The sequence below is a fragment of the Rissa tridactyla genome, chromosome 9 (genome assembly GCF_028500815.1).
Source record: "Rissa tridactyla isolate bRisTri1 chromosome 9, bRisTri1.patW.cur.20221130, whole genome shotgun sequence".
Taxonomy (NCBI): domain Eukaryota; kingdom Metazoa; phylum Chordata; class Aves; order Charadriiformes; family Laridae; genus Rissa; species Rissa tridactyla.
The window spans coordinates 9,537,652-9,676,616 of NC_071474.1; the positions used below are offsets into that span (position 1 = coordinate 9,537,652).

Sequence of the window (138,965 nt, forward strand, 5' to 3'; positions counted from 1 at the left end):
ACAGCAAGTGAACCCAGATGGTGAGCGAAGGCTGGACCATGGGACAGCATCAGGGTGCGGGCTCCTTCCCGCAGCCCCAGGAGAGCACTGGGATGTCAGGGCCATAAAACAGTGCTGCTCTTGTCTCTGCAAGGGTCCAGACCAGCACCCCTCCTCTCCCGTCCATGCCAGGGCTGAGGAAAAGGGAACTCCATCTGCCCAGCCCTTTACCCTGCACAAGCAGAGCTTCAGCCGGCTTTGGCTGGAGCAGGGTCACTTGGTGGGGACACCTAAAACAAGTGGATGCTGTTTTTGTCCTGAGGACGGACGCTCCCTTGAGCAATGCTGCTCAGGGCCCACCCACTGTGTTTTTAGGTCTCCCATTACACACGGTTTCTGCAAGGCGGTCTCAGCTGTATGCACCAGGAAAGAAGAGATCTCCAGCTAGAAAGAAGCTGAAATCCCTAAACAATACCTGAGCCCTAATCGCTAGAAGCACTGTTGATAGTTGCATGTTCTCCTGCCAGCTACGTGGTAGGACCAGTCTTCAGCCCTAGCCTAGAGCAGCTCTTGGACACTTTGAGAAAGGCAACGCAGAGGAGCTTTTTATAACACAAGGGAACTTGCTAAGGCTTAGCCAGCAATTATGCTCTGTAATTACCCTTTAGCAGAAGAAACCAAACTGCAGAGCTTTTTCTAATCTGTGGTCTCACCAAAATGGCAGTGTCCCCAGAAAAGCAGCTTGTGAAGCCCTTGCACAGCCCAGGAGGCAGCAGCTCTGTCCCACCCACTGTCCCCAGCCCCTCTCCTCTGTGTCTGGAGGCTGAGGACAAAGGCTAATGGCTTTTCCGCTAGCCTGATAGTCTCACCTTGCTGCACTGCCTTGCGCTGCCCCTCCTTATCGACCTGCAGATCAGCACTTTGCCACTGCAGTCCCATCAGAGCTGGCATGCTCCACTGGCTGCCCACGCTGTGAGAGCCCATTAAAGGACCAGTTTCTCTCCAGGCTCCTTTGCAGGGCCAGGGTAACGCTGGAAAGGCTGACGGGGCTGTGATAGCACAGGTACCTGCAGCGATGCTGGCAGAGCGCTTCCTGTGGTGGGTTAGACCAAGCCCTTTGCATCCAGCCTAAAAGGCACCTAACTGCACGGTAGGACACATGGAACAGATTTCACCATACGCCAGTCACAAACATCAGGCTGCTTAAAAGCCCTGTTGGAAACTCCATGCTGGTGTGAGCCAGTGCAACGCCCACTGGAGGCAATGCCTGCCTGCTCCACCACTGAATTTGGCCCATCATGTCCAGCACCCATAAGAGCGGCAAGGTTTCCCCCAAAAATCAGTGTGATGATGCTGGGGGAAGAGGGGCAGGTACGTTTGCCCTTCTGCTCTGCAGACGTGGGACTAGGGCTGGCAGCGGTCAGATCTCAATTGCCTTGGGAAGGCTCTGGGTGAGGGTTGTTCAGTACTGGTCCCAGCTGGGTCTCTCCCAGTTTCTCACTTTTATGAGCTCTAAAAATATTTGAGAGATGTAAAAACAAAATCTAAAGCACACAGAAATCCCTCCGTCTTGCCTGGAGGCCTGAAGGCAGCTTCACCCTGGAGAGGAGGGAATGGGGGCTCCTTGGGTCACTGTGAACTGTCTTGGCAGATCTTACTGCAGGGCCCAGGCGCTGCACTGGCTCAGAGGGGCGACTGCAAGGCTAAGGACCCAGGGGGTCTGGAAGGTGCCCAGGGGAGGGCAGAGCTGGAAACACCATCTCCACCATCTGCAGCCTTGCTTACTCTCGTCTTTCCCTCCTTTATCTCTGGCAGCTCCAAGGATTCACTGGAGTGAGGAGAACCAGATAAAGCCAGGCAATACCAGAACTTCTTCAGGGGAGGGATTAGCCCACATGCAACAGGCAGCTATCCTTGCTCCTGGCTGGATTTACCCTGGAGCTCACGCTAGCTTGCCTAGCTCACTGGCAAGGAGAAAGAAAGCAGATCAAATTCTCTTCCGCTAAGACAGAGAAGCAAAGAAGTTGCCTCCCCAGGAGGCACCAGTGACCTCCCACTTCATGCTACACCCAGGTCAAAGCCACCTCCGAGGACTTTAACATCCAAGAAGCACAGCCAACCCTCCCAGCATGTCCCCTTCCCCTCCTGCAGCTCACTCTCTTCTCAGACGACAGCCTGGAGATCCACTAATGAGCCCTTTGCCCAGCTTGACTTTCTCTCCAGAATTAGTGGGCAAAGCCTTTGGGCACGTGTGGTGGAGAGGGCACTGGAGAATGATGATATGGGGAGGCTCAGAAGCCTTCCGACAGCACAAGTGAGTCTCTGGGCATTGCCCAGCATCAAAGGTGACTCCTTGCTTGTTCAGGTTCTTGAGGAGTGTCCTGAAAGCAAAGCATCTGAATCAATCCAAAACAAAACCTTTTTGGCTGGCTCGGCAGAATGACAAAGCTTTCCACCGGGGTGGGACAGAGTGGTGGGATGGTGGGAGAACAACCAGTTCATTTAGGTCTGGGTTTTCTCTTTTCAGCCCCTTGCCATTAAATACCACTCATAGAGAAATGTTGGAAAAAGGTCAAAATAAAGCAAGACTTTTTTAAGTTAAAAACCCCCATATCTGGATCAAAGTACCAACCAAACATGAGCCCGATTTATAAATTATTTTTCTTGTGCCCTTCTCTTCCTCCCAAGAAACTGCATTTATTGGCAAGTAAATGATTGTCCAGAGAGAACACAAGGGCTATATTTGAGAGAGGAGAAGTCGGTGTCCTTGGGGAGCAGGCAGAGAGGGCAAATGTCTCCGTGAGCAGCATAAGCACGGGACAGCGCAAGAAGCAGAGGCATGAGGGACTGTGGCTGTCACGCTGGGAAACACGCAGGTCACCGGGGCTTAGCCAACATCTCCGACGGTTTTCCCAAGAGCTGAATGGGCTTCAAAAGCAAATACGCTGGAGTGGGCAGGAAAGGAGCAGGAGCTTGAGCAGCCAACGGCAATTCCCACATTGGGAGCTACCAGGCTTTGCTGGGAAACTCCCCCATGCCCCGAGTTTGTTTCTGGTCCCAGGTGGACCGTGATAAGGCAGGTTTTGGTCACACTCTGCTAAGTGTCCTCAGCAGGCAGCTAGGACGGATGCCAGCAGCCAGGCGATGGCAGCGGGAGCACAGTGGGGTTGGCTCTTCTTCGGGGCTCATGCAGGCGAGTGACATGTTGACAAGCAGCCATGAGATGTCTCGCAGGGTCAAGAGCAATCCCCAGCCAGGAGGAGGGACTCATGGCTCCCCAGGGAGCCCACATCCCCAGATGCGCAGGATGCTGCCCGCCGCCCCTTCAGCCAGGGAGACCCGATGTCCTTCCCTTGCTCTTGGTGGTTTCTCCTGCGCACCCAAGTGGATCAGCCCCTCGTTCCAGCTCATTAAACCTGACTGTGTTCACAGTCACCAGCAAAGCCGAATGGGTGGTTTATTGCCCGCTTGTCTTTGTTGCTTTATAAATACGACTGGCTGCTGGTGACACTGGTTTAGGCTGGGGCATTCAAGCTCTGGAGAGAAGGGTGGCGTGGACATCTGGGCGCCTCTGGTCTGCAGGGCTTCCTCCTCCCTCTTACCTCATGCAGTCTACCCATGCTTGGATCACACCCTGGCTGCCAACACCCACAGGGGAAGGTGTGCTCCGAGACCCAGAGGGAGGTGATGCTCAGGGACAAGGTGGTTGATGACAACCCAAGGTCTTTATCCTCCACCTCCTCATACATCAGGTGCCCCAACCCTACACCTTCTCACCCCTATGGGCCCTGGGTTTACTGTGTTGTCCTCAGGGGAGGCTCAGGGAGGAGGAAAAACCCTGGGGTGACATCTCCCCCCAGGGCCTGGAGGACCTGCCTGGCAGCCATCAGGCTCCTGCCTCTGCCCTGTCCCTTTGCTGGGCTTGGCCGCCTGATGGGTGACGGGGCCGCAGAGGAGCTGGTTGGCAGGTAGAACGGGAGCTCCTGCGGCCGCTCGCCCTGCCTTCTGATGTCACGTCGGTGACATCATGACGCTCACCCAACGAGAAGGGAGAAGAAAGCAGTGACACCACGATCACGCGCCAAGCCCCCGCCGGCTTTCAATTTTAAATTGGCGGCGGCGGCGGCCAATGGGCGCGCGGCGGGCGCTGGCCTCGCCCTCTCATTTCGTCACGGGCCCTTCGCCAATGGAATGGGGCACCCTCCCCCTCACGCACGCACGCACGCCGCCCTCCCGGCCAATCAGCGCGGAGCGCTGCTCGAACGGCCGGGGCCGCTCCCCCGCCCACTGCCAGCGCGGGCGCCGCAGTGCGCAGGCGCGCCACGCCGCGGCCCAATGGGGAGCGAGCGCTGGAGGGGGCGGGCAATCGGCGGCAGCCAATGAGGGCACGGGAAGGCGAAGGCGCCAGCAGTTGTACCGAGCGATGGCGGCGGGCGCGGCCTGAGGGGGCTGGCGGGCGGCGGCCGTTGCCGTCGGGTCGTCGTGAGGGCGGGCGCCATGTCGTGCTCCCACAGCGTGGTGTTTCTGCTGGACACGGCCAGCCCGGGGCGGCGCGAGCGGCTGCAGCGCGGCGCCCTGCGGCTCCTCAACCACCTCGGCTGCCGCTTCGGCCTGCCCCGCCTCCGCTGGGCCTTCAGGTTCTTCGACTCCCTCGGGGGCCGCGGCGGGGCCTCGCGGGGCGGCGGATTCCGCCCGCCGGGACCCCGCGCCTGGGCCCGTTTCGAGGAGGAGCTGGCGGAGCGGTTCGGGGCGCGGGGACCCGCCGCCGTTGTCCTGCCCGGGCCAGCTCCCCGCGCCGCCCTCACCCACAATGGCCTGAAGGAGACGCTCCTTGACTTCCAGTGGGACCGCCCGGAAATCGCGTCGCCAGCCAAGCCGCTCCGCAGGAGCCGGAGGACGGGGCTGGCCGCCGGAGAACCCCCGGAGAGCCAGGCGCCCCCAGAGGGCTTTGTGAACGCCGTCTTCCTCTTCTCCCCTTGCCCCCACTCGCGGAGGGAGCTGCGGCAGTTCGTGTCGGGGAGCGACGTCCCTTCCTCCTCTCATGAGCCGCCCACGGCTCAGGAGCTGGCGGAGAAACTCCTGCCCAAGAGCGTCAAGGAGCTGATCGCGGACCAGAAGATCACGCTGTTCTGGGTGGACACTGCCGAGTGGTCCCAGGTAATGAGATTATACCGCGCCGCTTTTAGCTGCGAGTTCTAGCGGGACATTTTCTACGCTACCCTCCTGTATAAAAAGGGAGAGCAGTTTTATACTGTGGTCTTTGGGTGGTGGGGAAAGTTTTTCAGTTACTGATATGTAATCTTGTCCAGCAAGAGACTGAAAACTGGAATGGTAGTCATCCGCGTGGAGACTGAGGTATATCAGCAATTAAATATACCTGTACAGTGTTTATTGATGGGATGTCAACGTCCACCTTGAGTTAGGTGGGAGCTACAGCTATTCAGAATTGCAAATAAGAAATCTGAAACCTCAGGTGTCTGGATATGTGCTTGAAGATTAATTCAGTGGGAATAGCATCTTCTTTATTGGGTTCCTGATAAGGTTAATAGACTCCATAAAAACACTTGGAAAGCACTGTGTTAAGATGATCTGTATGTGTTTCTTATGCCAATTTTTCTAAAAACATGCAGTCTCTATTTGTTTGGATTGAGGTTATCTCACTGCCAACATTAACTCAAGACTTCTCTGTTACTTTATTTCAGCTGATTGAATCCCCAGATCATCTTGGATACTGGACAATGTTTGAATTGATCCGTCGGACAGGAGGCACCATTTTGCCATCTGAAACCCTAGTGCAATGTTTGAGTCCCCACAGGGCAGATCTTTCTCATGGCTTTCTTGGAGACTCGAGTTCCACAGTGCCACAGAATGTGCCTTGGACTGTGCTTTTGCCATTGGATGCGACTTTGAACTGCTTGTTCTCGAAGTCCTCCGTATTTCAAGCAGTATTCCCCCAGCAAGAAGGAACAATGTTTCTCAGCATGCCTGGTAATAAAAGAAAAAAAAAAAGGAAAGAAAGAGAAATAAGTGTGCATAGTAATAACTGTGATCTCTCATGCCTAAGACCTAAGTTTAAACAAAAAAAAAGTCCTGCATGTGCTCTCGTTCCTCTGATACAAGAGCTATTAGCCCATATTTCTGATTTAGTCTCTTCAGTTTTCCATGCTTCCAGAAGTTTGGATGCCTGAAGAGCTCTTTGCTGGTCCCACCTTATATAGATGTACACCCTTTTCTTCTACATGCTTTGTCTCAGATTCGATTTGGCTAAACTAAGAACACAATTAAAAAGTCCCTTCAAAAGAAAGTAGATTAGCTTTAAAGCAACGTGAAATGCATGTTGTCTCTTTAGCGGTCCCTTTGTGCGCTTAGCTCCTTCATGAGAGCTTGGGATGATCAGTTCCGCAATATACTTATGGTAGAACTATTCCCAGTTTAATGTCTGAATTTATTTTTCTGGCATTGAAGTTGTCTCTTCATCTAGATGAAAAAACTGTTTTACAAGCTTTAGGGCTTATGCTTTATCTTGTTTTTGCCCAGGAGGAAAGAAGCAGGAAAGCTGTGCTGTGGTCCTGGAACCCCTAGCCATGAGCCAAAGACAACTGCATTGTCCAGTCAACATCTTCCTGAAAGGCAGCCTGACGGGTTGGAGCTTGATGCAGGCTGGATGCTTTTTCACAGAGAGCTGGATATTGCAGAGCTCGCAGGCTGAGCAGGCCGAACATAACAGGTCACTGTTTCATCAGCTGTTAAGGAGTCTAGTGACTGAAGAACTGCACATGGTAAATCTTTTCTTTGCCTTAAACTAATATCTATTCTGCAATGAGCTGTGACAAAAGGGGTAATGCTGTATTGTGTTGTGAAGACAATAATAGTGGTATTTGTTGCACTGTAAGTTGCTCATTTGGAGCTAAATTCAGAGCATTCTTTAGAGGATCATGTAAATCTATACTTGTTTGTAAAGTGTCTGTACTCCTTAGGTCTCTGTATTTCTAGATAATGTAAACTTTTATCTTTTTTTTAATGTAGGTTGCTGAGGTATCTTTATCTAAAACTTGGTGCTCCTGCACCGCTGTTTTATCACCACTTTCTGAGAGCACTGCAGTCCTGACTATACTTGGTACTGAGAAGACTGCTGAAATTCAGCGATGCAATCTTGAAGGAGCTGTAGTGGAGAACTCTTCCCAAGACCATGCTCTTCACCTCCCAGAAGTTGTGAACAGTGTGTTGAGTAAAATGAACACATTGGTGGAAGATTCTCTGGAGAGTACGGGTAGGTGTCAGGAAATGCAGAACTTGACATCTTTTGATCACCTCTAGATCTGATTTGGAGTGGAAAAACATAAAGCTAATGGTTTCCCCAGTGAGGAGTCTCTCATTTTTTGGAACTTGTTAATTTTTTGTCTTCTGTGGCTCAGGTCTTGTGGTACAGAAATCTGCACTGGTGTACCTTTCTGTTTTATTGACAGAGCATTAGTTTCCATTGACTTGTAGATAAAGCATAGCTACTTGTACTTGGGGACAAGTTTTTAGAAGGAGGTTTCCTCGAATGTGTCACATAAGGCATCCCTGGCCAGTAAAGCCTTTGGGTGTGGCTGCACGGAGGCTGCTTTTACCTCACCTGTTTTGTGTTACAGTGAGCCTTCCTATGAGTCTCCCTTCTTGACACATTGGCTATTAAATTGCCCCTCCAGGAGCAGAAGTTTGGAAACCTCTGCTTTAGACTCTCTGTGAAGGCTGGGACCTTCTGCCACTTCATTTAGTTTCCTTCTAATTTTTGTTTTTGTGTGTCTGCTTGCAGAAGAAGAAACTCCTATGCCAGAGTGGGTCCAACGGGAACTATCCCATACAGGGGGCTGGCATCCTTCAGTGCTTGAAGTGTGGTATCCTTCATCGAATGCTTGTGGAGCAAGTTCAGATCTGATGGAGTCGTTCAGGTATTTTTCTGAAACATGTCTCTAAGTAATAATCAAAGGTTTCTGCTTCCTGTTAAGGGAGCATGGCTGTAGCATTGCTCAGAGTTCTAGAATCAAATGCTCCTCTTAGTGCTTTTATTTCTGTACTCAGTTTACTGTGTGCTTTTGCTTCATTATGTCTTGGTGTATAGACAAAAGGAGCTGGGAACAGGAGGCTTGGGTAGCAGTTTGCGTGGATTATGATATTGATAGTTTCAGGAGTGATATAGGTGACTTAAAATGACCTAAGCTACTTGGGGAGATGTCAGACTTCAGCTATTCTTATGGTATGATAAGACTCAGTGCAAGATACTGAAGACAATGGTTATGTTATCACAGCTGGTAACTTAGTAGGAACGAGTAAGCCCGCTTTCTTCAAAGAGTTTGCTTAGTGAAACAAACAAACAAAAAGCCTAATGCAGGATAGCTTAGCACAAACCTACTCATGTAGTTTTGTGGCATGAGTCAGTGGCATATCCATTGTACATCAGGCAACTCTTGTTATGCCTGTTTCCAGCTTGGCGTGACCCTTTTAAGAAGGTGGTTTGGTTTTTTGAATCTTTTAAATAAGAGTTTTGGGGAGCAGGCATTGGAAGAGTACTAGCATGTGTTACTTGCACTATAATGCTGTGGGCTGGCACCTAGAAAAACCTGATTCCTGTCCACTGGGGACAAGAGATGTGTCTCCCACACCCATCTTTCTTGATAATGATAGCGAATGGCTCTTTTATGTAGACTCCTGCAGGTTCCTTGTGCGAATGGGAAGGATAATGCAGACCAATCTGAAGTAGAACTCTCAGAAAGTCTCTCTGAGCTGTACCAGAGAAAATTCAGTGAAAGATCTGCTGCAGCTGGACCAGGAAATAACAAAAAAAGACGTATGTATACTTTGGGATTATATGTGCATGTTGTCAATTAAAGATGATAAAGACTTCTCAGCAGGCCTTTTTAATGCATCAGCCGTAGAGATCTGCACTCTCCTGTGTTAGTGGCACGCTTTAGATTTTTTTGTTTAGAGACAGCATCATTTACATATTAATATTAGGACTGTCCTTTAGTACAACCCGAATGACTCTTTAATTCAAGGCTGCACAGTGACTAACAAAACCGTTAAAAAGCAGCATGCAGACCTCTGCAGTTTCAGTAGGTGTTGAAATAGAAACCGCTCAAACTACTAGCAAATATTCAACCTCTCAATCTTTTTCTGATTTGGAGAAATAAAACGCTTTCCTCTAGAAGAGTTTAATCACTGCGTTTCACTATACTAACTACAGTTGCATATACCCTGACCTGATGTATCCCCAAGTCTTGGTCTGTCAGCTCTTTCTATTTCTGTGATGTAAGATTGCTTCCTATATATGTAACTTCTGATTATACTATATAAGCTCTTATGCAGAGCAACAGTTTTCACATGCTTTTTACTTAGAGAAGTAGCTGCCTACTATGCTTCCTGTACATTTATTTCATGGAGAAATACAAACATTTTGGGCCATCTTTTCCACTAGAAGGTTACTAATCTCACTTGACAGTAATATGGGATTCAGAATTATGCTCTACTTTGTGTGGAGTTCCTGCCCCAGTGTGTCTGATGGTAGAACTCCCTTTTTGTGGCGTTGCAGGTGGGGTTCCCCGAACTCCAGTCAGGCAGAAGATGAAGACCATGTCCAGATCCCTGCAGATGCTCAATGTAGCAAGACTGAATGTAAAAGCTCAGAAGTTTCAACCTGATGGTGTGCCACCAACAGTGAATGAGAAGGTTCCACAGAAGCTTTCAGGAAAAAGATTGGATGAAAAGGCTGAAGAAAAAGAAAAGGCACTTAAAATATCAATAGGTGTGTGTTATCAGTCCTGATACTTGTAGGTCGTAGGGGATTTTTATGGAATTAAGAGGGAAGAATAATAAAGGAGTATTGGGTGCTAGGGAGCAGATCAATGCTTGGGTTTCTGTATCTTCAGCTTGGTGCAGACTGGTTATTTTTTTCCACCCTTCTCCCAGTTAGTTTCTATAAATGTTTATAACCTAGTGTTACAAATACTCCTGGTGTTAGTTTTCTGCCTTGTCTCCACCTGAAAAAGGCAATGAGGAACTCTTTTTTTTTTTTTTTTTTTTTTTTTTCTTTAACCAAAAGTAGAGGGAAGCACCCTATTTACTAATTAGGTAGAAGTAAAGGGAATTTCTTGACTGCTGCAGTAACTTGAAAGCTTCCTGACCTACTCGGAACTAAGCTTATAATTTGTTATGGGTCTGGACCTGCTACTGCTTCTGTTACTGTTCTGTGGTCTGGATGCATCTTTGCTGGAGAAAATCTCTTTTGATGCCTTCCTCTGTTCCCCTCTTCAGCTGGAATGAGTGTTTTATCAGGAAGCTATGGTGAACAAGCATTTAGTTAACTTAAAACATTTCCCTTGCAGACTTGAAAACCGAGGAGGAACTGCAGTCCCATCTAATGGCAAGCTACCAGAAGGCTGTTGCCAACGGAATTCTTTCATCTGCATGTGCCCAGAATATGATTGTGGCCATTAAAAGGTTCTTGAAAGCACAAGATGCCAAAGAGAAAGAGGTACGTGGGCAGGGTTGTTGCTGATCTGGAAATTAAAGCTTTTACTATTTCAGGCTACCCTTTCTTCATCTTACCTGAAGTTTTTATGCATGGTTGCAGGTAGTCAAAATCACAACCACTAACTACTACTAGTAACTTCTGAGTAATTGAAAAAATATTGTGAAATATGTATCTGTAGTTACTGAAGAAGGGCCTGAAGCTGCACATAAGTAACTTTCTCTGTGATTTCAAGCTATAAGTTCTTCTGTGTCTGATGTCATCATGACTTTGCTACTGAAAGAAAAAGAGGATTATTTTCCTTGAAGGAGAAGGAAAAAAATTGAGCTATTCCCAAAAGAATGGGTCAAGAGAGTGGGGGGAGGGGCACGGGGGGAGAACTGTTGTGCAGACAAGGAACAACCTTTAAGTTTTTGCTGTAACTATGTGTCTCTGCAGGTGGCCTGTGTGGAAAGAGTCAGAAATCATCTCCTGAAGACCAGCAAAATGCTGAGACAACAGCATGGCTTGCAGAAGGAGACTAAAGTCAGAGAGTATGAGACACACTGTTTACTTCAACTTCTGAGATACTGTGGAGTTGGTTAGCAATTTTTAATGGTGGCTTTTTTTGTACAAGTGGAAAAATATTTAGATGGGGTAAATGTTCCAAGGAGAATCTGGTCACAGTAAAAACATTTCATTAAATGCAAATATAAATAGTCTGTGTGATAAGCATTGCAGCTTAGATCTGAAATGAGGCATCTCCCTTGCCACCAAAATGAAATGCTAACCAAATCATGCTGTCAAAAGGAGTCACTTCCTCTCCCATAACTTTTTTGCACATACTTTTTGCAGTAAATATGCTGTTTCCACCAGAAAAAAGGCAGTGAATGGTTACTTGTTTTCTTAGGTGCCAACTTCAGGTATTTTTGCGCCTTGAGTTATGTCTTCAGTGCCCTTCACTGCAGAGCAACACTGATGAAATGGAGGAGCTGTTAGAAGAGGCAAGTAAATTGTAGACCACGCTGGGTTTCTGGATGGCACTAGAAATGCAGACCTGGAACCTGTAGCTTTCCCTTGATTTTACCGTAACATACTATATGCCTTGCTAAAAAAAAAATCTGGTGTTGCAACTGTCACAGCTTAATCAGTTTTCCCACCTGACTTTCTCTTCCAGATGACAGATATGCTGCGTATTTTGTGTCTGACTGAAGACCCAGGGTATCTTACAAAGTTTCTAGAGGAAATATTAGAATTGTAAGTTCTTTAGGATGACTTAAGTGTTAACTGAGGACTGTGGTTTTGGTTGAATGTTGTCTTTGAGTAAACAGCAATCTGCAGCTTTGGTTTACTGCATCTTTGTAATTTTCAGAAGCTTGGACATGTTCTGTTTGTTGCGCTTATATCTTGATTAAAGAAAAAGTAGCTGTTAAGCAAGTAAACTAATAGGAAAAAAAAAACAGTTGATTTTCAGTTGTTTTTTTGATTGACATTTAAGAACAAAGATTTAGTTCAAACCTTGGGATTGAAACACTGACAGTTTTGTGGGTGATTATATTTTATGCTGGTTCTCTCTGATGCTCTAGGTATATGAATTCTATACCGAAGACCCTTGGAGATATTTACTATGGTCTCGGTACACAAATACCCCCAAAGCTGGCATCTGTTCTGCCTTCAGACTTCTTCAGTGATGATTCTGTGACTCTGGATAGCAAATCTCCAAGCCTTCCGCCATCTTTAGCATCTGCCTTAACCCCCAGCGCCGTTTGCCAACGCACTGAGAGTGATCAGCTGGAGGAGCTGCGCACCAGATCTGCCAAAAAGAGACGGTAACAATTCCAAATAGGAGGCAGCCTAAAAATTCCAAATTGCAGCCTCGGTGGTGGCTGAGGAGTTGTTTAATCTACAGCTCAGTCATCTTTTTTCTATTGCTGGATAGTTAGTTGGGGCAAGCTGGCAGCTGCTAATAGCCTTACAAGCTGGAGAGAGAAATACTAAGGGCTCCCATTTTTCATTTTTAACTTGCCATTGTTGACTCTATGAAAGTGTAATCTTGATTCTGTACGTGTTTGTCATATGCACAAGTAGAGTTAATGAGCATCTTCCATGAGAGGAAGAGGATGTTCTACCTGTGCAGGAGGTGACCTCATGTTGTTAAAGTTAAAACTGCGATTTACTGTAGACCTGTATGTTGGGGATCCTGTGTGCTTTTTAGCAAATAGTGAAATGAGTTTTAATACCAACCCTAAAGTTACGTATAGCTATTTATATTGCAAATCATCTTCCAGTATTGTAACGTAAGTGAGGTACCAACACAATATGCAGTCTGAATTTAGGTAAAGACTTCCTATCTCTAGAGTCAAACTTGAGTTTAACTGTCATTAGGTTGATACCTATACTTCTGCTCTTATTTTAACTTGGTTTTTTGTATACTTTCTAAAGGAATAATGTATTAGCCAGACACAGGAGCATGACAGAAGCATCACAGAACCTGCGTCAAATTGAGATTCCCAAGATAGCCAAGAATCCCAACAGAAAGGTAAAACTCTTCTAAATGGATTGTGTGTGGATTGCTTCTGCAGGGGTGCAGCAATGTTATGAAGTGACACCTGAGTGCAAAAACTCTTGCTCTGTATTTACTTAGTAAGTGTGCCCTCTATCAGCTATACAGAGATCAAAATTGTTTTGAAGGAGAAATTGAAATAATGTGTGGTTCAGAGGTTACAGTTAATATTTGTAATAGTTAAAAACCATAACATTAAACTGCCAGTGAGGCTGATTTTTTTTTTTTTTTTTTGTTTCAGGAGAACTTGCGTTCTCACCTTGCCGCTGAGAAGTCCCAACAGGTGCCTTTGCAGAAAGCAGCAGTGCAAGGTATGTTGACTTGTAGCTTTTCCATGGAAAGGTGCGTCTTCAGCATGTGTTCTCCCTGTAAATTTTAGTGAGCTACGATGAAATTATGCTAAAGCAGGCTGGAAATCTGATGGAAGTTCTGCTGAATTCTGCAAAAACTTTGAGGAAAAATCACTGCGTTGTGTGTGTGCTCACATGCAGAAAACTTAGATCATATATCCTGAAAAGAAAACCTTTCCATTCTTCCTTCAGTCTTGCAATTATTTCTGTCTTCTCTGTCCCGAAAAGAAAATGAGGACACAAGTGAACTCCTGCTTCACTTAGTAGCTCACTTAATGTTGCTCCATCTGGGACTGACTTGCTGCTTTTTCTGCTGTGGCATCTGCTTGTAGCTTATTGCTGGAATAATGCAAATAATGGAAATTTGTAAGAGAAGTCCAGGATGGATTTAGAGGAGGATGTGTTCCCGTAGCAGAAAAACAACTTTTTAATGCTTTGTGGCCTCTAAAAAATTATTTTTCTACACTGGTATGTGATGTTCCCATCTCTAGTGGACTGATAAAATTATCTCCTGTGATTTTTTTTCTTTTTCTCTCACCCCCTCCGCTACTCCTTTTTTCCTTTCAATCTGATAATTTCTTGCTTTGTCTTGCCTCATAGAGGTTACAAAGGTAAGGAGGAACCTCTTCAATGAAGAGATACTTTCACCATCAAAAAGGTCGATGAAGAAGATGCCTAGAAGCCAGTCAGTATCTGCTGTGGAAGGTCTAAGATACAAATGTACCGATGAAGACGCTAAAGGTAGGACGTGACTTGCATATGCAGGATTGTTGTGGAAGAGCTTTTACTAAAATTCCTATTTTTGCATCCTCAGTTCTGTGAACAATTAGTTATGATGTTTTTAATGATGGAGAAGATATTTTAGATCATTGCTGTGGTGTTTGGAGGGTGAATAGGATGGTATCGAAACTGAAGCCTATCTTACTGAACTCTACATCTCATTAAGAAAACTAATGTTAAAATGCTTGGTTAAAAAGGGATCTGTGAATGAAAGATGAAGAATGAAAATTGTCTCAGTAGATCGATTGTGTCTGACATGGTACTATTAGTAATATTGAGGGAGTGGGAAGGAAGTGTAGACACTGGACTCGAAAGGACGATAGCTTATGAGTGCTGGGAGACTGATGCACAATGATTCTATATCGCCTGTCGTTCTTAAACTGAATCCTATACAAAATTGTATGTATTTATTTAACTGCTTTTTAATTGTGTGATGTTATATTTCTTGATTTTTAGATCATCGCAAGTTACTGACCAAGAGAGTTGCAGAAACACCATTGCATAAGCAGGTCTCTAGGAGACTACTACATAAGCAGATCAAAGGCCGGTGAGTAAGCTCTTTCTGAATGTCTTCAGTAAGTATTGGATGTTCTAATTAATGGCTGTAAGCACAAGAACCAGGTATCTTCTTTGTGGTCGAAGTGTCATCTTCACCTCAGGCAGTAAGAAAACAAGTGGAGGCTAAGTTCCGTTGTCTGAGTGGGGGGAAACACTGCTTGCTTCATTGTGTAAGTCAGGTTGCTTTAATTCCTGCAGCTAACTTCTGTTTAGGTTCAGTTGCTGTTTCAGGGGCTTCTGAAGAAAAGGCACGTGCTGTATTCCATGGACTCCAGGCTGAAATTTAGCATTTACTTCCATGTGGAACTATACAGCTAGACAGTTATCCATACTCAGTCCTATGTTAATAGGAGGCAAAGTGCTTACTAATTGCTCACTTAGAGCTACCCTACAAAGCAATATATTATTGTAGAATAGAGTACTGCTTTTCAGTCTATGTGGTAAGTTGTGTTTTTGTAAATGTGACCAGTATGCTAAGTCCAAAACGTCTGCTGTTTCTCAAGGTCTTCAGATCCAGGTTGTGACACTGGTGTTGTAGAAGAATCTCCAGAGAAGGCCATAAATGGTAAGCACTGGTTTTTGATTAAAGGTGGCTTTGCTGTGTTGTAGCTCGTAAGAGCATGCTTCAATTTAGGTTAATTCATGAGTAGTTGGTACAAAACAATTGTGCTATTCTTTTGGTGGAGCACAGCCTCCTCTGATAGAACCACTTGCTGCTCGCTGCTTTGACAACCCTGTATAGTAGAAGTTAAGAAAGAAAGGTAGATAGTAACCCTTTTAAATGAAAATTCGTGAAGGACTTTGAGAATGAACAAGATTTTGAGCTGCTTTAATTATTGTCAAACCAGCACACACAGGATTTTATTTCAATGTAACTTCAACGTGTTGTGCTGTGACCCTAGTGCTACTCTGATTTCTGCTGTAACAGATAGCCACCTGGCTCTCTGGAGTGTCTCTGTTATGTTGGCTACTGCTGTTTCCTATCCCCAGGAGGGAAGAAGAAAGAACACGTTTGGGCAAGCAGGGAGATGAAATCACTAGTAAAAATACAGGAGAATTAACCAAGAATTTAACCTGGATGTAACTTGAACTGAACATGGCTTTTCTGTCATTTCTTTCCATATAATTGTTAGAAAGGGATGAGAGAGAAGGGGGCATCATGATTTGGAAGGAGATATGTGTGCATTGCTATTCAAAATTGCCAAGTTGAAGCTTTCTTCTTCACATGCTTGGCTCCCTGCATGAGATGGTTAGCTGTATGGAAGTTTCTTTTTAAAGTGTGTTCTTTTTAGTTACAAACTGGTCCTGAAGATGTCCCCCTTGTTGAGGGAGAAAGAAGGCTCAATCTCCAATATCCTTACCTTTTCAGAAGCAGGTTTGAGAAGAAGCCCACGCATCAAACAGCTGTCTCTGAATAGGACCTGCTCTGATGTTTTCTATTCCACTACACAACCCCGCTCACAAAATTCACAGCGAGTCCATCAGGGACAAGAGGAGAGCTGTACGCTGCAGGATGTAGAAGGTACTGAATGGGATTTGAGCAAGCTGATATTGCTGATCTGAAAAGCTGGCATGGATAGCTCTAAGTTCGATTTGATTTGGCTCTACGAGAGACTGTAAGAAGCTAAGAGCTATCATGTGATATCTTCTGTAGACAGAAATTCATCCCCAGTAATTATTTTTGAATTGGGAATCTGAATTTGGAGGATGGTAAGGCAGTTATTTCTATGATGAATACGCTGCCAACTTAAGAAGCTAGTCAGGCCTATCTAACAGAATACCACTGATTGTCAGTCTGCATTCCTTAAATGCAGTGAAATCCTTTTAAAATATGGGACAGAAATCCTAAAACTTACATTTAGTCTACTCTGGCAGCATAAAGCAATGACTGATGGGATCTTCTTCGCTGGCTCAGTAGGATTATCAGCTATAAATGGTGACATTTAGTTCTTTATATTGTACTTGCTAGAATCCTTAGTCATGAACCAAACTTTCTTAAGCTACAAGCTATAAATAGAATAAGAGGCTGAGCTATTTTGTACTCTTTTTTTTTTTCTCGCTAGAGCACACTTTCTGCAGATGGATATTAGTTTCATATTGGGAAATAACAATAATTCTGGTGAAGCTTTAACACTTGGCTAGAAAAGAACATGCCAGGGCTATAGGCTTTGTATGCTACTTGTCCATACATCTGAAGTGATTGAGACAATTGTTCATGGCAGGTTACTTGGTGTTAGTTGAATTGTACTGTTCTACTTTATAGGCATTAAGTGGCATTCAGACACCCCCACTGTCCAGACTCCCAAGAGGTTTTTCTTTGGTGCAGTCATTGACATGTGTAGTCCTGCAGTGAAGCATTCACCTGGAAGGCGGAGAACAAGAAAAGATTCCTCACACTTAGACGAGCTGACTGCCTGTCAGGTAGAAACACTTACCTCTTTCTTTCCATACCCTTTTTCTCTTCATGTTTAGTGAGACCTATACATCTTACATCTAGTGTTTCTGTTAAGTCTAATCAAATGTTTTTTGTGTTCTAACTCTTGAGAAGTAAATATCAAGTGGGGTAGGTAATACTGTGGGGAATAGAACAAGCATGATTCTTTATTTTTTTTTTTTTCCCCCCTGCAGACTCCTAGAAAAACACCTAATAAATTTGCCCAGAGGCCACTGAATTCTGCCAGTAAGCTACCAAGGAGATCACCTCGCATTCTCCACAGGACACCACAGAAGCTAGAGAAGACTCCTGGCAAAAGTCCAGTTGCTAAGCAGACTGCGGCTAAGTGTTTGGGAAAGTACTTTTCTCATCCTGTACAAAGGGTCAGGTCATCATCTGCGTTAACTGAAAGTAAGAGGGTTCACTTACTAGAAGCAACTTCTAAGGATTGTTCTCTAGCAGAAAGACTTTCACCTCCTTGCAAAGAGGCTGGCTTACAAATACCAGAACATGAAGGGTTCTCAGTGCTCAGTGGCTCATTACTACCTCTGGCAGACGCAAATCCAGCTGCTTCTTCCCCCTCTGCCATCCAGGAAAGAAGTTTTACAGAACTGCAAACTCCAAGACATTCCTTGAGATACCACTCAGAGTTAGCATCTCCAGTTGGTACTTGGAGGCAAGTCCTCCCAAAGGAAATCCAGGTGCAGTCAGATCTGTTATCTCAAGCAACTAAAAGTACTCCCAGGAAACCTGGAGATCCAGGTTCAAAACCATGTACCAGCCCATTGAGTGCAGAACTGTCGCCGCTCGCTGTGAGGCTAGAGCCTCCCTTCAGTTCTCCTCTCCCTGAAAGTTCCACGAACACTGTGGCAATCTGCTCTCCTTCCCACGTGCAGGCTGGGGACTCTGACTGGGAACTTGACGCATCTGAACCATCTTTTCAAAAATCTCCAGGTATTACTGGCACTTCGCAGAGGTCTCTGCTTCACGCATCCAGGCAGGCCAAACGTGAACCAAATTCTGGAGGACAGAACCTCACATCTGCATGTGCAACACCTTCTAAAAATAAGGACAATCGTCATGATAACAGTGGTATCTCCTCTGTAGAAAGACTCCAGCCCCGTCAGTCCCAAGTTACTGAAAATACCTCTGTATTGGAGAAAAATAAACAGATGGATGTAGCATCTCAAAAGTTTTCTCCAAAAGAGAACTTAGAAACCTTGGAAAAGCACTTGTCTCCAAAGTCTTCTGCTGGAGGGCAGGTGCATGCACAGAATGCTGAGACAGAGTGTGAGCAATTGGTTAAGGAGGGGAACTCCAGTGCAAACACCTGTGAGTCCTTCCTAAGTGGTTCTCGAACAGTTAGCGATGACTTGGAACCAAGAACCCTGCTGAAAGAATATACGGGGCCGAAGGTTCCAAGTCTTAAGAGATGCTCCAGACTTGCCCTGAATGCTTCACCTCCTATGCCAAAGTCTGCTCCTGCCTATTCTTTACGCTGCACTGCAGACAGGAGGCAGCGGGAAGCTGCAGCACGGATGGGAAATCCGCAACTTTTAGCCAAGTTCTCTACTCCTAAAAGTCGTTGCAAACTGCCTTCTGCTAGCCCACCGACTTATGAAGTTGAACTTGAAATGCAAGCTTCAGGCTTGCCCAAACTTCGCATTAAGAAAATTGGTTCTTGCTCGTCACTGGAAGTTCAACCTGAAGCAAGTGGCAGCAAACCCAAGGGAGGAGAAAGCCCCTTTGGTGATCTTGCTATGACCTGGTGTAGCAAGCACCCGGGAAAACAAGCATCTGCCTGTGTTTCACCATCCTGCTTTCGCTCTTTCCACAGTACACCTGGGAAAGGTGGAGGACAGACCTACATATGCCAGTCATACACCCCAACAAGTTGTGCCTCTAATGCCACCTCCCCGTCTCCCTTAGAAGCAGGAGTTCCCTGGACGCCTTCCCCAAAGCAGAAGGGGAAGACTACCCCTGATGCTATTAACGATTGGCCTCGGAGAAAGAGAGCGGCAGCCAGCACTGCTAACGCTAGCTGTGGTCAAAGTGAGAAGAATGCTGAACAGAAGAGAATGTCAACAGGCAGAGAAGGAGAGATGAAGATCTTGGAGCATTGCAGCAGCAAAGTCACAAATACTCTTGGGGAGTTCGAGCTGGAAGGGATTTACAGGCTCCAGGATCAGGCATCTCCTAGTGACTCTCAACCCAGGGCTGATGAGGACTCTGCCACGGGATCTTTTGGCTTGAAATCTCGGAAGCGGGTCATTATGTGTGTGTCGCCAGAAAAAGAAGAGAATCGTGATGTCAAGAGATCTTGCATTGATAGGTGCGACTTAGATCTTGCTGGCTTTTCCACAGATGAGGACAACAGAAGCAAATCAAGGACGGACTCTGTACTTCCTGAGAAACCACAAGCATGTGAGCTCATAACTCCTGAGCGGCACAGTTGTGTAGGGGATGATGATGTCTTCCTTTTGTCAGGTAATTAAGTGGCATGAGTGATGCTCCATTGAAATTCAGAGATGCTTAAAAATGTGGGGTAGACAAAAACAAGAACACAATTGTTTTCTGTCTAACTATCTGAGGGAGAATGAGGTGGAGGGGGAGAGTAGGTTGTAAGTGACATGGAAGTTAATTATGTGGAGAGTCAGACTGGATGTTAGTTCATCAACGGTGTATTAATGATGGGAGAGAGATCAGAGAAGTGGGAAAGAGCAGGAGGCTGGAGGAATGAAAATTTGAGAACTTGGGGAAGGAGGATCCCAATTGCATTCAACTGGTGATTTATTTGGGTTTGTGTTGGATGTTGCTAGCTGTTCCTGCCCAGCATCCAGCACTGAAGCCAACTGTCTTAAGTCTAAAGCTTGGCTGCTTCACTGTAGGCTGGAGCCTTGCGGGGTTAGTCCTGCTGATGTTGGTATTATTGATGCTCTGATTCTTCTGTCTGCCTGTGGTGGTGGGCCCATTGAAAGTGCATGTCAGAAATTATTTCCTTGTTTGCGGTAATTTTGTCTCAGTAGGTATTTAATTTTAAACTACCTCTTCGCTTTTGCTGTGGGTACAGATGATTGAGCTGACCTTGGTGAAACAGGCTGGTTCAGCTCTGTATCCAAGGCCTTGTGAATTTCAAATACTTAATCCAGTATTGTTCTAGAAATTACATGTTACAGGGCACTATGGCAGATGTTCTATAGTCATTGCATGCCCTGAAATATTAAGCTTCAGTGTCCCTTTCCTCTTGAAAGGTTTCTATACAGAGGCAGTCTTATCCATTCAACAGGGATCAGTAAGAAAAATGGGCAAACTTCAAAGCAACATTAGTCCATATTCAGGACATGAAATAATAGCAGTATTTAGCCTTAAGCTGGTTCTGTAAGAGACTTGCTGTTCCTACAGACCTTATTTTTGTATTTACAGACCATCATGGTTATAACAGTTTTCTTCCAGGACACAGGAGTTAACTGAAGAGTAACTATGTTTAATACGAGTGAAATGCTGTTCTACTAAACCACCTAAGAAAATTAAATGCACTAAGAGCTAATTCCAGACTGCTGTTTACCTTTCTTGCTGCTAGAAACCCACTGTGCCAGCCTAGAGTTCGTTTCAGATAACCTCAAAGTATCACTTGTACTGATGGAAGTTTGGAGGTGGAATAAAGGCTGTGTATGAGACATCACTTGTACTGATGGAAGTTTGGAGGTAGAATAAAGGCTGTGTATGAGACCTAACTAAAAGTGCTCTGTAGTGGTCAGTTTGCTGCAGCATCTCACTCTGCTTTTCCAGGCTCAACTCCACCAGTGAAGGGCACGCTCTCTGCTAGCAGCCTTCTAGCACTGACCCGGTCTCCACTGCTGTGCCAGGGACAGACACCGCCATCTCGGAGAAAACGTGTTCAAGGTACCCACCTGTGCTGTAAGGAAAGGCTGGGCTCGAGCAGACTGGGCGTGCTCTCCGTTTGCCTGCCACTAAATGAGAACAAAAGCAAACTGTGCTAGGGATTGGTCTTTGGGAAGAAAGCCTGTGGTTGTATCTGCCACTTCTGTATTCAGTGTCTCCATCTCATGCACTTCCAAGAAACTTGGCATGAACTGGGAAGTTTGGAAGGGAGGGGAGGTAGCAATGAAGAAAGAGTAGCTTAGCAGGAAGTGGAGCTTACTGTTCTTGTGTTTCCAGTTGGTATTTGGCTTCTTGGAGTCACTAGTAAACTGGCAAACTGTGTCTTTAATTTATTCTTCCTATTTTATAGAAGAGGAATCCGATGCCTTCCATATTGCTGCCAGCCAGGAGCTGTCTCCATTCCACATCATGGCTTCCAGGAAGCGTTCCCTTAGCAGGACTTACTCACGGAAAAAGCTGCTTAGCTGAAGTTTGGAGCCAGAACAATATGGGAAACTGCATTATCCCAGCTGTACAACATCCTTTTTAACATGGACCTTGTATTTGGTGCTGGACTGGAGCTGTCTTGTATTGGTGGGAGACTGGATGCAAGCAAATGACAGTGGAAATAAGTTTAAAAAAAACTTTGAGTGGTCCTTCAAATGCAGCATCTCTCCGTCCATTCAAAGCCTAGCTCAGTCTTCCTGGCACTTCTGCGTGTGGTAGCTGAGTTCTGTGGAGAAGGTTCAATTCTATAGGTAAAGAGGGAGAATTGTCGCTTTTCTACAGTTTTCTTGTAAAATAAACTGATGTGAATTTTCATTGTGTCACTTAATCAGAACTCTGTCTTTAGCCCAAGTGATGGGTGAGGGGTTGGGGCTGCAGGAAGAAGGATGCTGGACAGGAATGGGTAGAAAACAAGCTGCATGCTCCTGCTGTGTATCTTGTCCTGATACTAGCTGGATCCCTCTGTTAGTTGCATCCTGTTTGCCACAGCTTAGCGAGAAAACAACAAGCATGTTAACTCTGACAGATTAATGAGTAAATTGCTAAAAAATACTTGACAAATGACAAATAGAGGAGGGGGAAAGAAAACTTAGGTGGCAACAGGGAAGGAGAGGAGTTTGATTCTCCCTCTTTGTAGGTCTCGAATGGTTTGGTGTATCTGCCCCTGCCTGCTGCTGGGTAAGCAGGTGCTGATGGAGTAACTTCATTGTCCTTTTCTGTAAACTTGCAGTGGGCCAGAGAGGACTGGCTGGGGAAGCTTCCTGTGAGAGCTACAACTCGGATGTAATAACTGGAGATGATAGTTCAAGACTACTCTTTACCAAACTGAGTCACTCATTAAATAGTGACTAATTATCTGTGAGAGATGTGCTTGCATTCTAACCCCATGAAGACAGCAGGTGCTGTGATTCAGCGCCTGAGATGTAGCCTACAAGGGGCTAAAATTGTGTGTTATCTTGGAATGGCTGTTCTTTCCCTTAGGATAGCAATCTGTGCATGGCAGGATATTGGGGAAGTCACCTCCCTGTGAATGGGATGGAATGTAGAGGAAGCAGAGAGCTATGAAGACAGAGTGAGGTCATCCTGAAACCAGGCATGGCACTGCAGAAGTTTGTTTCCTGGCTTTAAGGGGCTAGATGGTTTTCAATGGAATTTGTTTCCTGGAAGCACTGTTTGTCACAGGAAAGCTGGCTGTTTCCCTCTGCCGAGAGAAGGGGGAATGGTGTGCTTATCAGTGATTATTTTGCTTGTGTGAGAGGTGCACCTGCTTCAAGGATGTGGATTGATACACAAGTACGGACCTCCAAGACTACTACTTCCAAGTAGGATGGATTCATCTTTTCTCTGCTGAAGATCTTTGTTTTCAACAGCAGAAAATAAGGGCTCTGAACTTAAATCTCGTGCAGCTCAGCCACACCTAGAGCTCTCAGTAATGTCCCCCCTCAAATCCATACTCCTACAGGCAAGATCAAGTATGCAGGAGGAAGATCATAAGGTGGTTCCTACGTCAGATGGTGGGTCTTGATTTGGTGTATGTTACTCCTCAAGTGGTAGCTGTGCACCTTGTGATTTTAGGCTGAAGCAGTGGCTTGCTTTTTGGGGTCAGCTGCCGTTTCACCCTGCCTTGCCCTTAAAGCAGGTACCGGGGCTTTCATTTCTTGCTCTGCCAGAATTAAACTTATGTCCTCCTTCCTGAGGTGGATGGTGTCAGTGTGAAGTTGCAAGTTTCTGTTTAATCTCCCTTACATCCAGACTGGAAGTTTTGCTTAAAGCAGCTTATAGGCTAGAGCACAAAATGGCACTGAACCAAGGTTGCTTTTATCCTGGAAGCTTCAGACAATTCTAGTGCTGTCTGGAGCTGCTCTTCCTGCAGCAGCTCAACGTAGGAAGCCTGCCAGCTCTGACTGAGCACTTACAAAGCAGGTATTTAAACATTAAGGCAACACGGTGACAGCAGCCGAGTTCCCATGCAGTGAGGTTTAAATAGAACTCCTTTCCTACACACCCAAAGTGACGACTGGAGCCTCTGACAAGTGACTGCTTCATAAAACTCACTCTGCTTTATTATAAAAGTTACCAGTAGAAATGTAAAAAACCAAAGTTACTACAAAAATCTATGTACAAGTCCTGCAGGATCGCAGAACATCTCCCTCTGAGGCTGCTAGGGCTGAGAGCAAGCCCTGCAGCAGAGGTTTCCGAGCTGTAAACAAGTTTTTTAGTGTTAAGAGGCATCTCCCGCTTCCCAGTGTTTAAGCCGCTGAGGGTGTGGGAGGAGAGGTGTCCAGCCAGTGCTGCCTGGACTGGCAGCAACGTGGAGAACACAGACTGGTGCTCCCACACCTTACATGTTTGCTTCCCTTATGATGAAAAGTCACACCTTTCTCTTCCTCAGGCCTCTGAAACGTAACAGGTTTGTCGCCGGGCTGGCTTCAGGGGCAGGAAGGCTCTTAAGCTCACCATCAGCAATATCTGCTCCTCCCTGCCCTGTGCCAGGTAAGCGTTAAGCTCATGTCTAGAGTGGGTTCTTCCTCACGTCTATCATTGCTGGGTGGTAAGGCACTGGGGTCATGTTCAGGCTGGCTCTGCGCAGCTCCCGGCGGGGCTTGGAGGCTGGAGCGAGGGTCCGTGGTGGGTGCACCTCGTGGGGCTGCCCCGCTCTCAGCAAGTGCTCGGGATCCCTCTGCCGAAGGTCCCCGGGGCTGTCGTTGGGCAGGGAGGAACGCCGCCACGTTGCTGGCAACGGGGCGTGCACCAGGTCCCTGCTCTCATCCCTGACCCAATGGCTTTCTTCAGCGACAGCCAGAGGCATGGGCTGCTCCCCAAGGCTGGATTCCTCGCAGGTCCCAAGCGCGGGGGGAGCTCTGTCCCCAACCCCATGAATGCTTCTCTCCATCCCTGCTGGGAAAGATTGGGGGTACAGCGAGATGAGTATCAGGATCTCTACTTTTTTCACCAAAATCAGTACCTGTAGAGCACTTGCTCAAGGCCATCAATCACCTGCTCCGCTCTGAGCTCTCACTGCCACGGAAGGGAATTTAAACTCCCTTACTTTTAACTTGATAGGAAGAGTAAAGCCCCGTCCTGGGTTTCCTCTCACCTCTGGTCTGCCCAGGATGGAGGTTCATGAGCCTCTGGTTCAGCTCCTGGTTTGCCCGCATGTAACGGCTCAGCTCCTTTTCCAGCACCTGAATCCTTGCCTCATACTGCAGCTTGCTGCTGGCCAGCCCCTCATCCATGTGCTCTACAAGGGAAAACAAGGCTGTTTCAAGCTGTGAGCCCCGTGAGTGACAAAAGCAGTGCCACTGCTGCCTGTTTCAGGAGCCTGGGTGGTTACCACGGCTCTGCTGGAGCAGTAACTGCATGTTCTGCTCATGCTCCTTCTGCTGCAGGGTGAGCTGACGGTCCATTTCCAGGCGCTGGCGCTCCACGGCTGCTTCCAGCCAGTACACCAGCTGCTGCTGCTCCTCCAGCTGCATCTCCAGCTCCGAGAAGGCAATGTGCTGCCTGTGCTGATCTTCTCGCAGCGTCACGACCTGGCCAGGGTCCAAGAGCAAGGAACATCTCAGCTCCTTCAGAGCTTGGGAAGATTTCGTGCCCCACTGAGCCTGATCAAGTTAGTATTTTGGTACAGCATATGAAGGTTAGTAGTTCTGGGGCGTCCCAGCTGCCTCAGAGGGAAGAGCAATGTGTGGCTGCACTGATGTGTCAGAGCCACTGCAGGGATCCATGCATCCTAAGACTAGTTAAGCCCTTCTCCCAGGTATTGGGATAGGTGGGGATCATGGTGCTGTGGCTTTGTGGCCTGACTTTACAGCGCAAAAGTACAGTAGGAGGCAGGCAGAAAGCTTGAAAGTGAGGAAAACAAGAGTTTAGTCAGATACTGCAGCTCCCACCAGCACAGAGGGCAGTTGTCTCCCACCTTGTCAAAGTACTTGCAGAGCAGAGCTCGGGTCTCGGAGGAGGAAAGGTAGCTGAGCTTGGCCATGAGGTTCATCTCGCACTGGGACAGGAGGCTGGCCGAGGCCCGCAGGACTCGTTGCCTGCACGTAATAGACTCATTCTTGTACTCGATGGCTGCATCCAGAGCCTCGATTGCCTCATCCAGCTGGAACAAGATCCGTTCTTCCTGCCAGGGCAAAGCTGTGGTTAAGTAGGGAGCAAAGGGTTTGCTCTGTCTCACCTTGCCCCCCACCTCCCTTGTCACCTCAGTAGTCCTGGCAAGAAGTTGGGATATGCACGGTTTGGAAATGTGGGGGAGCATCTGCTATTGACCCCATGCTCAGGTCTTTACCTGAGCATAGAATCATTTAGGTTGGAAAGGACCTTTAAGATCATCAAGTCCAAGTCCACCGCTAAACCACGTCCCTCAGCACCACATCTACGTGTCTTTTAAATACCTCCAGGGATGGTGACTCCACCCACAGGTGAAGCAACCTGTTCTAATGCTTGACAACCCTTTCAGTGAAGAAACTTTTCCTAATGTCCAATGCAGCTTGAGGCCATTTCCTCTTGTCCTATCGTTTGTTACTTGGAAGAAGAGACTGAGCCCCCACCTTGCTACAACTTCCTTTCAGGTAGTTCTCTCTTCCTTTTGCATGCTCTTGCAAGCAGAGCAGCCCAGCCCAAGAAGAGGTACCTCTGGGGACAGCAGGGTGCCCTGACGCAGCTTGTTGTCGAGCTCCAACCTCTGTTTGAGCAGCTGGTCCTTCTCCTGGCGCAGGCTGTTGATCTCCTGGCGGATCTGCTGCTGGTCGTGGGCGCTGCCATGACGCAGCTGCCCGTTCTTCTCAGTCAGCTCCTTCTCTAAGTGCTCCAGGCGGCTGGACACACGCACTATGTCATCTGTCAGGGCCTGCAGCAGAAGATGCTTGAGGGGATCTGCTCTAAAGGCAAATCAGCCCCCCAGCCCCTTTCTACTCCTTCCATAGGTCAAGCAACCACACACACCTAAGCTAAGAGCTACCAAAACAACTGCCTCAGAGGCATAGCACATGCAGGGTCTCCTGCAGAGGCAGATTTGCTACTCACTTCCCAACACTATCTCATCCTGATATGCAGCCCTCTGCCAGACACAGGATGGCACACAGGTCTTCCAGCCTCCCACCTCTGCTGGAAATCAAGCAAGGGGTTGAGGTGTCATGCTCTTGTCCTACCTGGCTGGAGCGCAGTCGTTTGCTCTCCAGGCCGTTCTTCTCCTGCAGCAGGGCTTCCTTTTTGGCCACGATAGCTTCCCGCTTCCGCAGCTCATCTTCCAGCTCATCCAGGGCCCGACGCTGCTCGAGAACTTTATCCATCTCCATATCCAGCCACTTCTTCTGTTCCTCAATTTTCTGATGGAAGGAGAGGCAAAGGGCATGTGCATGCACGCAGACAGCAGCAGCAATGCCCGGGACTGCTAAAGAGTAATGGGGTTGAGATCAGAGAGTTTTGAGTTCATCTCTGTTAACCCCTATAGCCCAGACTTCATAGAATCATAGGGTTGGAAGGCACCTCTGGAGATCATCTAGTCCAACCCCCTGCCAGAGCAGGGTCACCCAGAGCAGGTCACACAGGAACGCGTCCAGGGGGGTTCTGAATGTCTCCAGAGACGGAGACTCCACCACCTCTCTGGGCAGCCTGTGCCAGGGCTCTGCCACCCTCAAAGGAAAGAAGTTCCTCCTCATGTTTAGATGGAACTTCCTATGGTCAAGTTTGTGCCCGTTACCTCTTGTCCTGTCGCTGGGCACCACTGAAAAGAGCCTGGCCCCATCCTCCTGACACCCACCCTTTCAGTATTTATAAGTGTTGATAAGGTCCCCCCTCAGTCGTCTTTTTTCGAGACTGAAGAGACCCAAATCCCTCAGCCTTTCTTCATAAGAGAGGTGTTCCAGTCCCCTGATCATCTTTGTAGCCCTTTGCTGCACCCTCTCCAGCAGTTCCCTGTCCCTCTTGAACCGGGGAGCCCAGAACTGGACACAGTGCTCCAGGTGCGGCCTCGCCAAGGCAGAGCAGAGGGGGAGGATGACCTCCCTCGACGTGCTGGCCACACTCTTCTTGATGCACCTCAGGATGCCACTGGCCTTCTTGGCCACAAGGGCACATTGATGGCTGTGCTTCACTGGTTTTATCCTTCCAGCTGCTCTGAGAGGGAGAGCTGAGCTAACTCCCCAGCTGCCAAGGAGTTCTTGAGGGCCGCATCTCCCACCACCCTTCTGCTGACAGACAAAATTTCACAGCTGCTTTACCAATGCTAGGATTTAGAAGAGAATACTGGTCCTGGGGGTAAGACAAGATGTAAGTTCTCTGCTACTAAACACAAGTGACATTAAGGACTGTCCTCCTCAAGGGCAGGATGGGCTATGTCCCGTCTCAAGCTGAAACCCCTGCTTCCCATCAACCACCAGTACGCCACAGCAGTCCCCTTGGAACAGGACGGAGGCGGCAGGCTCGCTCTGCCTGTACCTGCTGCTGCTCCAAGCTGATCACGGAGCCGTTGCTGCCGCTCCGCCGCTTCCTCTGGAAAGCTGCAATTTCCTCTGTTTTGATGCGCAGGATTTTCTGGTGCTGCTCGTGCTTCAGTTCCAGTTCCTGTATGGGAAGGAGCAGCTGTGAACCTCGAGAGGCTTCTTTGCCCTAGAGCCAGGGGCTGAGGGACAGGTTGTGTTCTCTGCTAGCTCTTTGGATACTCTTAAAAAAATTCCACTCTCCATCCCCATGCTCTCCAAGACAATCACAGACCCCATCAGAGCTACACCAGCCTGCCCAGCAGCTTGCAGAGCCCACCCATCATCATCCTCACAAATACCGCAGTAGCACAGCTGCTCCTTCGCTCTTACCTTGACTTGGTGCTGTCGCTTATTCACCTCTGTCTCCAGCCGCCGCTTCTGCTCGCTCTCCTCCCGCAGCCGGCGCTGCAGCTGGCCCTGCTGCCGCCGCATCACCTGAATGTTCCTCTCCAGCTCCTGCACTCGCTTCTCGCTCTGGGCCGAGAGCGACACCAGCCTTTCTGTTGCCTGCTTCTTCTTGCACAGAACCTGCCGGAGGGTGAAAGCTGCCCTTGGGCTCGGCGTCTCCCCCATGCCCTTTGCAGAGATGCCCCCAACTCTGCCCCTGCCCACCTCCCCAGGTGGGTAGAGCCCTTCCCACTCACCTGTGCCTTGCTCTGTGCGGCTGCCATGCGCGTGCGGTACTCCTGCAGCTTGCGCTTCTCCCCGGGGTCCCACAGCTCTTTGCCCTCCAGCTCCTGGAGCTGCTTCTGGCTGTCGCTCAGCTCTGCCCGCACCTGCTCTGCCTCCTGCTCCAGTTCGCTGATCTTCCGGCAGTACTGCCTGTTCAGAGCCTGGGCGTCCTTGCCTGCAACACACCCCCCTCCGCCGTGACCTCCAGGCCCCCTTCCCTCACAGCCAGGATTCTGCCCAGGGACGGACCTTTCCTCTCTCTTCCTCCTCAAGTATTTTTGGCTACAGAGACTGAATGCTCCTTTGCCCTCAGTTATTCCAGGGGAGAAACCAATGGGAAGGGACTCATTCAGCTGGAGGGAAGGAGAAACACTGCTCTCCTGCTTACATGGGAGAGGACTGGTCACAGACAACACTGGGAGGGAAGGTGAGGATGGGAGTAGAGACCAAGTATCCCAACTAGGAGCAGACTTCATAGGGAATGCACGCAAGATCCTACCGGCAGCTATGTACCTGTCTTAATGAGCTCTGTGATCAGCTCCTCCTTCATGCGGATGTTGATTGCCAGCTCTCGGATCTTCTGCTGTGCTTGCACCAGCCTCCACTCGGAGTCCTTCCCTGGCAAGTGCTCCCTGGGACCAAGCAGCGGCTCCTGCTTCCTGCAGACCTCTGCAACACAAATTCCCAGGTAAGGAACGTTGTGTCTTAGCAGCTAGGTGACAGAAGGACAATCCAACCTCAGATCTGTAGCCAAGAACTGACACAGCACCACCCAGAGTCACCCCCAGCTTCCACCAAAACACACAGTTCTCGCCAGACCCCAGCAGTTGAAGTTTCTCCTTAACAAAAGCAGCCAGACTGTCACCTGCTCCATTTTTGTCCTCTGGTCTCATCCAGGTGGGACACATTCCCTTCCTATCAACAGCACCTGTGAAGCACCACCAGCCCTAGGAAAATTGTCCAACGACCTACCCCTACGGTTGCTACTTGCCTTTTAACAGCTCCAGCTGCTCCTCCTGAATCAAGGGGGCATTGCCTCCATTTGGCTCCTCGCTCAACTTGCAAACCTCTTTCTTGCTCCAGCTTTGGATCCCGTTTCTAGAAGGAGCAGCAAATTAATCAGCTGGGTCTGGGCACTGCCAGAGCTGTTCCCAGTAAAGACCCTCATGATCCACAAGCTTCAGGAGATAGAAACAGTAGCTATGGTCAGGAAAGCTGGTAATTAGCTGCCCAGCAAGCAGGCAGCTGTCTCAGCAGAATCACTGACCCCAGAGGCAGTGTTTGCTTCTACATCCTACATGAGAGCTGAGATGCGGAGGTGGGACAGCCAGGTCACGCACCTACCAGGGCACTGCATGGTGCTGGGACAGCCTCAACTCACCGGCGCTGGGACAGGGACCGTTTCTGTTCCCACTCCTCCTCCTCCTCTCCAGAGGACACCTCCGCTGGCTTCTCCGAGTCCTGGTTGAGCTCCTTCCTCAGCACCGTGGCTTTGATCTCTGGATTGCCACTTGGACACTGCGTGTGGTTCAGGTGCCAGCCTGCCAGGTCCTCCTCCTGGAAGGAGGGGTTGCTGTCAAGCTGCTCGGGCAGAAAATCAGGAAGAGAGGAAACGTGCCGTGTGAGAGCCCATATTAGAAAAAAGCAGCGCTCAGCTGGGTGTCACTGCTAGACAAGAGAAGACGCAACAAAATGGAGCTGAGCGCGTTTGCTAGTTGCCTGACCTCCTGCCCTCTGCTGCTCACAAGCTGAGCAAGTTTGGGACCTGCCCGTAACATCGAAGTAAAAGCCTCAATTTTGAAGTTGGGCTGGTCTTGCCAGAGTTGTGAATCTCTTCGGATGTGAACACTGAGTGCAGTCCTCCAGACTGCACCTCTGACAAGGTTCATGTTCAATGGTGGGGAAAAAATTGTTCACCCAGTGGAGCACCCGAGTGAAAAGGCAACAACTCCTCAATGGCACAGACTTGCACCCTCACCTTCCTACAAAGGTCTCTGCCGCTCTGCTCAGTGGCAAGGAGCCTCGAGGGAACCCCATTGAGGCCATGGGATGGGGCAGCATCCAGCGGGGCTGTGTGAGGTCTCTGGTCGGCAGTCACCAGGTGAAGGTTTTCCAGCAGTTCTGGTACACACAGGTTTGGCATTGCCATCTCCAAGCGCACGTGCAGCTCTGAGATCTTATCCTGCTGCTCCTGCAGCTTGTCGCTCTAGGAGGCAACGGGAAAAACGTTGAGTTTGTACACGTGGATCACAGACCTGCTGCAGAAGAACCTGAGAGCTGAGCTGTGCTCTCCTGGGGAGGAAGGGGAGGAGTGGGGCAGGCCCCTACAAAGACAGCAGAGCCCAGAAGTACCTGCAGCTTGTACTGCTCCATGGCATCCTCTAGGGCAGCCAGGAAATCACGGTTTTCCTCCTCCAGGCGCTCCACTTGCCTTTGCAGTTTGGCCACCTGCTCGTCTTTGACGGACTCACACCCCTTCTCGGTGTTCATCTGCCCCCCGGAATACAAGAGAGGCAGCATCAGCATCCACCTCTGCCCTTCCTTTCCCATGCTGGACTCTGCAAGGGCACAGCAGCTCTGCAGACCCAGATTTTTCCTACAAAATAGGTGTCTCTGCTGCAGCTGAATCCAACCTCTCCCTGCCTGCTCCAAGGACCACATCTTTCTGCCTCCCTACGGCTTTGTGGACAGGTTGCTTCTCCTCCTCTCCCTCTACTGACCCTTCCACCACGCGTTCAGTGACCATCAGATGAACCCAACCTCAGAGCTGCAACACACCAACCGTTACCTGGGCTTTTCCCAGATTTGAGCCTTGTGCCTCGGGGCTTTGGTCTTCCGCGGAGGTGCTCTCGATGCCGCTATCTAGCCCGGCTGAGGTCAGCTCACTCCTCTCGCTCTCCACCGCACACAGCCACTCCTTAACCCGCAAGATCTGCTCCACCGTCAGGTTACTGTCCTCCTGCAGCTCCATCAGCAGCCGGTACGCGGCGTCGGTGCAGGTCCGGTAATGCGCACACTCTGCCAGCAGCCGAGCCGTGGGATCTGGTGCGCATCGTTTGGCAGTGGCCGAGCGGTTGATGATACGGGTTTCAGAGCGGTGCCGCTGTTCCAGTGCCTTCTGCAGGTTCTTTATCTGCCGATGAAGCTCCTCAACGTGCTCCGTCTCCTTGCGGCAGTTCACCACGGCCTTGTTCTGGATGTTTTGAGCCCGGTTGGCATAATTCAGCGTGTTGAGGCTCTCATCGAAGTCGGAGGAGGATGGGCTGACACAGGCTATCATCACAGTCTGGGCATTCCCACCCAGAGAGTCTTTCAGGATCCTAGGGAAGAGCAGAGTCATTAAAATAGATGAAATACAAAATAATGCATAACCAGAAGGTTTCCAATCCTTTTCAGATGTTAAGCCCAAGCAAAATGATATTCTTGCTCTGTTCAGCACTGTTTGGCGCTAGTGAAGTGAGCAGGATCGTCAAGCAGAGGAATAACAGTTTGCGCTGTGTCAAGTTTCCATCTGAATAATTCCCGAGGCTGGGAGCTCCCTCACTCTGTGATCACTGCTAGGCACGTGCTGCATGGGAACCTGCTGGAGATTGCCCAGGCCACCTACTTGAGCTAAAAACTGTCAACCACCAAAGAAGCCTACTCGAAGGACTTTTTATTCATTGCCAGGCAGGAAGGGCAGGATGACCCTTGGTGACACCCCATCTCAGCTTCAGCAGCATGACTTATGCAAGCCCCATCTTCTGCAATAAGCTAGTCTCTCATTTCTGTCCTGGCTTCATTGCTGCTCAAGCTTCCCTACGTGAAGACCTGCACAGAGGGCAGACCTGTAAACTGCTGTGAGGCACAGCGGGTGAACTGGCCCCATAGCATCAAGTAGTTGGTCTGAGAGCCCGGTGTGACAGCAGAAGGGACAACTGGCCCTGCAAGCTCCTCTTGGCGAGCCTGGGGACTCTGCCACCAAACCCGGCAGGCTGGGTATGGGAAAGGCAGGGAGAAGCATCAGCTCCCTCCTGTTGGTCCAAGAGCCCGTGAGACCTGGGGGTCCCGGTCCCAGCTGTACCTGGTAATTTTGGAGTCCCTGTAGGGAATGTGGCTGCTTTTCCTCCGAGGGTCTCCCAAGGCACTGATGACATTGCCCAAGGCTAGGAGGCCACTGTTGATCTGGATGCTCTCCTTCAGCCTCTCCCCCGTGTTTCCCGTCTTCACAATTCGCTCTGAGCCCGCCAGGTCCACAAAGTGAAACTTGGAAACCAGGACCTGGCCTGAGGCAGGGACGGAGGGGTGGTGGTGGTGGTGGAGCGGGAGGCGGCCGGCCCTGCGCCGCTGTTCCATGGTCACCGTGAAGATGGTGTGCGAGCGGCTCGACTGCCTGTTGACGTGGGTAGCTCCCGTGTGCTTGGCTGTGTTCCCCATCTCCAGCAGGCTCAGCACCTCGTCCAGCCCTTCCACTTCTGACTCCTTCACACCGCAGAGCACTGCAACAGCAAACAGAGCTGTGGCTGGGAGGCACAGGCTGCCCAAGGACAAAGCTCCTCTGCACGGCCTGGTGCCATCACCCTGCCCACATTGTGCCACGCACAGACCAGCTTTCCACACCAAACAGGACAAAGCACAGCAATCTGCTGCAGGAGAGGGATAGAGGGAGGGACCTGGCTCTGCCTTCAGCGACAGATAACCCAACCCTGGCCACACATACCAATGTTCCCCTTGTCATCCTCCCGGATCTGGATGTCTTTGCTGGCTGTGTCCACCTGCAGCAAGTCCCGAAACTCCTCCTTGTACACCTCCAGGTAGGATACTCGGACCGTGTAGTCAATCAGGTCATTCTCATCGATGAGCCTGAAGGTCTCAGCCATGGCACGCGGGATGATGCCCTGCTCGTCTTCATTGATGGAAGCTGGCAGAGAGATGGACATGGTGACGAATGCCCGGGAAGCCCACGCTGGGGATGGAGCCGTGGGCAGGAGCCTGCCTGCAGCACACGCATCAGCTGGAAAGGAGCAGCCTCCCAACCCTCCCGCAGCTCAGCCCTCACAGCCCGGATTAAACATCCCTCTGAGCGTTTCTATGCCGCAGGACCTCGGGGCAAATCCTATCCCACCGCCGTGCTGGATTCCAGCAATGCTGGTTGTTTCCAGTCCTTCCTCAAGAAGGAAAAGGTACGTTAGCATTTCAGCAGGTAGCAAACACCGTGCCTACAGCTATGGCCTGCTGTCCTTTGAAGCCAGCATGACTCCACACTTTTCCCAGCTCCGAGAAGGTTTATTTTTTGTTCTGCAGCCTGCTCGTATCTGGCCACAGACTCTGCTGGCCAGATTTTACATGGTTTTTACTTTTGTCTCCAACAGCCATATAGAAGAGCAATCCCCAAATTTGGTGCAATGATAGCCCGAACTGTGAAACTGAAAAGAGAGGTAGACTGAAAGCATGGAAACAATTTAATGTTTACAAACTATGCAATTAACTAAAGCTGACTGAAAGGTTTACAGTACACCCTCTGTAAGATATCATAATACCACTAAACCAGCACTTACAGAAAGGAACGGTTTCCTTTTTCCTCATCTCCTTCACATACACAAACGAACAGGATTAACCCCCACAAACCTCCCTCTCCTTAAGGTTTATTTTAGGACAAAGCTGACAGATTCAAGCCAGGTGAAGGCAGTGGTGCCCTGGGAAGATCACCACCACCTGCAGACCAGACATGGTCTTCTTGCTTGTCCTGCAGTGGTAGAGGGGAAATCCCACGCGCTAGCATCTCAAAGAAGGTGTTGTTCATGGGGGGGTGCTTACAGCCGTGTGGGTGGGTGCTGGGGTGGGCAGGATGGGTTGGTGGGCTTGGGCTGGCAGGATCAAGAAGGAGGGCAGGGTGGCTGGACTGATTAGGATGGTGATGTTTGGAAGCGATGGTGGGTGTGGATGGAGAGAGCAAAGTTGACGGGATGGGTGGGGATGGCAGCATCGGTGAAGTTGGTGGGTCGGGAGGGATGGCTGGGATGGTGGCTTGGCTTGGGATGGAGGGAGGTGGTGATGTGGCACTGGTGGGGTTGGTGGGGAGCGCAGAGGATGGTGGCGATGCCGGTGGGATGGCGACGCTGGTAGGATGGCCATGCCGGTGGGCAGGGTGCCACCGGCCGTGCCGCGACTCACCCACGCTGGCCTCCCCGATGGTGTAGGTCTTGCCGGAGCCGGTCTGCCCGTAGGCGAAGACGGTGGCGTTGAACCCGCGGAAGAAGGCCCGCAGCAGCGGCTGGACGCAGGCCCGGTAGACGGCCGCCTGCCCCGCCGCCTCGGGCAGCACGGCGGCGAAGCGGAACCGGCGGCGCCGGCCCAGCGCCACCTCGCCGGTGGCGGCGTCGCCCCGCAGGCAGGGCCGGTGTCCCCGCAGCGCTTCCCGGGGCAGCAGCGGCCGCACCCGCACCGCCACCCGCACCGCCGCCCCCTCCGCCGCCATGGCGGCACCCGCCCGGCCCCGGCGCGCCGCGATGGCGTCAGGCGGCTCCGCCCGGCCCGGCCCCGGGGGCGGAGGGCTCGGTCGAGGGGACCTCACCCCTCCTCGGGCGGAGAGGGGGCGGGGGTGGCGTGGGGAGGGGGCCGGGGACACGCAGGGGCTGCGGCAGGTCGGGGGCGAGGGGTGCGTACTCCCGAGGGGCCCCATCGCTTCTGAGGCGCTCCACCGCTCGTGAGACAACACTCCGCCGCTCGTCAGACAACGCTCCATCACTCGTGGGATGCTCCATCACTCGTCAGACAGCAGTCCATCGCTCGTGGGATGCTCCATCACTCGTCAGACAACGCTCCACCGCTCGTGAGATGCTCCATCACTCATCAGACAGCAGTCTATCACTCGTGGGATGCTCCATCACTCGTCAGACAACGTTCCATCACTTGTGAGATGCTCCCACCGCTCGTGAGACAACGCTCCACCACTCATGAGATGCTCCATCACTTGTGAGACAACACTCCCATCACTTGTGAGCTGCTCCATCTCTCACAAGAGACTCCATCGCTCTTGAGATGCTGCACCACTGGTGAGGCAGCGCTTCATCACTTGTGAGACGCTCCATCACTCATCAGACAATGCTCCATCACTTGTGAGATGCTGCACCACTTGTGCGCTCCATCACTCATGAGATGCTCCCACCACTCATGAGACAACACTCCATGACTTGTGAGATGCTCCTGCGCTCACAAGAGCCTCCATCTCTCGTGAGATGCTGCACCACTTGTGAAACAATGCTCCATCACTTGTGAGATGCTCCATCCCTCAGGAGACAATGTTCCATCACTTGTGAGATGCTCCGTCACTCGCCAGACAACGCTCCATCACTTGCGAGATGCTGCACAGCTTGTGAAACACTGCTTCGTCACTCGTGAGACGCTCCATCACTCGTGAGAAAATGCTCCATCACTCGTGAGATGCTCCATCCCTCACAAGAGACTCCATTTCTCATGAGACGCTTCATCACTTGTGACACACTCCATTACTCATGAGACAAAGCTCCATCACTTGCGAGATGCTGCACCACCTGTGAGATGCTGCACCACTTGTGAGATGCTCCACCACTTGTGCAATAACACTGCATCACTTGCGAGTTGCTCCATCACTCACGAGATGCTCCACCACTCGTGAGACACTCCACCGCTCCTCACAGGCAGCTGCGTGGTCACCGTGGGGAAGGAACAAGGGGCTTCATGGCCCCGCCAAGGGACAGCATGCTCGAGGCGCAGGCGTGGGCAGCCTGCTGGGATGCGGTTTGTGGAGCAGCTGGTGCAGCCAGACGGTGCTTCCCGGCCGCCTGCCGTGCCGGGGGATGGCAGTGCTGGCTCTGGGCGCTGACGTACGTTAGTGACGATCTGAGTGATAACAGAGTTCTTCATCTGGCTGCCCGCAGCTCTGGCTGCACCGCCCCTGCGGGGAGGGGTATGGCCCTCGCTGGTCCCCTGGGTGCCTTGGGAAGCACTGGCTCCTTGGCTGCGCGGAGAGGAGTCGCAGACGCCGCTGGGACCGCCGACGAGGCACAACCGCTCTTGGCATGGGGCTCCGGCTCCCGCTGCGCCGGAGCGCCAGCTTCACCCCTGACCACCCTGCCCTCATGGAGGTGCCTGGCCCCACCGCCCTGAAGATGGAAGCAAACGTCCTCGTTATGGGAGCGGACAACGTGGGGAAATCAGGTAAGAACCGACCGTGAGCTGGGAGCAGGGGGTTCCCAGGCAGGGAGACCCGCTTCTCTCATCAAAAAAAGGGCTGAAACCTCCGCTGCAGCTTTTGGAAAACAAGCTGCAGAGAGCAGCCCCACAGAGCAGGCTGGTGAGACGGGGCTGAGCTCTCGGCTGCGGTGGTGATCCCAGGCGGGGAAGCTGAGCACAACCTTGCAGGCAGCGGGCGAGGGACGGGGGAAGGTTATTTTCCGCTGAGCTGTGGTTTGCTGATGCTCTGGTTCATGCCATGCCTCCACTCCTCTCGCAGACCTGCCGAGGGCTGGGAGAAAACCCGAGGTCATTCCTGCTAGTGGGAGTTTACAAGGGGATGGTGCCTGACTCTGCTCTGGATTTAAGAAGGAAAATCCTTCAGGTTTAGGGTTATTCTGACGATGCTCATTCTTCCCTCTGCAGCTCTGACTGTGCGTTTCCTCACTCGGCGCTTTATCGGGGAGTACGGAGACATGGGTGAGTGCCAGGCCAGGACCAGGCCGGTTCCCATTAGGGACTGGGGTCAGGAGGTGATCCAGCTTCTGCCTGCAGGATTTCATTGCTTCCCATCCTCTCCTGCCTTTCTTCAGAGCCTTTACCTGCTCCTGGGGGGTTCGGTGGTTGTATTTGCTCAGTGCCCCATCTCTGCTCTAGAACTGCTTCTCTGGGTGCCATAGGTCCGTGGTGGCAGCTGGTGGCACCAGTGTGCCTGGACTGCATGCTGGGGCGGAGGCAGGCTGGGGCAGACACAACACCCATGCTCTGCGTGGTTGTTACTGTGCAAAAAGAGCCCCCAGACCTTGCCTCGTAGAGCACGGTCTCCCAGGGTGGACGTGACAGGCTTGTCCCCAGGAGGGGAAGACCTGGGTTGAGGGAGCTGTCTCTTGGGTCCGTGAAGACCAATGAGATCTTCGTTCTCATTTTTTGGCAGAATTCATCTACAGCCACAACCTGACCGTGGATGGCCGAGAGATTCTCTTTCACATCTGGGATGTCCCCAATTCCCAGGTGAGAGGGCTCTGCTCCCATCAACCCGTTTTCACCCTGGAGAGAAAAAAACCCTTTACTAAAAGTTACATGGGGGGAACCATAGGCTGGGAGCTCCAGCTGAGCAGAACTCTTGCGTCAGATGGTTTGTAGGCAACCAAACCCTTTTTGCCTGCAGAGCACAGGGCAGCAGCATTGCTGGCAGGGTAGCAATAGTCACCGTAGCCCGTGGACCTCTGACTGAAGATGTTGGGGCTGAAGCACTAACATTATCAGCCCAGATTGAGCACAGGACCATGCTAATGAAGTGGAAGTGGCGCCCTGAGGTTGCCATGCTGTTATCAGCTGCAGCCTGCAGTGCTTGCCAGCTGGGTGATAAGTGAGGACAGTGATGCTGAATCCCAGATCACGTCTCCATGGTGAGGTCTGCCAGGTCCTGCTCTGCCTTCCTCAGTGCTCCTCTTTCTCTCCACCCTTCTGCTGCTGCTCATTAGCCATCCCTCTCCTGATGGGCTCAGGATCGCCGTGCCCTGTGCTAGGAGGTGTGGAGGGAGGGAAACCGGGTAAAGAAACCTTCCTTTTCTCTTTCCCTAGGAGCAGGCGGAGGAGGGCTCCTCGGAGGAGAAGCGAATCCAGTGGGCAGACAGCTTTGTTCTGGTCTACAGCATCTGCGACCGTGCCAGCTTCAACATCCTGCCCCTCAAAATCCAGTTCATCAAGGCGTCCAAGGAGGGGCAGAATCAGGAGAAGGTGCCCATTGTCATTGTGGGCAACAAACGGGACCTGCACCACCAGCGGGTGGTATCCAGCGAGGAGGGTCGGCTTCTGGCCCTCTCTTTAGACTGTGGTTTCTACGAGGTCTCTGCAGCTGAGGCTTATCATGGGGCCCTCATGGTCTTCCATGGACTGGCCGAGCGCATCCCCGACACCAAACTGGCAATGAAAAAGGGTACAGGGATTCGTGGCATCGTCAAGACCATGTCGGCTGTGTTCGCCCGCAAGCGAACGGACTCCCTCTGAGCTACGGCGTGGGTGTTGCTTCTCTCTCTGCCTGCCTGGCTAGACCAAGCTTCCTCCCTCGCACGGAGATGGTGCGTGTGTTTCCATAAGTACGATGGGTTCCTCGCTGTCCTTCTAATGTCAGGGTCTGTGTGTCTTGCCATACACAGCTGGTGCAGCTGAGGACTGTAGTGCCTTCCTCTTGGCTCCGTGATGGGGCAGAGTCTCTATTCTTTGCCATACCAGCTTTTTAGGTGCCTCCTGCTTTCTCCTTTCGTCCTCCAACACTGGAAACTACCAGGTGATTTTGCCGCCGCTCCAGGCAGCATCATCCCCGTGCTGTTGGTGAGCAGGGAGGACATGCCGCTTCTGCCGAGCTCCCTGTCCCGCGGCTCCTACCCTGGGATCCTCATTCCTGTTTAACGCTCATCAGGGTCCTCTCTGGTAACCCTGGAGCACCCGTGAGCTGGCAAGGCAGGGGTCTCTCCGCCAGGGAGCCATTGGCGGTTCCCATGTGTGGATCACCGTGTCCGAGTGTCCCAGAGCCCGCAGCACCAGGCTGACCCCGGAAGACCTCGGTGAGGGCTGACACCTCCCATCCCACCCGCCTTGCTTTTGAACCATCCTGCTCCTGGTTCTCTCTCCCACTGCTTCCACCGATTGTAGCCGTTTCCCTTGTCCAAGCGCTGTACGGGCTGCGCCAGGGAAAAACCAGGCGTGTGGCTCATTCCCAGGGTGGGGAATCGCACTGTACGCTTTCCCAAGCCACTCCTTCTGTAAGGCTGCTTGTCCCCGGGGAGAAAGGGAGGTGGGGAAAGGGGTCACCGGGCTCATCACTGAACCCTTCTGCTGCTGGGAGGTTTTTCCCTGCCTCTCCCCAAACCCTTCCCCTGGTGCGCCTGGGAAAGCAGCGTGTTGTGTGTGCGGTACGGACACTGATTTCTCTGCTGTGTTCTTCTGGAAATGCAATAAATTGTCTTTGGCAGGAAGCCCCCGGCTCCTTGGGGCTGTGAATTTGTACTCGAGGCATGGGAAGAGACACGTACTGTGCTGGGCATGAGGACCCGCTGTCCCTGCCGCAGCGACCCGAGGATGAGTTTCCCATACCCTCTCCCTCGGCCCTGGGTTGGGTACCTTGCCCCACTCTGCTTCCTTGTGTTGGTGGCTTGCTCTCGTTAAGCAGCCGAGCAGATGGGGCAAGCGGCAGGTCGGCAAGGTTTATTATTGCAGCAGATACAACAAGGTGTTGCAGGAAGCCAGGGAGTCCTGCGGGAGAGAGGGGCTCCAGGAGCTCCACCTGTTGTCACCAGTCTTCTTCCTGACCCCACCATCCATCCCCCATCAACTGGGGGTGGGTGCCCAGGGCTTTCCGACTCGTGAGTCCTGCTGGTTAGTGGGGATCCTCAGCTTCTCCACCGAGGAGCAATCTGTGGCCAGGGATGGGCCCTGCAAGGTGTGATGAAGGGAGAAAGGATGGGGAACCAGGCTTGCTATGGTGATTTTGGATGGTTTTGCTGTCCTTCCTGCTCTGTCTCAGTACTGTTCTCAACATGTAGCCCATCTAAGTCCATGCTATCTAAGCTATAGGGACCACAGTAGCCCAGTGCCGGGCGTGGCTGGTCCCTTTTTCTCTTTTCTGGTCTCACTGCTCTTCCTGCATCTCCTTCCCCTCTCTGTTCTCCTCTGGTCCCACCTCCCTCTACCTTCTCCTTCCACCAACAGGGCTTTTGTCTGCCTTTATTCCCCCATCCTGGCCCTGATACACTCCAGAAGATGACATCCCATGGCATGTCTACCGCTTTGAGCTCCTGTCCCAGTACAGGGGTGTGTGCGGGCGGCTGGCGGGGGCCCAGGTGAAGCGTGCTGCGGGGGGACTAGAGGGGGGCTGGGATGCGCTCGTCGTCCTCCCCACCGGCTCAGTCCTTCTTGAAGGCAGGGCTGTAGAGGTTGCCGTAGTAAGCCCGGCTGTACATGGCCTCGGGGCTGAAGCGGTAGGAGCCCTCGCTCACCCGCCTGTTGTAGGGGGCGAAGGCGGATTTCCGCGGGAGGGGGCACTCGGGCTCGAAGGCAGGGCTGCGGTAGAGGTTATGCCGCAGGAAGAGGGGGTCCTCGAGCCCCAGGAAGGAGAGGGGGTGATGGCCGCGGTACAGCCGCCAGTCGCCCCTTAGCTGGGACTTCTCCTCGGCGGAGGGGGTGGTAGGCTTGGCATCCTCCTCCTTCTGCTCCGTCTCCGGGTTGGGCTTACTGCTGCTGGCTGCCTCCTCTTCCTTTGCTGACTGCCTGCGGAGCTGAGAGGTGGGGTGAGCACCCAGCCAGGCTATACCCGCCTGCCAGCCATGCTCTCCCTGTGCTACACAGCCCCCCCAGAACTAGGGGGACCTTAGGACAAGCCAGTTTGCCCCCTGAGAGGTCCCCAGTGCGGGGGGAGTGGGTGGCTGCAGCCCCCAGGCGGCTGCAGTGGAGACACGATCCCAGGGGAGCAGCGGGGTGGGGGAAAGGAGAGGAGACATGGTCTCAGCCTGAACTTTCACCTTCCCAGGAATTTGTGGTCGCACCCTGGCTTGGGAGCAAAGCCTATGAAGGTGCCACCACTGTCCGACCTGCTGGCTCTATGTGGGGGACTCATCGTCATGGCTTGGGGGATGCTCAGGAGGAGGGTGGGACGGCAGTCTCCCAGCTGCATCCCATCTCCCCACTCTGGTACCTCCTGGCACTGCCCGGCGCTATGGAGTGCTCATGGGAGGAGGCTGGGCAAAATGGGGTTTGCTGGAGGTGGATGGACCTGGCTGGGACAAACTCACCGGCACGTAGCTGTACAGGGTGCCTAGCAGATGCTTGGGGGCACTGACGAGGGTCCCCCCGAGAGCATCCACTGTCTCCATGGCCTTGGACAGCCGTCGCGGGGTGAAGAGGATCAACCCCTCCGCCGCATCCCAGGCCACCGCTGGGACCTTCTTCACGCTGGAGATGCCGGAGGCACAGGCGGTTTGCAGGTTGTGAGCCACGCTGCCCACTAGCCCGGGGCCGTCCCCTGCCTGCAGAGAGAAACCAGCTCAGCTACCGTCCCCGTCCCACCAGCCCCTCCGGGCAGGACAGGGGTGGCCCTGGGCTCCCCATCCCCTCCGCAGCTCAAAGCCCCAGTGCTTTTGGCTGGCTGCTTTGCAAAAGCCACCCCAGCCCTTCACAGCAGGGTCGTTCCCTCCGGCTGCCCCCACTCCCAGGCCCCCGGGGACCCCCCGCCCTGGGCTGCGCTTCCGCTGCCGGCAGAGGTGAAGGGCAGCGACCCCGACCTGCCGCTTCCCGTCCCCGCATCCCAGCGGAGCCGATGTCGGGGACCGTTCCCAGCCCCACTGGCTCACGCCACCCCTCGCTGCTGGGACAATGGGAGAGGGGATTTTTTGGGGTTCTTCAGGGGCCTGGTGCTGACACCCCACAGGAGCAAAGGAGTCTTGGATATACAAGCCAGGGTGACCCTGCCCAGCGCAGAGGCTGCCCACAGCCCCCAGCTTTGCGGGGGTCAGGAACGGGGGATGATTGGGGCTGCCTCCAGTCCCCCTTCCAACCCGTCCTCACCTCCTCCAAGCCACAGCTCCTGCCACAATTCAGGAGGGATGGGGGCCTGGTCCCCAAGGGTACGGGGGGGAACATCCCTCATGCTGGCATAGTCCATGGGCAGGAGGATGCTTTGGGGTGCCCCCATTTCACTGCCCCCCCCTTTTCTCCATACCTCCTTGGTGTGGTTGTTGTCTTTCTTCCCCGCCTTCTCCTGCTTCTGCTCCGGCACCTTGCTCTGCCGCCGGCTCAGCCAGCCGGCCGTGGTGCTCTGCCCATCACCGTGGACCCGTGGCGCCTCAGGCATGCTTGGCTTGGCCAGGTTGCCCTGGAAGGGGAGCAAAATGCCACTGCCTGGGGGGAGGGCTGGTAGGTCCCATCTGCCCCATGCTGTTAGCCTGAGGATTTCACGGGGTCCTGGGGTGTGCCGGGAGCAGAGGGGTTCATTTATGCATGTGGGAAGAAACCCCGGGGGCAGTGGGGAGCTCTGGGATTTAGGCACAGGCCACGGAAGGGGTCCCCACCACAGCGGTGTGTGGGAGAGGAGGGACACGTCCTTCTCTCCGTCCTCTCTGGGCCTCCGGAGGGTCTTTTTGCTTTAGTGAGGATGTTATGGCAAGGCCATAAATCAAAAATATACATTGGGAGCCAGCTAAAAATAACTCATCCTGCTAACATGGTACAAGGCTGTGTGTGAATGTGCCGCGGGAACTGCTGGCCCCGGCTTGTCCCGCTGAGCGGGGGAAACCAACAGCGTTCACCACTCCGCTCTCGGATGTGCTCCAAGGAGGCTGAAATATCTCACCCCAAAGCAGAATGAGCCCAAAAGAAGGTACGGGGGAGCAGGAACCTGGCGGGTGGGTTTTGGCACTCACCAGGATGGGGATCCAGGTGGCCAGCTCCTGCCCTTTGGCTTTGGCACGCTGGAGGCTTTGGGTGGTTTGCTGGTAAGCGCGGTGGGAGACAGTGCTAACCAAGGCACCAATCCGGCCCAGGGTGCTGGGAGTGCTGGGAGCACTGGGCTGCTGCTGGGAGACCTTTACTGCTGACGCACGCGTCTCTTTGGGCTTCTGATCTAAAGGCAGAAGAACACAGGCAGAAGAGCGGTGGAGGGGTTACGTCTTGGTGGGACAACCCTCCTAGGCAGCCCTGTGCCAAAACCCAGGGGTTTCCTCCCACCACGTGCACCCCATGAGCAAGGTGCCACCCCGGGAACATCCAGCCCTCCCCAGACACCTTCAGATGGGATTTGGGCATCAGGACTACCTGCTTCTTCATCCTCCTCTGGCAGCAGGTACTCCATCAGCTTCTCCAGCCCTCCCAGGGCCGTGTCGACCCCCGCGGCTGCCATCTGGCTCACTGAGTTCCTCCTCGTGTACTTTGCTGTTGTTTCCACAGTGCTCTTGGTGGCCTCATAGCCCTCCGCTGCCAGCTCCATGATCTTATCCATGGAGTTGCCAATGGTGCTTTTGGCACTTTGCAGGGGGGTGGAGATAGTGCCCTTCAGTTCTGATGCAAGCTGCAGGTGCAGAGGTGGAGAACAGTCCTGCTGGTGTGCTCAGGGTGGCATGGGACAGCTGGACAGACCACGGGGGCCCTAGCCATGGCCACGCGAGCAGACAGCCCCAAGAGGGGCATAAGAGCTCTCTTCAGCTGGGAGAGCTGGAGGGACTTTGCAGGGATAGGACATAGCATGCTGTTGACCTATATTTGGGAGGGTTTCAACCACCCCGTGGGCTGCAGGAGCCCCTGGAGGAGGCCTTGCTTGGAGGTGCTGCACTGTTTTCCCCCTGAGCCGCCCATCACCATCCAGAAACAAGCCCAGAGACATCTTGTGAGCTCTGCAGAGGGGTCAGGCGATCCCAGACTGTCCCACCTGTGACTTACCTTGTCGACAGGGTACTGGAGGGCAGGGATCTTCTCCTCCAGGTGGTCCAAGCCCCGGCAAGCCAAGTTGTTAGCCACGGCAACTGCCTTGGGCAAAAGCATGGTGGTGGGTTGGTGAGAAAAGCTCCTGGCCTGTGCCAGGGGTCCCTCACGCTAGTACCAGTGCTGTCCCACCAAGGGAAGTTCTGGTGCTTCCCCCCCACCGTGTCCCCCCCGGTGGATGGACTCACACTGAGGCTCCAGCCTGCGCACCACGGGCTCCACACCCCACATGGCCAAGGCGCTGGCACCCTGCACGCCCCGCTCGTAGACCTCGCACACCGAGGCCATGAGCGGGTGGGCCTCCTTGGTGCTGACATAGGTGCGCTGGAGGCTTTCGCAGGTCGAGCTCACCACCGGCAGCTGCAGGACCCTCTGGAGCACATTCTCCTGTGCATGGTAGATGGGCATTAGTTAGCCAACTGCCCTTCCCTGAGGAATGCCCCATCTCCCGCACACCAGTGGCGTTTGGTGTGTTGCAGTGACCACAGAGGACCTCAGCTCACACTGGAGGAGGAGGGCATTTCTCAGACCCCATTGAGGGTCTCCCAGCTAGGTTGCGTACGACACAGCTGTGGACAACCAGGCTGGCTGTTGCTGCTGAAGGAGCAGGGGCACCACAGGCAGTGTCAGAGGGGTGACGATCCCCACTCCCCCCATTTCCCAAGCCCGACTGTCCAGGAGCTCCCCCCTCTGGCTTTCCACCCCGCTCTGCTTCTTCTTCCGTCTGACCCAGCCCTTGCTCCTAGCCTTGAACTAGCAAAGTCCGTTTTGCCTATGTGGCACCTCTGTCCTCTCACCAGTGTGAGAAGCAAGGGATAGAGAACTTAAAAAGGAAAAGGGGAGAGGAGCGGGTCTGTCCTTGATGGCACAGAGGGCTTTGGTAGGACCCATTGCTGTAGGAAGAGGGCACCAGAGCTCTCCCGAGGCACAAGGCACAGCATCCCCACACCCTGCCAGCACGGGTGACGTGGGATGCCAGTATAAACCAGCACAGCTGACAACTGTGTGTGCTGCCAGTGCCAGAGCATGGCTGCAGGTAGGACCCTCAACGCTGGGTGAGGATAAACATGCAGCTCCAACCCCTGCCCTGTTCCTACGCTCGCCTGGCGCCCACCTGGTGAGGTGAGACAACCGAGAGATGCTGCAGCCCCAGGGGCGGGATGGGGCAAACATTGGCTCATTGCAGCAGCCATGAGGGAAGCGCTCTTTGGGTTGCATGGGGCAGAGCAGAAGAAAAAGCTGAGCCTTCCCCCGATCACCAGTGGACGAGAGGCTGAGTTTGGCTTCATGTCCCACTTCTGACCATGACTGGGCTGTGAATCTGCATGCCTGATAAAAACTATATTGTTTTGTGCTGTGTTGTGCTAATTTTGGCTTGACGTGGAGCCAGCCCTCTCACAAATCCCGCGGTTCAGCAGTCCCGGGGCTCGGGCTGCTCGGAGCAGCACTGCATCCACAGCAGCACGACTGCTAGAGCTTTGGGGTCCGCAGCGGGGACGCAGGCGAAGGACAGGCGCTGCCGGCAGATATCACCGAAGGCTTGCATCGCCCAGGGTTAACTTTCTTGATTCTGAACTATTTAATTTTCAAGCATGCCAAAGGTTTTATCCTTTCCCTTTGCTGATGCTCTATATTATTGCAGGTAAAGATCCATATAAAGATAACAGGGGGACATGTGGGATAGCATCAGATGTGACTCGTGTTCATCCGGCAGAGCCGGTATGAGCTACCTGTCGCCCTTGGTGCGCTCTGCCCTCCCCTCTCTCCCTCCTCCCCACCCACCTTGGCGCTTCCATTCTGCAGAGACTGATTCTTCTTCACTGTCATCGCCACGTGTCCACCTGCAAAGCCAAGTTGGGAGCCGCAGACCCCGCTGCGAAGGCAGGGCTGGGCTCGGGCTCCCCCCACTCACTCCTGCACTCCGTCCCCCCCCGAGCACGGCGGGTCTGGGAGCTGGACTGAGACACACACCTCCCATGGGGACGATGGATGCGGCGTTGCCTAACACTTGACTTTTTACCAGCTGAGCTGTACAAACAGTGACGCCACGCAGCCCTCCCCTCCTAGTGTGTCTTAACACCCAAAGATGCAAAGAATTAGTTGAGAGGCATCTAGTTTGGAGGAGCTACGGCACAAGGTAGGATAAAGGCAGAGCTATAAAGCAAACTCAGAGCAACCGGGATACTAATAGATGTACACGGGGCCAGGGTGAGAGATGCAGGGTGGGAGACGCAGGGTGAGAAGGGGTAAGGCGGCAGGACAGGAGCAGAGAGAGGAGCTGCGGGTCGGGATGTGATGAGCTGCCCAGCCGTGGTCAGCATCTCCCTCCCTCGCATCTGCTGCTCGTGATGCCAGCGCCCGTCCCTGCACAGCCCCACTTTCCACCTGTTTCCATCACAACCCGTCAGCTCCCAAACCCGCGCAACTGGGAGGTGGAGCCAGCTGCAAAACATGGCGGGGGCAAAAGAGAAGAGAAGAGAAGGCTGAGGGGAGACCTTATTACAAGTATCTAAAGGGTGGGTTCAAGGAGGATGGAGCCAGACTCTTTTCAGTGGTTCCCAGTAAGAGGATGAGGGGTAACGGGCACAAGCTGGAACATAGGAAGTTCCGATCAAATATGAGGAAAAACTTCTTTACGGCGAGGGTGACAGAGCACTGGAACAGGCTGCCCAGGGAGGTTGTGGAGTCCCCTTCTCTGGAGACTTTCAAGACCCACCCGGATGCAGTCCTGAGTAATGTGCTCTGGGCAATCCTGCTTTAGCAGGGGAGTTGGACTAGATGATCTCTAGAGGTCCCTTCCAACTCTGAAATTCCCTGATTCCGTGAAAAGCACAGCAAAACACCCGTCTCCACTGCTCCCGGCTGGGTGACACCCGAAAGCACAGCTCCAGCTCCCACCCCCGGCACAGACCCCCTTTTCTCAGCAGCAGATGAAATTCAGGAGATTTAGGGAGAGGGGGTGATCCCTGCTCTCACCCCTCAGGTCCCCGGAGCGCCCGGTGGGGACAGGCTACTCACCGAGGGACCCAGCAGAGCAGGAGCAGAAGGTGGTGGCTGCACTGTCCCTTCGCCTGGTTCCTCTGCGAGCGATGTGCGGTGCCCTGGCCACTACCACCACGAGGCCCCACCTCCCAGTTGCGTGGGTTTGGGAGCTGACGGGTTGTGGTGGAAACTGGCCAAAGAGCTCCCTGAAGCCACCGTAATTTGGAACAGATGACGGCAGAAAATCCCCTTCGTCGTCCTCCCTGCAGAGCCCAGAAGCTGCGGCACAGCTGGAATCCACCAGGATTTAATGCCGCGCCACCAAAAGAAGATGAAAAGAAGTCACCCTTGGACCTCACCACCTCAAAAGCAATAGATGGTGAGCAGCCAGGGAGAAGGTGAGGAGTCAGGCAGGGTTTGTTATGCACAACGGGAGGAGAATGAATGCGGATGAGATTAAAACCTTCCTGCATTTCTATAGCTTGTGTTATCACCCGTGGTGGACCAGGATCCTACCCTGTTGGGAAACACAACACAGACCAAGAACATAGTTTTTCTCCCCAGGAGAGTTCACTAAGCACAGGGAGCAGAAGACAGACATGGGGGACACGTCCTGCACAAAGCAATCTAGTTTAGCCAGGCCTGCAATTTCTAAAAGAATCCACCAAGGATTTTGGCGAGGAGGCTTTTAGCTGAGGGTCAGGGCAGACATTGCATTAGGAAAGCTCTAGGCGTTTAGAGTAGAAAGAAATGGAGGAAAAAATTAGGTTGGAATTGTTCTCTGGAAGTCACCTCATCCAATTCTTGCTTAAAACTAGATGAGGCTGCTCAAGGTCTTATCCAGTCAAGTCTCAAAAATCTCCAGGGATAAGATTCCCATCTCTCTGGGGCCCAGCTCTAGTGCTAACCATGCTCATGATAAACCTTATGTCCAACTGGAATTTCCTTGGTTGCAATTTCTGCCTGCCACCTCTGTGCACCTCTGAGCAGAGTTTATGCTCCAGTCCACGCTGGTATGATGTGTGCTCCATGCCCCTAAGTGTCTTACCCTCCTGATGATCCTCTGCCGGACTCTCTCCAGATCGTTACGATCTCTCCTGTGCTGCTGGGGCCAAAACAGGACACAGTTCCCCAGATGCAGCCTCACAAGTACTGCATGGAGAGGAGCAACTGCTCCCCTCGACCCACCGGTGATGCTCTCGCCACTGTTGCTCTTTCGTGGCCAGCCTTCCTTGCCAACTCACACCATAATTAACAAATCCATTTGTGGTATTGATTGAAAAGAAAGAAGACACCACCTGTACGAAGCTGTGATGGGTTTTGGTTATTGACTATGGACATCATGGACGAGCCACACTGAAGAGACGAGGACGGCATGGTGGAGGGAGGACAAATGCCAGAGGACAAAGCAGTAACCGAGGGGATCAGTGCAGATGGGGGATCCAGGCAGCCTGCTGACACGAGGCTGCTGCGTGTCCTGGACCACCCGGCACGAGGCAGGAAGACCCTCGGCGTGAGGCTCAGCATCAGGGGAGGACCAAGGAGCAGAGCCAAGTCCTTGAATACCCACAGCGGATGTTCGCAGGAGATGGAGGTGTGCACCCCACACAGCTCCACGGCTCCCTGCTCCTACATGGGGTGGGAGACTTCTCAGGGATGCGGGAAAGCCCTGCACGGGAAGAAAATACCCCATTTCCACCCATAGAGCCTGGAGTTCGCTTCCAGGCTGGCAGGCCTGCCTCGCTCGCTGGGTACAGAGGCGTAGGAACGTCCTGGGCTGCCTCCAGCTCGCCGGCGGGGTGAATCACTGCTCTCCAGGCAGCGGGACAAAGGGCAGTAGCCTGCTCAAAAGTTTGTTCTCTTGGCACCGAGACATTTTCCAGCCCCGCTGGCCTTGCTAAAAGGGCATGCCAACCTTCCCTCTGCCCTGGCTGGAGTTGGGATCAACAAGACGCCACGGCCTTTGCCCTACTAACGCCTTCGCTCGTCCCCTCCCCTTCCTCGGGGGCAAAGGCTGTGCCAGCCCCCGGCTCTGCAGGGCAAAGGTACCGCAGCCTCCCCCCCGGCCCCTGCCCCAGCCGCTCCACCCCACACCAGAAACACTTTCTGAGTTTCTGCAGGCAACGTTTAGAGCTCAGCGGATCCGCTGGGTGCAGGCAAGCTGAGTTTTACACCCTTGTCTCCGCAGTCTGCTCCATAGCCTTTGATATACCGCGGTGAGGGGACCAGACAGATGCCCAAAGACCCACAGGGCATCTTTACACCTCGGTCTGGGAGGGGGCTGGAGAGGTAACTATTTCCATGCCCTGTGGCAGGATGAGCACCCCCTAAACCACCGCTGGCAGATGTCTGTCCAGTCTCTTTTTAAGGACTGCCCTCCTGGGCATTTCATTTAGTCTTTTATTTTACTTACATTTTAAGTCACCTGTGTGATTTCATTCTCCTTTGCTGCAATATAGAGGTATCATGCCCTGGATGGATTTAGAGACCGATTTATTGCCTTCCTCTTGGCAGTCGAACTTTTAGACACTTGAAGACTTTGCACACCCTCCCCCAGTCACCTTTCCTCTACAGAACCGGTTCACTTGGTCCCTTCCTGGAGATGTTGGTTTTCAACCAGACCTTTGATCGTTCCTGCCGCTCACCTGGGAATCCCAAATGGCTCACGCATTTCTTGGAATATCATACCAAGCATGGTATTAACATTAGGAAGGTCTTGTCTGTAAGCAGAGCAGAAGATTACTTTGCAACATCCCACCCACACCACCCTCCTGTCAACTGTTACCACTACAAAATATGTATGAGACCAGTAACTCAGAAGGAAAACGCTGCTAAATCATGGCTGAATGCTATGCTTTATACATTGCTCAGTGATATTTTGGAGCTTCCAAGTTCACAAAGCTCTTCCTGCAGGGAACAGGAGCTCACAGTAAGCTCGGTTTCAATGGTTATCCCAGCTCCATCCCTCCCCACCGCAGCTGGAGTTGTTACCCTTCACTGCCTGGAACGCACCCGCAGCAATTAGGCTAAGACCAATCCAAATGCAAGGATGTTTATAAGATAATAAAATGCAGGTGCACCCGTTCCTTTCACCGTAGCTGTGCTTACGCTGGGCAGAAGGCTCCAGCTCTCACCGCCGGTACCCAAGGGCAACTGATGGCAAGTCTCAAAACGTCATTTTGCTTCAGGGCATTTCATATGCACAGTTTGACCTGGTACTCACACAGTTACTTCTTCATGTTTTTGCAACTGAATTGGGGATTGTAAATTAGTCCGACGAGCCTGGCTGCCACTTTGCTACTGCCAAAGGAAAGCTTTATAACCCAAGCGCAGCTATAGGCAACGTCTCTTTAACAGTATCATCCTTCATAAAATTTAGAGATGGGAGGGAGGATTACACACTGGAAGGCTGTGCCGCCATACAGAGAGACCTACACAGGTTGGAGATTTGGGCAGAGAGGAACCTTATGAAATTCAACAAGGGCAAGTGTAGGGTGCTGCACCTGGGGAGGAATAACCCCCTGCACCAGTACAGGTTGGGGGCTGACCTGCTGGAGGGCAGCTCTGTGGAAAGAGACCTGGGAGCCCTGGTGGACAACAGGATGACCATGAGCCAGCAATGTGCCCTTGTGGCCAAGAAGGCCAGTGGCATCCTGGGGGGCATCAAGAAGAGTGTGGCCAGCAGGTCGAGGGAGGTCATCCTCCCCCTCTGCTCTGCCTTGGTGAGGCCGCACCTGGAGCACTGTGTCCAGTTCTGGGCTCCTCGGTTCAAGAGGGACAGGGAACTGCTGGAGAGGGTGCAGCAAAGGGCTACAAAGATGATCAGGGGACTGGAACACCTCTCTTATGAAGAAAGGCTGAGGGATTTGGGTCTCTTCAGTCTCGAAAAAAGACGGCTAAGGGAGGACCTTATCAACACTTATAAATACTGAAAGGGTGGGTGTCAGGAGGATAGGGACAGGCTCTTTTCAGTGGTGCCCAGCGACAGGACAAGAGGTAACGGGCACAAACTTGAGCATAGGAAGTTCCATCTAAACATGAGGAGGAACTTCTTTCCTTTGAGGGTGGCAGAGCCCTGGCACAGGCTGCCCAGAGAGGTGGTGGAGTCTCCGTCTCTGGAGACATTCAGAACCCCCTGGACGCGTTCCTGTGTGACCTGCTCTGGGTGACCCTGCTCTGGCAGGGGGTTGGACTAGATGAGATCTCCAGAGGTGCCTTCCAACCCTATGATTCTATGATTCTACACCACCATTTAAGTTACACACACAGACATGGAGTCACGCTCATTTCAGTTTATTGCTTGTGTTCAAAGAGCTGTCCTTATTCCAACTGCTGTATTAAAAACACGATACAAAAAAAAAAAGGCACTAAAAGGATTTTTTCCATTTGACCATGATCCTATGGCTTCAGTCACATTACACTAAGGTACATTAAATTGCTGGCCTCCAGCTGGGGAGCAGAAGGCAAGTAGTTAGTGCTTAACACCCAGTAAAGAGTTACTCCAGCATGCTCCAATCCACGTCATGCAGAATGGGGCAAGTAAGGCTGTCCCAGGCTGAAAATTCACTGTCCCACCTCCCAGGTTAAGTCCGTACTTGCTACTCCAAGACAGTCCCTACAGGAGAAACATCAAAGCCTGTCTCACGGCTTTGCACAGTGTTTGCCTGGCACAAGGCAAAGACCCACCCTTCTCCCTCGGCAGGGAGGGGTAGCTACCCAGGGGCCACATCACTATGTTAATCCATTTCCCTTTATCTACGAACTACCAGCAAAAAAGAGAAATCAGTTTGCAAACCAGTGAAAGAAGTGTTTTGTATCCACGAGCTCCCCTGGGAGGAACTCAAAATGCATTTTTTTGCAAGAAGATGAAATTCTGTAGACAAAAGGTGGTCAAACCTCCGCTGCCAGATCATCAAGACTCCTCTTCCGTCCTTACAGGGGTCGCTACACAGAGGGATAATGATCAAACCTGGACTAGGGAGGGATGGGCCCCACACTGCCAGGAGCTCAAAGGCAAATGGAGTAAAGAAACAAAAAAATATCCATTGTTAAAAAGGAGAGGAAGCCCTTGAAGACAACATATCCCATCTGTAATGCTCCATTATGGTCTGGACTGATGGTATGCTCTACTTTTAATGGTATTAATTTCCATATTAAAAAGAAGAGCTGCTGCAGGCCACGTTTGTGTCTTCAAGCACACTTAATTATCCTGCTCAGCAACCTCTTTTTTCAAACACCTCATTGGCAGGCTAACACTTCAGATTCAAACTGGAAGTAATTCCAACCACAATGACTTAAGGTAAATGGGGCACTGCCTTACCAGCCTACTCAATTCCACAGCCTTCTCCTTTTAATAAAAGAGACCAGCACCTTTTAAATTCTGTTTTCAGATAGCATCAGAAATAATAAGAGAGTACCTTGGTCCAGGTTAGAGTAGTCTCTGTTCACGTCTCCTGACACATTAAACAAGGAGTCCTTGCACCAGAAAGCAGCAAAACACACAGGCCTAACTCTGATGAAGAAAAATTATAATTTTATCTCCTATATAGTGTGCAAATTTTTCTCAGTGTCACAACTGGTACTCTGCAAAGTCAGGATCAACAAAGACTGCATGCCATGTAACTGTTAGACAGTCGGACACAGCATTTCTCCTTTAAGGCTGCCAAGCAATCATTCCCAGCGAGGTAACTGATAAACAATAATGCAGTTGCAGGGCAAACGTAAGGCATTTTCAAATGGTAGAACCCATTCAACCAGCAAGGGAACGCACAAAAAAAAATCTTGTGGTCATGAGAGGGAAGGATAGGGAGGACCAGATAGGCAAATGTAAACCATGAATGCACAAATCCAGTAATAAGCTTTTCTTCTCAAAGGGGATTCTGATATTATCATGACCCACTCCATTCCCTTCCCTCCGGGAGCTTACCCAACTGGAAACACACCCCTGCAGTTTTTCTGACTCAACGAGCTCTGAGCCAGGCTTCTCTCCTTAACTGCAGGTTCCAAAGCTCCTCATTATACTGGAATTTTTCATGCAAAATTAAAACAGCAAAACAAGCTCCTTATCACAATATGATTAATGGCAAATTGTTGCACTTGGAATCACGGGGGTTTGGGAGTTAAGGTGCGTGTGTAATGGGAAATTCAGTGCTTGTGAGTGGTTCCAGATTCACAGCTTTGGAACCTCAGTTCCCTACAAATCACAGCGTCATCAGCACTCAGACAAGCTTCTCCCACATGCTGTCCTTCACCAAAACTCTCAGGCATGGCCTTCTGGAGAAGCCAAGAGTTGGTGGTCAACAGTCCTTGGCTCACATTATCAAAGGAAAAGAAGAAAGTGCTGATTTCCCGGGACACAAGTTGGCACTCGCTAGACTACAGATCCAGTGTCACCAGTGCACGCTACAGAGATCAATGGAAGTTCAGATCATACCACCCTTCAGTTCCCATCACACTGCATTCAAACCACTGCCTACAGATAACAGGATCCATCACTCCAAACCCATCAGAACACTCACGCTTGACTTCAGGCCATTTTAACCACAGCTTCTATTGTGTCTGAGCCTACTATAGAAAATGTAACTGTAGGAACCTTTGATAGGTGAATTCTAGCTTTCCAGTGTAAACACGATGAGTTATGAGTCATATACGTATTACAGTTGGCTCTGCAGCTATTTCACAACCCTGCATTACAATACTGGAACATCAATATTTCCTTATCTAGCAGCCATGTCCCAAGCCCTGTTTCTGTTTGTGAAATATTTCCCTGCCTTCTCCCACCTCCACTCCATCAGGGACTGTGTCATGGCACCAAACTCATCTGTAAAGGCACAGGGAAGGGCAAAGGGGTACGATTCGCTTATTCAGAGGGCAAAATTAATCCTGAGGTTACTCAAGACATGTTGATTTTGAAAGTGCCATACGGAGGATAAAAACCTTTCAGGGGATCAAAGCTGTTGGCTCGCTGCATACTATGCAACTCCTTTTATGTCATTGTTTCAGCTTCAGATGTGGGCTTGATAATGTGAGGATCCCCACCAGGGAGGAAAGGATGCCACAGAAACCAATCACTCCTGGGTTGGTCTTGTAGATCCCTAGTGTATCCAAAGGGCCTGAGAGATCACAGAGATTCTTCACCAAGTCCAGCAGCAGAGGAGGATGTCGTTTCAGTATCTGAAACAGTAGGAGGAGAAAACTGTGCAAACCATCACATTTCACACAGTTTAGCTCCTCATTGTGTTTGTCCCAGAAGAAATTCTCTTTTGTCTTTTCTTCCTGTACAGCTTGTTCCACCCTCCAGGAGATCTCATACCAGTCCCTGGCTAGATTCATCAGGAGTGAAAAGTAGTAACACTTGGTAGCCCAATTCCGCCACTTTGGCTTATCGATGTCAGGTTGGAGCCCAACGCTCTTCAACCACAGGACCGCATCGCAGACAAAGTAGAGGGCACGGGTCAGGTTGGAGGCTGTAAGGCAGAAGCGAGGAACCACATCTGGCAGCTGCGTAGTTCTCCTGGCTGCTACCAAGGCGTGTACCATGTTGCCCAGGCGGAACACTGCAAGAAACCCCACAAAGGTTAGCACGGCCTGGCCTTTACCGCAGAGACACAGCCCTAGGTGGGACAACTTGGCGTGTCACTGTCTACATGCACTTTTAAAAGACTTAGTGGGCTTTGGGCATCTGTATGGTTAAGCATTTTCTTCTCACAGCGTGAGAATCTAGCATTAGCGAGGAAAGGGGTGTAAACATCTCAGTTCTGTCCTGCAGCAGCCCAGGCCCTACACACAAATTTTGTCAATAGCCAGGACTCACAGCCTTCTCCTGCTGCTCCATTCCTGCGCCTGGCTGCCCTCTGGACCAGTATCGCCAACTGCTCTGAACGAGTCAGTGTCAGCAAAAAAGTGACACAGAGCCTCCAATTTCAGCTGTACGCTGCACTGGATTCCACCTCACTCTGTGGACAGATGTTACTGCGCTAACCCTGCTGCAACCATGAGCCACAACCTTCCTGAGCTCCATGAAAGCTGGTGATTCACGTGCCGACCACACTGAGACCCAAGTCCCTCCTCAGCTGTGAATTTGTCAGAGGTACACATAGTTCCCTGCAAACAGGAACAGCATATCCCATTTCAAGCTGTAATACATGGAAAGCCAGATTTCATCCCCTGCACAGTTTAGGTTCCGCCCTGTGAATGTTAATACAATATTACGCAAAATACTTTTCATAACCTGCTGCACTGTCACGGTGACAGATGTTAGCAGCACCCAAGCTTAGTGGAACTGCAAAAGTCCTGAATTTAGGCCTGACGTCTATTAGTGATTTGTTTAGCAGAAGGAAGAGAATTACGGCTATGCTGATAAACCAGCTGGCCTCTCTGCTGGAAATTACCATACTCTGGAGCTAACTGAAATAATAAAACAAGTCAATGGTAACACATTAAATTATAATATTTGCCTCATACGTTGCAGTTGTTCCAGGACTGAGCAATGGATAAGTAGGTGTAAGATCAACCCGAAAGCAAGCAATACAACCACAGCAACAGCGTAGCCATAATGGATCCAACTGCGACACAGAACGAAGCGATGCAAACGGTTAGACTATGAGAAAAGCATGGAAGGGTGTATGCTTTAGCAGAGTATAAATGTGGAAGAAAATGAATATGCGAAGCAGGATATAAAAAGCCATACCGAAGGATGGTCCTTCAGAGATGATTTTATTGGGGTGATGATCTTTAACACTAGGCTGTCTCAGCCCATTAGCTGGAAGGACTAACGAGAGCGCAGTAAGCGAGCCTCGCATCATAACTCTGTGGTCTGTCCTTGAACAGAGATGACAACTTGATCTCTGCCGCAGCAGCTGACTGTTAACTTCTCTAGTTCTCCCAGCGATAATTCGGATTGCCTGATCAGAGAGGAGGCTGGGGAAGTAATAAATGTCTACCTGGACCTACCTAGCCTGGCAAGCCAAGGCAGGGATGAGGTCTACTGACAATTTTGTGAATATACTAAAAGAGTTTTCATGGCTCAAGGTAAGTTGACTACAGAAAATGCAAGGCCAGGAGCTGTTTTGCTGGAAGGAGCAAGTGAAGAAGGACTTATCCCTCTAGACACCAGGTACTTACTTTTCCGGCCAGAGCTCATGCTAGATTCCAACTGCTTGAGTTTCATTACCAGCTTCTTTTTATCAGCCTTATGCTCTATTAAATAGCTAAGCAACATGCATGTGTACTGAGTGGCTCTGGAATGGAAAAAAATGAGGAAAATGGTACACAGGTGAAACATGGACAATTCGCAGGGCGGGCAGCAGCGGGGCAGGGAGTACCCCCGAGCCGAAGGTCACCCCGCGGAACCAGGGCGAGTTATAGCCGGGGGAAGGGGCCACAAGCCCAGGTGGGGCTGGCCCAGCGGGGGAATCAGCACGGCAGGAGCGGGGCTGGAGCTCGCCCGGGGACACCGGCCAGCACTGCCACCTGAGGCGGGGGCCCTGCAGCGGCCGGGGCCTGCCCTGGGCCCCATCACCCTGAGGGGCGCTGGGCCCAGGGCTTCCCCCAAGAGGGACGGCCGCCCAGGCCTCCGCACTCACCGGAACAGCTGGTCGCGGCCCTGGCTGCGGTTGGTGAAGTCCACGAAGCTCTCCATGGCGGCGGCGGTGCGGCGGCAGCAGCCGCGGGAGGTGCGCGGGGGCCGCGGCCGCTCCGCCCCGCTCCGCCCGGGCCCCGCCCCGCCCCGGCCCCGGAACCCTCCGCTCCGGGACGCGTTCCCGGCCGGGCCGCGTCGCGACGCGCCGTTGCCATGGCGACCGGCAACGGCGGGCCGGGTGTCACCGATAAAGGCTCCCCCCCGGGCGCGGCGGCCTCCGTAACCGCCGTCAGCGGCTCCGGGATCTGGAGCCGTCCGGCCCAGCCCCTCGGCTCCCGGCCCCGTCCCTCTCGCTCCCGGTTCCCGCTCCGAGGTTAGGCCGCTCTGCGGGGTGACGGCGGCGGAGGTGTGCCCGCCGTGAGCCCGGGCCCGCCGGGGGGCGAGGCGGGGGGGAAGATCATAAAGCACCCGGTGGCTTGGAAATGAAGTTTGTAACTTCCAGTGAAATCACCTGCTTTCCACATTAACTGTCGAGGTTCTACCCAGGCCAGATAAACCGTTTAATGAAGAACAAGATAGTATTTTTTAAATGCTTTGTCATAATTCTTATACTCGTGGCAAAGCTTTTATGCACCCTTTTTCTGTAGGATGCCCCGCTCCTGTGTGGCTGATATTCCCAGGGCAGGACAAAACCCCTGAGTAACAGCAAGTAGAAACGAGTTATACAGAACAGGTCTGCTCTGGCTATCTATACTGAAAGGAACCCCCCTTCCCTTTTAGAGATCGTTAACCATCTTTTTCTTCCCCCCCCCCCCCTTACCTCATGAAAGTAGATATTGCACAATTCTTCGTTCTTCTGCATCTACCGTGATTCCTGCATCTGTGGTGTGTTTTGCATCTGGGAGGGCAGAGCCATGGCTGTGTATATCCGGAAGCATCCCCTGGATATTCCTCCACCATCGGAAAACGACTGGCTAAAGAATGACGAGGAAGATTTCTTCCTGCAGGATCCCGATCGAAAGCGTGATGCTTTGTCTCAGCCCTTCAGGATGGTCAACAAGCTGGTGATGATGGTTTTTGAGAATGCTATGGAAATCATTGAAAAAAGGGAGATGCTCCGAGAAGCGCAAAAACTAAAGGTCCAGCCCACAAAATTCTTTCCTACAGCTGAATTCCAGGTACAGAGCCCCTCATAGCAGAGAGAGCGTTAATCAGCATAGCAGTTTTTCTAGAGAATATCCATGCAGTTGATTTTACATTCTTCTGGTCATCACCTTCCTCAGAATCCACCACCATTTCACTGATTCACTTCAGAAAGGCTGCGCCTTCTAAGCTTGTCTGACAGGTTCTTCTTCCCACCCATCTATCACACCTCTCTGAAAAGAGAGAAGCAGATATTAAACAGCCCTAAATTCACCTTCTGCTTCTCAGGCTGGCTCCACCCTTGTTTGGCGAGGAGAAGGTAATTAGTCAGGAGCATATAAATGGGAAAACTCAGCTCTGTGTTATGGTGAATACACTTATGGGAGTGTTGCCAGCAGAAGGGCAGCGCTGCCTTCCCCATTGTTACATGGAGGTATCCAGGAGGATACGCCGGTGTTCTGCAATTGCCCGGAGGAGCTCAGCATCCTATCGCAGCTTTGCATTAGCGGTGGGAGGGCTGAGTGCTACTGAGTTCTTGGCCTTTAAAGCCCCTTCTGTTTATCAGAAGGGGAAAGGTGGGAGCAAACTTTCTCATTCTCAACACAGAACAATCTCTGTGACAGAGATGAGGGCCCCTCCCCTGCTCTTTTGATGAAAGTTCATGCAAAAAAATTTCCCTTGTAAAATAAATCAGCATTTTCTGTTGGTGACAGGCTGGGAGTATATTCCTAGCATGGCTGCTGTATCCTCCTACTGGGGAAGCGGTTGAGTACACTCATCTTTTCCCTTTCTTGGTAGGTAACTGGAAGGGCCAATTGCCTTGCAGTGTCTGGAAAATACATCTTTGTTGGCCTGTCCGTGGGCCTGGCTGCCTTCAAGATCTCTGACTGTAAGGAAGTCTGTGCTTGGGATGCAGTCAAGATGGAGACTTGTGCCATCCATGCTTCGGATTTGGGGCATGAGTGCCACGTCCTGCTTGCTGTGGATGAAATGGGTTAGTGTGACATGGATTCTTTTGACCCAGCTGAGGATGGCTGTGCTGTGGAGCTGCGTTATGGAAAAGCGTTACATCAGGAGGAACATTAGAATGGCTGACAGGTTTCCTAGAAAGCCCTGCAAAGAGGGCGTTAGATAACAGCTTGCAGGGTGACAGAGTGGCCCTAGGGCCTTGTGATTAGTAGAGGGTGTGGGTTTGGTGTCCCCTCTGGAGCAGCAGAGGCTGGTGAAGAGCTGAGAGTGAAGTGCAGTAAATTTTAGGAACACCTTGAACCAGGCAGAAAGAATCATTGCTACGCATGACCTCCTGCCTGTGCTTTGTTTCAGCACCTGTAATTGCACAGCCCTGTGATAAATAGGTTAGTTTGTTGATTCATCTGAAACCTATCAATTCTGGTGGAGACACACTTCAAACTGGCTTATCCATCTCTTATGTACAATCAAGTGTTTGCTGGTGCTGGCATAAGGAAGCCAGCAAAAGTTTAGTGCTGGAAGCAGTGGGATATTCTTCCTTGAGCCCGGGAAAAAATGTAGTCCTTGTCACTCTCCTGCACATGTTGTAACAGCCATTTCTCAAGAGCGTGGCTACCATCTGTTCGCTTTTCTCCTCTTTGTATTTCTATTGCAGGTCTTGTCTGGCTCTTCTTCTTTCACATGGAAAGCTTCCTACTCATTCAAATCCTAAATGAAACAGTAAGTATTAATTCCATAGAGGCTGGGCACAGGTTGGTAAGGAATCAATCATGAAGAGTACTAATTGCCCTCAGGAATTTCTGTCATGGGCAGCAGCACTCCAAGGGCGCTGCCCAATATTTATTCCTGTTCTTCCAACAGTCTGTCTGGCCTTCACCCTGTAAGTCTATGGAGCTCTCTGAATCTGTGATCTTGCTTTGATGCCAGCCCGTTTTCCTTTGTCAGGAGGATATCAGCAAACGAAATACTAGTGTGGAGGTGGTGCTCTCCCCGGGAGGTGATTACGCAGGAGTCCTGCTGCAAGGCAAGTGCAGGAATATGGTGTGTTGGGTGATGGCTGTTGTGTTCTAGCAGAAAGGCCAGCAGCAATGCTTTTAAAATGCTCCAAGTGTTCTGGGTTCCCAGGGATCCTGTTCCTAACCCTGCCAGTCCCTCCTTCAATTTAGAGAGCTGCTGCTGCCACTCCCTATCCTCTCCAAAAGGCCTGGTATGAATGAGTGCTGATCCCAAAAGTGAGCTGTCTGGAACTGGTCAAGGCAGTTCCCAGCTCCCAGGAGGCTCAGTGAAAGCAGGTTTTCCTCTCCTCCCCAGAAGTACCAATCTCAGTTCTTCTTCTGGTTTGCTATGGCTCACTTTTTACACTGGAAATACGCAGACCTGAAGAATTTTCTCTGCAGACATAAGCTAGACAGCATAGAGACAGTCTAAAAACACAACAAGAAACTCCTTGCTGCAACATTCTTCTGTTCCATGGCAGCTGCCTTCATCAGCACATTTGCTGGTAGCAGGTTTTCTGGACCCATGTTTGGTGGAATCTGCCTGGACATACGCTGAGAATGAGATATGTAGCATCTGCAGAGAACCGGTGTGAGACCACGTCTCACTTTCTACTTTACCTCAGAGGCTACAGGTCAAATTTTTTGACTGAGTAGGTTCATAGAATTTCTTCAGTGGATGTGGGACCTCGAGGACTTGAGCTGGAGGCTGAGATGTCAGTCTCAGTCAAGCATGTCAAGCCTTAAGTGGGAGGAGAGGTGGGCTGCATGGAGTTCACAGGGATTTTATATTTCAAAAAATATCCAAATCTTGTTTTAAGGATATAAGATAACAGAGGCTACTTGCTTGAAAGACCTTTTCTCCTCATTTCCAATTGCTCAACGTGGTTTCCCAATGCAGACAGCGCAAAAGCTTGGCTGGAGATCTACAGATTGCCTAAGGATTCCTGGCTGAAGGAGATGGAAAAGAAGGCAGGAGCTGCAGAAGCTTGCAGGGAGAAGAGGTCAAGTTGGACATCTGTGGTACAAACCAGTTCTGTCTCCCACTGTGCTATTTTTTCTTATACCCTTTTGCCTACAGGTCTTTCCCCAAGCCTTGCTCCTGCAGACAGTGACAGCAAGATACAGGCTGAACAAGTCTGTCAGCCCAGGGGGATGGAGTATATGTCTCTACAGCTGCCCATCCCACATTTCACAAGGCCTTTTTGTTATTGGGACATGTTTACTCTCCCAAGAAAGGCTTTCTGACGAGGTTCCCTTGGTCCCAGGGCTAGCATTCCTGCTGCCTCTCCCTGAAACTGGCAGCTTCTTTCCCAGCGGTATTGCCCCATCTGAGGGGGCCCTATTTAAGGGTATTCCCACAGGGTTTCTCCCTTATGTTACTGGGGGAAGGTGAAAGAGTGGGAATTGGGCTTGATACCTCACTTGGGAGTCTGGTCCTGAACAGGGTTTGTGTTTTAGGCTAACTACAAGGGGTGGCTGGTGGGGTCGCAGCCGAACCTGCCTGAGAAGGGCACGGTCTCTGCCTGTTTGCACTAACCGCTGCCACCTCCGGTTCTTTGGCAGAAAAGTCTGGAGCTGCATGGAGACAATTCTGCAGAGACTGTAGCTGGCCTTAGTGAACGTCCTGAGCTGTTATGGGGAATTTTAAATGCTGAGTCAGTGCTTAACCATCTTCTGCATTGCTTTCACTCTGCTACATTTCATCTCTCAACACACAAGCACCTTCTGCCCAGCACCTCCAGCTAACCCTCTGTGATACCTGGTTCTAACGCTTCCCTTCTCCTTCAGCAGAGATTTTCCTGGCCATTTGAGAGGAAGCTGCTTCTCAGCCCGGTCTTCAGGGCAATTGTCCCCCATGTAAACTACCCAAGTTCCTGTCTCTTCCTTCTGAGATGTGGTTGATTATTTAGCCAGATCTTTTCTATTTAGCCAAGTGTCAATGTGTGTGGGGTGTGGTGGTGACACGCTGGTGCTTGTCCCCTGTTAGGATTTTCCATTCCTAGCCAAGCACGTATGTGACCTCCTCCAGTCCTGGGCTCTCTAAAGTAAAATCTGTTTCTTGTATTCAGCAGCACTCCGCAACCTTTAGTCCTGCTTCTTTTTTCTTTTTTTCTGAGCCTAGCTGGGCCTCACCCAGGCCCATGCTGCAACAGGATTAACTCAGAGAGATTACGTAGGGCATAAAGACAGGAGGTGTCTGGGCAAAACATCCTTTTTAATGTTAAGAAAGTAGTGACTTCCCTGTGTTTTGGCCTGAAGAATGAGCCTAAACCCCATATCTCCTAGGCAGTGTCAGGCAACCTTTGCATACGCTTACTTCAGGAAGCATTTGATTCCCATGAACCAGTGAAAAATAAGCAGCGTAGGGCACAACACAGTTCTCAGACTGACATTTTTCTGTTGCAGGAGTCTCCTGTGCCTGCAAACAAAGCTGATAGAAAGCTGAGTCTCCCAGCGCTGCTGCTGCAAGTGAAGCCACCCAAACCCATTACAGGTCAGGACTGATTCTGTACTTGTAACCTGCAGCCTCCGTCAGGTAGCAAAGGAATCATGGCCCTTATGACTACAGAACAGGTCAGAAAGTTTCAGTAATATGTTCCCTGGTCCCCTCCTGACCTGTCTTTGTAGTTACATGTAATCCTGTACTGGGAATTGCTTGTTACCTGACCATCTCACAAGTCATCTTTGCTAGCACAAAATACTTCAGTGTGTGTCGAAGTGGGTGTCATATACTCTTGGCTTGTCGTCTGTGAGGGAGGAGGTTGTTTCCTAGATCCTAGCAACCTGACAGAACTCCTAGCTCACCATTCTGAGTCCTGGATTCATAGGAAAATGCTGAGGATAGGGAGGGAGCTGGGACAATGTCAGGGAGAATGCCACAGAAAGGCAAGGTGAGCTGGGTCCTCAGATTACTTGCCTTAGTCCCTGCCTTCAAATACTGGAAAATGGGCTAGTGATATGGAAAGTCCCACAGAATATATTCTTAGTGTTGAAATACTTCTACCAGAACAATGCAGTGTGTCCCTCCTCAAGATAACGCCACTCTGAAGAAGGGATGGTCAAAGTGCCTCTGAGCACTCCATGGTGTCTGCTCTTACAGGGCTGTGTCGTTTCCCTTGGTGTTCCCAATCCAGGAAGTAGTTTTAAAAGCCCTTTGGATGCCTTGAAGAAAGTGGATGATGGCAGCATGCTTGGCTTGGGGTACAATCACCTAATCAAGGACTCCCAGTGGGAGCAGCAGGAAGCAATCTTCCGCAGCACTTACCGGGAGTATCTGGAGGCCGAGGGTGAGAGAGAGAGCAAGGAGGAGATCCCCAGGTGAGTGGGAGAACCGACCAGGATTTCAGTCCATGAGAATTCAACACAGGACACTTTTCCAGTCTAGACAGAAGTCTCTGTCTTTCTTAGCTTTGCTGCCTTCATCCCAAGGCTTCAGGACAGGGGGTTAGAGCCATTCCAGGTCTTGTCGTGGTGCTGCCTACTTATCAAGGCCTTCCTTTCACATTCTTAAGTCCTTTTTTTTTTTTTTTTTTTTTTTTCCCCCCAGACGTGCTACTTTTCATTTTCTCCTGCCTAGCCGGATCCTACAGGTGGGACCTGAAATGAAAGTGCAGCCAGGTAATCCAAATGGACAAAAAGCTGTTAACCTATGAAGCATGTTGTTGCATGACATTGAGCTCCAGTTAGAGCTCAATGGCTCTGGCTTCAGTTCACTATATAAATCCCATCTCCAGGGACATAAGCCTGGATAAAAATGTCATCCCTAAGACTTATAAGTTAGTCACTGGCATGGAGTCAAACAAACTTAGCTCCATAGTTAAAAAAAAAAAAGGCAAAACACAAAAAAACTCCCAAAACACCAAAAAAGATGAGGGGCTACATAGGCAAGATAAAAATAACAGTCAAGGGGAGAGTTTGTTGTGGTTTAGTTTCTGTGTGAGCAGTTTCTGTAAGTCCCATCAGGGAAACCGTGAGAACCCTAATGAGAGCTTTCTAATGGTATTTTGGTGTCCTGGATTGTTCCTTTCTTTGTCTCCAATCTCCTTCTCTCTTGTGTTGTCTCCTTTTCTATACCAGATGTTCCAACTGGCATCAGTGTGCACTGGGATGGAAGCCACAATCTCTGCTTCTACTTACTTAACCGTCTGCTCAAGGAGCAAGTGGGTAAGAAAGTCTTGCTTTCTCTAGCAGAGCGCTCTGTGGGGAGTGGGAGTATTCAGTGGCCAGTCGCTGTCTTTCAGCCAGATCTTCATGATTCAGGGAAATGAGGAATGGGGAGGAGAGCTGCCCCCTATCATGTAGGTTAGGTTGGATTGTAAGGCTCCATGTTGCACAGGCTGGCAGTATTTTGAGTGAAGCCGCTCTGGCAGGAGACCCCAGAATGGTGCATGCTTTATTGGGAAACTGAAAGCTGGTACCATGAGAGAGAATGCTCTGCACCTTCTTACAGTTAACTCTCTTCATGTCCTTCTGTTTAGATTCTGATCCAAAACCTGATGTTGTGTGGCCATGTGCAGCTCCAATTGCATGCTCGGCTGTCAGCTCCTGCTCCAGGTACCTGGCACTGGCATGTGAAGATGCAACAATAACTATTTGGGATGAACACCTAGGTGAGCTTGCCCTTTGGGACTGTGTATTGGAATCACAGTGGATAAATTGCTCTCTTCCCTAGGAGTTTGAGGCTCCAGCTTGGTGTGAACAGGGGACTGGCAGTGAGTTTACAAGCAAATCTGAAAATAGTTTGGACTCGCTTCTTCATGGGATGCTTGGCCAGAAGTTGCCAGTGCAGCGTGACTGCCTTAGCCCTGGCAGAACCACTCCCATCCACAGCAATGCAGGGGCTCTGAACTGCTGCAGCGAGGACTGATGCCTCTCTTGCCCTGAGGCTACGAGACAGTCCCTGCTTTGCCACTGCACCCTCAAGTCATCTTTGAGGCTGTTGTGGCATCACAGTACAGGCTGCCATCAGAGCTAGTATCATCCTGCCATGAGGCAGGGATTCTCCTGGCAGAAGAATCTTCTGCCATCAGGATTTTCTGGTGGCTGCTGCCCCTGAGCAGGCCAGAGTCCAAGCTAAGCATTCCTTGGATAAATTGCCAGTTCCTTTTTCTTCCTAAACAGCTGTCTTTTTTTTTTTTTTTTCCGCTGGCTTCCCCAGGATACCCACTGTCTGTGACTGCCATTCTAGAGGAACGTCTTATCCGTAGTATCCACTTCCTGCAGAGTTCTGCAGGTGCCAGCGATGAGACACCTTGCCCTGGTACAGATCCTGCCTGTCCCATCGTGCAGCTTCTAGTGCTATGTACAGACAGCTCGTTCTATTTGGTGAAAGCACCCGGGGCCGGGAAGTCCAGTGTCACGCTCCTGGCAGACAGGTGAGGTAGACTCTGATAGACCTCACTCCAGCCAAAGCAACCATGTGGTATAGTGGTCGGGTCCAGCAGGGAGCCCCAGATTTCTGTAGGGTAGAGAACTTTCTACTGCTTTTACCCAGGTGGCTCTGCCACGCTGCTGTCAGTAGCAAGTGCGGTTTTGCTGGGAGTCAGTTCCAGGGCTAAAATCCAATGGTTATGCCAGAATTAGGGGTGTTTCTGGGTTCTTCTGTGCATTAGAACACAGGTGCTTATAGCACTGCTACAGGGCTGACATTCAACTAGCTGGGTTACTGCCAGGTACCCGGGGAAACTATTTCTCCTCTCTTCTGCCCTTGCCAGAATAACTTCCCCCTATAAGCCATAATAAGCATTTCTTGCCATCTTTCTATCAATTTTATGTTCACTTATCCCCTTGGTTTGAGAAGGGTCAGCTTTGGGGAAGCTGCTGCTCTGAAGACTACGGTTTCATGTCTCCCTGGCAGGCAGGGAATTTTTATCTCCAATATAGTTCCTAGGCAGGTATGCACAGGGACGGGCCTCAGGGGTTCCTGCCTGGAGGAGGCAAGCTTTGTCTCCACAGGGAGAGGGCTGGGCTGGAACTTTATGCCAGCCCATGTGCCACAAACCACCATTGTCATTATCACAGCTTCTCAGTATGGGCCAAGTGCATGGAACAGTAACATAAGCCTGAGTTTGTTTTACAGGCCTGAAGATCCAAATCTTGCCATCAGCGCCGTGGTGCCTGTCCTGGCATTCCCCAGTGCAGTGAGTATTACTGCAAGCTCTCTTAAGAACTGGGTGAGAACACAGGTCCCTCTGGCCTAGGATTCTATTTCCAGTAATGGCTGTATCTGGGTGTCTAGAAGATAAAGAACAGGGCAATCAGATATGGTACTGCCTTCACATCCTTTCCCAGCCTCCAACTATTTTTAGCGTTGGGACTTCCTGCACCGGTCACAGGTCTGTATGTAGCTAGTAACTCCCAAAAGATTTCTCTTCTATGATCTTACTCAATATCCACTTGTACCCATACCCTCTAATGACCACTGAGGTGGGAGGTTCTGGAGGCCCTCTGCACATGGACAGGTCCATCAGCAAAGATGAGAGGGTCCAGACACAAAGCTTAAGGCATCAGGGTCAAATATGAGAGGGCACCATGGCGAGGAGAAGTTGCGAGCACAAATCCAGCCAGACTTTTCAGATAGCCTCAGAAAGTTTTCAGGCATGGGGAGAAAAAAAGATGAAAAGCTGCTCTCCAGGGCCAGCCGTGCAGAAGGCTGAATCTAGTTCAGTTCTAACCTGCACTGCTGCTCCTTCCCAGTCCCAACCTGCAGCAATTCCAGTGCAAATTCCCTGCACAGCCTGTTCTTGATCTGCTGTGGCCCCACGACTACTGGGCAGTCAAAGAAAACAGCATCGTGGTTGGGGATGTGAGGTCTTGAATGTCATTCCATGTCCTTTCCAGGAAATACTTTTCACCTCTCTGACATCCATTTCTAAGTGTCAACTTGCTGTTTCAGGCCCTGGTCTTCTCCTGGGATGGCACAGTGTCCCTGATGAACACAGCCACATCACAGATTGTTTACTGCTTCAGTATTCCACCTTCTCATGCTGTAGCGTCTCCCTGGCAGCCAGTGTTCACAGTGGATGGTGTGAATTGGTGCCTGCTGCTTCGAGGTGGGTAGCGTCTTGGAGTGGTGGTCTTGGTTACATAGTCGCTGGGTGCATTCAGCTGTGCACTGATCCTTGGTAGTTCTTATTGGATGACTCCTGATGCAATTGTTTCTGTCTAGGAGATAAGCAGCAGCAGGCAGATGCATTAACGCAGAGCAGACCCAGTGACAGCACCATCTTCATTTTTGACTTCAACTCCTACCCACTGAAGGAGGCTTTCCCAAAGGAGCCAGATTTGCCTCTCAAATCCTTGCAGAACCTGCCATGGATTGAGAGATGTAACATGTTCTTACGTGATAGGTAAGGTTCTCCTTCTGCCTGATAGGTAAGTGCACCTGCGTTATTGTAAGCTGTGGTGTTGCTCAACTCCATGCAAGGTCTCACCCTGGAGCTTTTGGGTTCTTCAGGGCACTGTGGAAGATTTATCTCTGGGTAAGGTTCAGGTAGGTGAATTCCTGACAGCCACCCAGAACCCTTCCTCCTCTCCCTTCTGTCCTTCCTAGAACACCTTAACAACTGTAAGTCAGGATGCCTGGGGCAGGCTTGTCATTGTGTAACATAGATTGTGAAAGCTTGTCAGGGAATATAATCCTCACTTAAGTGTCTACTTCTTTCTTTTGACCCCATAGCCAGGCAGAACGGGGATCTCTTTGTCCCTTGCTCCTCCCCTCCATTCCTAGATTCATTTGATATTTAAACGCGATTTGTGTTGGAGGTTTCTCGATTTGAGAAGATCCCCAGCACGCTCAGGCCGAGGTTGTAGTCAGTTTACGTGATGCACTGAGTCCATGCCGTCACTAGATGGCATTGTGACATCTCTTATTGCGTGGCCTTTTCCTTGAATTCTTTTGGGAACCTGGAGCCAAATAGTGGCAATGATACTCTATTTGTTCTTTTCACTATGCCTTAATTCTCCAATTTGAAATGGAACAGGTGGGTGCAGGTATGACCTTACAGCACATGTTACCTGGTAGCCTTCCTTCGTCTACAGGGTGAATCCCGTGGTGTCGCCTGGCTAGTTAAGTGCAGAAAAGTTTCATCCTATGCTGCCAGCCACCAGTTCTGTCCCTCTTTCTCGTAAGCCTGGAGAGGAGACTCTCGTCTGCCTTATACAAGAAAAACTGGGGTGACATCCCCTCCAGGGATATCTCGCTCCCTGGGTACTGAGAGCTCAAGCCAGTGCAGTGCAGAGCAGCGAGACCTGTGTCCACAGAGGCTAACGGGCAAAGAGAAATATGGAGGTCACTGCTGTCAAGAGCAGTAAACTTGAGTGCTGAGTGGCATGAGGGAATCACTGGGGTTTTTCGAACCCAAGAAGTCTGAACTGCTTAATTTGTAGTGAGCCCCAGGGACCCTTGGGGGAACCAGGCTAGGGTTGTCTGAGCACTGGGGTAATGGTGGGGACTGTTTTAACCGCCCGTTTCTTCCCTCGTTAGGCAGCAGAGCCTGCTGGGACTCAGGGAGCAGTTGCCAGAGTACTGGAGTCGGCTGCAGGCACAAGCAGCTGCCATGGACAAGGAGAGACAGAAAGGGAAGGGACAGAAGAAGCCATAGTCAGCCTTGCATTCTGAGGGCCAGGCTCTGCGCTATCACGGTCCTGCAGACCCATGATCCAGCACTGATATTTTGACAGCAACTCTATTCAAATCCATCCTGCTGCTTTCCAGCCTGGGGCAATTTGTCATCTGAAATAGCTGCTTGCCGGCCACTGCTCAGCTGCAAGGTCTGTGCCCTGCCTCTCTCCTTGCCTAACCCTCAGCCTGTCCCAGCAGGGTTCAGCCCCTCCTCATCAGAGACAAACGCTGCTGATGGAAGAGTCCTGAGGTAGGAAAGGCCTCTCACCGAGGTGTCAGGCCCAACACCTGTGTGGTTCAGCTAAGTATTTGTGCTGGATCTCTGGGTCCTCCCAGAGAGCTGGAGTGTCAAAGCAATATAGTATGTTACAATGTCCCTCCTTAATAAAGCCTTTTCTCCACTAAATGTCTCTTACTCTTCACAAGACTGGCGTTTTATCAGGCTCTGATGTTGTGTCCTTCTGTTGCTGGGGCTTATCAGTGTGTTTCATCTTCTGCTCTGACCCAGATGGGCAGGCAGCAGCATCCTTGTGCTTAGCAAGAGGCAGCAAATCAGCCCTGAAGGTGGCACCCCCCAGAGAGCAGCAGGGCCAAGCAGCAGTGACACTGCAGAGTGTGTCGGGTATGACCTAGGCTGTTCTGCCGTCTAATTGTTTCTTTTGACTTCAAAGCAGGCAGCTTTGGGATGAGACTGCTTAGGAATTGCAGCCTGGAAATGTGCAGACAAGCTCTCTGGGTTAAGGTCAGGCCGGAACTGGTATTAGAGCCAAGAACTGATGTCACTGAGGAGCAGGACAGAAGCTGGGGGGCTCAGAGAAGTCAGGGCTGTGTTGAGCCAAAGACAGGCCAGGGGCATGGCCAGCATGTTGGTCAAAGGCCATAAAAAGCTGAAGCATCCCTCCTAAAGGCAACACAGAACAAAGAACTAGCAGGGGCAATGCAAGGCCAAGCACCTATGTATTTGTTTCTCACTCCAGGAGTGTATGAAGTTAGTAGCTTGCCCTGTATACTTGACAGAGGGGGCAAAAAACTACACAGGCTCTCTGGTCAGCCTTTCACTAGCCAGTATTTTCAGGACTGTTGTCCTGTGGGATACTGGCAGTATCTAGACGTTAGCTGCAGAGTTTGACTGCGCAGCTGGGGGCTGAGAGCCTACCTGCATTTTGAACTGGGCATCTTTGTTGCTCTTCAGTCAGGGGCCCTCTGGAACCTGAGGGGCTTTAGGAGAGGTGACGCAAACCATCCAGTCTCGAGCATAGCAAACACGTGCTTTCTTGAGCATAAAAACCATGAGAAAGCCTCAGTCTTTTTACAACTGATTGTGCTTCCAAGATGACTGCCTAATCCACAAAGAATCTGACAAATCTGCCAGCAACCACTCCAATCTGTGTGCATGAGTGAGCTGTATTTTTTTGCAGGTCTCCCACTAATGACTCCCCCAAAAGTTCAGTAAAGCGTCGATGCAGGGTGCCAGGGGTTCAGCACAGACTGAGCTATGTAGATGCTCCCATACCGTGGTCCCGTTTCAGTTTTTCATAGCAAGTTGTCTCAGTTTGGATTGAGTTTTCATGAGAGTTCTCAGTTTATCCTCTGGTAATAAAGTCAACCAGCCTGTGGTGGAGGTAGGACGGGGGAGAAGCATTTCACTTGTTTCACAGTTTCAGGTGCCTGGTTTTGCTCTGGAGAAGGACAAGCTATTTGAATTAAACCTTCCTGTTTGCTACCTTTGTGAAGGGCTTTGAGGGCCATAGTTAAAGCCTTTTGTGCTGTCATTTTCCATCTGCCGCAGATTACAGCTTCACAGCTCATCTGATTGTTACGGATATTGATACTGGGTTGTGTGAGCACTTGCCATCTGCTTCAGGGCAAAGTCAAGCGGGTTAGCTCAAACCACCTTCAATGCCTGTTTAAACTGAGCCACCTGGTTCAGCACTGAAGTGGACAAGGAATGATCCTTGATCCTTTCTTCTGCTCTTGCTGTGGTGGCAGTAACAACTTAATTATTTTGTCTCTGTCATTAAGTTAAGAAACAATGGGCCTTCTGCCGTAACTGGGCACAGGGGATTACTCAGGGCAGGAATTTCTATTCCCGCATTGCTTCCCACGCTGCAGAGAGCCAGCACTACTAATACGTGGCCCCTCAAACAGCACTGGGTCTAGTTCTTGCTATTTGCGCAAATGTAGAGGGCTAGGCGATCTGTGCCCGTAATCCTACCCCATCTGCTTCCCATCCAGAAGAGGAGCAGGGCTGGCCTAGCATCAGAAGAAGAGGCAGGACAGGATCTCCTAAACAGCCAGACATACTGTGCATCCACCAGTTTGTGTGTATTCATCTCAAGATGTGCTTGTTTGTTTGCAGATTGAATTTGCTCTGAAACCCTAATCATGTGCTTGGCCAAGATAACTAGGAGCTGGCAGGCTCCGCAGAGAAAGGAAAACAACAAGCAGCTGCAGGAGGCTGATGAAGAGCCTTTGTTTTTACTCATGACTTCAGCAGGGGACCATTTGTTTCCTGCTTCTTTGAAGTGATACAGAAAAATTGGTGTGATCAGTGTGTTGACATGTATGTTTGTGATGGAGCTGTGTGCTGAGCTCCACAGCATGGTCTGGAGCGGACCAGAGACACCTGATTGCTAATTCCAAAGATGGTGCCTTTACTAGCTATTCTTCCATTCCTGGTCACTCCATGAGCCCCAGGCAGCTGTAGGTCTGAGCCAATTCGAGTTATTCTGCTGCTGGAAACTATAGAAAGGCCTTCAGAGGTATCATAAATATCACCATCAAAAGATGATACTGTAAGAGTTCTGGCTGGGCCAACTCCTAGCTCAGTGCCAAGTTCAGTGCACTCAGAGGTGCTACCCGGGTATAATAGGAGCGATTTGGCTCTGTATTTTAAAAAACTAAAATAAAATTAAAAAATCAGTGAGTGGATTGAGGATTGTAGAGGGAAGAAAAAGAGCTGAGATCCACAGAGAGGCGCTCGAGCAGCATCGTTCCAGCGGAGCCAGGTTACTGCCCAGCCATGCGGAGATGGTTTCTGTGGGAGAGGAGGCTGTTTCTTTAATCTCAGTAAATTATCTGCTGCTCTCTGCAAGAAGCAAAATGTCATCTTACTTCTTTGCATACTTGATTGTGCTGTGGAAGCAGAGGAAATCAGAGGCTGATCTGATAAGATTCCCCCACTTCTGAGGGTCAGCAGAGGTTGGGGCTGTTTGGGTTAAGTCACGTCTGTGCTGTTGGAAGGAGCGTGGTCCTCAGAAGAGCTGAATTGTTGTGTGTTCTGAGAGCTGCACTCTGTGCACCCGTGTTGCCAGCCTTAATGCAACAACCCACACATCTCATAGTGCCCCACCATGTATAACTTGAAGCCATCCTAAGGAGGAATCTGCAAAGACCTCTGTGTCCTATCTGGGACAAATAATGTCCCCACAAGACACCGTGGGATGTGCGGTGGTGCCTAGGGCAAGGCAGTCCCAGCAAGTGTTTGCTCTGTTTGCTCTGGAAGTAGGGGTATACTTGGGTCTGGAAGCAGCACAAAGTCATGCTCCTCCCCTGCTCTACAAATTTGTGCCTACATATAGGTGAACCAGGCACCGCATCCCATTCCTAATCGCTCAAATAGCTCTCGTTGTCCAAACTAGTGTCGCTTCATTACCTCTAATGCCAGTTCCCTGTAGCAGGGTACAGTTTCTCATCTTCCTTTGAGTCCAGGCTATAGCTGTCGAGTTGTGCTGTTCAGCCAAGCTATGCAGATTAACTCTTTTAATCTCCCCTAATGCATTGTGTGAGACATCTCAGTCTAGTTTAATTTTGAGTTTCTGCAAACCCCTTGCAGTTTGTCCAGTGTTTCTGCTCCTGCTCTATTGAGGACCTGGTACAATATTCATGTGTGGTCACTCACAGGGCAAGGGGCTCCCGGTTCAGCTGCCCTTCGTACCTGATTTTGCAAGAGCAGGGCCATTAGCTGGGATGAGAAATGAGCCGTGTTTTCGAGGCCAAAATACAGGAGGAAGCTGGCTGAGCCTAGCTGAGGGTGCTTGAGAGATAAGAGATTTGCATGCTGACTAGGGCGATGCTGTGTTTTGGCTATCGCCCCATGGATTTACAGGCATTTTACACAGCTGAAGACAGACAGGGCTCGTGCTATAAAGAACTCGCACCCTACCTAAGCCAAGTGCCGGGGCTGGGATTTAGCACAGCAGACTGGCCGTGCAGTAGGGGAGGATTTGTCATGGCAAGAGCCAGGTCTTCACGTGGACACCTCTGTGCAGTGCCATGGGTTGGCTCAGCCCCAGGAAAGTCCATGCCTTAAGAGGAGGGGAAGGCGAATGACTCATGTCACTGCAGGGCTGCCGATTAGGCAGGAGGGAAATGTACAGTATCTGAATGGCAAATTGGCCCGGGCTGCCAAGTGTGAAACCCTCTGGCCGCCTCGAGCGTGTCAGGCTGAGCAGCTCGTTTTGTTAGAAACGTGGCGTCAGCCCGCTTGGGCGAACGGCAGCTCTTCTGCCTGTGGAGGGCTGGATCGTCGTTGGCGGGAGAGGGAATGGGTGTCCGTGGTGAGGGGGTGTGCGCAGGAGACGGAGATCTGTAGGGGGAAAAAAACCAAGTCCCGCGCTGAGCAATGAGGAAGAAACACTAATTAGGCAGGGAAGAGGAACCTGCCAGGTTGCAATCCTGACCTAACAACCAATTATAGGATAATATAGCATAGTAATGCGGGGTAAACACTAGGTAAAGGATGTTTCTGAATTAATTCCTTTTTGAAACACAGTGATCATTTAAAAACATCCGGTATCCTAATTTTAAACTGCCCATCATAGCTGCCAGCACAGCCTGTGGTAAATTGTCCCAGTTGTTATAATATATAAATGTATATATATATACGTATATAAATATATAAACCTGTGCTGTTTGAATTTGCACCCTGTTTCTAATCCGAATAGGTCACGTTCCAGCTTCCAGTCACTGGACCTTGCTGGATCGCTGGGAGATGGAAGAGCCCGCCAGCAAAAGGTATGGTTTGTCTGGAGGGATTTACAAGCTCTGTGTGTGTGTGCAAAACAGGTGTAGGGACACTAAATAGATCTCAGTGTCCCCGGTGGAGCAAAGTAGTGGGTTCAGGTTAGGTATGAAGGGAAATTTGTACTGGCTGTGGAGGCAGCATTAGTGTAGTTTTTCTGGGGAGTCATGCAGCGTCTGTCTATGGAAGCCTTCTCAAATGTCTAGATAAGGACAAGGAACTGCTGGAGAGGGTGCAGCAAAGTGCTACGAAGATGATTAGGGGACTGGAACACCTCTCTTATGAAGAAAGGCTGAGGGATTTGGGTCTTTTTATTCTGGAAAAAAGACGACTAAGGGGGGATCTTATCAACGCTTATAAGTACTTAAAGGGTGGGTGTCAGGAGGATGGGGCCAGGCTCTTTTCAGTGGTGCCCAGCGACAGGACAAGAGGTAACGGGCACAAATTTGACCATAGGACGTTCCACCTAAACATGAGGAGGAACTTCTTTACCCTGAGGTTGTCAGAGCCCGGGCACAGGCTGCCCAGAGAGGTGGTGGAGTCTCCGTCTCTGGAGACATTCAGAACCCCCCTGGACGCGTTCCTGTGTGACCTGCTCTGGGTGACCCTGCTCTGGCAGGGGGTTGGACTAGATGATCTCCAGAGGTGCCTTCTAACCCCGCCATGCTGTGATTCTGTGATCTACCCTGAGTGGCATCGTATAGACCTTGCGCTGGCCAGGGAGATTCACTAGTACAGGGGAAACTCTTGAGTTCTTTCTAGCCTAAATTTCCCATGATTCTTAGTTTCTAGAATTGAAGTGGTCTGGGTGCCTGAAGCCTTCCTCATACACTCTGCGCTCTGGTCCTTTGCTCTCCGTGAAGGCTGTAAGATGTGGTGAAGGAAAATGAGAAAAGCATTTCACCCAATTCCTGTGGCAGTGCAGGGAGGCAACAGGAGAGGGGAGAGAGACCAGGAAAAAGATTTGCAATTTCCCCAATGGGAATTGAATGCTCAATTCCATTACTAGTAGCTTTTGGCCTTTATGGATCTCCCCCATGACAGACTCCTGGCAGAGACTGCGGCAGTGATGGTGGATGAGACAGGACTAAGCGGATCTGCCAGCTTGTGCTTCCCTCCCGCTTCACTAGCTCCTACCCTTCACAGTGAGGAGACAATGGATACTACAGTTTTATTGTCCCTTTTTCTTCTTTTTAATTTCTTTTTTTAATCCTAGTGCTGTCTCAGGGAAAGTTATATTTTAGCAATTCATTTTCTTACAAATATTTCTGCTAAAATCATTACCGGAAGGTCCCTTGGCACTGGTAAATGTTTGCGAAGGCTGAATTGTGCTGATCGGCATTGCGGACAAGCACCCTTCCTGCAGATTAAATCGGAGCCAGTGCTGCTGAACGGAGTAACAAGGGGTAAAGCAGGCATGAGTGATAAAAGGAGGAAGCCTTGAGTTATTTTGCTTTGCTATGATCACTTTAATCAGTGGTTTTCAGGAACAAGTTGTATTTTTCTTCAGTGCACATTACCAGTGTTGTAAATCATCATTCCTCAGGGATCAGAGAGGCTGAGGTTATTTACTTGTTGGAAACAGAGTGAACAGATAGAGACTTACACGTTTCCTTTACAAAAGGAGTCTGAATCAAAAGCCTTCCTCTGTATATTCTCCACCTCTTGAGGCCAAACCTGAAATCCAGATCTGGATTTTACGCTGGCGTCTCGCTATGACCACACTGATCCTAATCTGCCAGATTGGGGAAGAAAATATGGAGCCTAACTGTCATTTAGGCTACTTGTTCTGCTTGTGCACTTCCTTTTAAGTCAATCTTAACAACAGTTCCTCTTACTGAACACAATAGGCCAGTCTCATTATAACATAATTATGTCGTTGAAAGACATGCATCTTGTTGTCTCATTCCGGAGCTTCCAGAAGAAAAACGCTAATACAGTTTGCAGTTTGATTATCATTGTGGTGACAGTCATTTACCCATTTAATTTTGACTTTGCTTTCATTCTTTGGGAACAGAGCAACTGCTAGAGCCCCTCTCCCTCTTTCAAAGATGCCATCCTGCAGCTAGGAAGTGTTTAGCAAGGCGCTGGGGCAACAGAACGGACACATAAAAGGCACGTAATGAAATATAATGAATTGTTGGCAAAAAGATCAACCAATTAATGCTTTCAGCTGTTGCGGTGCAAAAAAAAAGACACATTCCCTCCCCCAAAGGTAGATCAAGAACCGTTATGAATTCCTAAAGCCTCTTTAGAGAATTTAAATGCATCATTCAGCTCTAAGCTGTGGACTCACGTAGCATTCCAGCGATAATATTTTCCCAAGGATGAACTGTTCCCGAACAGAATGGCCACTGAAGTGCATTTCATATGTGAGGGATTTCAAGTTAGCAGGAGCTTATAGCTGTATAAGTAAGGTATGTATCATCTGTCGGAAAGCTAAGCGCTTCCCCAAGAAGTTTGAAAAAAATCCTGTGAAGACATTTTCAAATTTTGAGTACAAACCCAGTACTTTTTCACTTGTCTTTATTATCTAATTAGAGGCACAGGGTGAAGAGGGAATAAGAACTCTAAGGAAGCAGGCTTTATTTTTTTATTTTTCTCAAAGGAGAAATATTGCTGTATTTTGTTTCATTAGTTTAAAAAACCACGGTGCTTTTCACTGAAATGGTCTTTTGAGCAAAAACTTGTTTCAGCGAGCTCCGTGCACATGCTCAGTGTTTTGGGAAAGAATGGAGGCATGGTTTTCAAAAGAAATGAGTGATCTTGGATGCCTTTACCTCGTGATACTCAACTAGAGTTCCTTCAAATGGACTGTTTTCATTGTCCCCAAAAGGCCTCCTTCAAATCAAATCAGAGTCTTTTAAGGTTTTTCAAATGAACATAAGATATTTCCCTAGAAAATGCACACGTCATTCATGTGAGGAAAAAACTAAATTTTCCATTGCCCCATAAAATTGCGCTGGGCTGATACTGCAAGGGCCATTTGACTTGGACAGTTTCAGTGTCCACCTGAGACTGTGAAATCAACTTCCCTGGCTCAAATTCATTCCTCATGTGGCTTCCTTGAATGTCTTGACTTCAGTGGATTTACACCAGGGAAAAAACATTTCCTATTTAAATCAAGAGGCGGGAACTTTAGTTACCTGCAGCCACTCAGGGGATTTAGAAACGAGCAGAAGGTGAGTTTTCCTGGAGGACCCTCTCTCTGTCCCCCTGGCATTGCATCAGGGGTACATTCGTGGAACACGTCCTTAGCCATTGGGCTTCACTGCTTCAGAGCAAGGGTTTGCTGACCCACGGTGGATCTCAGCATCTCCAGGCCAAGGCAGAGCCTCATGGGCTCCCAAGAAAAGCCTTTATGCTGGAGCAGCATGGCCACCCCAGCACTGAAATGCAGCAACGCAGCCATTATATTTCTCAGCCTACTCGAACATTAAGTTCTGAGTAAACGGTGAGCTGAGCCCTGCGGGTGCTGCAACCCCTTGGGCAGAGCCAAGGGTCTGGAATGAGGGAAAAACTGAACGGGGCTGAAATTGTGGACACATCTGCAACTGCTGTGCCTGCAGCCTGCCCTGCTACAGCTCTGTGCCAGTGACAAATGGCTCAGGTGAATGAGATGGCCCAGCACAGGCCAGGCAGGGGCAGGAACCTGGAAATTGCCTCCCACTGGCAGCACGTTCCTGAGGGAGGAAGGGGGTTTTGAACTAAATCTGCTGGAGGCTCAGGGGCCTTCTGGGAAGGATGCTGAAGAGGGCAGGGAGCTGCAGGATATTCCCTTTTTCAGGAGCAAATGCCTTTTATGCAATCATTTTAGACCCCCTCTTGGCTTCAGTGCCCTCCCCGTGACAGCGAGGCTGATTATTTGTGCTAATGTCCTCCTCTCTGGTGAACAATATTGCTGCTATATTTAATATGAGAGAGGCTTATTACAGTATTATCTAGAACGAGCCGTAACCATTATAAGTTGCTCTGTATCTCAAAGCTAGTTTTAATTAAAACTGCCAATAACTTTTGAGGTCTTTGACTTCTGGAGTTGAAGCAAAGGAACAAGATGCTCAGGTGGTTTCATTTGATTGTACATCTAATTATGAGAAGGGTGGAAGCGGGTTCACTGGCGGCTGAGCCCTGCAGTTTCTGTGCTAACTGCGAGAATCCATCAGAGCCCGGCTGGGCTGGCCTTCCCAGCGTGCGTGTGTATTTGGGAGCAGGTTATCATTTCCACAGGCCCATGGAAGGCGACGTTATCCTCCCTCACTCCACTCAACTTGGTTTTATTATGAGCCAAACCTGTGGGACTTTGTCTTGCCTGGGATGCCGTTTGATCAAACGCCCCGCTAGCCGGAAATAGACAACTGGGTCCTCAGCTATTGCTTGGTCTGGAGTAAATGCAGAGAGTTTTCCCGCTCCCTCCCGAGCTTCAGCAAACCCGGGTGTCACATCTGCTGCTCTACCAACACGTGTGACGGAATACGAGGTCACCTCTCCCTTTACCTGCAGGAAGCAGAAAAGAGCCTCACAAGCACGATATTAAAAGACTGAAATGAACATGCAATTAGAGATCAGAGAAGCTTTCTTGCAGGAAAGTGCTAATTAGGCCAATCAGAGATTTGTGTGTCTCTCTTTCCCTGTGCACATCAGAGTTCAAGCTTTTGGTAGTCACAGTAAACTTGGAAAATCCGTTTATATCCAACACCCGATGGCTGGTATAAGCTACGTAATCAATCTTTACTCAGACCTTTGCCTATGACCTGCGCGCGATCAATACACGAACGCAGTGAAGGTGAGCTCGGGGCCATAGCTGACACTGAAGGCAGTTTGCAGTCGGATACTCTCGTTGGTTTGATGCGATTCCCCCTTTTACCACATCCCTCCTCCGCCCTCCTGCCCTGTGAGGCTCTGGGCATGTTTCAGAAGTTACAGGTAACGCATGGGGCAGATTTCCAGCAGGGAGAGGGGAAAGGGACGGGGATTTCATGCACATTAATGCAGGTTTGTGAGGAGGGGACCACTTCAACCGCAGAATGAAAGGGACGTAATTAAAAATTAAATTACCTTTCCTCCACTTCGTCTGCCTATGCTTTGTCTGCTGAATATCACCAGGTATGTGGCAAGTTTTCTTCCCTGATGTCAGTCGATGGGCAATTTCCCCACCTCAGATACTGATGGGTTTCCACTATTCACTATCACCTCCCGTGTGCCTCTACACTTAGTACTGTAATCGCTACCTCCAGCAAAAAAATCAGCCCAGATTTGCCCTCCCAGGAAATGTACACTCAGATTTACAGCCCGTCCCTTTCTTTGGGGTGTAGAGACAATCCTACACCATCACATGGCTTGAGTAATCTGGAATCCCACCAGGTCACCCATCCCATTGCCGCAGTGATATGATTAGAGGCCTTTGTAAGCAACTGTATGTACTTTGGCTTTATTTTGGTATCTACTCAGTTCACACTGAATCAGAATTAGCACCGTAATATGAGGAAAAAGACAGCATATTTGTTTGGGAAAATAAAGGCAGGCAACAATGGTATGTGTGAGTGATACTCCTTCCTAACTGTGCCATGAAACCATTTTTTCTCAGCCTGAAACTTCAGTCTCGATTTCCTTAATAGCCAGTTCTTTCATTTTGTTCTCCTTGTTCGGCCTTAAAAGTTATTTACAAGGTACTTCTAAAAGCGGGTGATTTAGGCTGCTCTAATGCTTGGTTTGTTTTTGTCTCATCAAATTGCCTGCTGACCTGTAAGCAGCGGCCAAATCAGACTGAAATTAAAAAGGTGGTGGAATATGCCCCAGTCTCTCCTCAATCAATACCAGCCTAAATTACTGCAAACCTGGAGCCATGGTGCATGTAATACATCATTTTGTAACCCCATAAATTGCTTTTAGCCAGTCTCTTCTGATTTCTTTTTAATGGCCTTTCAGCTAAGATCAAGTGTAGCATCGGTTTCGCATCAGCTGCGTACCCTACCCGGGGACCGTCTTGCACTGGCGCTGGGATGAGCTCAGCCAAATTGTTGTAACTCCTCGATGTTGGTCGTTTGGAAGCACATTCAGAGAGGGAGAACTTGCCTGACACGGACTGTGAAGTCCTGCCCAAGGCTGGGTTCTTACCTATCTCATCCTTGTTTTGAGGAAGGAAGGAAGAGAGGTGGAGAGAAGATATTAGAATATGGGATATAACCCCTGAGTTACACAGCTCCAAAGAATTAGCCCTTCCTATGGTTTCTTTCGGCCAAATGGAGCAGTTTTAATCTCCAGTGAGGACTTCCAAAAGCCGTGGTCCTGCAGACCTCTTGCCGCGGCCTCCAGAGATCACAGCTGGGGAGGTGGTGCCCTGGGCAGTGCGTCTCCTCCTCCTGGATCATCCCTTTGCTTTCTTGGAGCCATGTGAGACTCGAAGAGCAGGTGTTGAGCCTGCCCTCCTCCTGAGACGGCCCTGCGGCTTGTGCTGAGATGGAAGATCCTCACCATCTGCTAGCGTTGCTGGCCTGGCCACGCCACTCTCTTCCCAGCAGGTACATGCCTCTTTCACAAAACCTGCTGCAAGAGAAGCCCCAACCTGCCTTTAGACCAGCTGCCCCTGCAGCTGAACTGGAAATACGATGGGCACTGAGAGACCAACTTGATCCCCTCCAGTGATCCTTTCTAGAGGCTGGGCCCGCAGAGGTATTTGAAAATAACTTTAGAGAGAGATAAGTGCAACACAACCAGAAGCAGGACCGACACTGCATCCCTTCAAACAGGACTCTCTCTTATTGATGGCTTTCCTCAACCCCGTTTTCCGTGTCTGTTTGCACAACGCTCCCGGTTTCAGGAGATGCTTTCTCATTTCCCTCGAGATGTGCAGCAGAGAGACACCTCCTCCGGCTGCAGCCCCTTCACCCGCACCTTTCCAAGACTTCCCTGTAGGATACCAACTCTTCTGTAAAATAAAATATATTCTTCCCTGGGTTTAATTTCAAGGGAGGTGTTGGGAGAATAAGAAATAACATACTCTTTGCTTTATTATGCAAGTCCCGCTATCCCAGACCTTCCTGGACAAGTCAGCTGGAGCCTGGCTACTCTGCTTGCTCTCAATATAAGTTGAAAATTAAAATTTTTCCTCTCATTTCAGTGACATTTATCTCAGTTTTAACCAGAGAGGTGGGTGCAAGGGAACAAACAAACATTTTGTTGTGAGTTTTCTTTCTTGGTTATACACCTAGAGCCAGTCACGGAGCTGGATGGGGTTTCTCATCCATCTTCCCCAGGGAGGTGTATTTCTGCCACCTAACAGCAAGCTGCAGATGGGAGCTCCAAGGACGTCACTCGCCATCCCCAGACCTCTTCTGCAATCACAGCATGGCTTCAGCCTGTTGTTAAAATTGTCCTCCTGGTCCTATTGTTCTCTTTCTCCCTTCCTGCCCCCTTGGGGCCCTTCCCCAGGCCATGCAAACACGGGGGACCTGGAAGCAGAGCTGCTCAGAGCGATCTCGTAGGGCTCCTTGGCTGCTGTCAGCCAGGCAGCAAAGTCCAGCCCCTCTGTGGGAGTGGGAACAAGGGCTTTGGGATACAAGAGCTAAATCCAGGAGCAAATGTTTCTGGAGGGACACTTTGGAGGTGCCAACCACCTCCCCCTTGTTTCCTGAGAGCCAGTAAATGTGGCCGTTCCACTGTTGTTGTAAATGCCACAAGAAAACCCAGCTGTGCTCAACAGCAGAAAAAAAATGCAGTTGATTGTGGCAGATAAGGGGACAAAGGGCCCACTGAGGATGGAGCTCCAAGGGTCGCACCCACCCGTGCACACTCCCTGTGACACCTACGTGCCTCCACTTGCTTCTGGCTCCTTTCTTCAGCAAATACAACATAAGGAAATCGAAAGATTTTATAGATCCACACCGAAAAGAAATATTTTTACAAGAAAGTAATAAGAACTTCAGAAAGAAGAGGTTCCACTTTCACGAAGAAAAGATCATTCGCCTGTGGGTTCTTGCTGAACCGCCAACTGCGCTTGGCTTCTCTTGGCTTTTCTCTTCCACTTTTCCCCAGAAATTGTCTTAGCTATTAGGAGATCTTGGAAGAACTGCGGAAATAGCTGTAATTAAAGTACAGCCTTGGTCTGTGTTGGTGCAACGTGCAAATGAAGTGATTCCCTGGTCTGGGAGACACATAATGAACTGAACTACCCGTAAGATGCTTAAAATCTGTTGATTTAATCTGTGCAGCTTGTAGCATCCTGAAATGAGAATGTAGGTTGTGCTGCAAAGAGCTCAAAACACTTTCAGATGTTCAGTGGTCAGAGAACAGATTTTCCTATCAGAATTATCAAACACCCCCTCCTTCCACCAAAACGCGACCTTTTTAAAAACATCTTAGTAGGAAAACAATGCCTGGTATTGGAGGGCAGAAATGCAAATATCCTATTTCAAGTTGTCATTTTAAATATGCAGGTTTCCATTTTGGCTTGTTTCCAGTTTTCCCGAGGGAAATGCCAGCATTTTCCCACTGGAACTGCTGGCTTCCTTTCAAATGATTTTTAGTTTGGAAGAAAATTAATTTTTCCCTCGGGACAATTACAGGGTCAATCTCAAAGGAAACAAAACACTTCGGATACTCTGGGAGAAAATGCCGCGTTTTCCCCTGTGTGCCAACGTCCTCCTTGCTGCATAGGGCACTCGTATCCTTTTACATAAAAGAGAGAAGCGAAGGGCAGCGGGTGTGTTGGGGGAAGACACGTGCGAGCAGTGGCAGAGCAACCCAGGAGCAACAGGCCTTTATTTTTCTAGGTCCTTAAAATGGGATGCTAGCCCAGGGCAACCCAAAAGCAAGGTGGGATTTCCCGGCTCTGGCTACGAAGGGAGAGAGCAGCGCGACTGCTTTGAGACTTCTTTGAGGTTTGCTGTACTTCTGCTGCCTTTCATCAGGAGTCGGCAGAAGTTTCGAGGTGACACGGAGAGGCCATTCCCGGGGCCTTTTCCCTCTTGATGGGCTTCAAGTGGATTAACGGCTGCCCAGAAGTCACCGCGCTTCACAAGCGATGCAGCCCGGCGTGTGCGATGGGGATGTTGCTGGCAGCTTCGGACGAGGGTACCACTTACCACTGCTCCTCTCAACAGGGAGCCTCAAAGCTCCTCAGATCTTCTGTAACCGAATAAAATGCACATCCAGCTGCAAACTTAATTCCTTTTCATTTCCTTCCAAACAACGTGAGCAGCGTGCTATAGGTGGGTAAACCCTGACGCCTTGTACATATCTTTATTTGAGACTGCAGTGTTTAAAACTTTCAGTTAATAATAATAATAATAATAATAATAATAATAATAATAATAATAATAATAAAAGCCCTCTTAATTAGTAGAGCTTGTAATAGTGACACTGGCGTGTGGAGCAAAATTTGACAAGAGAAATTACTTCTGCAGAAACAGAATAATGAACTTGTGTGCAGATCACAATACTGATAGGCATAATGTACTGCAACTGGTTTCAATTTGCAGGTTTGACCTTTCACCAAAAATGAATTTTAATAGGCAATTGACTTAAATAATTGGTATGTGTTCAAATCAATACTGGAACGTGATGGCTAAGTGGTTAAAATAATTGAGGTGTATGAAAAGGTTTTGTAAAGATTTTCAGATTCAGATCAGAAGGACAATGTTTGTGGAGATCGGAGCTCAGCTCTATGGCCGTGTTATCACTAGAGCACCGTGCACAGCCATCACTTCAGCAAAACTACTTTTCTTTACCTCCTGGAGCCCTCCCGGCAGGATGACTGCTTCTCCCAGCCCCACAGAAACAGGCTGCAGTGCTCACTCCTTCTGCTCCTGCGCCGGGGTTATGGAGATGAGGAGGATGCCGTGCTCTTGGGATTGCTGTGGGAGGGAGAATTCGGGTGCAATCCACCCTGGTGTATGCCAGAGGTGCCTCGGGGATGCTGTAGCGGGCACGCTGCTCTCGGCCCCTGCGGCTGCCCCGGGCTGGACACGGCACAGGGGTTTCGGGGCTCTGGTCCTGCAAGTAACACCTGTGTGATCTCAGTGAGCTCCTGTTCTGCACGTGCAGACCAAAACCATGTTTTGCAGAGCATCGTTTCTGCAGTGGTCCACAGGAAGGTTCCTCTAGATTGTCAAGCGTGGCTGTTGCTCTGGCTTTCGTTTGTAAAGCGTGGATAAGAGTAGGGGACGCCTCATGGCACCCCAGCAGCAAGCGCTGGCAGGTGTGTAGTGCTGGTGACTACTGAGGACCTGTTCTCTCTCCCAAAACTAATGCAAACAAATTTAACCCTGCACATTAAAAACAGGCGCTGAAAAGCGAAGGGCAAGACAGCACACCGTGGTTCGAGATCCCATTCCGACAGGTCGTGGCTGCTACCAGCCCCGCTGGCCACCGCGGCCGGGCTGGGGACACCGAGCTGGGCTCTTTCTGCTCCCCCACCCCGGCTGCAGCGGGGGATCTCTCTGCTCGGGACAGTTTTGCTGGTGATTTATGAGGCCAAGTAGACTCCAGGTTGTTCTTCCATCGCTGGTGGAGCAGCAGCTCTGGTTTGTCTGGTTTGAGGCAGGAATGTGTCAGGGACACACTAGGGCTGAAGCTTGGAGCGAGACCCGGATGCTTTTATTACATCTGTACGCATGTGATATTTTTTTTAGGAGAAGATGCGAGCTTTGCTGCTGACTCTACCCCTAACATCTTCATATTTCTACCACTTGTTTCTTTGTCCAGAAAGAAAAAAAGGCCCAAACCAAACCACCAAAACTAATTCCATTTGGACTCTGTCAGCCTTTTCCGCTAGGTTAGCCTCTCCTCTCTCTCCCATGAAGAAACACAAATGATTTGTGGTGAAAGTCACGGGTTTCCTCCCTGGACAATGCAGGAGGCTGGGGTAAGAGCTTTCAGGTGGAGAAGATGAGCTTTTTTTTTTTGGTGCATCGAATGCAAACCACCTGAAAATCATTAGGGGCCATGAGTTGATAAAAGGCTCAGCCCCACGTCAGGGGGATGGTGGTGAGTGAGGAGCTCAGGTTGGAGACTTGCAGGGTGAAGAGCCTTTGCAGAGGAAGGAGATGGCTGTGGGAAGAGGAACTGCTTGAGAGCCTAGATGGAGGTTAGGTGGGTGACTTCTCTGGTTTCACTTGTGCTTGAAACAGCTGCTTTACTTTGGGGCTCAGTCTCTTGTTGTGGGGTGCTGAGGAGCAGGAGAGGGGTTGTGCTTGGGCAAGCCAAGTGAGAAAGCAAACCTATTTGAATAGAGTGAAGTTCTCCGGTCTTTCAAGGAGTACGTTTGGGGAGAGGGGGCTGTGCCAGTGCAGGCTCTTGCAGTTTGAGCAGCTTTCAGTAGAGCTGCTCTGGTTGGTGCCAGGGAAGTCAAATGTTGATGTGAGTTTGTAACAAGCACCCGGGAGAGATTTGTGGGTATGAAGCACAGTGCTGGCTCTGTTGGTAGGTGCAAATGTGGTCTGTGTCCTGGCACACAGTCTCTCCTGATGTGCATTTATATCGGGAAGAGGGGACCGAGCTGCAGAGCTGGTTAATGTGCTTGATTGAGGCAGGGGCCGTCATCTGGAAGGGGAAGGGCTGTGGACTCTGGCTGTTGCGTTTATAACAAATTCTGTCTTTTTTTTTTGCCTGTCTGCTTCTCTTTGCTGACTGCAGAGAGATTGCTTTTGTGGAACGCCTGGATGCATATTTCAGCTGATCAGGAAAATGTATTAAAAATGGTAAACCCCCAAATTTAGAGGCTTTTGCTGTTGGCTAAGATGATGTGGTAAAGCCACCGAGTACCCTGGGGGGAAGTTGGCGGAGCTGCCTCGTGATGTTTTGTGCTTGGCAGGGGGTGGCCCAGGGGAGGACCGTGGTGATGCTGGGGACCGCAGGCTCTGCCCTGTGCGATGCTGAGGAGCATGAGGGCGGCAGGAGAAACCCCTCATCTCCTGGGAGGAGCTGAGCGTGCCACGGTGGGTGCTGCCTGCCAGGAGGTGTCTCGGTCCCAGCAGAGCAGCCTTGTTCAAGCAGAGTTCTGCTGCCTCTTCTGAAGCTAAATTTAAGAGATTGCTTGCAAAGAGTGGCCCCTATTTTTAGCCCCGATCGGCTCCTCAGTCCGCTTTGCTGTGCAGCTGTGTGTGCAGCTGCAGTGGGGTGATGGGGGGAGCAGCATGGGATGAGGGGCAGGGTCATCCCTGGGGCTGTGCCCAGTTCATGAGGGGGCTCTGAGCTCTCCTGGGATTTTGAAGTCAGGGGAAAGGTAAGAAATTTCATCTTTGGGGCTGGTTTGACCCTGGGAGTGGGTAGTGGCTCTGTCCCCAGGGGACTTCTGCTGTCACCTGTGCACCGTTGCTTGGACTGGTACCAGTGTCTCCACTCACCCCAGGCTGGACAAGGCTCACTCCCACCTGGGAAACCAGTGTTTTAAGTGCAGGCTGACTCTACGATGGTGTAACCCAGCTCCAGGGGTGTAAATCCAGAACACAGAGCCTCTGGCTCAGCTGGGTGTGCAGTCAGCTGGGTCTGAACGTGATGTCTCTCCTCTTTCATCTGCTCTCGGTCTCAGAGTTGGACTCTCATAAGTAGGCTGAACAACGACATCAACATCGTTGCCTGTATTTTAGCAAATACTTTATGCTTTTAAGATTTTTTGTTTTGTTTCCTATTGAAAAAGGCCAGCAGGAGCTGAAGGACTTTGGGGAGAGAGACGTGTTTTGCACGAGCTTTTTTTTTTTAAAGTTGTAAATTCTGCAGAATAGAAAGCATTTTTAGATACATTTGCCCTCAAAATGGAACAGCTGCCAGCTCAAATATTTTTGCAGTGCTTCTGTAAATAAGGTTCACAGGTATGACTGATACAGCAATCTATCATCGTGCCAAGTGGCCGCTCCACTCCGTGACTGCAATTTGATCGCGATGCAGAGTAACTTCTTTATGTAGGGGAAATAATCACGGCTTGTTTTCCCAGGATATCCCTTCTCTAGAAAGATAAAGAAGCTAAATCCTTCCATCGAACTGTGTTTCCGCTTAATTAATGCGTGCCGCAGACCCTTTGGTAGGGTCTCATTTCCCAGGCGTGACGAAGATGAACGCGGCGGTGGATGGCAGATGGGTCTGACGGTGACAGAAAGGCATAGGGAGAAAAAATTTACCCTTTTCTCTTTGAGTAACTGGACATCCTCAGCAGTGCATCCGTCATAATGCTGCTGAGATAATCTATCTTCTCCAGCCTGAAATCTGATAGGATTTGAGACTGACAGTGTGGAAAATGGAAACTGTCTTGGTGTTGAGCAGGCTGGCAGGGGAACCTCTTCCTGGGGCGGGGATTGACAGTGCGGTAAACCCAATTACTGCGGCCCCTGGCCTCGGCTTGCCAGGGCTGGGCTTATTCAGACAACGCTGATGGCCACGGCTCCGCTTGTGCTCAGGCGAGCGGTTGCCATATGTTGAGAGTTGCGGCTTTCAGGGCTTTTGCGGTCTTGAACTGCTGTATGGAAGTCACTCTGATAAAATGCTTTTTGCAGCTCTGCGTTACGTTCTCGAACTAGTCTCCAGTGCTAAAGTGATGACTGGAGGAACAGTGGCTTCTGGAAGCATCATTTTGCTCCTCTATCTTCTGGAAAGTTCATTGCTGCCTTGACAAAATTCAGCTTTTATTAAAAATGATTAATGTCTATGAATTTAATCAAGGCGTGTTCACACAGCAGCAGCTTTACTATAATAGTTTGATTTTAAACAGCTTGTGTCCTGATGCGTGAGGTGTGTTATATTATTTGACAGCGGTGACATTTATATTTGTAATTACTAAATGGTGACAACCCGACGGAAAGCCTGCCCCACTCGAGGGAACGAAATGGATGGAAATGCACGGCACCGCAAAGCACAAAGTGCCACAATACATCAGCGCATCCCGAGATTAAAAAAAAGCTGGGGATGACATTCTCCTACCAACAAAAGCACATACATGTTCTCAAATAAATGGCTGAGTTTTAATTACTGCTTTTGTATTCATGAAATATTCGCTTCCCGCTTATTGCCTGACACGGTTACCTCTTCATTTCATAACACGGGAGCGTCTTGAAAGCAGAAGATGTTGTGCGCGGGAGTCATGAGTCTCTCGGGGTTTGATTACAGAACGCTGAAAAATTGGGCAAGTCAAGCTGGAATAGAGAGCCCAAATCTGATATAAATCTTGACAAATTGGTCGGGGGGGGTGTGGGGTGTGGGGGGGGTGCGGGAGTGGGGGAATATGTTTGGAGCTGCTGTTTTTAAAGCGCCGAGATGTAGGATAAACTTATCAGCTGGTACAAGCTATTCTGAAAGTGGCTTTAGACTATTAACAGTTTGCAGATATGATCCCTCCCCCTGCAAGAGGAAACTCAGTATTTATCAAAGAGAAAGTAGGGTAGTAGGGAAAGGAGATACCCTCAGGCCTGCTGGTAATTAATGGTACTTATCTTCTGGTTCAGGAAGAGCTGTTGGATGAGATTGCTACCTGGATTGTGCAGATGTAGCAACAACATGGGGATCTAAATGAAACTTATAACTTAGATGATTTGTGTCACCTTCTGGGATGCCTGGTGACACTGGGCTATGTTTGCCCTTGACACCCATCTCCTCTTCTCATCTGCATGGTCCGTTAGAGCATTTCCACTCCAGTTTGGGTCTCCATCCTGGCCATGCAGCAACCCACAGGAGAAAAATAGACCTTGTTGGACCTGCATGACATGCAGAAACCTTGTCAGAACTGCTCCTCTGGAAGATCTACCACTTTTTTTTCCTCCCCAGCTGGCCCTCCAACAACCTCTGAGCTGGTGCCCAGCTGGGGGTTGAGCATCTGGCTTTGGTGCAAGGAGCATGGACAGGACCTGGGGACTAGATACACCCAGCAGCATGTGGGAGGGACTTCTCCATATTAGCTCGATTATTAAGGCAAGGCACCAAGTTCTAGAGCTAACCCAGGTCAATGCAGGGTCTGATAAAGTGGTCTTCAGAGCAGGTGGGAGTCAGTGGTGGGGAACTGGGGCATGGGCAGTCCTGCCTGGTGGCTGGAGAAAGACTGTGTATCAGACTACAGATGGAAAACATCTGGGATGCCAGGGCCAGCACAGACAACACAGAGCACTGATGAGGAGGGAAGACCAGGGTCATCAGGAAAAGCTAGGTCAGAATTGTCCCCTACTGGAGGAAGGGGTTTGCCTTCAGGGTCTCCCAGGCTGCTCCCCAGCAGCTTGTGCTATCTGGGGGCTTTCCAGGAGCTCTTCCATGTTAACTAAGAGCTGAGAAGGACGTTGCCCTGACTGGCAGGTGGCTGGAGAGACAGGCTGTTCAAGAAGGATGCAGCAAGAGGTTTGCCCACCCCACCGTATTTCAAAAAGCTTGCGCCGACAGGGGGGCCTGGCTCTGGCAGAGCTGCTGGTCCCAGAGGAGATCACTGCGGTGGGTGCTGCAGCTCGGCTGGGGGCATCTTGTTAATTTACAGAAGGCACTGAGTGTTGTGCTCCGGAGCTGCCTCCACCTCTGTCAGCCTCCCAGCCTCTGCTGTCTGCACGGTCCTACACCCACACCGCTGCCCTCAGCAGTTGGTGCAGGTGTTGCTGCTGCTCAGGACTCAGAGACATCCATCCTTCGTGGATGTGTGATTCTGCCAGGAAGAAGAGTGTGTGAATGCAGACTAAAGCTAGCTCGGTGCACGAGGGAGCTGGGTTTGCCTGGCTGTGGTGGTGTACACCCCTCTTCACAGTGTCGAAGTGGGTATTAGCAGAGTCTCGGCTTTTTGCAAAGCTCCAGTTGCTGAACAGGTCTTGCTGTAAATAACAATCTTGTGACTTCCTCAAGCTCATGTTGCACCTGGATTTTTTGCTGGTAGTCATAATAGGTGTTTTCTCTTTCCTTGCGTATTGGATTTATCCTTTGCAGGTGCTAATTTATACTGATTGCAGCTCATCAGTCTTGCATCATGTCTGCCACAGGGTTTCTTATGCTTTCTAATTTTCTGAAGGAAATGTGTATTGACAGCTCTCAATGAATTCCACAATCCAGGAGGTGCAGGCAGTGCTGAATCCTTGCAGAATGGTGAGTCCCAGATAGTCCCTGACAGTGCCTAATGGTTTTATTCTCAAGTAAATATTTCATTATATTAATCCAACAATGGCAGAAATAGTGCAAGACTGATGATAGCCCTCTTAGTCAAAATAAAAACACTATCAAAAATAAGTGACCTATCTGTCATCTTGCCATGGGTTCTTTGGTAGATAGCAAAAACTGTCTTTTGGATAAGACTGTAAGTCCTCTTTCCCAAGTGGTTTTCTAGTTTTTTAATCAAGCTTTGCTTTCAGGAATGATCTATAAACTCTATCACTATTTATGTAAAAAGAAGTTCATAATTCAAAACGAAGAAATGAAATATTTAGGTAAGATTAATCCTGAAAGCATCACTGCTTTAGCTGTATAATCATTCATCTTATGACACCGACATATTTGTTTGGCTACTAACTTTTCCTTTGAAAAAAATCTAGTTCCATTGCAGCCTAAAATATTGAAGGGGGGAGAAAGGGAACAAGTGTTTGGATAGGAACAGTATGGGAATAGAAGCTGATAGCACTTAAACAAAAGATAAAATGCCGTATGTCTGGCACAGCAACAAAAATAATTAAAACCGCTGTGTGTTGAAGGTGGTCCCTGGCCATACGTACCTATGTAGTGCAGCTCTACAGGTTGCCGTGTGAGATGTCCCTGTAGAGGCAGCAGGGTAGTGTTGCCTTTCTCAGTCTGGGGGAGATGCTCTGGTGGTCCTTTTCATCCTGGGAGGGGTTAAAACTTATGAGGTAAGAACTACCTAAAGGGCATCTTTGCAGCAGAGACAGCACCGATCTCTCCAGGGTACCCTTTGGTGCCTGGTGGCTCCCTCCATCCTGTGCCACTGGGGCCACCAAAGAGGTCCCAGGGACCCCATCCCGGGGGCGGTCGCTGCCTCCAGCGGGCATCGGCGTGTGCCTCCCTCTGCCTGTGATGCTGCTGGGTACCACAGTGGATCACACGTGGCTGCCTTTATTAGACGAAATTGAATCTCAAATGTCCTGAGGCCCAGGGATATTTTGCTTACTTGTCTACAGTGTTTCCAGACTTAAAGCCTGGTTGCTGTTGTGGCAACCTTGAACTCTTGCGGTTTCTCATCTTCCAGCTAAAATGATTCAGGCTGGCAGGAGGCTGGTGAGGCACCGAGCTGCTTAACGAATGCATAGCTTGTATGAATAAGGGAAATTAAATAATTCCTCAAAAACGTGCAACATGTCAGTTTTGCCACAGTTTAGTTGGCTGTTCATTTTCTTGTTGGCTTTTTGTAGTAGAAATTTTCTTAAAACACATTGTGGAAATTCATACTCTGACCAGTTTGGGGTTACTGGTGGAGCGCAGGCTGAGCTTGAGGTTTGAGTGGGGTGAGTGACTGGCAGGGACCAGTGCTCCAAGTGCAAGGTCCTGTGCACCCTGCTGTGAAATAGACGTGGAGCAGAAAGTTTTCACTGAGCAACTTGATGCGTGAAATCAAAATCCGCCCAGGTCTCAGGCAGGTGGAGCCACACAGATCTTCCAGAACATGTTGAATTCCCATCAACTCAAAACAGGGCTTCAAAGGAGTACAGGGGCACGGGGCTAACAGGGATCAGCTGGCATGCTGAGCTCAGGTAAATGCAATAAATCTTTAGTCCAGAAGATATAGAAAATGTCACATATCCCTACACGTCTGGGGACTAACATACAGCAGGTCTTGCAGGTCACGCAAGCTCCAGCACTAGCTGTTCTGTCTCCTGGGGTCTGATGTGCTGCTGGCAACTGCTTGGTACGCGGCCCTGCCCTTTTACAGGCAATTTGGGAATGGGCTGAGGAAGCTCAGTAAATCCTGAGGATGCCAGCTTCCCTGGCTTAAACACCTCGTGGTGCTTGAGTAGTTACAGGAGGTTCTCTAAATGCAGGTTACCAAAAGGGTGGAATTAATGTATTAGTTCCTGACCATATCTCAAAGCTTGACTCGCCTTTATGCTGTGTTTGCTGCTGCCCCAGAAAACACGTGAGATTCCTAACAAGTTGGATTTGACCATGGCAATGTCATTGTGCTCCAGCCAGGTTTGGTGAGATCTGAGGGCTCCTATTTCCCGCTGCGTTACGCACTGCCATCTCCTCTGGTGTGTGGGAAATTAAAGGTATTTATATCTCCAGGGCCCTATAAGCTTTTAGCCTTTGGGGATAATAATGTCTGAAGCATCTTATGGGCAAAAATTTCCCTTTCCTGTATTGTGCTGCCTGCTCTCTTCTGCTGTGGTGTCACCTCCTTCTCCCCAAAAAATCTGGATGGGAGGTCGGGTGAAGGGGAGCGTTTTGCTGAGCTATGCTGTATTCGGAGCATTTTAAAATACGGAAATCCAGTAAAACAGCAACACAGTTAATGCTGTTGGGATCCCTTTGAGGGCAAGTGGTGGCGATGGAGCTGCTGCATTATGGTCGTGAGCTCGTTTGAGGTGGCCGGGGTGGTGGAGCTGCCCTGTGGGCGCAGGTGAAGGGTGCGGGTTGTGTGCCCAGGGCCTGGGGCATGCTGAGGAGGAAAACCATGATGGTGATGAGGGAGCTGAAGGGAGGTGTCAGCGTGGCTGGGACGGATGCGGTGCAGAGAGGAGTGAGGGGATGGAACAGGGTGTTTGGAAAAAGGAAAGCTGTTCCTCCTGTCCTGTTGAAGAGCAGTGATCGCATGATCCGTGAGTTATTGCTGTGTGTTGGTGACACTGCGCTGAATGGACAAACCCAGCTGAGACTCCTCCCGTCCTCGCTTGGTGTGGTCTTGTGCCCAATTTGAACAGCAAAGCAGTTGTACAGAGCACAAAAGCAAATGAGCTCTCGGGTGCTGTGCTTCTCTCTGATTTATCCTTAGAAAAGAGCAGCCTGATGCCGGTCCCACAGGGGAAGCTGCTGAATCCAGCCGCCTGTATTTACAGCTCGTGGCGCTCTGCGGCAAGCCTGACCTCTGCTCCGCAGCAAAACCCTTTTGTGATGCAGGATGGTACCGGAGTGGAGATAAATTAAAGGCCTGAGGGCTTTATTAGGCTAAGTATGAATGGTAAAATTGCACTGGCGTTCCTGCAGTTGTATAATTTAACATAAGATTCAATTAGTTTTATCCTGCCCCTAAATTTTTAATTTTTCAATATGTTAAAATTGTTTCCCCCGCCTCCACCCCCTGCCACCTTCCTCTTCTGAAACACTCACAGTTGCTTCATGGAAATAATCAGTGATGGGGAGACTGAAAAATATGGACAGCTTTGCAGTTGCTACTGGGGCTTTTTGGTATCCACACAAATTGCTGTGTGGGGTCAGGGAGAAAAGGAAAGCAGCTGGAAGTTTAACTGAGCGTTTTGGCTCAAGGAAGAATCCCAGCCCTGTTCAGGGAACTTGCAAGGAGCTGCTGCTGGGATGTGCTCAGCCAGCAATCCGGGGGAAAGGTGGTCATCAATGAAAACATAAAACGATGTTGATGTAGACATTGCTGTCAAAGCAAGCGCGAATGAAGTCCAGACCTGGCTGTGTCACAGCATCACCCTCTCTAGCTGGTAAGATGCCCTTTAATGAGGGATGCCCATTTCTCCCTCTCCTCCTATGGGAAAGCTTTTCCAGCCTTGCTCTCATCAAAGGCTTAGACGCTTAACTAACTGGTGAGTTTGTGCTGGAAATTATGTGCAAAATTTCCCTTGTGCCAAAACTGCTTTTTGTCTTGCACGTTGTCGGTGGAGACGGGGATCGCTCCAGCTCCCAGTGTAAAAATAGGCAGGGTCTGATGCTAGTAATCTCCCTGATCGATTCAAAGACTGTAATTGTACCCCTGGCCTTTCATTTGCAAACTAAAATGAGCTATTTTAATCTCCTTTTGTGAGATTAACTAAACATCTACAGTTCTTTGTACCTGTTCCGGTCTGAATTAGATCTTTTTTGAATTGGGATGCCTGGGCTTGTCCTGTTTTTCAGATCCCCTACCGCTGCCTGAGCCAATGACACTAATCTCCAGCTTCTCCTAAGCAGACCTTCTGTAATAATTGCAGAAACTCATTAGCCTCTCTTGTGGCCCAGTCATATCATCGGCTTGTTCTATCAACAAATACACAAAGGTTGTCATCTTCCCGGGGGCTATCCGTTACACTCAAATAGAAACTAATTTTTTTTTCTGTGGGTTATATTTTTTTTTTTCCTGTCCCTGTTTCAACGGTTTCGCTGAAATGAATACCTGGCTGTTTCAGGGTCTCTGCAGGCATGTGGGAGACTTGCAGTACTGTGTGTCTGAGACGCACCTCTTGCAACTGAGAGGGATATTGGGCCAAATTTGTCAACTTGTCCAGCAATTCTGACGCCTGGATAGCAAGCCAAAGCAGCTGTGTTAAGGTTAGTGTCTGGCTGCCCTGAATGGTGTAGAGTTTGAAGGATTACCCTGTAGATGCTGGGAAGATGCCTCCATGGTGTGTGTGGGTATTTCTACAGACCCTGCGGGTGTCTGAGGGAAGGTTGGCGTGGGCTTCCCAGCCTTTTCCCTACCTGGTTTAGGATGTGGCTGGTTACCTGACATGGGAATTTGAATGTGTGAAGGTGGATCTGGGTTTTACCCCTGTTAACTACCCTTGACTGCTTGGAGACGGTGCTGTCGTCTTTTTGAGAAGGAAAATCGGAAGGCGTTTCTGTCTCTTGGCCAGGAAGGCTTTAGAGGAGGCTTTGTCATGACCATAGGAGCTGCTTGGGTTTGCGTGGCCCGGTCTGCCCCTCTGCACTTCAAGCTGTCACAGTTTAAAGCTATTTAAATAACAACGATGACAGTTCTCCTGCAAAGTCAAATGAAAAGAAAATATGTTGTACAGTCACTGTTAGTCAACAGTAGGACTGAGTGATGCTTAATGGGTCAGGTTGCCTCAAACACCCAAAACTGACCACTTGTAGCAAGTTACGGTTGTTTTTTTCTTGCACTGGATGAAGTAACACACAGGGCATCGTCTCTAATCATCAGGTCAATTCCTGTGACAGAAAATCTGATCAAACCCTTAATTTAACTTCAATTGATTAGATAGCACTGGCATGTTGAGAAGACACTTATAAAGACCACTTCAACCTCAATAAATCCCAGAGAAAAAGAGACAGTTCTTAATTTTCCAGTTGGCTACGTAGAATTTGTTAAAGCCATATTCTGTGAAAATTGGCTCACCCTAGAGAGCTTCCAGTCAATCACGTTGTGCCGTAACAAAGGGCCTCAGTAAAGCAGCAGATGAGCACCGAAGACATGAATGGCTGAATGTGGTAGGTGGTTTAAAAATTACTTATTAAAAGAATTGTTAGTGCCCTTGCGAGTGAGTGATACAGCTGCTTTAGAGCATTCAGTGCTCTCCAGAAACGAGAGCGTGGTGTCAGCAGCAGGAAATGCTAATTGATTTGGCCAGGACGGGCGTGTTTTGAATGTGAAAATTGTTTTCACTCGGGGTTTATTTAGGGTCTTAACTTATTACTTCTGGTTTTTGTGCATCTTGCCACCCAAAAGTGCAGCAGGGGCTGTGCAAAGTGCCCAGGCCTCATCAATGATGTGAAGACTCACAGATGCCTGAGTCTGCTCAAAACTTCCAAAGTCAAGTCGGGCGAGCTGGAGCTGCTCAGAGCACAAGGCACAGCCATTTTTGTGGGCTCTCATTTACAAATAAAGACCCTTTCCACCGACATCAGTGAACGGTTTAATTCCTTAATGGAGCAATGACCTTACCAGCAATGTGAATGCGTGAATTCCTTGCCATTTTATTTTGTGGATGTCTTACTATACATCTGCTTTATATTACTATTGACTGAGCTGATACCCATATAGAGGGGATTATTGCATAGCGAGGGGATTGTGGAAGGGGAGTGGGGTGCTTTATGTATGGGGACGATGCATCCACCTTCCAGCCGCTGTTGTTGATTCCAGAGGCGTCCAGGGCTGCGGTATTTGTAGAGCAATCCTTCCAATATTTGTTAAAGCTATCTACAGTATTGGGTAGGGCTTCCTTTTCTGTTGAAATAGAGTTACTGAATGTATGCACAGAGATGTTTCCAATAGGATTATTTTATAAAGCACAAAATAAACTGAAGCGCTGCCTGGCTTGAAAAACATACTGGATTTTTCTTGAATTCCTGCTGAATATAGAAATTAAGGCTATTCTTAAATAAAGATTTTTTTTCCTTTGCAAGGCCAAGTCTGATGTCAGTGCCATTTTTTCACTGATTTCAAGGAGCACTGGGTCCTCATTTATAACCACAAACTTTCTACTATGGGAATTGGAAGAAGCAGTTAAAAATCTAAACGGGCTATTTCTGGCTGGAGCCTATGGACCTCAGATACTGTAACTGCTGAAGGGAACACCTTTTATTCAGCTGTAATTGAGCTTTGTTCCTCTTTTAGAACCTGGGGGAAATGGGACTTCAGTAAAGAGGAAAATGCAAAATGTAAAAAACCTTATTTTGAGGGCAAATATTCTCTTATCTTCTCCACATTTGTTACCATTAATGTTGCTCTTGGTGAAAGCAGGTGAATGAAGGCTGTTTTCTGTGAGGAGTGGGGTGGATCCATCAGAGCAAATTAGGAAACTCAAGCTGTGGTCTGCTTTCCAATTTGCTTTTAGTGGCTTCAAAATGAATCAGAGTGGAAAAGTTAAGGTAAACCATATTGCTCTTGATCTAGTGATTTAAAATCAAAGATGAGGAGTGCTGATGAACACCCAAGATATAGGAAACCTAATTCTAAGAAAATCACTGTCTTGATGTGAACTGTGGCATGGTCTCACCTCTGTCTTCCACAGGTGTGTGGGAACAAATGCTGTGAGATGAACTCTGGACAGATGCTGGATTTTCACCCTTCCCCACCTTGAGAAAGGCGTTCTTAAAGGCAAGCTGGGAGCACCGCAGCATTTTGCCTGTACTGCAAGTATTGCAATAATGAAAACTTCAATTCAAATCATTGCATAACTCCAGGACAATCGGACTTTTTTCATTAAGAGCAAGTACATTTCTAGCTCTTGTGGAGAGAAACCTTGAGCTAAGTATAGCCTAAAGCATTTAAACAGCTGGCAGATGAAAATAATGCAATGGTTGGAGCTCTTTTAATAATGACTCTTAGGGCTTAATTCATGACTTTAAAGCTCTTGGGGTTGGAAGTCTGAGGACCCCTGGGGTCCGAGGCACATCAGTAACAGTAATAGCTGCACTATGGATTGATGAGCTTAACTGAGAAATGAATGAAACCAGCTGTGTTCAGTAACGATGGCAGACACGTCATGACTTCGGAGCAGTGCCCTGTCTGCATGTACCTGGGATGTTTTTACCTGGAAAATGTGGAGCTGAACCATTCAGCAGGGTATCCTGACCTGGTGTGTGGAGGCTGCGATTCCTAATTGAGTTGGAGACTTCTACATCTCCAGCGTGCACGTGTCCTTAAGGAAGGTGGGTATCGGCTGGTGTCCAGACCCTTCACAATGCCACTGACTCGTACTGTGGTCCTTCATCTAAATGGAAACATGTGGTCCTGGTTTGTGCTCTTGGACCTCCATGTTAGAGACATCACCTGTGGGTTAGAGACAACTTTTGCATATCAAAGAGCTGTGCTGGAGGTGCAGAAAAGTCAGATCTCTGGATCTTGATGATTAATGGTAGGGGTTGTAGCTGCGATTCCATGAATTTTTGTTCTTTAAAAAGTAGCAAGGCAATATATCCTGGCTGTCAGGATAGTGGTAATTCAGGCAGGGCTGCTATCGCTAGGCTGGAAAGCTGTTCCTTTCCAGCGAACAGCCGGATGAGATTCCTACTCCCTCCCCATCTGAATGGAGGAGGAAAAGCCGGCCCACCCTGTTTAGCAGGCGAGTCAGCTCTCCTGCAGCCTGATAAATACTCCAGGCTTGATAGTCTTGCTTCCTCCACAGAAACACTAGTAGCCATTTGCCAGCTGTTTGCTCTGACCTGCAGTCATCGGTGTCTGTCAACACACTCTTTTTTCAGAGGTGGCAATGCGAGATCTAGCAACAATCCACTAATCTGCAGCGTTGCCCGAAGACCTATCAGGCAAACTGAGCGAGGCAAGAGCCGGAGCTGGAAATTGCCTTATGCTTCCAGTCTCAACTGCAAGAGGTGTTTAAAAAAAAAAAAGACTTTCAAGTCAGATAAAAAACCACTCATAAGCTAGGCTGCCTAGAAACAGCTTAAATGAGAGCATCTATTTGGACTAATGTTGATTTGATTTAAACTAAAATATCAGAGGGAAACAGAGCTGCTGAGTGGGCTTTTATGTGCCTTGTGCACAGGAGCAGGACAACTGCGTGTTCCTCTGGCTAAACTAAATTTCTGATCGGTTTCCCAGGTGAGATTTCTTTGGTGAAGGCTTTGCTGTATGCTGGATAAAGTAATGCTGTGGCTGGGCTGGGGCTCTGTGACCAGCTGGGGGGAGCCTGGGGGCTTTGAAGCAGCGGCAGCCCTGTGAGCTGAGGTCCCTTTGGTTCCTCTGCCTCCTCGACCTCAGCCCGCAGGGGCTGTCGCACCCCAGCTAACAGGATTTCATGGACAGGGATGAGTACCTGTCTCGTGCAGCTCCTCCCTGCTCCATCTGGTGTCTCCTGGCAGACCTGGTGCCACGCAGGAGGGGTGAGCTGGCCACGTGTGTGCAGCAGAGGTGTCGGCTGGTTGGACCTCTGGGAGGTAACATCTGCACTTCCCCCAGTCAAAACTCCTGACTGGGAAAAGGACCCATCCAGGGGAAAGAAGTTTGATCCGTGCCGAGCGTTTAGAGATTTTGGTTTTTTTGCACATCCCGTAAACATCCTGCAGCAAATAGCAGGGGCTATAAAACAAAAAACGTACATGATTTTGTTATCAGCAAAATGCTCCTGCTGTCACTTGAATTCTCCTCAATCAGAAACTTTGCCAAACCAGCATATTTTTTTTTTTATTGTTGCAGCCGACAAAGTTTCTTGGAAACAAAATCACGCTCCAGAATTAATAAACGCTGATCTGAAAGTTCCCTTTCAAGGGGATGATTTGCTGGGCAGGAATTCAAGCTCTCTTGTTTGTCTGAGGCACTTGTTCTCTTCTGAAGCACTGTGCGCATCCCTGTGCTGCTGCGAGGCAGCACCTCTGCCACCGAGGGTGGCTCCCACCAGTGTCTGGGACACGAGCTGGCACCAAGAGACAGATGGCAATACACGGCTTTGTGTCCAGCTCTTTAAAGCAGCTGGTGCCCTCAGGGGCCTTGCTGCTGGGCACAGCTTGCTGTTCCTTCAGCATCTCCTGCAGGAAGGAGGCTCGTGTTCCCACTTTGTCTTCATCAACAGCTTTGATATGATCTAGGAAACTGGCTTTTTCTCCACCTTCTTGCAGTGTTCCTTCTCTTTAGGTGGTGGTGGTTGGGATTGGAAAGTCTCTTTGCGTAGGGACTCACGTGAGCCAGATGGAAGCATAAACTGAATGTACGTTTGTGCAAAGCATGCTGCTGCAATTTATGTAGACTATTATTTTGGTTTTGTTTTTTCCCCGGTTATGCAGTGTGAAAATTACATGTGTTTTGGATTTCCACCTTCTTCCTAAGTTTCCAGCTATATAAATTCCCTTTAAACCTCAATATCCCCTTCCCTTCTTTTCCTCTTTTATTAATCCCAGTGTTGCTTGAAGAGTCTGGAAGAGTGAAGAAACTTAACGCAGGAGAGCGAAGGAAAAATCACCACTGGTTTAAATGAGTTAAAGTTTACAAGGTGGAAATTGGTGGTGATTCCTCAGCTGTTGCAAAGGAGAGCAGAGACCTTGCTGCCCCAGCTAAAGCATGCTGGCGAGATTGTGGGGATGTGAAGCTTGTAGGAGATGTGGAGAAGACTCATCTTCAGGCAGGGTGCAGCACTGTGCAAAGCTGCCACAAGCCAGAGCTGCTGCATGGAGAGAGGCATCTCCTGGTTGCTGCAAAGCTAAGACAAAGGTTTGTGACCACAAGTCCCTGTGGTGAGTGCCTTGGCTGATCTCCTGCGTTTCCCTGCTCTCCCTGTGTTGTCCTTCCCAGATGACTTTGCAGGAAAAGCTCCTTCTTGCTCACTTCCCATTCCCAGTCATGCCTGGGCTGCTCTGTTGGGATCCTGATATGCAAAACAAACTTGTATTGAATGTGAAGAGCTGATTTTCTACTCTATTTAGTGCTGACACTTGAGGACATTGGCTGTCTTATGTTAGACCCTTAACGAACTTAAGTTCAATTACCTCTGTCTTTGAGCCTGCTAGGTGTCTCTGCCTGTAATTACATGCTTTGTGTCTCTAGCACACTTACTTTTGTTACTTGTTTTCTCAGCTTTCTCTGAGACTTTTGCTCTGTGTGTTCCCAGGGACCCTGGGTCAGACCAGCAGCCCCTGTAAACCAGCACAGCTTGCCCTGAGCTCTCTGCTGTGCTGGGTCTTAGACTGGCTGTTCCTCTCATCCCCAGCCTGTGGTCCTAATTAGTGGTACCCTATTGTAATGCCAAATCTATCTGCCTTGGAGGTGGCTTTCTAACCCTTCCTGCTCCCTATCACCTAATAGCTTGCCTGATCTTGCAGCAGATATTCATCCTGGCCAGTGTGGAAAACTCAGTCCAACCCCCTTATTCCTCAGCTGCCAGTTACTATCACTCGGATCACTGCAGAAATCAGCTTACATCAGTAAGGTCCAAAATGAGAAAAACTTGAGGCCAATCAACATAGCTGTCCCCCAAACACCCATCCTGTGTGTTCCCATCTCACAGGTTGATGTCAAGCACCTCAACTAGCTCACAGATGTGAGCCTCCATCCTTCTGACCCATTAACTGCTGCATGAAGAGATGCAGCTGGGCTTTAATGGTGTCTCATCTTCTGAGCCACAAGAGCTTGTTCAACAGCTGTGGGTAATTTCTTTGGCTTAAGCATGCATCATAACTCATTTTCTTGAGTATTAGTTGGAGAGCTCTTAGGGTTACAGACATACCTCAGTAATTCTCATGCTCTGAAGTGCAGAGGAAGCATTTTTGGTTTCCTGTTTTCCCTAATGTCTCCTGTCCCCCTCCTGATTTCCCTGCCAGATAGCAGGATGGGCTGAGCTTAGACTGCTAGGGTCAAGGCCTGATGGAGAAGTCTCTTTTCATACAGCAGCTGACCGCAGATCACCTTGATGGGCTGATGTGCTCTGTACAGCTGGAAGGTGCCTCACCTTGTGGCTCTCATTTGTACCTTCGAGGAGAAGTGAGTTCAAGCTGAGACAACCACACTGGTGGTGTTGCTGCTCCAAGGCCTGGGTATGAGCTCTCTTACCTGATGGCAATAACGATGGGCTGTGGTGTGCACTGAGGTCCCACCTTGAGGGTGGATTTGGGGAAGCACACCTTGTGCTATGGATTTGGTCCAGATAGAGGCCAGCACATGTGTGCACGGGACCTGGGCTGTGTCCTTGCTGGTTGTAGAATCATAGAATGGTTTGGGTTAGAATGGACCTTAAAGATCATCTAGTTCCAACCCACCTGCTATGGGCAGGGACACCTTCCACCAGGCTGCTCCAAGCCCCATCCAGCCTGGCCTTGAACACCTCCAGGGATGGGGCAGCCACAATTTCCCTGGGCATCCTGTTCCAGTGCCTCACCACCCTCAGAGTAAAGAATTTCTTCCTAATGGCTAATCTAAATTTCCCCTCTTTCAGTTTAAAACAGTTCCCCATTGCCCTACGGCTACAGTCACTGATAAAAAGTCCCTCCCCATCTCTCCTGTTAGGACCCTTCAGGTACTGGAAGGCTGCCATACAGTCTCCCTGGAGCCTTCTCTTCTCCAGGCTGAACATCATCTTACTTGCCCTAGCAGGAGTGGCTCTGTCTTGCAATTGCACCTTTCTCTTGTGAATGACAGCCTCTTGCAGAGCCTCCATTGGCAGAAGGGCTCAATGGGTCTCAAAACATTTACTCTCTATCAGCGGTACACCAATAACTCCCACTAGCATGCAAAGGAGGTGAATCCAGGATAAAGTGCCTCATTTCACGGGGCGGTACAGCAAATCCCAAGTCAAACAGCCATGGCCATTTAATTCTTGTCTGATGAATGAGCCAGCAGTTTCCTTGAGAGCAAGTGGAGGTTTATTTTCTTCATGTTATCCTCAATTTTCCTCTTTTCTGTTGTATTGTTTCTAAACCTATAGCCTACAGCAGTAGGTTAAGAAAACAACTCTATTTGGTGAGATGCAGCAGGGCCTGTGGAAAACACCGCATGGAGACAGTGAGATGATGTCTGTATTTCTGCAGAGTAATCTGCACCTAGTGCTTTGGGAGTGCTCTTGGCACTGGCTATTTGTGTTAATTGGGCAGCACTGCTGGAGCCCTAAAATGCCTTGAAGACACAATCCAGCCTCAAAGCTTTTCACCATTCCCTTCTTGTCTCCCTGACTTAAACAGCAGAGACCTGTAATGGTGGTGTTTTACACATGTTGTATTCCCACATCGTATTGCAAAGTCTTTAGCAGCATGTGTCGAGTCATTGACACAGAATAAGGGCCTGTCCTCAGGGTGATGAAGCAGATATATTCCACTCCTCCACCCAGGCAATTGTGCTCCTTCAGTATGGGTAAGGAGCCTGTGGACGTCGGGGTTTAGAGGGCTTCCTAAGGCTTCTGCTGCTGCTCGGGACAATTTCTCCTGCTGTTACAGACTCTTCCCTCCCTTTGGCTTATCTGTCCCTTCCCCTTGCCTAAGTGACTATTAATCTGAGTCTTGTTAGTGCTTCTCTTCCTTCAGTGGCACTTGCTAGGACAATATTGCTCCATTTTAAGATCTGGTCTAGTTGATGATGTATAACCTTGATCCCTGCTTGTCCAGTTTTGACTTGGGGAAGTTATGCCAGGGTCAAGCTTCACCCTAGCTGACAGACTGCTGTTGCCCTTTGCTACATGATACTACTACCTCCCAAAGAGGTCTCTGCAAACTGTTTCTTTAGAGCTGAGCATCAGGATGCTTTCAAGTGCCTGTGTAAATCAGGGCACGGGCTGTGGCCGAGAACCATCCAGCTGTGAAGTGCAACCCAACTGGTGATTGTGTGGGATGCACACACTGGAGGCCGATTTAGCAAAAAGACTTTGACATGGTCAGTTTGTGGCCGTGCAGTGAGCCCTGTCCCATCATGAGACAGGGAGGTGAACCTGGACCCACATGTGCTCAGCAGCCATCCCTGGTGCGTGTGGGGATGGCAAGGGGACCTTTGTGGGTGCCCCACAAGGGAAGATGAACCCTGGACCTCTGCATATGTAGCTTATTTTCTATCCTTTAAGAGCTCTTCGGAACAGTAAAGTTGCTCAAGAAATGTCTTCACTGTTGTTGGCATTAATCGGAAGGAAACATGAGATTACGTCTCCCGACAGCAGGTTTTAATTTTATGAGATGCTATGGTTCAACCTATCAGAAGTGTTTGGATATAAAATAAAAATTAATTCCAGTGAAATTTACTTGAATAAACATCAATTATTTTAAGTTTATTAAATATGTATAATAAATATATATAACCTGATACAGGTTATTTTTCAAGAAAGACTTAATTGAAAAAGGAACTGGAGAGTTTTAACTGCTTATCTGCCAGTCTTGGTTAATTATTCTCTGTAGCCAGAGTTAAAAAGGATTGGGTTAAATATCTGTCTACTGAAACAGGATGAACATGCAGAAAACTAAGAGCCTTGGAATATCCTTGCCTTGGATTTCAAAGAAGCTTCTTATCTGATAAGATAGAGCCAGAGATACTCCTGTAGTCTCATAGCCTCATCCAAAGCCTTTGAAGTCTGTGGGGCTTGGGGTGAGTTGTGAGAACGTCTGTAAAGTACTACTATGGTCCGCCTCACATGCCTGAAGCATTTGTTTGAGCCCTGAAGTTAGTATTTGATCAAGGAAGAATTCCATCATCTTGTCTTGTACAGGACCTCTCTGTCAACACTGACTTGTACCACCCTGCAGGTGACGCTAAACGGTGAAGGCGTTTTGCTGCTCTTGGGCTGAATCATATGGACTTGCGGGCACCCAGTAATAACCTCTTCCAACTTAATCTCCAGGACTTCTGGAAAGATTTTCAGAATGTACTTCTCAAATCCATAAAACCCTTTCTGAAAAACCTTTTCCCAGTTTAAAGAGCTGTGGAGCATTTTAAGGACAAAGATCTCTTACTTTGAAATATTACGGGGGTTTAAATCCTCCTCCCACTCGTTCCTCGTGTGGCACTTTCTGCAAGGCGATTATTAGCCTTTGCTAATTTTTATCAGCATTATTAAATGCTCGTAGTCTTAAGTAGATTTTTACATTCACCTGACTGGTGAATACTCTTAATATTTAAACCCTCTCACAGTTTTGAACTCTGGTCCTATGGTACACCCAGAACGTGTCTGTGCTCCCTTGATTGCAGATTTTGCACCGGGGTTGATTTGCAGGTACCTCTGTGGCTCTCTCAGCTGAGCTATTTTGTAGTGTTACGGAGACCTGGCCCTCGTGGGTGGTGTCATGGACTTTCTTCAAGACTCAGCGTGGTTCTCCAGTGCTTGGGGCGAGCAGGCATGGTCAGTGTAGACAAGTGACCTGCTCCTGATGAAAAGCATGTGTGGCTCCTGCTCTCCAAACTGATTCTGTCACACATGTTTTGCCAGGCTTCTCATCAGCATGATGTGCTGAGTTGGAAAAATGTAATTCACCATATATTAGGAAGAATAAGCAATTATCCCTTGTCAATTAAGCCTTCAATCAGTGCACATAAACAGCTGGTGATGCAGAACAGTCTTCACTTAAAATCAGAGAACCTTTTTGGAGAGCTTGTTCATTTTCATATATTTACCAAATTTTCTTCCTATAAAAATATCATGTAGTCTTTAAAAAAAAAAATAAAAAAAATCTATGACTTAATCCCCTTGGTCTCTGGGGTAAGCGATGTATTTTTAGGAGTGACTAATTAGCAAACTTGTGGAAGGGGGGGATTTTAAAGCTGCTCTGAGTAGAGTGCTCTTAACTGAAATGTTTGGGTGATGGTGGCTGGTTATTATGCATCACCAGCTGTTTCTAGCTCAGATGCACAAGGCCGGGCTCCTGAACTGTAAGGGCTGAGCAATTGCCCACTGGCTTTGCTGGGAGCCCGATGCCCGGGGGCTAACAGCAGCAGACCCCGGGAGGGAGCAGCATCGGTGGCGTGTGTGGGGTGCTGCTCCTCGGCGAGCGCCGCTAATAAGCCATTATAAGGCGAAGCGTAGCATGCATGGCAGTTAATTTTGGCTTTAATTTTATTTAATAGTTCATAACATTTAATCTCAATATTTAACTAGCTTAAATAGAATGAACATCTTGTGCACTTTTTATGTTAATTGGCAATATTTTGCTGCTGACTGCTCCTGTGCTCTTAGTCCTCCTAAATCTTTCCCTTGACCTTAATTGATGCTCTCCAGGCTTTCTGCTGTGACACAAGCGAAACAGGTTACTTCTCTCTGCCGGTTGTTACTACCTTTGAACAGAGAATATTCACCAAATAGTGGGGAAACAATAGCTGAGTCATTGGTGATGCCTCTTTGGATGGCTGTGTAATCTGGAGAGGTCTATGGTCAGCCAGACACCAGACGCCTGCAAAATCTTTAGGGAGAATTTTTGCCGTTTCTCTTGAATGGTAACACACAGTTTTACTTGCAGACAACCGGTATTTCCAAACATAACTGCTTTGAACCACCTGAGGCTAAGTACAGGCTGCAATTCCAAGCGGAGAGGGGAAAACTGCAGAACTTTTCCATGACTAATATGCTTCATTTACCAAAAGGAGCTGAATTTATTTTGCTTTGCTAAATTGCCACTGTTTTGGGCCAAAATGGACTTTACCAAGAAGTGGAACAAATGGCACCGTTTTGAGGGTATGTGCAATGGATGGCTTGGGACTTGATGGGCTTTTGGGGAGAGGCAAAAGCAAATGAACAGCTCTTGGAGTCTGTTTTGCAAAGAAAATGCCCCCAACCCTTGCCTCCAGCATGGCAGTAATTCTTCTCCACCAGCACAGCTGAGTGAGGATGATTTTTTTTTTTTTCCCTCTTGAGGGGATGATGGGTAGAATATCAGCAAAACCCTGTGCACTGTCTTCTGTCTGATTAAATTTTAGTCAGAGAGCTTCATTCGTCCACAGCCTCTCTACCTGCCGCTTATAAAATGGAGTACGGTAATTCATCCAGCCCGCGTTCCCCTTAATAGACTACATCATATTAGGGGGTCTAATAGGTACTGGGAGCACTTCTATATAACTCATCAGTATGCTTATGGAGTGCATTTTCCCCTCACCTTTCTCCAGGGTATCCATAAAAGTACGGATCCGCAGCCTGTGCTCATCATTAAACGGGAGGTAGTAGGTATTATTGCTTCTCATGGGATTGCAAAAGTACGGGCTGCGTAAACTCATTTGCACCAGCCGGAGGTTAGAGGCCTGTATCTAAACTTTGTCTTATCAGCCGAGTTGATATATGGTGATAGGTGCTGATAGCAGAATGATTGATTGATTGAGGTTAATTTGTGTGCTGACTGAGGCATACGGGTAGGGAAGGAAGATGTCCTTCTCGCGAACCACGTGAATATATGTTCTCTTTCTCTCTATATATATGTATTGGGATCAACTGCTGCTGCTGAGCTTATCAGGAGGAGTAGAAATTTGAAGTATGTCAAACAAAACTAGAATTATCCGTGTCTTTGTCACTGCTGCTCCTTGCCTTGTTTGGGTCAGCCCATATGTAGCATGGGACTTGGATGGGTTGGGATGCGGAGGGGGCTGTGCCTGGAGGGCTCCCTGGGGTGGGACATGTCTCCTCCAGCAAAATCCAGCGTGTGCAGAGCTGCTCTGTGCTGTTCTCGGTACAGGGGAGGGACCACGGGGCTCACCGGTTCTGCCCTTGCCGTCCTCTCGTGTCGTCAATTGCTCTGTGGTGGCCCCATGCTGGGACAGCTCTCCAACAGCCCAGTTTGGCTTTCCTCTCCTGCTAGAGGAAGGTTGTGTGGGCTGAGGCATCAGTTCCTCTTGCTGCAACGTGAGTGCTCCTCATCAGTCAAGTCCCGTGCAGCATGTGGGCAAGTAATACCCCAAAACTGCCTGTTAATTTTACTCGTGAACCACAAAATGTGCATTTTCCTTGGCTGTGCCAGTCAGATAGGGAAACTGGGCAAACCCTTGTAATCCCTACAGCAGTGATGCCATGCCCCATGGCAGCAGGGGGGTGCTGGTGGTACCTCTTCCTCCTGCTCTACGTTCTTCCCTCCAAGAGTTTCCAGCTCATGGACAGAAATGCTTAAAGCCATTTACTTGCGGAACAAAATGATTTGTTACTCCTCCCTGGCCTATGAGTGAGCCCCACAGGAGTGACCGATGCCGTGATCCTCTGTGCTGGTGTGTTGGCACTGGTGTGTCCCCTGTGCTCGGAGCGTCTCTGCAGCTAAGTTCACAGTGAGCTCAGCTCTTGGTGAGGGACCAGAATGGCTTCTGGGTGGGAGAAGCATGGACCATGCCAGCTAAAGCTGTCTGTCCTCCATGGGAAGCAGCGTTAAGAGAAATCGAAATTTATAAAACCTTGCTATGCAATGATTTAAGCGTGTATTAGTCTTTCCTCTTTTCTGCCTCTTTTGTGGGTCGATGCTGCCCCTGCTCTGCTCGGACTTCAGGGTAACCAGATGACTGCTACCATCTGTAATAACTCTAGGAGCAACAACAGCAGCACCTGCAGTTTAGCAATTGTTAACTGTGTTCTTTATTGAATTTTGTTATAGCTGTGCAATTAAGCTTGGCATAGTACGTTACAACTAATGCATTTATTAAGAAATCTAGTGAACCAAACCAAACATATCCATACCTGCTCTAAACAAACTTATTTTCCACCACAGTTAATTAAAGAAGAGGATTCCTCCTGGCTTAAATACCTCCTTGCCTTGCACCTTAAAAACAGCTAATTCTAAGCTAATTGGATTGTTAACCGTTCTCAACGGAGGGCGATTCTGACTGCCGGGGTTTCCCAAACACACTGGGACGTGGTGGGCACCGTGCAGGTTGAGTAGGGCTGAGCCTGGTGCAGGGCAGCAGGACAGGGTGTGTTTTGATGTGTAGATCAAGCCGGGTCTCCGAAGCCAGGACCTGAGGTGTCCTAAAAAAAAATAATAATAAATCCCTGGAGGATCATGGCTTGGGTGAACTCAGCACAAAGCTGGAGGCCATGGGTTGTCTGTGGACTATTGCATCTTGTCCTCGTCCTGGGGGAATTTTGCAGTCTCTGCAGTACCGTCCGGTTTAGCAGGCGCACCGGTTTCTGACAGCGGCGTCTCTTTCAGGCGGATATTGTTGCAGGATGGTTTTACCGCGGGAACCGTTCTGTCGAGGTGGAGACAGTTTCGCAGCGTTCAGCAAATTCTGCAAACTCTTTAAATGTTCATATGTCTAGAGAAGGCTCGCAATATCCGTATTAAGGTAAAAGCAGCGGTGAGGAAGGCTTCCAGGCAAGTACGTTCCTTCCTATTTTGCTTTTTCTTTTTTTTTTTCTTTTTTTTGAACTACATCACCGTTCCAATAAAATATACTTCTTCCTAGAAGCCTTGTATCTCCCTCATACTTATAGACCAGAGGATATTGATTTCCTAAAATCCTCGGGAGGGCGGATGTGCCCCAAAAGGTGATGGGTAGAGGCAGTGTTGAACACCATCACCTGAGCTGCCCCAGCTTCCCCAGTGCCACTCAGCTCAGTGGGGGCATGGGGGAAGCGAGGGCTGTGTCCGAAATCCAGAAAGGGAAAAAGACCCTTAGACAGGCTTTTTTGGTGCTGCTTTTGTGACGATTGCTCTGGGTTTGGGGTGGCTGAGCCCCAGGAGGTGCTGGGGCTGTGTTGGCCCGCGGCTTGGAAACACGAGCATCCTCTCCCCGTGCCAGCACTGCAGCCCGTCCTCCCCGCCGTGGTGGGCCACGGGGGCCTGCGGGCAGCAAATCACTGATCACGGGCAGGGTAGGAAGAAAACTGGAGTTTTAATTGTGGGTGTTTTCTTAATGGTCTCCAATTTTGCTGAGGCTTATGGCTGCGTGCCCCCGGTGGGACTGTGAGGGTGCAGCCGGACCAGACACTGGAGAGGGTATTTGGGAGACCGGGGAGAGCTGAGCAAGCTGCCCTTGTGTCAGAAACAGTCCGCTCTTTTAATCTCTTTAAAAAGCAGGGGTTTGGTGAAAGCTATCGGTTTTCCAATTCCAATATTTCAAGGTCCCTTTTTATAGGGATGAGCAGAAATAAAAAAATATTGGTTACTGGGGTTATGTATTGCCTTTTCTGATAATCGTCGTTTCAGTTAAATATCAACTTTTAGGACAAGATGCTCATGTTCTCCCCAAAAGCTAACATTCATAATAGTAGTAAGGGAGTAATTAAGAGAAGTAGTAAAGATCGGTTTATAAACTGTATCAGTTTTCTTGTGTCCTCCTGAGATCTCGTATTTAACTTTCTGCAAATAAAACTTAATTATCTTCTATAAATTTCTGACCACCTCCATGTATAGCTGATCTTTCCCAGAGAGCTTCTGAGACACTGTGACTGAAACACTTGTGAGCAAACTTTGTTTTCTAAAGATGGTTGTAGAGATCCTGTCAGCTCTGTCATGTTGTCCAGCTTAATCCTGCAATCTCTTTAAAAGCTGTCATTGCGTTTGCTGCCTGTTAAGTAAGAGTGATATTTTTTAATAGTGAGAAAACTGTTTACTTATGTTTGAATGTCACCTAAGATTAAAAACTTTATTCAATTACCTGCTGAATGGTACCTCAGTATGATCTGATGATATACATGTAGTAATGCGAACTGATTTGATTTTCTCTGACCGAGATATTCATCACAGGAGGTGAAAACCCAAAATATTCTTCAGCAGTAAATTAATATTCTTCCCCGTCTCATAAAAGATCAAATGCTTGTGCTATTCATACATTTTAAGCTTGTTAAGATTCAAATTGTGCATGGTCTTGTAAAGTTTTCTATTGCCCTTTGTGAGGAGTAGCTGTTTATTCATTACTTCTGTAATGAAAACTGAGTTCTGGCTCATCGACATTGATTTCCATTTCACAATGTCTGAACCTTTGCTTTCAGGGACTCGGTGCATAGCTGAGCCTCTTTAAAACAGTCAAACCATCTATTACACCAGGGCCAGACCTTCCTTCTGTCTCCTGTTGGAAAGCCAACTTCTGGCTTTAAGTGCTGCTGGTCTCTGCAGGTGCTTTCCAGGCTGATTGAGCACCTTCCTCTTCCCACCCTGCTCCCAGCCTCCTCCCTGCTTTCTTCGCCATACCCAGAGGCTGCAAGACACACCACAGGACGTGCAGTTAAACCACATTATCTTCAGCATCCTTGAGTGAGCAATGCCCTGGAAAGCCTGGTTTGACCATACTGCTCACATCTTGTCTGTATTGTTCTTGTCTGGTCCATGCAGCAGTGGATGGAGATACTAAAGCACAAAGAAACGTACATTTTATGAGGGTAGGAGACCTGGTTAGGGCTGCTTGGTGTGGGACTCGTCTCTTCTGTAATCTCTCTGATCGCTTGCATGTGCTGCTGACTGTTCCTGCAAATAGCTGCTGAACCTGAGATAGGGATGCTTTTGATTAGAGCACGCTGGGATGGAGACAGAATGTGCCTGCCTGATGTTTCCAAAATAGGAAACCTTCCTAGCACTGCCACATTACGGCCGTGAGATGGGAAAATTATGCATTGGCTTTCTCAGGAATTTTCATATTGTTTTTCCTCTACAGCACTCGAGTCACTTCCATTTAATAACCTTACTTGGGGTGAGGTTGGGGGACAGTTTGTGCAATGTAATGCAGCCCAATTTGAATTTTATAGCAGTTTAGTACAACTCAGCGTGTGCAGCCTTGCCTGATTTTATTTCTTTAATAGCCATACAGACACTTTCATGCCGCTGAAGTATCTGCCACTTTGTTAATATGGGGAAAATTGTGCCTTCTGGGCACTGGCTTGTGATTGTGGAGCTGAAGGGCCGCTGTGCCTGGGGAAAACTTGGGATGGGAGCGTGCTCCTGCAAGGCAAGGAGAGGATGCCTTTGTGGGAAGGCCTCCCCAGCAGCAATGCAGTCAGCTGTGGTCCAGCCCAATGTCATTCCTGTTTGGTATTGGACCTGCCCAGCATGGCCCAGGAAAGTTATACGTTGGGCTTTCCCACAGTAGATTGGTGTTGGGTTTGACTGGTGCCAGCATGATATTGATTAATACCCATAAACAAACACTAAGCTTCCCCATCTGATGGCAGGAGAATGGTCCAAGTTCCTTCCTTTGCCAGTGGGTGTCTCTTTCTACACTATACTCATAGCAGATTTCAAGGGGTTCCCTCTCAATTATGGAGAACAGCCATAAACGGTGCAGCTGTGGTGAGGGCCAATGCTCCTGGTCCTTGTGGGGCAGATGGTTTGCCACATGCTTGATGTCCATCTTTGGTGCCCCAGCAGTATCCGTAGCTCAAAGTTGGGGACCGAGTATCTGGATCTCCTCCTTGGCAGCATGAAGCAAACTTCACATCTTATCGTTTGCAGTGATGTGACAGCTTGCAGAGAAGACACAGAGGATGGACTGAAACCATGTGAAGAAACAAGGCTGTTCTGCAGCTGTGGAGAGAACTGCTGGCTTGGGGAGCATCAGAAACTGTATGTTTTATGACATAAAACTTCCACAGAACTTTTCTAAAACTAAGGACGCGTCACCACTGTCCTTGTCTACTTCAAAGGACAATAAATTGTTACATTCCCTGAAAAAAGCTCCTTCTGCATGTAGGTTTATTAAGTACCTGAGATGTGAGAATTGAATTTTATCAACCATAGGAACCCAGCAGTGGCTTTAATTCTTTGTTAGCCTAAGATAAAAGATGGGAGAGCAAGAGCCTAACATGGAGAAAATGTTTTGTTGGCAATCAGTCTGTGCCCGGTGGGACGCATGTCACCAGGAAGGATCTGTTGGCTGCTTGTTTTCAGTCAAACAGAAGCTATGGGGAATTTTGGTTGGTGGTTTGTGGTCTTTTTTTGGTGGTGTGTGGGTTTTTTTGGGTTGTGTGTGTGTGTGGTTTGTTTTTGTGTTTTTTTTTTTTGTTTGTTTGTTTTTACTGACTTCAAGGTGGTAGTTCTATAGCCATGGCTGGAAAGGATGTCACGCATGTCTGAGTGATGGGTGGCTTTTGAACCTTCCAAAATGTGAGCAATGAAACAGTGCATACATCCTTAATGGGCTCCTCGCTTCTCTCTTCTGTAATGTTATGCAAATGTTTTGGGTGACTTCTAGCAGAAATCCCTGTCCTGGTATGTTTTAGGACTGAATTTCTCTTTTTCGCAGCTACCTCTTATTTGGTGTCTTGTCTCTACTCTGAGATGGGCTAATGTCCCCCCTTTCCAACTGGTGAGCTCTCACGTCTGACCACAGATGCTCTTTAATACCCAAACGCATGAGTGTAAACCTAGAGGTTTTTTTTTTTTTTTTTAATCCTACTTTATTAATCCAGTCCCGGCAGTCACTCTGTGACCCCTGTGCAGTAAAACCCAGCCTTGTTGGACCCAGGTCGCCACCAGAGTTTGCAGTTGTCCTGCCTGAGCCAGTGCTGGCACCGAAAGTGCCAGACAAGGTTGTGTCAAGCTCACTCCTGGAGAGCTGAGCCTCCTCCATGACCGACATCCCCTCTGTGTGTGTCCTGGTCACCTCCTTGGTGAGTTCCACACCTACTACTAATTCTTGTAGCACCCTCTCTTTTTTCCTGGCTCCAACTAGCAATTTCCCATGTGGTTTTATTACCAAGTTCCTTGCAGATGTCCAAATAGATTAGACCTACCACATTTCCCCTGTTGAAAACTAGTTATCTTTTTAAAGAAAGATATTGGATTCAGTCTGGCATGAGCTTCCCTTTGTAAACTCATGCTACATATTATACCACTTTCCATTAACTACTGTATCTTTTAATTATTGTTCCCTTCATAACTTGTTCAGGAAATCTTGCACACTATTGCAGTCAGATTAATGGGCTTCTCTTAAACACAGTTTTATGTTTGCTGTTCCCTAGCACACATTGCCATTTATGCCTTGATAGATTTATTTTTTTTAATTATCATTATCCTCAGGAATTACCCAGTCCCCCTAACTTGAGTGCGTTAAGCTCTGGGTTTTACTTCCACTTCAGATGGGGGTGATTTCCATTTTTATTAACTCATTCGTATTAGTCATCCTGGTTGTGTCCCAGAGCTCAAAATCCACCTTTTTGAGTGCAAATTGAAGCTAAGTGTCCATTTAGTTTTAGGACCATGCCAAGTTACATTTATTTTTCTACTGCGCAGGAGCCCCCCTGTGGTGGAGGCTGCATTGAAGAGACCTGGGTCTGAGTTGGTGGCTCGCAGAGGTTGTGCGGAGAAGAGAACAAGAGAAGCAGAACAGGCAGTGACTCTTCCCTGGTGTAATCCTCCAGGCTGTAGTGATTTGCTTTGAACCCGCCTACTGCCACAATGAGCCCTCTGGCTTTTTTTCCCCATCTGCTTTATATGCCCAGCAGCCTCTCCATGCTTGCTCTAGTTTGTTTGGGCAGCGGTGTTTCCATTACCCTAGGGCTGGCTTCGGATCCTGCCAAAGCCTTCTTGATCCTGAAGGCTCTTGCTCAGCATCTTCCTATTAGCATGCACGTTCCTCGGTTGTTTCTCACCAGCCGCATTCAATTCCCTCGAGGAGCTGAGTGTTCCTTAACTCCATCGCTGCCTTGAACACGCTTCTTGTGACATCCTTGGGGTGGTTCTTCACTTCTCCTCCCTGTGCTCAGGCATCTTAGCCCTGCTTCGAGTGGGGAAAAGCGATGCCCTGGGAATCCACCCGCCCCTTGAAAGGCGTTTGAGATGCAGGAAATTCCCAGGTCTGTTCTGACATTAGTATCACTTTACATCTCGCATTTATTTTCCCCCTTATATTTTGATGTCCTGCCTTATTGGCCCATGCAGGGCACTTCAACCCTCTGCGAGCAGCACTCTCCGCCCATTTCCACTGCTCAGACCAAACGGAGAAGTGACACGGTGTAGTAAAATACATCCTCTCTTCCGGTGAATAGTTCTCAACAGCTTCCTTGGGTCCCCATACCATACGTCCCCACAGCACGCTTTCATACTCCTTCCTACAAACCATTACTTGAACGATGAAGCGGGAGATGCCAGATGGGAGCGGTGAGTTCAGAAGAGTAAGAGGATGGAAATGTCCTCGAGGAAGGCTGGTAAATGGGATGTGCTCAGGGAAGGGGACCTGTGTCTCGGCTGGGGAGGAGGAAGGGACGACTACAGCTGGGGAAAGGGAGGGGAAAATAGAGTCCTCCTGCCAGGACTTTCTGTAGGCTGCTGTCACGGGAGGTAAAGAAGTTGTTTAGAAAAAACCCAGCACTCACTAGAGTATTGAGAACAGGACATTTTCTGATTAACCAGAGTTTCCCAGTCCCCACACTTGGACAGAAAACAAGTTTCTGTTAAAAGAGGCACTGGCACTGTGCCTTGGAGCAGAGCAAGAAATGCCTTGGGGTTTCACCAGGGAGAAGAAGAGGAAAAAAAAAGGCCATCCTTCCTGATCCTGATATTCTGTGCAGCTTGTTCTGCGTTTCTTAATACACTCTGGGAGATGCCGTTCCCTCCACGCTGCTGTTACTAGCTTTATAGTAATCATTTATTTCTATTTATGCTATCTAAACTGCTCCTGCCCTGGGCACAAGGTGCATTTTAGAAAGGGAGGAGAATAATCTAAACCGTCTGGGCATTTCTGAGCAGGGAATGGCCTTGAGGTGACAGCGGAGGTTTGCTGGATCAAGCCATCTGCGGGGAGCAGGATGGATCCGGAGGCAGGAGCTGAGCCCTGGGGCTACAACCCGCCTCCCGCACTTGCCCTTTTCTCAGAACCCGGGGGAAACCCAGCCCTGATGGAAATACAAAGACTGTCATGATGTTTCCTGACAGGGACCCTTTCTGGGGGGGGGCTTGCTCCTGTGTATATTCATTTACAGCTCTTATTTCCCATCAGGAGTGAGTCTTTGTGGGCTGCCTTCCCAGTGCTGGGCTGAGGTTTGTTAGTGAGGGGCAGGGAGGCACTGGGGTCTGGCCGTGGGTCCATCATGGTGCAGCCACTGACCCAGGTGTGGGGTGTTGCAGTAACTCTTCAGAAGCCTGACTCCAGCTGAGAAAAAGGCCAAAATCTCCTGTCAGATGCATCTGAACCACCTGGAAAAGGGATGGGGCTGAGCCTGGGGAGACAATTTAGCTTTTCTTCCCCCCCCCACCCCTTAAAAAAGCTCACTGAAGCCCCAGTGAAGGCTTGCTCTGGACTTCCTCTGGTTAAGACCTTTTCCTGCAGGAAGGAAAGCCCTGCTGTTGCTGCCTCTCCCTCTTTAGATGGTTTTAGTGGATGCTTCTCAGGCCCAGTCTAGACATAGGATTGTGTTTACTATAAAAACCTATTTTTCTTAACAGCAGTTTAAAAAATGGTCTTGGCTAATGTAGTTTGCTGCTCGCTGTGGCAAAGAGGGGAGGGTTATTTAAAGAGGACAAAAATTTCAATTCTGTATAAGGCTGAAATCTGCCCTGAGAGAAGTGTGTTTGCAATTTATTTTTTTTTTTCATCTTTTTTTCATCATATGGGAAAATCATGAGAATGCAGCCCGAAAGAGGCCAAAGTCCCTTTGTGCTTACAGGCTTTTTCTGTGATCAAAAGCAAGTCCTTCCAGCTCCCCATGTACTTCATATCTAAGGCCCATTTGCATTGATGTGGCTGTGCGGTGCCCCCCAAATATGTTTTTTGTTGGTATTTGCAAATAATTAATTGTGGGGTTTGTGGATGTCGTTGCATACGGTCAAATCTTTTAGGTTAAGGGAGAGAATCGAGTTTCATAGCAGTGTTAATTAGGAGAAGAGGAAAAGAAAATTGCAACAAGTAGAAAATGGTGCTAGCAGCCCTCTGGGGGCGGATCTGTTCTCAGCCACAGCGGCAAGTGTGGGGCGCTGGGAGAGCTTTGAAGAGCCAAAATCACCAGGGCCGTTGGTCTGCTCGAGAGATTAATAGTAAAATATACAATTGCAAAACACCGGCTTGAAACTGCTCGTAGTTATTTGTTAACAGCAGTTTGTCTGCACGTGGAGGGCTTTTCTATTAATAATTTCCTATTGAGGGGGGGTTATGATAAAAGGATAATTTTTATTAAAAAATTAAATGGCCCTAGGCTAGCTCAGAATTTTTTTTTTTTTAATATAGCAGCAAAAAATAGAATTTCTGCTTGCTGGATCTGCTGAATTAAGGATGCTGGGGAAGTTGTGCGTGAGGAGGGTGGGTATACAAATTGCCTTGACGAGGTTGCTTGCACGGAATGACATTGAAACAAGTCCCCCAGCGAAGTATTACTTAAAAACATGTAAGCAAAAACTGCATGCAACCCTGTGACGTTGGCACTAGGCTGGAATAACTCTGCGGGTTGTAATGCTTCCCGAGCGCTCCCCTCTGGACCTACCTGCCTGGAAACGCTGCTATCTTTTTACTGCTGTGAGTGCAGGGGTAATTCATCAGCGTGTTTTTTTTCTTTCTTTCTTTTTTTTCTCTTAAACATCGCTAACCTTGCAAATTAAAAAGGGACCCATGAGTAATTAGGCTTTTCTTTTTCTTTTGTTAAGTGAATAAGTGATGGTGACAGCTGAAAAATGCACGTATTTTTTCTATCCGAGTCTACAGACCTTGAAGGTCCCTGAGTGCAGGAGAAAATGTTCTGAGATACAGATTTTCTTGGATTCCCCACAGAATATTTTCCTCTGGCTTTTCAATTGTCTCTGTCTACACAGGTTATAAATCTAGTTCAGTAGAAGCAAGACAATTTTTAATGGAATTTTTTGTTAAAACTAATTAAACATCTGCCTCCCTCATCACCACAAACGGACAGAAGATTAAGTACAAAATAACGGCCAACTTGGAATTTGAACAAGGAGTTTTGGAAGACTTAATAACTCGCATTCACCTTCTGCTTTATCGGTTGCTGTGTTTTCTGACTGTTACAGGAAATTACTGGCAACTTAGGTTTCCTTGGTCACTTGCAAATGGCCTGTAGAACAGACTTTACGTTGGCAAACATTCAAGGAATGGAAACAAATTGATTAAGACCACCGTCTCCAAGAGCAATTCTTATTCCCTTAATCATGTCTTCATCATCTGCAGTTTGCAGACGAATCTTGACTTCACGCGTCACGGTTCTGTCAAAAGTCACACCGTCTGTTATGGAAATGCTGGGAGGCGCTTGACAAATTTGGATCAGACACCTTTATTTCACTCTGACATTTTGTTGTAGGAAGGCCTAATTAGGTTTTGAGAGTGACTGCTGTTTCTGTGGATAACGTCTTCCCGCAAGATGATGAGATGTTCACAGACCACTCTGCCCCGTTAGGCTCTTAGTATGGACAACAAGAAGCTCTTGTGGTTTTAGGGTTGTTTTTTTTTTTTTTTTTTAGCAGTTTCCGCACTGAAAACACTGAAGTTTATCTCAGAATTCTTGGAATCATAGAATAGTTTGGGTTGGAAGGGACCTTTAAAGGTCATCTAGTCTAACCTCCCCTGCAATGAGCAGGGATATCTTCACCTAAATCAGGTTGCTCAGAGCCCCATCCAACCTGACCTTGGATGTTTCCAGGGATGGGGCATCTACTACCTATCTGGGCAACCTGTGCCAGTGCTTCATCACCCTCATTGTAAAAAATGTCCTTAAATCTAGTCTAAATCTACCCTCTACATTCACTGCAGGTGAAGGTTTCACTGCACCTTCTTGGCTGTTCCTGCTCTTTGCTCCCAAACCCACAGCTGTTATTCATCTTTGGTGCTCTTGAGTTGAAACTTGGTGTTGAGTCATCTTCAAAGCAGGCTGAGCTGGCAAATGGGTAAGCTTCTCCCACAGACGGTCTGGACCTAACACTGGCTTCATTCACACCTCTCTGCTTTCACACTTCTCACCCCCATTTGCTCCTCGGGAAGGGGTTGCTGACTGTCTCCTGAGCCCCGAATTGATCTGCATTTGCTTTTTTATTCCCTGCTCGCAACACACTTGCCCCTTCCCCTGCTTGTAGACATCTGCAGAAGATGCTGTTCCTCTAGAACCTGGCTCTTGGGGGAGTATGGTTTGTGGCTGGATGTGAAATGCTGACAGAGTGCTGTCCTCTGTTTTTTTTTAATGGTGATATTTTATATCAATGCGCAATGGAAAAATCAGACTCCTCTCCTTGGTCAGCAGTGCCAGGACACCCAGCTGGATGGGAGACCTCTGCTCCCAGGCTGATGCAGTGGTGGAGGCAGGCTGGTTTTCCAAAAGATGGCAAAAGAGGGTCAGTCTGTGTTGTTTTCCACAGTGAGAAGGATATAAAGAATCACAGAATGGCAGGGGTTGGAAGGGACCTCTGGAGATCATCTAGTCCAACCCCCTGCCAGAGCAGGGTCACCCAGAGCAGGTCACACAGGAACGTGTCCAGGGGGGTTCTGAATGTCTCCAGAGATGGAGACTCCACCACCTCTCTGGGCAGGCTGTGCCAGGGCTCTGCCACCCTCAAAGGAAAGAAGTTCCTCCTCATGTTTAGGTGGAACTTCCTATGCTCAAGTTTGTGCCCGTTACCTCTTGTCCTGTCGCTGGGCACCACTGAAAAGAGCCTGGCCCCATCCTCCTGACACCCGCCCTTTAAGTATTTATAAGTGTTGATAAGGTCCCCCCTCAGTCGTCTTTTTTCGAGACTGAAGAGACCCAAATCCCTCAGCCTTTCTTCATAAGAGAGGTGTTCCAGTCCCCTAATCACCTTGGTAGCCCTTTGCTGCACCCTCTCCAGCAGTTCCCTGTCCTTCTTGAGCCGGGGAGCCCAGAACTGGACACAACATCCTTTACAACTGTAAAAACATCCTTCTTGGCAGTGAGAGGAGCTGATGACTGGGGAGTAGGAATTCCCCAAAACGTCTCCCAGAAGGACAAAACTTTGCACCTGGCCTGGTAGTTGGAAAGGTTGTGATTAACTGTTGCTTGGTGGCTTGTGAGTGAGGGTGTTTCACTCTACCAGACACAGATTTCAATTGAAACCACCTCTCTCTATCTCAGCTGGCCTGCCAGGAGGCTACAACAAACCCTGCTACCAGGTTTTGTCTGCGAGCTGCTAAACTCACTACTTGTCCTTGGTGTGGGCAACCACCAGCAATCCTCTTTACATCTGCTGAACTGCAGATGAGCTCTGTGGGCTTGGGACACTATTTTCCTTCCAAGTTTACTGCATGTTTTGGGTTGACCTTCATTTGCTTGACCTTTCTCAGAAAGAAGCAGCACGTGTTCCCCACCTGGTATCACAGCAGCAAAGGATGGATGGGAGGTCAGTGGTTCCTCTGTTGGAGATCCATTGCCCAGATGTAGAGGCCATGGAGACCCTCCTCCCTCCGAAGCTGGGAGTAGGTGACTTTTTTTCCTTCTCATAGTGTCTCATGGTCTTGGGAATAGGGAAAAAGTTATTTGAGTTCACTCCTGCCTCCTTCCCTGTCTGCTCGCCCTGTCCCACCGCCGGGGACAGAGAAGGGGATTTGGCCATGCCAGTCAATACCTGGGACCCAAACAGGACCCCTGCCCTCACATTGCCTGGCAAGGGAAGGATAACTCCAGCCCCTGAGAAGCACGTGGGCTCTCGTGGATAGCGGGAATGCTTTGAGGTCACAGCTAAGTTTCTCCAGTCAGCATTTCTGTTCACCTTTTATTTTGTTTTTAATTGTTCAGCATGTTCATTTAGTATTTTTGGTCCTTTTATTCTGTTCTGGTTTCAGTTGTGAAAGTCTTTCAAGGGATTTTGGCAGGAAATCCATGTGTGCATTGGCTCAGTATTCTCCCATGTTTAATATTTTGATGTAGCTCTTTTATTTCCTTTTTCTTCGTTCTTTTTCTCTTTTGGCACCTCAACCTTCATTTGTTAAAGAAAGAAATCTTCAGAACCAAAGAATATTTCTTGACAATAATGGCGTGAATAGATGAACGTGAGCTCTGTGATTAATGTGCCTTTATACAGTGTACCATTGTAGAAGCGGGGGGAAAAATGCTTTGTATTTGTTTTCCAGAGAGCGTGCAGGGAGCTGGAGACAGTGTCCAGTATTTTGGGAGAAGGTAACAGAAATAAAAGGATGAGGATGCTCTGAATGCAGAAGCAGGTTATTAAAAAAAAATAAAAATCATTGCTAGGCTTTAAATTTAATGAGCCTGAGGCTTGAGCAGGGCAGAGACTTTTCCCTCTTCTGTTTGACAGAGCTGTTGTCTTTCAGACTGAAATTGTGGTTACAAGCCATGAGGGTCGGGATGTAGCTCCTGCTGCTTCACCACCAGCATGGGTTGGTCCCACTGTGCTGGTGGATGGGCACCCGATGGCAGGGATGCCCGTAGTCACTTCAGTACAGGAATGAGTCCGTGAATCCATGTGGAAATCACTTTACCATCCTGTTGGTTCCTGTGTGACCCCTGGAAGCACCTGGAGGATGCTCTGGGGACATGAGGGGTGTCTCTTCCCATGGCAATTTAGCTGCCCCAAGTACTCAGGCTGGCACTTGCCCTCCAAAGGGCCGAGCTCTGTGAGCAAGCAAAATCAAAACAAAAAGTGGCACCTTGACACTAATAGCAACCAATAATGTGGTGCCAAAACAGAGCAGATCCAAACCCTATAAAACCAAAGGCTGGAGCCAAGACCAATGTCTCTGACATTCAGCTGCTTTCAGCACAGAAATCACATATGATATTCACCTAGTGGGAGAAAACAAGGTTAAAATGGTTAGCTGAGAGAATAATTAGGCAATCTCCACTACTTTTCTTTTTTGTATTAAACAGAAGCAAATACAATTTTCTGGCTGTGCAGGCTCTTTTCCATCATTTGTGCTAGAGCGAGGGCATGGGATCAAGTATCTCAGCTTTGGAGAGTCTCCCTGCGCCGGCATCAGGCAGGAGGAAGCCTCAGGAGGAGATGGGATGGGACAGGGCACCCAGGTGCTACTGGTGGGGTCCCTGGGCAGGGCTGCCCTTGGCGCAGGAGACCTCGTGGGCAGGATGGATGAGGGTCCCTTGCAGACCAGGCTGGGTGGGCACAGGCTGGAGCAGCCATGGGGCTGCTTTAGCTTTAAGTTCAGCTGCTATTTATCCATAGAAGATATTTCGAACTGCTAGCACAGCTGGGGAGTGGACCTACTCCTCACCAAGCTCTCTTGTTGGAGGGGGAGATGGAGGTGTAATTTGTTTAATTAGTTTGTTCCTCTGCTGCGTAAATGCCTCCCACTTTCCAGGGTTGGAGCCTGTCTGTACCGCAGAGGTGAGCTAGGTATGAATTATACGTGAGCACCAAAACCCACTGCAATTCACTGAGCTCTGGCTGTAGACCATGATCTTGAAAGTGGATGGATTTCCCCCTCCTCCCCACCTCCCTCTATTAAATCTAAGCTATTATGACATTTCAAGAGACTTTTAAATAAAGCATGGCGTGGATATATTTTGCATCGTACCATTCACTTGCTATCCTGAGGGATGGTGTAGCTTTTGTACTCATTTCCTTGGCATAGTCTGTGATGGATAGAACTGCCTTCATCTTAGCGAGGTCTTTGAATCTAGCAAGCCTTGACATCTAATGCAATTTGAATAATCAACAGAAGCAGATAATGAAATGCCAGCGTCGAGAGGAAAATTCCCACAGCTTAACGTCCCAGTGCAGAGCACGGTGAGAATGCACCAACAGTTTTGTAACCTGCTAAATTAATAATGGAGCCAACCGCGCCATACACATAAAGTATCTTCCAATGTGCCTAGAAATTAACCTTTAAAAGCTGGTGGATTCTGTCCCTTAAAGTCTGTGACTTGAGGCTGACGGGTTTTCTATAAGATTTAAAGGTTCTGGGGTTCATTATCTGACTTAGAGCTGGATGAAGATTTAGGCTGGTTTGCCTAGGAAGGCTCAAGGTTTCTGAGTGTGAGTTTTTTGGTTTTGTTGGTTTTTTGTTTGTTTGTTTTAAGGGCTATTTTGCCCAGTGCCATGTAACGTGAATCAAGCTGGATCCCTGATAAACTTCACAGATGCAGATGCTAAGTCTACATGAGCATTCAGGGAGGCATGTGGTAATACATGGCAAGAGGCATGATAAAATACCTTTGTTTTGTCTAGCAGCATTTCAGATAACTTCAAGTTTACCTAGTTATCCAGATCCTCAGTTGGTTTTGGTTTTTTTTCAGAAATAAACAAACTTCCAAAAGAGCTGTAAACCAGCTTCACTCCCTTTGGTTTAGACAGCGTTAAAGCCCAGCAGTTGGATAAGTATTTTAGCATTTTCTGGGGAGAAAATAAACATGGAGAAACCGGTAACACGGACAGCCTTTCCACTTCTCTCTGTCTGATCCCAGAGAAAGCACAGGCGGTGGGTGGAAAGCCAGGCCAAGTTTTGTGCCGGTCGCTTTACCGAAGGTCCCAGCAGTTCCCTTGTTCTGTCTCTCTCCTGCTGTGAGTGTGCAACGCATAACAGGATTTACATTTGCTGTTTGCAGTCACGGAGCCAAATCCGACTTGATCTGAACATTTTTCTGGGTTTTCCAGATGTTTGATGCAAAGTCACATGTCACTTGTACACGTAGCTGCAGATGCAGGATGGGAGGAGAGAAAACTCGTTCTCCAAATTGGCTGGGAGCAGGTGAATGAACTGGTTTCATTATGTTTATGTGGGTTTCCTTAGCCCATTTGAGTTTTTAACATGTTTAAATTAACGCACGGCAGCATTAACAACACTCCAACATTGATTGTTGACCCGTGTGGTAACAACTAATACAGTCTCCAGTTGTTTTCCAGTATTTTCTTTTGCTGTGCACTTCTATTGGCAACTAATCTCTTTTATGCTCCATATAAAAACATCCTTCTCCAAAATAACATCTTTCTCTTTGGAGGCCTTTCGGACACATTTAAGAACAAACTCGCTCCAGTGACTTATTGCAAGCCCAGGGGAGTTCTCTAACGCCGCTTCCATACAGAATCTTTTCTCTGTCTTTAGCAGCTGTTTTCTCATTTTTTCTACCCGTGAAAGACAGCCTTGGTGAAACAGGGCCTCGTGGGAGCTGATGTTTCTGTTTTGATTAACCTGTTCACCACCGTGGGCAGCTTGTCCCTGCCGGGATGGAGTGAGGGGTGTCTTTTAAGCTCCACCACACCCTACGCTACCTTCTGCAGCCTCCCACCAGCTCCCCTCGCTCATCTTTTCCTACCTGCTCCCTGGCACCAAGGTCACCTCCTCACCCGGTTTAGATCTGGAGCTGGGTCCATCAGATCCCATGGATCTGGCTTGCTTTGGGCATCTGAAGACTTGGTGCTAGGCCACCTGTAAGATGTAAACCACTGGCTGTGCATAAGGGGCTTTTAATATTCACTGTGTCCTGGGCTGTGACCTGGTACGTACTACTGAAAAATGAGGATGTTTTGCAAAAGCCAGTGTAACAGTGATAGATGCTGTGAATATCCCTTTCAGAAAAGCCTGGGAGATCAAGGAGCCCAAAGTCAAGTAAGAATTGTCCATGCCTGTGTTGTTTTTGGAAATGGGGCGCAAGGCTCATAACTCTTATTAAACATCACCCTGTAATTACCAGTTCAGGAGTTTGCTGGAGAAATAATTAAGTGTTTTGGCTTTGTTAACAAGTGCTACCAGCACTGTTCCCGTACACAGCAGAGTCCCCCTGGGGAAAATGGTGATTTTTGGATGCTAGGTGCCCATGTGGCCAGTGGTGTGTCCTACCGGCACCAGGAGAGCAGTCCAACGAGGCGAGAGTGACCGACCACCTGATGGGAGTGGGGATGCTGCTGACTGCAGCAAACGTGGGTCTGGGGATGAGCGCTGTGTTTTTGCAGCTCAGGTTAGCTGAAAACGGGTGAGATTGCAATAAAGACAAGCTTAATCACATTGAGAAAAGCAGTAATAGATAACCTAGTTTTGGGTAGGCTCCAGGCTCCTTTTCAGTCTTTTCTGGAGTCACTGCCTTCTGAGAGAAAGGATGGGGGAGAGAAAAACAGATGTCCCAGATACAGCCGGCATTTCTGATAACTTCACTCCTAAAATAAGCTTGCTTTATAAAAATTGATTTTGTTCTTTTTCTTTTACAAAGAACAACACAGAGCGAGTTCTTGCTTCCACAAATCCTCTCTGAAGGAACAGTACTATATAAATCAAACTGTGGTTCAGGGGGTTTATTATTATATTTTTTTTTAATCTTTAATATTTAATTTGAGCCACCAGTTGGACTGACGTATATTCATTTTGAAAGGGCATCTTTTTTTTTCTTTAAAAAACTGATACTTTCCCGTTTGATAGAACCTTTGTATCATGCTAAGGGAAGAGGAAGAAGCTACAATATTCCCCTAAATAGTGTTGCACTTATGAAACCTTGTTTTCTCCGCGATGGATTCAGATTAAAATAAGGTCCTTTATGGTTTTCTTCTCCTAAAGCACTGGTGTGTTAAGAAGCTTTGCAGTCCAACAGAATAAAAGCGGGGGCTTGGGTGTGTGAGGCTGCCTTTTTGCCCAAGTCCCAGTGACCGGCGCTGCCTACGGGCCGTCGCACCAGTTGGAGCTGGTGTTGAGCCGTGCCCCAGTTGGGGACTCTGGGTCGGTGCTTGGAAATGGGGAGGGTACGCGGGCCCTGAGGTCCTGGGACCCCCTGTACCCCATATCACGTCGCATCCTTCAACGGCTGCATCTGTAACCCCCCAGCGACTGCAGGAGGTGCCCAGCTGCATTTGGTACATCGTGTTTCAGAGAGAAAGCTCCCAGGGCCAGAAGAGCTTTTGAGCAAATACTCAATTTATGATTTTATTATTTTTTTTCTGAAGGTTTTCTCTACATAGAAGAAAACGTGTTTTAAGATCCAGCAGTAGGTATTAAAATGAATGTGTTTCTCTTCCAGGAGTTTGTTCAATGTGCAAATAAAACCAGCCCTCATGCACAGAAAATCTGGAAGGTTTCAATTTAAAATTCATTGGGTTTTCTAGAGAAGCGTATGGGGGGTTTTGCGTGTGTAGAAATGTATTGAGAAAGATCTTCATCTGCATAAGCCATCAGAGAGCAAACGCCAATTATGGATTCATAGACTAGCAAAAGATATATGTTACTCTTGATTTATCCTTGTGATAAGATTTATAAAGAACAGTGATAGTTTCTGTTAAAAGGGATGACTACAGCTGGTATAAATAAAAACAATAAATGTAATGGCAAAAGTGATAACATCAGCCCGCAAGATGATCTGAACAGTAAGAAGCAACCCACAAATTGGTAGTTGAAGTCCAGAGGAGAGGACTGCATTTTCATATTTGCACTTGAGGGATATATGGGCTCATTCGGGTCTGCGGGAGAGTTCTCATGTGTGACTCAAAGCAAGAGTAATGAAAATTATGGTGCTATTGCCCCACTCATTGAAATACCAGTATACACTTAAGTCTCCTCTTCTGACTTTGGCTCGTTCGTTGCTAGATGGGTTGGCGCTTTCCACTGTGATATGCAAGGACTTGAAATGCATATGTCTCAGGAGCCCTCCCTCTAATTTCATTGCAGACTGCGACAAAATGTAAAAGCAAAGTCCCCCATTAGTTGTGTGTCATCAGATCAGCTCTGCTGCGATAATGTAAAAATACTTGAGAAAATGATGTATTTGCCCTGAGAAAAAAAAAACTGCTCGGAGAAGATGCTAAAATATATATCTGGCGGGGAAAGACCATCCAACCAGCGAGTGTGAATTTGCTGCACTGAAAGCTTCAGCGTGACAAAGTGACTTCCCGGGCTGCTGTGCCTCTCGGCAGGGAGGGAGGTCATGGCCGCAGCTCCAGCAAGGCACCGCAGAGCTGGGAAAAATCACTCCTCGTGCTGATCTCCTCTCTGACCTTGGCAGCAATGATTTTTAGGCCCCTTGCAAGGCTAGAGCAGGATAATTCAAATGCGAAGGGATGATTGAGGTGCTGATGAGTTGTGACATCGACTTTCTGTGCCTCAGTTTCTCACATACTGTTAGTATCACAGTGCGTTAACTATGATTAGGCATGGTATTTTGTGAGTCTTTTAATAATGCTACAGTATAAGTATGGATAATGACTTTTTGCACGATTTAAAAGCCTGCTCTACCACTAGCATAAGGACCAAGTCCAGCATTATGGTCTCTGCTGCCCGTTAATGTTAAATGTCCCATAAATCTGAGCTCTCCTTTGTATGAACCCTTCTTGCTAAGCCTTGCTGCCTTGGGGTACCCACCTCTGTCAGCAAGGGCACAGGGCAACAATCAGCAGGTCGGTCCTGCAGTGATGGAGGGGACCTGGGTGACGGCGAGGATGTCAACGGGTCTCGTGGTAACCTCGACAGAGCAGGACGGAGGCAGAGGAGGAGGTGGCTCCATTGGTCCTCTCTGGGGATCCCATCAAGAGGCAGTACTGGGCCACATGTCCCCTCTGAGGTCCTATAGCAGGGTTGTGGGCAGCATAACCGAGCTGGCCTGACCATTCTCTGCCCTAGTGCAGGATCTGCCAAGCCCCGCTGAGCTCTGCAGGGTATGGCTGGTGAGAGGACTGGGGCCTTTACCCCCGGGCTGGCAGCCTTGTTACCGTGATTCTTGCCGTCCCCGCCTCCTCCTGGCGCTCCTTTCATGCAGCATCTAGACTTCCAGTCTTCCTGAGAGGTGAAATGGGGCAGCTTTGCCCGCTGACCAAGGCTGAGGCTTTGATTGTTTTAAAGCAGCCCAGCCACAGGCTCTGCTGGGGAGGTGCTGCAGTTTCCCAGCCATCAGCCTTGCTTTTCCATCAGCCTGAGCAACAAAGAGGTCCCTTGTCTGGCTAGAAATCAGCCATATCTCCCTGTCTGCAGCACGTGTGGTTTTGGTTGCATCTGTGCCGCTTCTCTGCATGGCCACACAGACGCTGGCATACAGGGCGGGATGCTCCGTAGTCCTCCTGGCCGCTGGCCCCTGACCAGGAAACCACAGCCTTGGTGAAAATCTCACCATTTAAAAAAAGAAAGCACAAAACTCTTAGAGACTTTGCGGGTGGTATGGGTCGAATGGAGGCTTGGAGACCTCCATGAGATCAGAGATACCAATGAGCAGGTCTCGTGTCTGCTTGGCATGACAGCTTAGACCTGGGGGATGGCTTGAGAGCAGTGTGCTGCCGTCCCACCCAAACGCGCCATACAAACCTGCTCCGTAACTGAGCAAGGTTGGGGGGAGAGAGGGGAAGTTTATTCTCCCTATGTGGCTATTCCAAAAATTCACTTCTCTGAAGGATTTTTTTTTTTTAGTCTAAATTTATTCTTCATCAATTTACATCTATTTGTTCTTGTGCCAATATTCTTCCTCAGCTTAAATAGCTCTTCTCTCTCCCTTGTGTTTACCCCCTTGATGTATTTATAGAAAATAATCACAGCCCCTCTCAGGCTTCATTTTGCAAGGCTAAATGAAGCAGGTTGTACAGTCTGCTCTTACAACACCGGCTCATCCCAGTTACTTCTTGCTCTGAATCGGACATTGCTGAGCACAGGAGACCGCACGGGGCAGGATATTCCCAGCAAGGTTGTGCTCGTCCTTCCCAGTGATGCTCATCCTGGTCTGTGCCCTGTAAACGTGTCAACACCCCTCCGCGGTACCTGTGTGCAGAGCTACTCGTCATGTTACCTTTGCTTTGCCATGGCCACAGCGCGTCAAACCCCCATAAACATCCCATGCTGGACTAACGCTTCTCTTTTCCCCTTGCTCCCAAACCGATAAGCTTCCAGGTGCTCACGGATATTCTTGCTGGTCCTTAAGTACAGAATCATGAAATTCTTTGTGTTTGTGTTAGACCCGTCCCTCTGCCTCTCTTTCTGTGCAATATTCAGGTTTTCTCTAGGAATTCTTCCCAGCTTTCCGTCTAATGCCACTGAAGGCATAAGTGCCTTTCAGCTCTGTCCAGGGGTAATTAATGAAAATAGTAACTGAAATGGGTCCCACTCCAGGAGGAATTCCTCTCGTAACCTCTGCCCAGCCTGCTCATCCTCCTTTCGAAATGGTACATCAGCACCTCTCCTACAGGGCAGGTGGGCGACTAGCTAGCAGTCCTGAATTAATTCACATCATTTCCAGCGAACTTAAATTTCCATGTCAGCTATTTTGCTGAAGTTCAGGTAGGTTATATGCTTTTAAAAAAATGAGGATTTTTATCAGAGAAAGATAATGGCGTAGCTGGGTGGGATTTATCTTGGTGTATTTTCTCCTGCCATCGTTTGCTTCCAGAGCCCTTTCCTTCAATGTGTATTAAAAAGCCTCACTCGCTTGTGAAACCTGACTAAAGAGCCTGTAGTTGTCCAGATTTCTTGTCTACACTTAAGAAAAAAAATTGGAATATCATATTTTCTTATTCTATCTGACTGCACAGATTTATTAAATGAATCCTTGCCTTGTAGCTATCTCACATCCAGATTTCCAAACTGGTGCAGGGAGAGCGCTGGTTCTTTCTTTGATGAAATCTATTGAAAAAAGACCAACAAATGAATCCCAGTCACCATGCCTTTAATAATAAACGCGGGCAAATAAAACATCCTTGGGGACTCTCATTTTTCAAGCCCCGTATAGGCAGCACTGTCTCTCAATGCATTTAACTGCCCTGCCACCTGCAAAAACTAGTAGTTCAGATATTATACAAAGCATTTAGCACAGAACGGCTGCAGAAAGGTTTACAAGGAGCTCTATTATCACAAAGAGGTTTGTCATTAAAGTGGAATATCCTGTACGGACACTACAACTTCTATCATTCTCCAAAAACTGCAAGCTAACATGGAGTTAACTGAACTAGTATGGTGATAGATGGCTGTGTTATAATTGAATTAGTTGGAAAGCATTGACCTTTTTGATGTGTAATGTCTCTGAATGTGAACAACAAATACAAACTAATGCTTTTATGAGTTTGCTGGGTGAGTTTAGCCATCAATTGACTCGTGATAAAGAAGACGTTGTACGCTCCAGTCAATGGAAAACACGTTTGCAGCTCCTGCGCTTGTGTTTCTGTACTCTGTGAAATCAGCTCTGCAGGCACACGTTACTCAGGTGTGGCTTTTATATTATGAGCTGGGACCCAGACGCGAATTCAAGTCCTCAGAGGACCTTATACTTGCTGGATAATGATGAGCCCAGCAGCTAGTGCTTGGTGTTAATTGTTTGCTCCCTTACTGCGTGGCCAGATTAGCTGACAACGACCTGATGAGATTTCTGCTGTTTCTGCAGCACCTCTGCTCGTCAAAATAGTTGTAGATCAATAGCTGTTACCTCCACAAGCCATACCGAAAGTCAAGTTAGATGGGAAATGCAATTAGGAGAGAGGAAGCTATTTGCAAAGAATTCATGTGGTTAGCTCTTGTTGTGTTTCTACACCTTGGTCCGTCCAGCTCCAGAGCAGAAAACGAAATTTTGCTGTTTATCTTTTATTCACTTTGGGTTTGACAGGAAAATCACTATTGCTCTACCCTGGGACATTTTATTAGTGTTTATCTGACCATGATAAATTCACATATTGCTACTTGCCACTGGAGCCAAAATAAATGATGTCCAGGTGGACAGGGTGCTCGGGGAACCGATGGCTGCCTGATCTGCCTCTTGAAATCCAGCCTAGGTCTGGAAAGCTCGTCCTGAAAAACATCTGTTTACTGTCTCATACGAAATGAGCTGATGGGTCTCAGCCTACGTATTGACACCTCCAAAATGGCACGTCCTTGGAGCAGGAAGGTTGCCCACTACCCCTTGTGCCTATTTGCAAGCATAGCTAATTCCCGGTGGCTTTGGTTGTCTCCACCTCGCTCCCCCTTTCATGCACAGTTTGCAGGTACTTTCTTGCACATCTCCAGATCTGAGACTCACCCACAGTCTAACGAAGAGCCCGCAGCTACAGCAGCTTCTCCGAGTTACTATTGATTTAGGTAAAAGCATAAACGTTGCATTCTTCCACTTTGCGTGCCTGGCTCTCACCTCAGGCTCTTTCTTTTCCTCTGTGGGATCAATTACCTCCTAATCCTTTGCCGCAGAGCCCGGCATGCCCTGCTGGAGCACGGAGGCAGGGGCACTGCAAAAGGATCCCTCCAATGCAAAACCTTGTCACCAGGAGTGCCAGCCGCAGACATTTTAGGGGGGTGCTGCAGAAATGCCTTGTCATGGCTTAATTTTCATCTAGGGAAAATAACCCCATTGTAGGGCCTCCCAAGTGAAGTCCAAGTACGCCATGAAAGAGCAAAACAAAACCAACCACCAGCAGGAATTAAACTTGTCTCATCGCTGGTTTTGTACATCTCTACCCCCCTCTACTTTTGGACACCTCCCAAAACTCATCTGTGCTTCTGATGCTTATCACTTCAAGTCTAGATAGTATCGTTGTCTATAAGAGACCTTAAAAATCCTTTTTAGCTTTTGACCTTTGGTAATACTTGGTGGCGATGAAGTTTATGGTACTGATGCTGAAGGAATAAGGGGTCCCGTTACCATCTTTTCCATCTCTCTGCGTAAGTGTTAAATGCAATTAAGATACTTTAAAATTTTGTCTTGCTAATTCAGGGGCAAGTTCTTGCTGGGATATATGTAGATGTTCAATGGTGGCAATGAGAGAAGCCATCTCAAAAAAATGCCTCAAGGGTGGCTCATGTAGGGGTGAGAGGGGAGAGCAGGGTGAGCCCCGTTCTCTTCCTATGCAGAGAGGTGGGAAGCAGTAGCTGCATCTCCATCCTTCCCAGCTTCAGATGGGAGCTGGAAACAGGCAGCATTCCCTGTCAGGTGTAGCCTCTTGCTCCACAGAGCACGTACGGCCCTCACCTCGAAACTTATTGCCAGATGTTGGCAGCAGGAGTCGTGCTTGACTGGTCCTTGATATCTTCTTGCTCTGAGCAATCCTGCTCAGCTCCAGCCCAGCTGCGAAGAGATGCGGCTCCTCGGCACGAGGCACGTGCTGCGGTGCTGTGCCTTCCCTGGGATGCTGCTCCTTGGAATTCTCTCTGTGTGTCCTGGCGAGACTTTCCCGAGTCCTCCTGGGTTTGGTGCGCCCAAGCGGGTCAGATAGGACAGAGCAGAAGAGCGATCCCTTTAAGTATTATCTCTCTCCTGTGCACTAAACAAATGGTGTCAAAACTGCCATGTAAAATGTGGTTCTACGTGGTCCCCATTGATAAAGCAATTATGGAAGAGTTAGGCTTCAACACGCGTATAATCCCCCAGACGTTGCAAGGGAAGTGTAAGGACTTAGAATAACTCACCCAGGGAGCAAACCTTGCAAACCTAATTAAATTCAATAGAGATATAGAAGGAAGAGAGATTCTCTATCAATAGAGATATAGAAGGAAGAGAGAGAGTTCTCTACGACCTGCCCGTAGTCAATGGGAGAAAAGATTAAATGCTAGAAAGGTTTCAATCTATTTGTTGTGGTTAAAGAGCCTCGTACAGGATGCGTCACAAGCAGTTCACTGTCTTCATAATGTAATTTAAGTTATTGTGATCCATCTGTCTTTCATCTGCCATTCTTCCCAGCATGGGGAAGCATGACTTTCCGGCAAATACAGACATCTTGTTATGATGCATCTCATTATATCATGCAATACCTCACGTGAACGATCCAGTGTCGCAGGGCTGTGACACAGGGGAAGGAACACAAGAGAATGGGGATACCTGGAGACACTGTGCCCTTATTCTCTAACGGCAGTCAGACGGTGCCCACCGGACGCTCCAGCCTTACCAGCTACTGGAGGGATCCCAGGGCTGCTGAGATCGATAGGCTTTTTGCTGACAATTTCAAATAAAGTGAGTGATTTAACCCCAGCCAAGTCTAAAGACAAAACCTGATGCGTGCGGCTGCCTGGATCCTTGGATTGCAGCCAGCGAATTTTGCACCAGATCAAGGCACAAGGTGGCCTGAAGAAGCCGGCAAGAAACGACTTATGCGTAGAGGTGTTCTGACCTACTCTCCACTCCTGGAGCACAAAACCATACATCCTTTCAAAGGATTTTAAGGCAGACAAGTGCAGCTCAGAGGAAAGGATACTAGGAGCAGTGAACAATTTAGAGATCTGGGACAAAACATGTGAAAGAGCTCCTTTAGTGCTTCCGTAAATCACCCCGCACAGGCCTGGTATGTGGGAGGTCAGGAGAAGGTCCCATCCCAGGGAAGCTGACCTTGTCCCCGCACAGCAGTTGCCTTCCCTTTTGACTCTCCACTTTGCACGGGCTCAGCCAGAACATATTGCTTAATCCGTGAAAGCCTTGGAGCATCTGGTTGATACGTGATCCTTATTCCCACGGTGAGGATCCAGGAAATGCATATAAATAAAAGCAGGGCCAGCGAAGCCCAAGGTTAAGTGGAGGTGCATTCCTGCCCACCATCAGACATGAACAAGCTGGACCTAGGACGGCTGTCCCAATGAGATACTGTTTCCTGCAGCAAAACTGACAGAGGACATGGGAAATGAGAGACTGGAACAAGCAAGAAAGCAATATTGAGAGAGCAGAAGGCAAAAAGGTGCAACTTTTGATCTGCTGGAAAAAGTCAGAATTAAACCTCTGCATCTCAGCAGTGGTTGCTTCCCCTGGGCAGAAATGAAGAGTTGTCCTTCAGCAATGACTTGCAAAGACTCTTGCTTCATTTTCCAGACGGCAAGGCTGAAATGAGGACGAATGGCCCTATCCTGCGGGACGGTGCCAGGCATTTCTCTGCAAGGCACACCGGGTTGATGCTGTGGGGGATGCAAACCTGAGAGGATGCTGAGCGTGGATAGGGGCTTCAGATGTTGGTGCTCCCCAGCTGAGTGGTCAGAGGTGTTGTAACAGACGCACTGTAAATTCCCGGACGAGGGGCAGAAGGCCCTCCAAGCCTTCAATGGAATGCCTCAAACACTCACAAGGAAATAAATAATGCAGGCCTGGCCTTCAAAGAACTGATAAGGCTCACAGTTCTGGCGCCTGAAAGTGTGGGAGAACTGTCTTGTGAAGACAGGATAGTTCTGCCACTCGTGTGGTGAGCCTGGCCAGTTCTCAGTTCTCAAGGCCATTGTGTCCGATGAGTGACCTTTGCTTCATTATCCGTGAAATGCATATGGAAGCGCACACCCCTGCATACGCTAATGAAGATTATAGAGATCATGCTAAACTCATATGACTATGGCACTCTTCTCTCCACCCAAATCATGCTACACGTCACCTGGGAGAAAGGAGAAACCTGAGACGAGGCTGTCCTCAGCAAGGGGGGTGGACCATGCCAATTCAGCAAACATAAAAGGGGAAAATAAGTGCCCCTAGGGGGGAAAAAAGAAGAAACAAAAGAAGAAGATAGTGCCTAGGAAGATTCTTCCCAAGAAAGAAGACCGTGCCTGGGAAGATTTTTCCAAGAAAGAAGAAGATTATGCCTGGGAAGCTACCCTGAAAAAGACGCTGGAACCAGGACCGGTGATCTCTGCATCTCTATCTTTTTCTCTGTCTTTTCCTTTCTCTACCCCTCAGTTTCTCTTTTCTCTTAGAATTGTTCAGTAACAGTTAGAGTTGTTAAGTGACGACCTTAAGTACGACCTTGAGTACCGCTTGCCATACATTGCCCTATACCTGTTGTTAAGTAACACGATGCATACCTCACCGCTTGCCATAAATTGTTATATACCTAACGAATTATCGTGGACTTGTTAAGACCTATACTAACCATTTTGGGAAGCTAATAAATGTTTGTATATGGACCTTGAGATTTATCTCACCTTAGTCCGTGCCGTTGAGGATTTATGAATCTGAAGTCACTTACCCCCCCTCTTTACTGAGGACGTCACATTCCGTTCAAAGGTGTGGGGATATTTTGCAGTAAATACGTTTCACTTTTAAACCCAAGAGGGGATCAGGCGCTAGACAAACCACTGAAGGCCATGACAGTTTCTTCATTCCTTGATGTCTTCAGTGGAGACTGCAGGCTTTTCTGGAAGATACTTTTTAATCAAATGCTAACTGCTGAGCTAAACACAGCAGTTATTGAGTGAAATGCTATGGGCTACGTTATTCCGCAGACTGATGAGCTAATAGTCTCTGCTGGCCTTAAAATCTGGATGGACGTTTTAAGCAGATTCTATAAAAAGGCCGTCCCAATAAATAATTACTCAGGGCGGTAAAAGCTAAGGCATTTGTGAATTCCTTGGTGACCACAAGATATCTGAAGACTGTTTAACGTATTACCTAAGTGCCAGTGAGGGCAATCGGACATCCATCGATATGACTGGAGAGTCTCCTCTGGCTTCAGTGGGCGTTTGGTCAGGTCACGGTCATGGAAATGGTGGAAGGACTAAAGTCAGCAGGGAGGCAGGGCTGTGCCACCCTCCCTCTCAGAGCATCGCTGGAGGTGAAATATCGTCCTTCAGGTTTTAACACTCATGAGAAGGTTATTTTGGTTTTCCCTTAGCAAACCTTGATGGGCAAGACTTGGGGACGAGCCAGTACCCAATGGAGAGACAGATTGCACTGAAAATTCACCTGAACGTGCAAGAAATCAGCACGTATTTTGCACAGCTTGGAAATACCTTCTCCTCGCTGGAACTCAGTATGGCAGGTAACACCTTCCCAAGAGCTCACACAGAACAAATAAGTCTCCAGCCCTGACCCGAGATCCTACACAGCCTGTTGTTGCTGAGCTGTGGTCGAGGAAACCTTGCAAAGTAGACAGGTGGTTACCTGTCACGCTTACTGCTGCCTTCACCTGTCACATCAAGAGGAACCAGTGCCTAAACAGCCAGAGCAATGGCCGAGCACAGGTAACCAGGAGCCACACTGACTCCATCTGCGCAGCCTTCCAGCACTCTGCAAGATGCTCGCTCCTTCCTAGGGGCTGCAAACGAATAGCAAACCCTGATTATTATTTTTTTTCCCTGCCTTTTGATCAAAAAACAGTTGCACCCGTGCTTTTGGGCATGTTCACTACAGAAAGGGAGCTTGTCTGGGCTACTACCTGAGAAGTGTCTGAATCTTGCCCCTTTCGCTCATGGTTAACAATAAAAATATTGGTCATGAATGGAAAGACCCTTTCCAACCTAGACGATTCTATGATTCTATGGTTCTATATTAGGAAAAATTTCTTCACTGAAAGGGTTATCAAGGGTGCCCAGGGAAGTGGTGGAATCATCATCCCTGGAGGTATTTAAAAGCCAGATAGACGTGGTGCTGAGGGACATGGGTTAGTGGTGGTTTTGGCAGCGTTAGGTTGATGGTTGGACTCGATGATCTTAAAGGTCCCTTCCAACCTAGGCGATTCCATGATTCTATAATTCTATGAATATAAATAATTCTTCTGGGTCTGCCTCAGTTGGTTAAACAAGCTTAAATATAAAGTTTCTTCTCTCAGTCGGATTAGCCTGTGACCACTTCAATCGTCAGTGGTTTTGTACATGGTCTTAAAAGACTATTTTACAAATGCTCGAAGATGCAATATGGGAGGTTTATTCCTCATAGGCATTTGTGCCAGCAAAAACCAGTTGTTCCCACGCCCACTGGAAAGAAATTCAGCACAGTAGAGGGAAACCCATTTAAAAATTTAGACCAATATTCACAAAAATATTTTATCTTATCCATCCCACTCTACAGTTACTTTTCTCTTTGTTTGTAAATATATTGGGGGGGGGGGAAAAAATCCCTTCTGCCTAGGACTGCTGTCAAGTGTACTGCTTTGAAGAATTTGGCATGTTCTCCAGTCAGCACATCTGGCACGGGTGGATGCTGTTCAACAGACTGATTTTTTTTTTTTTTTTTGGTTGTTGTTATATTTCAAGTGATCCTGTGCCAAAACCCGTTTAGCTGAACAAGAAGTTTGCCCGTTATCAATCACTCGCTGATAACCCCTGCCAACTCAAAGATGCATCTTTCCCGGCGCAGCCTGCGTGCACGCTGGCCACAGAAGCCGGCTTCAGCAATATTGATACCCTACTGAGATTTCAGAGGAAGTGCAAATACGGAGTACTTGATAAAAATAGCAATCTGCAGGCTACATATTGCTAAGTGCTATTTAACGATGCAGAAAGTTTTGGTGTTTGTCTTTAGCCTAGGAGAGAACCCAATGTTTCACCCAGACTGTGACAGAGAGGGGAAGAAAGCAGAGTCCTGGGTTGTCCGGCCATTCCCCCTGGGGTTGCTTTGCTCTCCCAAATCCCAGTTAAACACTTCAGGAAGCACAACTGGCTCAGAGAGTCTTGTCTAACTGGAGTGTAACCACTTGTATTCCCAGCAAAGGGCTATACCTTGGGCTTTAGATTTTCTCTTTCTCTTAAAAGCAAACCCAGAAGAGACTAAGGACTTGCTGTTGGCACACTGGCAAATGTTAACCAGTCTCTGTACCATAAGCTATATTGGTGAAGGACTGGTTTTTCTACATTTTAATACCCTTTGACTGCTGCTAGCTGTTTAAGAAATGCCTGTGCTGAAGAAGGTGCTAGGTATGGTCATGAAATTTGTTTTCTTTTACCTCTCAGTAAAAGAGATGCATCAGGAAATGATTTGGGGGTTCCTGACAACAGCTAAAACACTAAATTGGTTAAAGGGGTTTTGGTATGTTGAGCTCTTGTTTTTCTAATGGCACAAATTTGCCCAGAGGTTGCAATGAGGAAGGTGAAGAAAAGGCTTGCTGCATAAAGAATCATAGAATGTGTTGGGTTGGAAGGGACCTTTAAAGGTCACCTAGTCCAACCCCCCTGCAGTGAGCAGGGACATCTTCAACTAGATCAGGTTGCTCAGAGCCTCATCAAGACTGGCCTTGAATGTCTCCAGGGATGGGGCCTCCACCACCTCTCTGGGCAACCTGGGCCAGTGTCTCACCACCCTCATTGTAAGGAACTTCATCCTAACGTCTGATCTAAACCTACCCTTGTCTAGTTTAAAACCATTGCCCCTTGTCCTATCGCTACATGCCCTTGCAAACAGCCCCTCCCCAGCTTTCCTGTAGGCCCCCTAAAGACTTCTTAATGCTTTAAAATGAGCCCTTGGGCCAGTCCCTTTGCTGTCAGTGGGACAAGGAGTTTGGGTTAAGTTAATCACTTGAGTAAGTCTTTGCAAGGTAGAGCACGTAACAGCTGTGTGGTGCTACAGCCACATCGCATGAGACGAGGCAAAGCGGGAGCCCTGAGCCCAGGCTTGCTGCGGTTGACATGCGTTTGTTGGATGCACGTTGCTCTAGAGGGGTGGCAACTGAAAGAAAACTTTGCAAGAGAGTGTGGACAAGACACGAGTGGAAAAAAACCTGCCTCCCCATGAGGAGTTATCAACGTGGAGAGGGAGCCAGAAAGTTCCAGAGAGATAGCTAGCGAGCATTGCAGTGATGAAAGTCAGATTTTCTTTCCAAGACCTTGCCCTCAACGCAAGTTTATCCTTCAGCATCCACCAGCTTCACTGTTTCCTGCCCTGTGGAGTTATTCCCGTGCACAAACAGAAAGCACCGTTGCTGCTGTGAGGGAGGGCAAGACGGTGGCAACGTGTTCATTTTTGTGTAGCTGGGATTAGCATCACGTGTGAATGAGGAACGTGCTCTGGCCCTGGCAAGCAAATTGGGCTGAAATATGTTTATATTAGACTGCAGCCCCTCTGAGGAGCTGGGCACCGTTTCTGCAGCGCTGTGATGCCGGATAAGCTGGGAAAGGCGGATGTGCAGAGTCCTGGACATTCCTGGCTTGAGGAGACGTCTCCTGCATCCAGCATCCAGTGGGTCACCCGCTTAATTTGGAAGGACTGCAGGGAAGGTGGGAGGCCTGGGGGGAAGGTGGAGGCTACAGGGGAGCCAGACAAGGTAAATGTGCCAGAGACTGAAGGAAAGAGGAGATGAAAGGGAAAAGTGGAGAACAAAGCAGAGACGTCAAGGAAAGGTGGGGAGGGGAAACAGGAGAGGATGGTGCTAAAATTAGATGGTGAACGGGGACAGAGAGAGCTGATCTGGTGCTCTCCCCTCAGACAAAATTCCCTCTGGAGCTGCTATCAAACCTGGCCCAGGGAGGGGAGGAGAACTGGCGTCCATATGGAAAAGCAAGGGAAGAGGGGGGTCACTGCAGACCTGCACCACCCCAAGCTGCTCAGAGAGGTTTTCCCTGGCCCCAAGGGGGGCCAGCCCTGCTGCCCACAGGCACTATTTCACCCCCCCCACACACACCTCTTGAGCATCACCTTCAGCCTGGGACACACCTCCCAGTGCCTTTTTGTAAAAAATCAATGTCTTGTGTTTATGAATCTGCACCGTGTTTAACTGTTTCAAACCGATTTTTGCAGGTGATTCCTAATTGTATGCCACTAGTCACAGCTAATGAAACCCTTGCCACCGATTAAATGTAATTTCTGCGTGCTGAGGAGGAAGCGAGGAAGGCAAAAGTCAAAGTCACCAAACTTTGCTCTGGCTGCAGCCCGGCTTTGGGGCATGGCTTCTCCCGGTGCGCCTCCATTTGGGAGATTTGGGGTTGAGGGACCGGCGCTCCGCGTGAAATATGCTGCATGTAACGGGGGAGCAAAGGATGGGTGTTGAAAAGCCTCCCTTCCAACAAAGCCTTGAGCTTTTCGGTTGCTGCAAATTCTCAGCAGGCTTTTACAGGAGGCGGTTTCATACCACAGCTACAACTGGGGCCAGCGAGCTCACGCTGGGACGGTGTGGCAAGGGAGGACTGGCTGGTACACGACCGTGTTAGCTGCATGGTCCCTCTTCCCCCCAGGAGGAGTTCAGGATTATGAGGTTGGGGACTTCCTGTCAATCAGGGGATCGTTGATCAGACATCCTCTTGCATAATCAGGGAATGCATTATTGATCTCATCTTATTTTTATTATGCTTCTTAGTTTCTCGCAGCACCAGCTTTCACTATGGGAGCCAGCTCTGGAAACCTCTCAGAACCTGAATGAAACCAAGTAAGATCAGCTAGACCTGGACTAGTGGTGAGAAAAGTTACCTCCTTATTCTTGCAATTCTGAAGGCTTTTCTGCTCATTCTGATGACCTGAAGGCATGCTCTATAGGAAGTGGTGTAGGGCTGAAATCGTCGCGCAACACAATTTGCGAGTAAATGGTTGCTTATAGTGTAAAACAATCTGACAAAAGCGTGGAAAATGGGGCCCAAGGACACTGCCTCTTTCAATGCTGTTAAGTAGTGGTAAGAACAAATGTAGTATAAACACATTTTTCTTCTATTTGCAAAGATGTATGTTTACCTTCTCCTCTTGTATTAGCTGCTATGTGCGTTAAGTGTCTTTACGGATATTATATAT

General features: G+C 49.0%; 7 protein-coding genes across 18 annotated transcripts in view; 4 read left to right on the top strand and 3 right to left on the bottom strand.

Moving 5' to 3' along the window:
- The first annotated feature begins 4,405 nt into the window (after positions 1-4,405).
- Positions 4,406-21,857, top strand: TICRR (TOPBP1 interacting checkpoint and replication regulator). The gene is made up of 22 exons (XM_054215280.1): positions 4,406-5,136; positions 5,682-5,967; positions 6,517-6,758; positions 7,006-7,249; positions 7,778-7,913; positions 8,667-8,809; positions 9,551-9,763; positions 10,344-10,492; positions 10,928-11,022; positions 11,379-11,472; positions 11,646-11,725; positions 12,055-12,297; positions 12,911-13,007; positions 13,273-13,342; positions 13,982-14,122; positions 14,618-14,708; positions 15,223-15,284; positions 16,089-16,241; positions 16,983-17,140; positions 17,348-19,640; positions 20,943-21,056; positions 21,406-21,857. Exons 1-22 carry the CDS (start codon positions 4,477-4,479, stop codon positions 21,522-21,524), a joined length of 5,883 nt encoding a protein of 1,960 aa, XP_054071255.1. The 5' UTR covers positions 4,406-4,476; the 3' UTR covers positions 21,525-21,857.
- A 1,731-nt stretch (positions 21,858-23,588) lies between these two features.
- Positions 23,589-35,171, bottom strand: KIF7 (kinesin family member 7). Of its 2 annotated transcripts, none has more exons than XM_054215440.1 (18): positions 34,853-35,171; positions 33,399-33,599; positions 32,763-33,177; positions 31,488-32,019; positions 31,052-31,189; positions 30,678-30,905; positions 30,081-30,280; positions 29,691-29,797; positions 29,213-29,368; positions 28,672-28,874; positions 28,358-28,555; positions 27,984-28,109; positions 26,696-26,872; positions 26,179-26,394; positions 25,462-25,668; positions 24,877-25,075; positions 24,640-24,783; positions 23,589-24,440 (listed from the first exon to the last, which is right to left on the bottom strand). In XM_054215440.1, exons 1-18 carry the CDS (start codon positions 35,154-35,156, stop codon positions 24,055-24,057), a joined length of 4,137 nt encoding a protein of 1,378 aa, XP_054071415.1. In that variant the 5' UTR covers positions 35,157-35,171; the 3' UTR covers positions 23,589-24,054. The 2 variants fall into 2 exon arrangements, with proteins under 2 accessions (XP_054071415.1, XP_054071414.1); XM_054215439.1 differs by having other exon boundaries at positions 23,589-24,437; positions 34,853-35,156.
- A 1,143-nt stretch (positions 35,172-36,314) lies between these two features.
- Positions 36,315-39,862, top strand: LOC128915311 (ras-related and estrogen-regulated growth inhibitor-like protein). Its single transcript, XM_054215506.1, has 4 exons — positions 36,315-36,877; positions 37,319-37,372; positions 37,827-37,903; positions 38,477-39,862. The coding sequence occupies exons 1-4, from the start codon at positions 36,739-36,741 to the stop codon at positions 38,900-38,902; spliced, it is 696 nt and encodes a 231-aa protein (XP_054071481.1). The 5' UTR covers positions 36,315-36,738; the 3' UTR covers positions 38,903-39,862.
- A 197-nt stretch (positions 39,863-40,059) lies between these two features.
- Positions 40,060-47,504, bottom strand: PLIN1 (perilipin 1). The gene is made up of 9 exons (XM_054215505.1): positions 47,381-47,504; positions 46,145-46,203; positions 44,551-44,749; positions 44,321-44,403; positions 43,700-43,952; positions 43,309-43,508; positions 42,609-42,761; positions 41,683-41,916; positions 40,060-41,169 (listed from the first exon to the last, which is right to left on the bottom strand). Exons 2-9 carry the CDS (start codon positions 46,187-46,189, stop codon positions 40,798-40,800), a joined length of 1,539 nt encoding a protein of 512 aa, XP_054071480.1. The 5' UTR covers positions 46,190-46,203; positions 47,381-47,504; the 3' UTR covers positions 40,060-40,797.
- A 4,126-nt stretch (positions 47,505-51,630) lies between these two features.
- On the bottom strand, positions 51,631-57,053 carry PEX11A (peroxisomal biogenesis factor 11 alpha). The gene is made up of 3 exons (XM_054215436.1): positions 56,929-57,053; positions 56,468-56,583; positions 51,631-54,900 (listed from the first exon to the last, which is right to left on the bottom strand). Exons 1-3 carry the CDS (start codon positions 56,982-56,984, stop codon positions 54,335-54,337), a joined length of 738 nt encoding a protein of 245 aa, XP_054071411.1. The 5' UTR covers positions 56,985-57,053; the 3' UTR covers positions 51,631-54,334.
- A 716-nt stretch (positions 57,054-57,769) lies between these two features.
- On the top strand, positions 57,770-68,919 carry WDR93 (WD repeat domain 93). Its single transcript, XM_054215435.1, has 16 exons — positions 57,770-58,102; positions 58,866-59,061; positions 59,692-59,756; positions 59,982-60,060; positions 60,933-61,054; positions 61,598-61,636; positions 62,441-62,528; positions 63,169-63,352; positions 63,582-63,652; positions 64,112-64,198; positions 64,513-64,644; positions 65,193-65,409; positions 66,114-66,174; positions 66,930-67,086; positions 67,203-67,383; positions 68,520-68,919. Exons 1-16 carry the CDS (start codon positions 57,839-57,841, stop codon positions 68,635-68,637), a joined length of 2,061 nt encoding a protein of 686 aa, XP_054071410.1. The 5' UTR covers positions 57,770-57,838; the 3' UTR covers positions 68,638-68,919.
- Positions 68,920-138,527: 69,608 nt separating this feature from the next.
- MINAR1 (membrane integral NOTCH2 associated receptor 1) overlaps positions 138,528-138,965 on the top strand; it is a 21,059-nt gene continuing 20,621 nt past the window's right edge. For all 11 annotated transcript variants that reach the window (XM_054215427.1, XM_054215431.1, XM_054215423.1 and 8 more), the window contains exon 1: positions 138,528-138,636. The gene's annotated coding sequence lies outside the window, so the exon portion shown is untranslated. The remainder of the gene's footprint in view (positions 138,637-138,965) is intronic.

Coding starts and splice junctions, on each gene's coding strand:
- TICRR (XM_054215280.1), top strand. CDS start 4,477: ATGTCGTGCTCCCACAGCGTGGTGTTTCTGCTGGACACGGCCAGCCCG. Junction 11,023..11,378: donor AAGGAGACTAAAGTCAGAGA/GTATGAGACACA, acceptor TTGTTTTCTTAG/GTGCCAACTTCAGGTATTTT. Junction 21,057..21,405: donor TCGGAGAAAACGTGTTCAAG/GTACCCACCTGT, acceptor CCTATTTTATAG/AAGAGGAATCCGATGCCTTC.
- KIF7 (XM_054215440.1), bottom strand. CDS start 35,156: ATGGCGGCGGAGGGGGCGGCGGTGCGGGTGGCGGTGCGGGTGCGGCCG. Junction 33,600..34,852: donor CATCGGGGAGGCCAGCGTGG/GTGAGTCGCGGC, acceptor TCTCTCTGCCAG/CTTCCATCAATGAAGACGAG. Junction 25,669..26,178: donor GCACCCTGCTGTCCCCAGAG/GTACCTCTTCTT, acceptor TTGCCCTGGCAG/GAAGAACGGATCTTGTTCCA.
- LOC128915311 (XM_054215506.1), top strand. CDS start 36,739: ATGGGGCTCCGGCTCCCGCTGCGCCGGAGCGCCAGCTTCACCCCTGAC. Junction 37,373..37,826: donor CGGGGAGTACGGAGACATGG/GTGAGTGCCAGG, acceptor ATTTTTTGGCAG/AATTCATCTACAGCCACAAC. Junction 37,904..38,476: donor GGGATGTCCCCAATTCCCAG/GTGAGAGGGCTC, acceptor CTCTTTCCCTAG/GAGCAGGCGGAGGAGGGCTC.
- PLIN1 (XM_054215505.1), bottom strand. CDS start 46,189: ATGACAGTGAAGAAGAATCAGTCTCTGCAGAATGGAAGCGCCAAG. Junction 43,953..44,320: donor TCCAGTACCCTGTCGACAAG/GTAAGTCACAGG, acceptor CTGCACCTGCAG/CTTGCATCAGAACTGAAGGG. Junction 41,917..42,608: donor ACAACAACCACACCAAGGAG/GTATGGAGAAAA, acceptor TTCTCTCTGCAG/GCAGGGGACGGCCCCGGGCT.
- PEX11A (XM_054215436.1), bottom strand. CDS start 56,984: ATGGAGAGCTTCGTGGACTTCACCAACCGCAGCCAGGGCCGCGACCAG. Junction 56,584..56,928: donor GGCCGCGACCAGCTGTTCCG/GTGAGTGCGGAG, acceptor TTTCCATTCCAG/AGCCACTCAGTACACATGCA. Junction 54,901..56,467: donor CATGAGCTCTGGCCGGAAAA/GTAAGTACCTGG, acceptor GGTTTCTTGCAG/TGTTCCGCCTGGGCAACATG.
- WDR93 (XM_054215435.1), top strand. CDS start 57,839: ATGGCTGTGTATATCCGGAAGCATCCCCTGGATATTCCTCCACCATCG. Junction 60,061..60,932: donor CGCAGGAGTCCTGCTGCAAG/GCAAGTGCAGGA, acceptor TTCCCAATGCAG/ACAGCGCAAAAGCTTGGCTG. Junction 62,529..63,168: donor GCCACCCAAACCCATTACAG/GTCAGGACTGAT, acceptor TTCCCAATCCAG/GAAGTAGTTTTAAAAGCCCT.